This window comes from Pseudopipra pipra, chromosome 21 (assembly GCF_036250125.1).
Source record: "Pseudopipra pipra isolate bDixPip1 chromosome 21, bDixPip1.hap1, whole genome shotgun sequence".
In the NCBI taxonomy this organism is placed as follows: Eukaryota; Metazoa; Chordata; class Aves; order Passeriformes; family Pipridae; genus Pseudopipra; species Pseudopipra pipra.
In genome coordinates, this window is record NC_087569.1 from 6947729 (window position 1) to 7061402 (window position 113674).

The window sequence follows — 113674 nt, forward strand, 5'->3', positions numbered from 1 at the left end:
GCGGAGGAGCTGGACCCCGTTAAGGTGTGGCAGCCCCCAGGGGCTCTGCACCCCTCAACAGGACACAGACTCCATTACCTGCCCCTCCAGCCCCCCCAAAACTGAGTATTTTTGTCTAAAAACCCATAAGACTGGAGTAAACCTGTCCCATAATATAATACCCATAAGACAGAAGTAACCCCACAAAATAATACCCATAAGATAGGAGTAACCCCACAAAGAAATTCATGGGGGCAGGAAAGCTGGGCCAGGGGAAGGCAGGGCAATAGGCATCCCCCCCTCCCCAGATGGCTCATGGAGGTTCACAGAGCCCCACACCAGCCCCCCTGCACAACAGGGGGTTATTTATTTACACAGCAGCTTGTTCTGAACACAGTACAGGGCTGGGGGTGCACACAGGGAGCCCCCTCCCTCTTCTCTCTGCCTTTCTGGGGAAGGGCACCCTGATTGAGACCATCTCCCACTGCCCAAAACAGCCTCTTTTCCCACTCCTGCACTCTGGCCACAGCAGACCCAAGCCAAGCTGCCAGGCCTGGCCTTTACACTGTTCTGAGGCACTTTCCTGGGCCACGAGTCTGTGACAACACACCCCACGAGGTGAGGACAGCCCCAAGGCAGGGCACCAGTGCCATGGGCTCAGTCCATCTTGGTGGGCTCCTTCTTACGCTGCCTGGTCTCCCGGACAATCTTGGCCAGTGACAGGAGAATGGGGACAGCCATGGGCAGGAAGAGTGGGATGTAGATGGCAAATTTCTGATCGTCAGGGAAGTAGAGGAGATGGAGGAGAGATGGGTCAAAGAAAGCCCGCTCCGAGGAGGTGACAGCCTCCTTGCTGGCCTGGAAAGCCGAGTGCAGGTGGCCCACAGCCAGCTTGGCCACAGCAGTCTGCACTGAGGCCACTGCTCGGTACACCTGTGAGGGAATAATGCTAAGGGTCAGTCCCTGGCCATGGAGGACCACAGGGACACCCAGCCCACTCCACTGCCCACCTCAGGGTGCCCCAGCCCTACCTCAGAAGCAACATCATCCTTGATGACGATGTTCCCAATCTTGTCCAAGAGCTGGGCCAGCGAGGTCAGTGTGGTGGACACAGTGGCAATGTTCTCCACAGTGTGGGCCCAGAGCAGGTGGTCCAGTTCCCAGTCGGCCAGCCCCTCATTCCCTGGGCTTTCCAGCAGGAACTCTGGGGGCAGCTCTTCCCGAGACAGCCCAAAGAGTAACCTGGGAGTAGAGGGGAAGGTCCCAGACCATACCACAAACCTGCATTTCTACAAGCTCCCTGCTCTTATTCCCTGCTATGTTCAGTACCCATCCTGCTTAATTGCCTCCTGGATTTGGGGCAGGACAAGCAAACCCTCCTACCTTAAGAGATGGGAGATGTGCCGGCACTCCTGGCCATGGAGCAGTGATGGCCAGTAGCCAGCGCCTCAAAGGCCACAAAAAGCCACCTTCAGCCTTCCAGAGCCCACAGTGTGAGAAGCAAATGAGCTGCTTGGGTCCAGCCTGCTCTGACCCCACTGATTTCCACATGGGCCAGGAGAGCACAGAGAGGTACAGGGAGAGAAGAGAGCATCCTCACCGGAGCTGGGCCAGGAAAACCTCCATCACTCGTGCCATGTCCACGTCCACGTGCAGCGGGAGAGAGGCTTGGGGGGAAGCAGGGGCTTCAACGTTGTAAACCTGCAGGAGAGCATGGCAGTGAGGCACAGCTGAAGCCTTGGGGCTGGCAGGGTCACCAGCTGGGAACGGGGAGCCACCACCTTGTCCGAGCACTGCCAGCACCCCCATGGTCCCGTACCATGATGCCGCCCCAGCGGGGGCTGTGGAAGGCGTTGGTGCTCACTGGGGCTCCGTCCTTGTCGTGGATGTACAGGGGGGAGTGGGAGCGCTCTGGTACATACAGCAGGAAGTTCAGCACGGGGTAGAGTGAGGCAGCACTGGAGCCTGCAGCGGGACAGAGTCAAAGAACTCTCCTGGCCAACAGAGAGAGCAAGAGCAGCCCAGAGCCCAGCTCCTTCTTCACAGCCAGCCCCAAGCAGAACTGCCACACTGGCAGGTCTCAGTCACCCTTGTTCCCATCCAGAGCTGGCGGGGGAAAAAGGGCACAGGCCACAGGCACAGCTGTCCCCTCTTCCTCAGCAGAGCCAGGTCCCATGAGGCAGATCTCAGTGATCCACACAAGCATGGTGCTCACCCAGGCGAGCCTCCACAGGGTTGATGACGTGTGGGAGGCTGTGAGCACTCAGGAGAAAGCTGGAAGATTCCTTGTCATAGCGTGGTGTCACTCCTAGGACAGCGTAGTACAGAATCTGCGGGCACACAAGGGACACGTTGCTGGCAGAGAAGCGCGTCCCAGGGCACCCGGGGAGCCCAGGGCTGGGCTCTCCCCACTGCCTCTCCCAGGCCTCACCTGTGAGTCCACAGAGAAGTTGGCCACCAAGCTCAGTTTGTCCAGGACAGGCTTCACATAGCGGTTCACAGCCCCCTCGATGTCCCAGTCCACGGCGTGGGACTTGGGATCGGGGTTCAGCAGGCTGAAGGTGATCTCATACCCTGCCAAGGACCCACGGCCTGTGAGGCGCCAGCACCATCACAGAGCTCCCCAGAGCAGCAGGATCTGACCCCTCCTCCCTGGCCTGCCCCAATGCAGAGTCACACACCAGTGCCCCATTCACAGCAATCACAGCACAAACCCTGCCCCAGAGACACTGCAAAGGGAAGACCCCGGGGTCTGTTAGCCCAGAAGACACACAGAGATGCTACAAGTGGAGCAGAGAGGGGAACTCCCCCAGGAAAAGCGGGCTTTCCCCAGGTCAGGTCCGTACCCAGGCTGGATTTCAGGGAGCGCCGCGCGTCGGGGCTGAGCCGGCTGTCGGGCACGCGGTCCGAGAGGGCAGCGGCGATGGAGGTGGCCGTGAAGGACATCACCTGTGTCACCTGCCGGAGGCGGGCGTGGAGGGCAGCCAGGCCCCCCTCAGCCCTCACCAGGGCGCTGCGGTGCCTCCCCACATAGACGCTGGTGCCCTGGGGAATGGGCAGGAGAACACCTCAGTGCCACCTGTGACAGCCACCTGTGACACATCCCTCCCCCCGGGGCACCTCTGAGGGGTGAAGCACCTCCTACCTGAGGCAGGAGAGAGGAGGTTTCGGGGACCACGTACATGGTCAGGGAGCCCATCGAGACGTCCTGCAGCGGGCGCAGAGCAGCGTCAGCCTCTGGGGAACACAGAGTCATCAGCAGGGTGGGAATTTCACTCCAATCCCCACTCTGAGACACAGCAGTGTGCCCTTTACTCAGCAATGACGAGGTGCTCAGCACCTCTCCTCCCCAGTCCCTTGCTCCAGTACCTCGTGCAGTGGCCGCAGCCAGAGCTGCCTCCTCCTGGGCCGTGGTGGCCCGATAGGCCATCTCGTAGCGGGATGTGACACTGGTTCTCACTACAGGGGGACAAAGCTGAATGAATCTGCTAATCCTGGTCCCCAGGCCCCTCAGAGGTGGCTCAGAGGGACAAGGTGCAACCCCAGGAGGACACATGCCGCAAGGTCCTTTGGGCACCAGCTGGTGACCCATCATGGCACGTGCACGTGGCATCAGCTGGTCAGTGCACGCAGCAGAGCAGCCCCTCATCACCCAGGCACATCCCACCCTCCCAGGGCTCCCTCGTCTACATCCCCAGTGAGAGAAGCTGGTCCCTTCCCTGCAGCACAATGGAGACCTTGCTATCCCCTCTGCTCCCTGCACTGCCGGCTCAGGGCAGAATCGTGCTGGTGAACGTGGGTTTGGGATCTGGGGAGCTCCGGGCTGCCCAGAAGAGAAGCTACGGGTAGGCTCGGACCCCTCGGGGAAGAACGAGGGTACCCAGGAGGGACAGATGGGACAAGGACAGCCAAGGGGGGCGGGGGTGTCTCTCACGGTTCACGGAAATCTTCATCTCCTGCACGTCCCTGAACGGCAGCGGGCTCGGCAGGTCCCCGGGCACGGACCCCGGGCTGAAGACCACGGCGACGGGCACGACCAGCTGAACCTGCACAGTGGCAGCGTCAGTGCGGGCCCACGAGCCCCCCGAGCTCACACCGGCCCCGGCCCCTCCCGGCGCTCACCGGCTGCTGGCCCAGCCCGTCGATGTCCGCGTAGGGCAGCGCGGCGCGGTAGGTCTCGGTCGTTCTCCACCACAGCGGCAGCCCCAGCACCACGGCGATGGCCGCGAAGGACAGGGCGGCGCGCCGGCCCCGCGCCCGCTCTGCAGGGACAGCACTTCAGCACCGGCCCGGCTCCCTGCGGACCGGAGTCGGGGGACTGGGGCCGGGAGACAGCGAGCGAACGAGCGCCAGACCACCAACCCCACCAGTACCTGCTTCATCCGCCGCCATCGCCGCCGCCGCCATTTTCACTTCCTGGTCCGGCCGGGGGGCGTGGCTTGCGCCCAGCCAAGCCACTCAACGCTCGCTATGCCCAGGGCAGCCAATAGGCGCGGAGTGCGCCGCACTGCACAGACCGGCGGGCAGAAAAACCAATCAGACCATGTCCCGGCCTTGAGGGGGCGGGCCTTACGCTCTACGAGTGCCGCGGAGGGACACGCGGCATTGCCGCGTGCGCGGAGTCGGGGGGAGCCTCCGGTGCAACGTCAAGAAGCGGGACTGGGAGATGGGAGGACACAGGGACTGGGGAGGAGAGGGGCTGCTCGAGGGCTCCTCATCCGCCCCGTGGCCCATAGGGACAGCCTAACTCACAGAGCCGAGCTCACAGAGCCTCCCGATGGCTGTGGGTGGGCTGAGACCAGGCACAGCTCATTGCACCAGTGAGCACAACAGGCTGCGGGAGGTGCCTGGAGCGGGCGGGGGTACTGGACAGCCCGGAATGGGGCAGCTCGCGGTTCCCGGGTGCCCTGCGGCGAGCAAGGAGGCGGCGCAGCGCTGTCTCTACCATTTATTCGTTGTTAGGCTATTTGGTACACGGGGTGCACACACGGCGAACACAACACAGGCGCCCCCGAGGGCGGCGGCGACCAGGACTGCAAAGCTACGGCAGGGCAGGGGCACCCCCAGGCCTCCCCTCCTGCCCCCCCACGCGGCCTTGCCCTAATCCCCCCTCACTGCCCGGCCGGAGCCCCCTGCCAAAGGGGCACCCGGGTGGCTCCCTGCAGGGCCCGGGGGAACCCGGACCCCCCACTCCAAGCGCGGGTGCGGCGGCGTGGGGCCGGCCCGCGGGGCGCGCTCCCCTTCCCCTCCCCGCGTGGTGGCTCCCCTGGGTGGCTGGGGTGGAAGCGGGGTGTGAGCGGTGGCGGGGACGGGGCCGGGGCGGGGGCCGGCGGGGTGCCCGGCCAGGGCTCAGTATGCGTGGTTGGCCACGTAGAGGGACTGCCCGGCGGCCCCCGAGTCGTCCCCGCTGCCCTCGTACTTGCCCAGCGCCGCCAGCCCGTTCACCTGCGGGGAAAGGAAATGTCAGTGGTTTCCCCCCACCCCTTGGGGTGTGGCCCTTGGGGTCTCCCAGTCCCTGGGGTCACAGCCTTTGGCATCCCCCTCCCACAGGGACAGGGCTCTTGGTGTCCCCCATCTCACTGGGCACAACTCTTGGTGTCCCCCATCATCCCACAGCTGATCTGGTCCTTGGCACCCCCCACTCCCCTACTGGGGACACGGCCCTCACTGTGCCCCGTGGAGACAGTACTGTGTCACCTCCTCAGGGAGTACGGTCCTTGGCATCCCTTGTCCCATGAGGCACAGTCCTATCACCCTGTGGGACACGGTCCTCAGCATCCTCCCCTCCATGGGTTCACAGCCCTCAGTGTTCCTGCCATTCTGGGGGATACAGCCTCCTCTACCTCTCCACCACCCCATGGTGGCACAGCCCTTGGTGTCCCTACCACCCCAGGGGACACAGCCCTCAGCACCCCCTCCCAGGAGGGCCACCCCCATCACCTCTGCACGCTTGACAAACTCCTCGGTGGCGGCGTCAGCGTTGTCCCTCTGCCCACGCCAGGCGCTGAGCGCCGACGCCTGCAGCGCCCGCCCGTAGGAGAAGGTGAGGGCCCATGGCCGCACCAGTGGGCACGTGTTGATGGCATTGAGGTTGATGGAAGCCTCCTCCTCACTCTGACCCCCAGACAGGAAAGTGACACCTGCAGAGAGCAGGGTTATGGCACTGGGCGGGGGGACGCAGGCCATCCCCCTCCTGGTCCCTGCCACATCCCAGGGCTGGTACCTGGCACGGCTGGGGGCACAGTGCGGCGCAGAGCGGTGACAGTGGCCATGGCAATCTCCTCGGGGCTGTACTTGGTGGGGCAGGAGTGACCGGGGGTCACCATGTTGGGCTTCAGCAGGGTCCCCTCCAGGTAGACATGGTGATCGCTCAGTGCCTTGTAGACAGCTGCCAGCACCTGGGGAGGAGGGGCAGTGTGGAGTCCCCCCAGCAGGACACAGCACAGCATGGTGCCCACCCTGCTGCCACCCCACCACTCACCTTCTCCGTCACATACTGGCACCGCTTGAGATCGTGGTCACCATCAGGCAGGATCTCTGGCTCCACGATGGGCACGATGCCGTTCTGCAAACAGCAGGCAGATGCCATCACGGTGATGTCCCTGGGCATCCCCCAGCCCCATGGCTGTGTGGGACAATGCCCATATCCAGGGAGCGATGCTCACCCCCAAGGCTCAACACCAAAACCCTTGCCAGCGATGCCCAGCCCCACGGGGGGATGCCCAGCCTGGGAGGGTCAATTCTTGACCCCATGGAGCAATGTCTCTTTCTGTGAGGTGATACCCAGCCCCACAGAGCAATGCCTGGCCCCATGGACTGATGCCTGATCCCATGAGTGATGACCACCCCACGGGGCAATGCCCAATAACCCACGTGAGGTGTTACCTAGCGCACGGGTCACGTCCCGCCCCACCCATGGGATGATCCCCAGGGGTCATCAATGCACAGGGTCAATGCTGAGCTTCACGGATCTGTGCCCGCCTCCATGGGGCAATACCCGCCCACACAGGTTAATACCCATCCTACAGGTCACTGCCCACCCCATGGGGCGATGCCTGGCCGTACACACAGACCTGCTGGCAGATGCTGGCGTAGCGGGCCAGGACGTTGGCGTTCTCCATGATGGCGAGCGCGGAGGGGGTGTGCTCGCTGATCTTCAGCACGCAGCGCCACTTGGCAAAGTCAGCCCCATCCTTCTTGTACTGGGCACAGCGCTCCCACAGCCCATCCAGACCTGCCGGGCAGTGCATCAGCCCCACAGCCCCAAACCCATGGCCCCAGACCTCCCAGCCCCATCCCCTGCCCGCTCTACCTACCCTGCGTGGTGGTCTCGCCATCTGTCCCAGCCAGTGGCACAACACCCTTGTCCACCTGTGGAGTGAGGGGAAGGCGGTGCTGAGCCCCCGCCAGCACCCTCCAAGCACCCTCAGCACCCCACAAACCCACCGGACATCCCCCCACACCTTGATGCCCACAACGATGCCCTTGTCCTTGATCATCTGGACGAAGGGGGTGCCATCATCAGCCTTCTGGTACATGGTCTCATGGAAGAAGATGACCCCCCCGATGCATTTCTTCACCCGGCTGTCGGCGCTGAAGAGGATCTGGCGGTACAGCCGGCGATTCTCCTCCGTGTTCTCCACTCCAATCTGGTTGAGGCGCTTTGCCATGCTCCCTGAGGGCACCCAACAACCTCGTCAGCCTCCAGGGTGGGGGAAAGGGGTGACGGGGCAGATCCCCCCTTTCCCCAAACTGACCTACGGACTCATCGGCTGCCAGGATGCCCTTCCCGGGGGCCACGATCCGCAGCGCGATGTCCGACAGCTCCTTCTTCTGCTCGGCCGTGAGCGCGGGGTGTTGGTGCGTCATGGTGGCGGTGGCTGCGAGCGCACGGGGACTGAGTCACGCACCACCGGGGCGGCTCCCGAAACCACACGTACCCCCCTCCTGCGGGGACCCGGGACCCTCCACGGGGCTGGGACCCCCGCCCCACCGGTCAGAGGTGTTGTGTAAGCCTCGTGGCGGGCATTCGTGGAGGATGCCGGGCAGTTCCCAGCCATTTTGCTGCCTTGCCAGCCCGCCCCCAGCCCAGCCATCTTGAGGGAGCGCAGCTCCGCGGGGACCGGGGCAGGGCCCCGAGGGCACGGGGATGGGGATGAGGGTACCTTGGGGCCGGGAATATCCCGCGGACGATAGAAACAGCCCGGGGATGGGGATACCGGGGGGCCGGAAAAACCCCGGGAAAGAGGGAAGAAGAGACCCCAGGGAGGCACTACCTGCGTCTGGCGGTACCCGGGGCTTGGGGGACGCCGGAGATGGTGATACCCCAGGGCCGGGGATACCCCGTGGAGAAGTACGCGGGGCATGACGATAACCCGGAAGAACGGAAATACCCCGGGAATAGGGAACGGGGAGACGCCGGGGGGCACAAGCCGGGAATGGAGGTACTCGGAGTTTGGGGTACCCCAGGGATGGCGATACACCGAGGCTGGCGCCGTCGCGGGGCCAGTGATGCCCCTGGGGGCAGCGCATTCCCCGGCCGGCACCATCGAGGCTCGAGCTCCGCCAGCGCACGGGGAGTCTCCGGGGTCTCCCTGACCCCCCCAACACCCCCATGTCCGGGGGTCCCTCTGCCCTGGAGCCCCCCAGCCCTGCACGACCCCCGGGGATGCCGCACGGAAACATCCCAGAGGCTTGGCGGGGCTGCGGGCTGCCGCCTCCCGCCGCCGGCGTCCCCCGGCTGCCCCCCGGCAGCTCCCCCCAGCCCCCCGGCTCCCCCCGACCCCCAGCTCCCCCGGACCCCCGGCTCCCCCGTACCGTGTAGGGCGGCGGCGGCGGGCGCGAACTGCGGGCTGAGAGCTCCGGCCCCCCGGTAAATGTGGCTGCGATGCCGCAGAGCTACGTGACCGGCGGGGCGGCACCGGGCAGGACCGGCCCCCGGGCCCGCCTCCCGCCGCCCCCGCCCCCGCCGGCCACAATCCCCCCGCCAGGGTCGTGCCTCCTCTCCCCCCCCGCCGGCGGCAACCCCCGCGCTGGTTGGGACCCCAGGGTGACAACCCCGAGCTGGGGACCCTGTTGTACCTCCCCTTTGCAGCCCCTCGCTGATGATGGGGACCCCTCTGTGCTCCCCCCACACACAGAGTCCGGGGACACAGCTGAGTCACCCCCTGCCATGGGCAGGGCCCCCTGTGCCACACAGGCACCCCGCTGTGCCACCACCACTTGCTGCTGGAGACCCTTCTATCCCACAGACCCCTGCCTGGTTATGGGCAAGGACCTCGTCTGCCACCCCCTTGCTACTGCTGGGCACCCACTGTGCCCCCCTCGTGCCACTGCCAACTAGGGGCAGCGACCTCCTGTGCTTTCCCCCAGGCTGGGGAAACTGCTGTGCCCCCCTATTTCCACTACCAGCTTGGAACAGAGACCTTCCTCTCATCACCTCTGGGCTAGGGACCCCCCGTGCCATCCCCAGGCTGGGGTCACTGTCCCAGCTCCAGACACCCCAGCTGGGTCACCTCTGCAAAACCGGGGGCCAAGCCCCAGCAGTGCTGAGCCTCAGAGCCCCCAGGACAGGGTGGGGACACTCACTAGAGACCAGCCCCCCTAAACAACCAGCTGGAACCAGCACAGGGACAATACCAGTGTCCCCACTCACCCCATGGGGACAGCTGCCAGGGCCCCGCTGTGCTGAATCCCGCCGTAAAAGGAGGGCTCAGTCACCCTGCGTGGCCCTAATCCAGGGAAAGGAGCACATTTCTCCCTGCATCACAGAGCCGGGAGCCCCCACTGCCAGCCTCTCATCTTGGGGGTCCATACCCGCCATCCCCACAGCCAGCGGGGTCACAGCCAGAGCAGGGAGGGAGGTGATGCCAGGGAGAAGCGAGTGCTGCTTCCCCAAGGGCCACCCATACACCCGGGAAGCAGAGGCATGGTCCCAAACACCTCCATTTCCCAGGGAAAACACCTCCATTCCCTGGGGAAATCAGGGTACCAGTACTGAGGGTATCACAGTCCCTGCCTCGCACAGAGCACCAGGGCTGTGGCAGAGGGCAGGGGAAGGTGATTCCCCCCCCTTGGGCAGGAGAAACAGGCCATTAAAAACCAGAGCACTTGTTTGAGTGCTGCTATTTTGGGCCATCGCAGGGGAGGGAGGTGCCATGTGGTCCCCACGGTGGTGGGGAGCATCCTTGGGGTCGGGAACGCCGGGATGGGGATCCCGTAGGAGCTGCCCTAGCAAGGAAGGAGGGAGGTGAGGTTGGAGCTGTGCTGGGAGCAGGGGAGCCCCTAAAGGGAGCCCCCCTCCATGCAGCAGCAGGGGCCAAGGGGGGGGTTGGGAGCAGGAGCTGGCAGAGCTCCCAGCACTGGCTGAGCCATGGGATGCTGCCTGCTGGAATCATGCTGGGCAGGGGAAACGTCCCTGTGCAACAGGCATGTGCCCACAGCCTCGGTATGAGGAGCAGGATCCAGCCTCTAGAACCATCCTGACACAACAGGCATGTGCCCACAACCCCACGATGGGGGTGTGCAGGATCCAGATGATCCCAGTGGAGGGGGAAGGAGGAGGGGGGTCGCAGAGGGAATCTAGGGCAGGAGGAGGAGGGGGGAGCCGGGGAGGGAAGCTGGCTCAGCCCGGACAGTCCGGCTGCTGCCGAGGCCGCAGGGTGGGAGCCTGGGGAATGCAGCGCCTCATTGAGAGCAAGCACTGGCAGTGGGGGATGTGGCCCCTGCCAAGAAGGAGAGGCCCTGGGGTGGCAAGGAGCTGTGCCCACGGCCCCGTGACGGAACAGGAGCAGCCGGCACAGGCTGGACAATTTGTCCCCACCCAGAGCACCAGGAGCTTCCTGAATCCACCCACCAGGCAGGGTAAACGCCAACAAAACTTTATTCAATAAACAATTATAACATTAGGAACAGAAAGGTTTCAGGCTAGGGGTTTTGGGGCAGCGGCTCAGCAGCTTCCTTGCTGTCTGGCTTCAGGCCCAGGTACCGCAGCAGGCTGTGGAACTCCTGGCAGACCACCGCCACCTCAGGGACGGCTGACAGGACCTGGGGACAGCAGAAGCATTAGTGAGTGTTTGGGATGGGAGATGGTTTTATTGCAGTCACAATAAGGGTGAGCAATGAACCATAAACCTCACCTCTTTCATCTTCTCCTTCATCTCCTCCTGGGTCCTCAGCTCTTTCATGTGCTCTTTCTGGACATCACGGAGCATCGCTTCCTGCAGTGGGAGATACCTGTCAGGAGCCTGCTCCAAACCTGGGCAGGGATGAGCCCAAAAGGGAGAGGGGAGCCCTGCCCATGTAAGGGGGGTCGGAACTAAATGATCTTTAAAAGGTCCCTTCCAACACAAACCATTCTGATTCTATGACTGGTGCCAAGGCAGCCCCTTGGGGCTCTCCATACCTGTGCCAGGCACTTGTCATAGAGCAGCCGTTTCTCATCCCGTTTTTCCAGGAGCAGCAGCCGTAATTTATCCACCTGCAAAAGGAGTGAGCACTGCTGAGATCACTGTGGGGAAAGAGCCCTGGGATAGGGGGGTGTTGCAGGGAGCAAGGTTTGGAGAGCTCTTCTTGTCCAGGGCGGGGTTGGTGACACGAGGAGTCCTCAGCAGCCCCCTGGCCTCACCTCCTGCCGTAGCCAGACCCGGTCCTGGACATGGGCAGTGTCCACCTTGGGCTCCTTCTCCCGCATCTCCTCCCACAGCACCTTGGCCTCTGTCTCTGCACGCTGGAGCGAGCGCTTCAGCTGGGAGACCTCTTCCTTCAGCATCTGTGGGGGGAGAGGAGTTGCTGAGAGGGGTCCTGGGACCAGCAGCCCCCCCAGCGTGCAGCCCAACTGTGTCCCCATCACACACCGTGACTTCCCCACTCTTGTCGATGAGTTTCAACATCTTCTCTTCCTGCTGTTTCACCACGTCCTGCAGCTCCTTCTCACTCTGCAAGGGAGGAAGAAGCAGTGTCAGGCAGTGCCCGGCCCTGGACACCCCCAGCAGCCTGTGGGGAAGAGGGTTTTCTCATGTTCAAGAAGGTCAGACGAGCCAGGAGCACCCATGGGGCATCACCAGATTTCTCCGTGTCCCAGATCAGCGCCCGTCCCAGTTCGGCTCTGCCCTGGGGTGAGCGCTGGCCCACTTCTGGCACAGCTCACCTCGATCTTGGTCCTCAGTGCCTTGTTCAGCTTGGCAATGGTGGCAGCCTGGACATCCATCTTCTCCTGGTTCTCCTCTGTCACCGTCTCCAGACGGAGCTGCAAGTTGGAACTGGGAGAGGACAGTGGTGGTGAGCGGCTGGGGATCACAGCGGAGCACAGCACCAGGTACCAAACACCTTTCTGGGCATCCCATCAGCCCCATGGTGTAAGAAGACAACTGTCCAAACCCAGCCACCTGGAAAAAGCCCATCTAGCCATGGCACGAGAGGTCTAATCCAGAGCTGGGGCAAGAGGCAGACACAGGCAGGCTGCCTGCAGGAGAAGCCATGCCCAGGAGAATGATGCCCCTGTCTGGCCTTTGATGTGAGCCCCTGCTGAACTCACATCTCCATCTGCAGTGCCTTGAACTCGCTCTGCTCCAGCTCTTGGATGCGGAAGCTCAGCATGGCAAGGTTGGAGACCACAGCTTTCAGCTCTTTCACGCTCTCCAGCAGACTGTCCTCAGGATCTGGAGGCAGGGAAGAGCCTCGTGAGTGGCACAGAGGGACATCAGCCACAGGGGACACAGAGGAAGGCATCCCTGCTCATCACTCTGCGCAGCAGCACTGCAGTTTTGCAGCAGGGTCCAGGGCACGGTGACAACCCCAATACCTTCTGGCTTTGGTGTGGATGTGAGTTTGTCCTTGGTAACAGCACTCCCACCTCTGGTGGCTTCATTGGCATCTGCAAGAGGAGAGAACAGAGGCTGTGCCCAGCCCTGCACATCCCCCAGCACGGAAGGGAGCCATCCCCATCCTCACGCCCCAAAACCCAGGCAGGGGGTGCCAGCTCACCTTTCCCTGACACGGCTTTCAGGACGCTGCCCACGAAGGAGCTGCCGGTGCAGTGTGGGGTGCGGTGTGCTGGCGTGCGGAAGGCAGGGGTCCAGGCACGCCGGGGTGTCTGCCAGCCTGTGGCCCGCCCTGCCGGGGTCCAGGCTTTGCTTCTCGATGGGGCATCATCGTTATCCTTCAGAGGGGAAGGAGAGCACAGCACCAGAGTACAGCTTGTGACTGCCCCAGTAAGCACAGGGGTCTGGAAGCTACGCCATGGAGAGGCACAGGTATGTGACTGCCCTTTGTCCCCAGCACAAGGTTCCTACCTGCTCTTCTAGAGCGGCCTTGAGGCAGTCAGCAAGCTCCTGCAGCCGCGTGTGGCACTCTGCAATGTCCTGGGAGCACCAGGAAACTTTGCTCCTCTTCATCTGCACATTGAGGAGCTCGGCCTTGGTGCTCTCTACCTCCTTGCTCAGGGCAGCTTGCTCTTCCCTATGGGATGGCATCAGCCTCAGCAGGAGCAGCATATTCCCCCTCCTTGATGTGGGATGGGGACATTTCCCATGCCAGCCTCTCACCATGAACCAGCAATGGTGCAAATCCTACAGATTTGGGAAGCTTACCCCAAGATGGGGTCTCTGCTGGGCTTCTCCAAGTGTCTCCCACCCACCTGGACAACCACACTCGGCTGGGGCAGAAATGACCATAGCCATGGTCCCCTCTGTCTCCCCCAGCCCCCAGGAAGGGCTTGATTTCCTAAAAATAGAGGGGTTCAAGTGGAGGTGGTGAGTGGGGCAGTACCGCAGGCGTTGGTGGGAATCCATCAGCTTCTCGTGCTGCAGGGTACGCTCCTGCAGAGTGGCCTGTGTGGAGTTCAGCCTGGCCTCCACCTCCAGCAGCTGCATGCGGGACATGTTGTTCTCCTGATCAAGGAACTGCAAGAGAGTGGAGGGACATGGCCATGAGCAGCCAAAGGGAGACCCAGAGAGGCCCATTGGGACCCCCAGCACAGACCCTCCCCTGCCTCAGGGTGCTGTTTCCAATCAAGGGCAGCTTTATCCCAGCAGATAACTCCTGGAAACCAGCAGTTTACTAGGGACATAGGACAGGCTGGGAGATGGCTCCATGCCTGCAGGGGAAAATTATCTCCAAGAGCTGCCCAGCCCCCTCCTGGGGAATCACCCGATGGGCAGGATGAAAAGCTGTGCTACGTGCGGGATGTCAACCGCCCTCGAGGGCTCATCCCCCCTCTGCAGGAGGGCTAATCCCGCTCCTGGCTGGTTGCCAGCATTCTGGAGAGGCCATCATGGGGGCCAGCAGCACTTGACAGTGCGGGCAGGGTCAGGCAGCTCCTACCTCCCGACACTCAGTGGCCTCCAGCAGCTCCTGGCACAGCTCATCACACCTCCCCTTCAGGGTCTTGTTCTCCTGTGCCAGCCTATGGGGAGGGGATGGAGTCAGGGGGTGCTGCATTTTGGGGGCAAGGGGTGAGAAGGGGCTCAGGACCCAGGGCTCAAACCCACTCGTCCATCTTCTCTTGCTGCTTCTTGTTATCCTGCTGCAGTGCATCCCGCTCTTGTTCCACGCTGGCATGATTTGTCATCGCGGAGCTCAGGTCTGCAAGGGACAGAGCTGTCAGTGCAGAAGGACAGGGGCAGTGGGGATGGGGCAGCTACCAACCCCCATGTTACCCACCCCTACCTGTTGCAAGGCGTGAGTTGGCCACCGTCAGCTGCTCCAGCTGAGCCTCTGCGTTCTGCAGAGCCATCGAGGTCTCCTGCAGCTGGTGGGACACCTGTGGGGGCACAGTGCTTGTTTTAGGCTGCTCTTCCCCATGGGGTACCCCAAATCACCCTGTGCCTTAGACATCACTCAGCACCAGGCACCTCCCTACCTCCTCCTTGGCTTGAAGAGCTTCGTCTGCTTGCTGCCTCTTGGCATCCCGCTCCTCCAGGCAGCTCCGCAGCTTGCTGGGCACATGCTCCAGCACAGCCTTGCACCGGGACATCAGGGCCCTCACCTGCTCCCGCTGGAAGGGAGACAGCACCAGGCAGCTCAGCATGGCACTGCCTTGCTGTGTGACCAGGGACAGGTCTGCAGTTGGGCTGCTCATGGCACAGAGCACTGTCAGGGCAGCAAGGGGCTGAGCCCCCCTGGGACACCCCTCACCTCCACATTCATGGCTTTCCTTTCCTTCTGCAGATTTTCAAAGGTGACATCTCTGATTTTCCGGAAAGCCTGAGCCTCGACAGACAGGGATTTCTGTGGGGTAGGAGAGATGAGTCAGCGGTGCCATGGTGAAGAAGCAACATTTAATGGCCACTTGGGGAGGCAAGTGACAGCCCTGAGGCCAAATTTGCAGTAGCTTCCCAGCAGCAGCACCAGGAAACCTCTGGTGCACCCAAGCCCATCACAGAGCATCATCCAAGCTCAGGACATGGGGATGCCCTTCCGGCCCCCGATGATCCAAGTAGGGGGCAGCTGGGGGTACTACCCCACTCAGTACCTGCAGGTCGATGGCCTCTGCCAGCAGGGTGCACAGCTCTCTCTGGGAGGCCAAGCTCTGGTCACGGGCACTGATCTGGGCGCTGGCGTGGGCACGGAAGGCCTCCAGGAAGCGATAGCCCTGCAAAGGAGAGGATGCTGCCCCAGGCATGCTGCTGCATGAGGGGCAACTCCCGGGAGCCATCTCTGCATGTTGTGCCAGCCTAGGATTCCTGCTCCCGGCGAGACACAGACCGCACCAAAAACCCATCCAGAGAGCTACATCTCCCCACGCAGCCACAGCACCCTTGGCCTTCCATAATGGGTTTTTCCCTTGGGATGCCAGGAGACCCTCACCCCCCAGAGAGGGGCAGAGACACAGGATGCCTTAGCAAAGGCATGAACACAGGAGAGACTGCTCCCAACAGCTCCCCCTTTACCTCCTCCTTGGCTTGTAGGGCTTCATCTGCTTGCTGCCTCATGACATCCCGCTCTTCCAAGCAGCTCTTCAGTTTGCTGGGCACTCTTTCCAGCACGGCCTTGCACCGGGACACCAGGGCCCTCACCTGCTCCCGCTACAGGAGGAGACAGCACTGTGAGACACTGGGGACAGCTGCCATGGGCGCTGGCAGCACCAGCATCTCCCAAAACCCAAGGAAAAGGGGAACCAGACTGATGCGTCAGGGCTCACCTCCTGTGTGAGGGCTCCCTTCTCATCCTGCAATCTCTGAAAGGCGGCATCCACGAGGCCCCGGAACAGGAGGCACTGGCTCCTCCAGGCGGTCTAGGGAAGGGACAAGGACACTGGAGTTCCAGCAGCACTCCTGCAGCTGGCGCAGACAGCGCCAGGCACATACGTGTGCCCTGCCCAGCTGAGACCCAGCACACTCATTGCATGCAGCCAGTGAGACACACCACGTTCTTGGCAGCCAGCTCCAGCTCCTGCTGCAGATCCTGCTCTGCTCCCCGCTGCCGCTGCAGGGCCGCTGTTTTCTTCCACTGCTCGAGGTAGAGGTGGTGGTAAATCTCCTCCTCCTAAGGGCATCCAGCAGAGCAGAGAGGGCTTAGCACCAGCCCCACTCTACCCTGGGTCCAGCAAGAGCTGGTCAGCCATGACATCTTCCATCCTCCCTCTGCATGTGCCAGGGATGTTTCCCCCCACAAGGGTTCAAATCCAGCAAACTCAGCGGGTTGATCCAGGCGTGATAATGCAGCAACCGGGCATGTGATGCTGTGCTGCAGCAGCCCTGCTTTACTTCCACTCCACTGGGCTGAAGCCCAGCCGGGGTCACCGTCTCGCCAGCGGCACATGGGCACTGTCACGGCACCGAGGCTGCGGGGAACGGGGTGGCATCACCTCGGAGAGGACTCTTACCCCTTCAGGGCGGGTGATGTCCGTCTGTGTGATCACGTCCCTCTGCTCAGCCGGCCCCACACCAGGCAGCAGCCGCTGGCTCCCCTGCAAGCCACGCAGCTGGAGCGCCAGGGCTTCGATGATGATCAGGGTGCTCTCCAGCCGCCCCTCCAGCTCTGCTCGTGGCAGGGTCTTCAGCTCCTCCGGGGGACAGCTGGGGACAGAGAGAGGGCTTAGGGCAGGGACAGCCCACAGGTGCCACAGCCCCAGCCAAGGGGGTATGTCCTCATACTTACCGCCAGAGCAAGGAGTCTGTTTCTGTAGCACTGTCCTTGGCACAGAGCAGGCCTCCCCCAGATCTGTTTATGCTCCTTTCCCACAGGTCCTGGATGGTCACGAAGGTGCCAGCCACCCCGCTGGCCACAGGGGTCGTGCTGGTGCCAGCCACGACGCTGGCCACAGGGGTCGTGCTGGTGCCAGCCACGACGCTGGCCACAGGGGTCGTGCTGGTGCCAGCCACGACGCTGGCCACAGGGGTCGTGCTGGTGCCAGCCACGACGCTGGCCACAGGGGTCGTGCTGGTGCCAGCCACGACGCTGGCCACAGGGGTCATGATGGTGCCAGTCACCACGCTGGCCACAGGGGTCATGCTGGTGCCAGCGACCGCGGTGGACACAGGGGTCATGCTGGTGCCAGCATCCACGCTAGCCACTGGGGTCTTGCTGGTGCCCGTGACCATGGTAGACACAGGGGTGACACTGCAGTTGGCATCTTGCTGTGGCATATGGAGGGGCAGGCTGTGCTGCAGGGATTCCATCAGGAATGGGACATTGAGGGTCTTCTCCAGCCACTCCAGTGGTAACATCCAGGACACAGCACCTGGGGCCAACTCAGGAGAGGTGACAGGGGCGATGGTTGCCTCTGACCCAGCAGGCTCCAACACACTTGTCCCGATGGAAGCAAGTCCAGGTGGGCTCTGCTCTGGAGGGGCAGGGGCGGGGGACTCGGCTCCCTCAGGGGTGCCTTGGCAAGGCAGAGGACCAGCACTCTTATCTCCAGATGGGGACTCAGAGGCCACAGGGCTGCAGGAAAAGTCTGGGGGTGCCACTTGCCACCCATGGAAAGAAACATTCTGTGGGGTGGAGCTGGTGCCAGGAGGCCCTGGGGTGCAGGGTCCTATGATGGAGCTGCACAGGGGAGCTTTTATGGCACTGCCAGGGGACTTAGGAGTGCTGGGCACAGGGATGGAGTTGTACAGGGGAGCTGGCACAGCCTTTCCAGGGGACTCCGGTGTGCTGGCCACAGGACTGGAGTTGCACAGGGGAGCTGGCACAGCCTTTCCGGAGGACTCCAGGGTGCTGGGCACAGGGATGGAGTTGCACGGGGGAGCTGGCACAGTGTTTCCAGAGGGCTCTAGGGTGCTGGGGACTGGGATGGAGCTGCACATGGAGGCTGGTACAGTGATGCTGGAGGGCTCCGTGTTGCTGAGCCTCTGGACCAGGCTGCACAGAGGTGCTGGCACAGTGTTGTCAGGGTGCTTTGGGGTGCTGACCTTTGGAATAGGACTGCCAGGGGTCTCTGGGCTGGTGCTGCTGGTGGGCTCCAAGGCACCAGGCATAAGGGCGGGATTGCTGGGGGCCTCAGAGGCACCAGGCTTAAGGGTGGGAGTCCTGGGGAGCTCCGAGCTGTGGGGGCCCAGGGTAGAAGTCCTGGAGGGCTCCAAAGTGGTGCTGTTCTGGGGCCCTGGGGTGCAAGGCATTGAGGTGGTGCTGCTGGGGGGGAGCAGGGTAGCACTTTGCAGGGGTCCAGGAGTGCAAGGCACCTTGGTGACTCTGCTGCAGGGGCCCCAGGCACGGGACACTGGGGTGGCACAGTCATGGTCCTACAGGACATTTGGGGGGAAGGGGATGTCAGGGCAGCCGTTCCCCCCTGCACCCAGCAGCCGTTTCCCCAGCCTCCCCATTTCCCCCCACCCCACTGCCCTGTAAGGGTAGAAGACCCTTCCGAAAGATTTTACAAGACTAGAGTTTTCACTTAAGAAACCTTTCCTGCCTAGAAGAGGGACCTTTCCCCACAGGCAGTTTTAATGCTTTCTCCTCCTCCATTCCAGAGAAAAGGTCCCTAGTATGAGAAAAGATAAGTTCTACAGACATGCCTAAGGCCCCCACAGAACAGGGGGCAGGCAGGGATGATAAAAGCCCTGAGAAGAACAGGGGGGAGTGCCTTTTCCCGGGGCCCGGTGTTTGAAACGCCGATAAGGTTAATGTTCTTTTAAGCCTAGCGTTCTCGACTTCGGCAATAATTTTTCCTACAATCCACTGCCCGGCATTTCGAGGGTACCTGCGCGTTATCTCACTTCACACGCCCGCCCAGTGCCCCCCGTACCCCCTATGCCCCGCAGTGTCCCCAGTTCCAGTGCACCCCAGCAGCCCTCCCCGTTACCCGTTCGTTACCCGCCGCACACCGACCTTGAGCCGCAGCCGGTGGAACAGCGGGGTCAGCCCGGTCCGGTCGGCGCTCGGCTGCAGCTGCAGCTCCTGCAGCGCCATGCGCGGGGGCCGCTTCTGCGCCTGGGCGGACACCGGGGGTCACCGGCAGCAGCACGGGCAGTGCCGCCGCCTCCACACGCACACACACACACACAGATACCGGGAGCGCTCCGGGCCGCCCTGAAACCGCCACCGTCCCCTCGCCCCTACCCGCCCCACTGGATCATCCAAACCGCCCGCCAGCCCCGGCCCGCACTCACGGCGGGAGTCTTGGCGGCCTGCATGGCCCGGGAACAGTGCCGGCCCTGCTCACGCTCTCGGCCTCGCCCTCACTCTCGCTCTCGGGCCTGCTCTCGGTGTCGGTGCGTGCCCCGCCCGGGGGGTCTCGTGTGCCGGTTCCCGGCCCGGCCCCGCCGCCCGCGCGCCGCCGGTTTGAAAACCAGACGTGCCTCTGATTGACTGCGCCGCGCGCGCGTCACCGCGGGGGCGGGGCCTGCGCGGAGGCCGCGCCCACTCCCGGGAAGCCCCGCCCCCCCAACGCCCTGCGCGGCCCCAGGCGCGGACAGACGGACAGACGGACGGGGCACGGACCCAACTCCTTCCCGACCCTGGGGCTCCCCCAGCGCCCGCCCCTAGGGAACCAGCCTTACACGCCCCCCTCCAGATCTGCCCCATCCCGACCCGAGGGATCGGGGCTCCAGTCCCGCGACCCGCCGCGGTGGTCGCGCTTTCCCCCCGGACGTCCCGCAGGAGTCAGGGCAGCGCCTTCAGCAGTGCCCGCGGCTCTCGGGTTTATTGCTCCCGCGGGGAGAGGTACAGAGTTGAGGTACCCGGGGGTGAGGTTGGGGGTACCCGGGTAGCCCGTGGGGGACCCGGCCCAGCAGGGTCCGACCCGCTGCCGGGGTGGGGGGATGTCCCTGAGCGATGCCGAGGGTCCCAGCCATGGTGGCTCAGCCAGGCCAGGGCCGGTCCGGGGAGGCGGCGAGGTCGTAGTCGAAGTCGGCGAAGGTGGCAGGGTCGGGTGGGGACTGCTCGCGGGGTTGCGGGGCCACTGCCACCACCACCGGGTCCTTCTGCAGCAGGTCAGCGTCGAAGGCCACTCCACGGAAGAACGGGTGGCCCTGGAAGTGGTGGAGGTAGCGCAGGCGGTACAGGGGGTTGTGGCACAGCAACTGGGGAACAGAGGGAGGACAGTGAGTGGTGGGGATCCCAGCATCCGGAGGGAGCCCCAAAATCAAGGCAGGAAGGTTACCTCGGCAAGCAGCCGGGCCAGCTCAGGGCTGAATGCAGGTGGGCTCTCATAGCTGCTCTGTTTGACACGTTCCAGCATGGCCACATGGTCCCCCGCCGGTGCCACAGGGAACTGAGGGGGCATGGAATGAATTCTGGCTCTCCCTGGGGTGTCCCTGATTCCCCCACCACACTGTGGTCCTCACCTCCCCGCTGGCCAGGGCGAAGAGCAGGACTCCCAGGGACCACCAGTCGGCTGCGTGGCTGTAGGGCCCCCCGCTCAGCACCTCTGGGGCTGTGGGGATGAGTGGGTGAGCACCTGGGGGGGCCATGCCCCCCACCATAGCCCCCCTCTGCCCCCTTACCCATGTACTGCAGGGTGCCACAGATTGTGTGGGCTCGCTCGCCCCACTGCAGGTACCGGGAGAGGCCAAAGTCTGTGAGCTTGAGGTGCCCTGCAGGGGCAGGAGAAGTTGTCCCCATGGAGAGGGTGTCCCCTTGGATGGGATGTCCCCAAGGCGGTGCCACCAATCTCTTACCTCTCTCATCCAGGAGGATGTTCTCCATCTGAAATGAGAGAGGCACTGAGGTGGCTTCTCCATACCAGGGGTTCAGAAACCCCCCCACCCCATCCTCCAGCCCCCCAGCACTGCTGCCACCCACCTTCACATCTCTGTGCATGATGCCCAGGTCGTGGAGGTACACTGGGGAGAAGACAGAGCCATCAGTGCCACGTGACCCCTCCCAGCACAGTACCCACTGCCACCCCCAGTGCACCCGGCAGGCAGCTGCCCACGCTAGGGGATGGCTGACCCTACCTGTGGGACCCCGTTGGTGGGGACAGTGGTGGCTGCCCCCGGCATGGCAGGTCACTCACCCAGCACCAGCACCAGTTCGGCGGCGAACAGGCGGACGGTGGCCTCAGCGAAGCAGCCAGCGGCGCGCCAGAGTGCGTGCAGGTCCCCAGTGCTGCAGTAGGTGCACACTGCCGGGACAGGGGACATGTCTTACCAACGGGCTGTACCATGGGGCCAGGCAGGCATGAGGGACACCGCAGTGGCATGGGCACAGGACTCCACAGAGGTAACTGTGGCCATGCACCCAGGTGACGCGGGCACCGTGGCCGTGCACCGAGGTGATGGAAGCGCTGGGGTTATAAGGGCAGCGCTCTAGGGCAATATGGACACTAAGGTGACAAAGGCATGACTAAGGTAACATGGGAACATGTGAGTACTGGGGCCGTGTCCCATGGTGACATGGGCTCCAGAGCCATGTGGGCAGCACTGTGGCCACACAGGTACCAAAGTGACATGTTCCTTGGGGTCACACAGGCACTGGCAACATGCAAACTGCAGGGACTGAGGTGGCACAGCCACCAGGGCTGCCGGGGCCATGGAGGCACTAGGGCTGGCATGCTTTGTTCACGCCCACACCAGTCCCTGCGCTGCTGTGGCTTGTTTCCATCCCTATCCCCCCATCCCTGTGCGTGTGGTGGGTGCGGGGTGAGAGATGGGAGCCGGCAGCCAAGCGCCTGGATCCCCACGGGGCAGCGGCTGCGCGGGGGGAGCGCGTGCGTGTGCGGGGACACGTGTGCGGGCGGCAGGGACACGTGCGCGGGCAGGGGGGGCCGGGGCGAGCCCGCAGGCAGATGGTCACTCACTGATGAAGAGGTGGCGCTGGCCCTGCCAGCTGTCCCCCAGCCCGTGGACAAACGGGTGCCTGACCTGTCTCTGGGGATACAAAGCAGAGAGGGTGAGCGGCCCCCGGGGTGGGGGGCCAAGGGGAGACCGGGGACTCCGCTTCTGCCACCTTCCATCCGCACCCCCCACAGCCTCCTCATGTCCCCATGGCCACCCTGAACCCCTCCACGGACTGAGGTCCCTCCTGGATCCCCCCTTAACCTGTATGCTGACTTCTTCCTTGCACTGCTTGAGGGTGTCACGGCGCAGCACCTCCACTTTGGGCACGACCTGGGGGGACGTGAGGGGCTGTCAGAGGGGGACAGGGGCAGCTGAGGGCACCCCATGGGCCCCGGGGGCAGCACCCACCTTCACAGCGCAGACCTTCTCCCTCCCACAGTCCAGCACTTTGAGGATGGTCCCGAAGGAGCCTTTGGCCACAAAGCCCAGGATCTGGGGGGGAAAGGGGGAAAGGAACGGGGTCTGAGCACTCCATGGAGATGGGCTTGGGGTGCTTAGGAAGGGGGTGGTGCGAGGGGGGAGGGTGTGGGCACAGAGCACGGTGGGGACACATGGGGACCTGGAGGACCCAATAGGGACCCCAGCAGGATACATGGGGACCCAACGTGGGGCACAGGGACACGGAGGACCGGGACAGTGGTGGATGTTGACAGAATGCACAGGACCCCGGTACTACACGCGGGATCCGGGTGGGGTGCAGAGGAACCCCGGTGGAACACAGAGAGACTCGACACGGGGCACGAGGACGTGGTGAGGGTAGAAGGGGACCCGGCGGGACGGCCGGAGACGCCGCTAAGGATGCACAGGGACCCGTACAGCGTGCGGGGAGAGCTCGGTAAGGCGGTCGGCGGTGCCGGGATGGTGGCACGGAATACACGGACGGCGCAGGAGGATGCTCAGGGCGCTGGGGAACCCCGGTAGGACGTGCAGGAACCCCGATAGGACGAGCAGGAATCCCAGTACAGGGTGCGAGGGGACCCGTTAGGGCGCCCGGGGCTGCCGGGGAAGGATGCGGGATGCGCGGGCGCCCCAGGAGGACGTTCAGGGACCCCGTTCGGATGCACCGGGACCCCGTTCGGAGGGTGGGGGCTCCGGGACGGCACCTTGAGCTGCTGCTGGCGGGCGGAGGGGCGGACGGGGAACTCCGGCAGGAACAACGAGACGAGCTGCGGCAGCGGCCACCCGGGCAGAGGCGGCTCCTCGGCGGGGCCCCGCGGGGCCAGGGCGAGCCCCGGTACTGGTACCGATACCGGCATCGACCCAGCGCGGCTCAGCAGCGCCCGCACCCACGCCCCCACGGCGCGGCCCTGCGGAACCGAGGACAGCGTCACCCAGGGGATCCCGGGGCGGGGGATGCCCGGGGGGACCCCGCGGGATGATGCCACCGCACGCACCTGGGGGGGCCGCACCGGGGCCGGGGCCGGGCCGGGGCCGCTGCTCGTTGCTCCCATCGCGGCGCCGCCCGGCCGCGCCCCGGGCCCGGTCCCCGGTAATCGCCGCCTTACATAACCCCGCCGCCCCGCCCCGCCCCGCCCGCCGCGACCACCCCCCGCCCCGGGGCACGGCGGCGGTGCTGCCCCTTGCACCGCGACACCCACCCGTGACTGATCCCCCACCCTCCGGGACCCCCACCACCACCACTTTGGGGTTGCTCACTCACCCGTGACTGATCTCGCCCCTGATCCGGGATCCCCCCTACACACATCAGGGTTGCCAGTGCTCCCCATGACTGATCCCGCCTCACTCCAGGACCCCTCCTTGCACACTTTGGGGCTCCCTCTTCAACCTTTCTTTTGCACCCCACTTGCTGCAGCCAGCAGGGTGTGCACACAGCCCACACTGAGCCCTGGCATGGCCCCAGGCACCAATGGGCTCATGGAGAAGACCTGAGAGGGCTAAGTGTACAGACTGAGCCCCCAAAGTGGGTTCCCCAAGCAACTCCTGGGGAAGGGCAAGGGATGAAGCCCCCACAGACAGGGTGCTGTCAGGCTGAGGGAGGGGACAGCACTGAGCCTGACACTGCAGGGAGGTGAGAAGCCACTGGCTCAAGATTCTTCCAAATTAAAAACTCTTTTATTTAAACTCTCTCCTGTTCCCCTTTCTCCCAGCCTGGAGCGATCCTGCTGCTTCACCAGGCCCAGGGGCTGGGCCCAGCACCCGCACAGCAGGGAGGGGGTGAAGCTCGTGGGAGCCCTTGGCACAAGGGCCTGCACCCCACAAGGCAGCTCCGGAGCACCTTGTGCCCCCACATCCCCGTGCTGCTGCACCCCTGCCCCGCAGCAATGGGGCTGCCGAGGGCCTGCACATGGCTAATCCCTGCCTCGGGCATCACTGTGCTGAGCAGCACAGCCCCCCCTCCGCCTTAGGGGTGCCCCCCCAAGGGGGGAGCACGGGGCACCCCAGTCCCTTCCCGGCCTGCCGGGTGCTGCTGTCATTTGCGCCTGCCAAAGATCGACTTCTTGCTGGGGTTCTTCTCGCCCACGCTCAGCCCGATGAGCAGACGCGCCTTCTCGTCCTCCTCCTGCTGCTGGATGGTCCCGTCTGATTTGCTCTCCAGCTTCCCCCGGGCCTCTGCGCCCGCAGCTGGCTTCAGGCGTAGCTTCTCTTTGATCACCTGCCCCAGGATTTAGGGGGCTCAGCACTCCATGGCCACACCCAGGCCCCTCGGCATGGGGGAGAGCCTGAGTTGCTGAGTCAGTGTGGCTGCTTCCCACTCTGCAGGACATGCCACCTGCCTGGGGTTACCATCTCCAATCTGGGCAGAGCAGCTCTGGCAGCCTCCAGGGTGGGAAGTGGGATGGGGTCCCACATACCTGTGCTACCAAGGCTTTGCGGCTGTCTCTCTTCACCGCCATGGCAAAGTCCAGCCACGTCCACGTGTTGTTGTGGTACTCCAGGCACGGCAGCACCAGGTTCAAGTCACCCCAGTCCACGCTGTTCTTCTCACCCTGAGTGATGGGGGTGTCAGGTAGTGTGGGACGATGCCCCAGATCACCCCCAGCATGGCCCGCCCCTCCAGCCCCGCACCTTGTAGCTGACACAGAGTGGCACCTGCGGGATCTTGATGTAGATGAAGGAGTTGTTCATGGCTGCACGCTCCTTCATCTTGTCGATGTCATCCACGGGATGCTGGAGACAGAGCAGGAACCATGAGCAGAAGGGAAGTGATGCGTATGGATTTTTGGATTTTTAGCTTTTTCTAGATTTCAGAAGTAGCTGTATTATATGCCTTAGTAGTATTTTCCAGTAAAAGTAACGGCAGTAGCTTAAGGGTTCACATACCAAACCCTGTCCCATATCGCTCCCTCAAAATTCTGTTAGCTTGTTTAGACTTCCCTCAAGGTAGGCCTTCATTCTGTTTAAGAACATCTGCACTCTGGCCTGGACAACAAGATAACATGCAGGCACAGGATCTACCCTCTTTATCTTATCTTATCCACTAAGTTGTCTCAGAGTCCTGTTTTTCTGCGGTCTCTTAAGGCAACAGAAGGAGAGGGGACACAGCCAGGAACCAGCAGGGAAGGGACAGCTGGGCACTAGGCCAAGGCATTGCTTCACCAGGGAGAGGTGAGAGCTGCTCTGGCATGGTGGTAGAAAAATGAGATGCTGCAGGGATCATATCAAGCGTGCAGGTGCCTGGTTGTAAGGAATGCAAATCCTCGTGGTGGGAGGGAGCAGGAGAGAACAGACAGGCAAGTGGGGGAGGACATGGCTGGCCAGCCCTGAAGCCAAGGAAAAACAGACTGATACCACAGCAGGGCTCTCCCAGGTTTCCCCCTCAAGGCAGCAGCAGGTACCTCGGGTGCTTTTCGGAATGATCTTCTGACCCCTGATGTCCGATTCAGTCCCTGAGCAACTCCCTTGCCTGGGCCCAGTGAGTCATCGGCCACGATCAGCTGCCGCGGCTTCACCACGGGGATCCCTGGGGCAAACAGGGTGGGAGGTGGTGGCTGGTGTCCAGCTGGGGGTTAGCCATGACCCAGACCCTCCCACTGGCTCCCTGTCCACAGGGGAGACCAAAAATCCCTGTTCCTCAACACATGGCTTGCCAGCAGCTGCCCACAAACATAACCTGGACATGCAGACAGAGCAGCCCAAGGACATCCAGGGAGGAGGGTGATCATGAGCCTCTCACCTGTCGTCACCAGCTTGGACTTATCTTCCTCATCCCCCACCTCCTCCTCCTCCACATTACGACCAGGGAAGAAGAAACCCATCATCCTGTGAAAGAACTGGTGGGTGAGCTGGATGGTGAGGGGTACCACGTTCACCTGTGGGGAGAGAGACATGTCAGAGCCAGGCACATGCTGCCTGTGCCCCACAGAGACCCAGTCCAGTCCTGGCACCTCAAAATGCTCCTTGATGGAGATGCCTCCCACGGGTGGCCGGACCTTGCTGAAAATCCTCAGTGCCAGCTGCCGGCCAGACTGGCAGGAGCTCTGGGGACGCAGCACCACCTGCAGGGAAGAGGACAGGCGGCTGGGGTGAGGACAGGCCACTCTGGCCAGGCCACCTACATGTCTCCAGGACACAGGGCTGCTCCCCCAGGCTGCCACTTGCCTTGTACACAGCGTTGGGCAGGAGGTTGTTCATTGTCACCCAGCCCAGTTCCAGCAGATGCTCGGCCGTGTCATCAGACTTGTTGACCTGCACAGACAAACCTGTCAGCCCTCCATGTCCCTGTCCCCAGCTCGGGGGCTGTGGGTATCACTGGCTAGCTCCACACCTTGCTGTAGAGGAAGCGCTGGAGCTCCAGCTCGGCTATGCCCAGCTGCCCATCCTCCTCGGTCAGGCGCCAGCGGGCCTGGGCAAAGTAGAACTCCGTGCGCCGTGCCACACTCACATCCTCCGGCTGCTTTCGCAGCTCCATCTTGTTGGCTCGCTGCAGCTGGAAGTCCTTGAAGCACCTGCAGCAGAGAGGAGAGCACTGGGATGTAGGAGCCCTCAGTAAGAGGGACACAATGCTAAGGAAGCCAGAGATCATAGAATCATAGAACGGTTTGGACTGGAAGGGACCTTAAATCTCATCTATTTCCAACCCCCTGTTACAGGCAGGGACACCTTCCACTAGACCAGGTTGCTCCAAGCCCTGTCCAACCAGGCCTTGGACACTTCCAGGGCTGGGGCAGCCACAGCTTCTCTGGGCACTCTGTGCCAGGGCCTCACCACCCTCGCAGGGAATAATTTCTTCCTAATACCCAATCCAAACCTACTTTCAGTTTCAAGCCATTCCCCCCATCCTACCTGATGAGTATGTTCAGCTCCTCGCTCTCCAGTTGCAGGTCAGCTTTCTCCTGGCTTAGCTGCTGCTGCAGCCTGTGGTTCAGGTCGAGCAGGATCTCATTTTTGCTGTCATCCTTCAAAGACTGAAGGACAGACAACCCTCAGCACCCTCTGCCCTGGAGTGGGGATCCTGGGGAGCCGGGCACTGCCTGTATGTGGGCTCACCTTCATGTTGGAGTACATCTGCTTCTCCAGCTGCCGGATCTGGGCCACGTGCTGCCGCACGGCCTCTTGCAGGTGTAGGATACTGCTGCGCTGCTCCTCGGGGTTGCTGGAGATTTCCAGCTGGAAGCGCACCCGCTGTTTCTTCTCGCTGTGCTCCTGGACATGGGGACAGGGGAAGGTTAGGAGTGTCTGGGAGCAGTGAGTGACACAGTGACCTGAAGTCCTGTGGTGTGGGGGGTTGAGGGGGTGTAGCAACCAGCTTTGACCTTGAGCTACAGCTGTTGCCTGGCAAAGGAACAAGTAAAACATCATTAAGGAAGAAAACGTGAGAAAGAGAAGAAAAACAGCTGCAGATAGAGGAATGTGTTTGGACATGAGAAGAAATACCAGTGACCTGTCAAGAGACGAGATGGGGCATGTGAACAGAAGCTAGAGACCAATTAGAGATGAGATACAAGCGCATGGACAGAGAAAAAGTAGGTAAAAAGAACAAGTTTGTTTATAATAAAATCCTTGTATGCAAAATGCAGTCTGAGTGCATTACTGTCCGTTGTCAAGGGGACCCCGGGCAAGAAATAGGTGAGGAGAATTTCTCTTTTTGAGAATTTCTCCTTGCTCAAGACACATTTTGTGGCTGAAAAAAACTAAGTTTGGAAGAACGTATGAGATCAGCTGATATTCTGTCTTTCCCTCGGGCTGGACGACTTTTTGCCAGGACAGACAGAACAGGCAAACCCTTATCAAAAAAGGTGTTTGCAAGGTACATAAAAGCATTCTTTCCCACAGATGGTGGAAGGAAAAAGGAGAAGAAAAAGGGAAAAAACTGTGAAAAGCAGCCCACAGGGCAGTATGGGCATGCCTGGGCCTTTGGTATGCATGGACAAGGAGCCCTGCTTGGTGTGTGTTGTTTCTTTCCACCCAGCTGTGAGTTTCACAGTTGTAAAGTGTTTCCAAAATAAACTTCCTTCAGTACCTGAAAGCCCATGGTTAGCTCTCTGGTTACTTGTGTGCATATTTGGAGTATACAGGTGGGTACCTTGCGTTTGGGCTCCACGTGCAGCAGTAGGTTGTTGACTATGTCAAGGATCATGGCATACTGTGCTGGGTTGGTGGAGATCTCCAGGTCGTGGTGGATCAGTGTGAAGGTATCCACAGCTCCTGCAGCAACACAAAAGGCAAGTGGGGCCTCAGCATGGCCAGAAACAGGATGCAAATGGCGACCAGCCAGAGACAGACGGGGGTTACACTGGTTCCAGCAGGCACAGCATGCTCAGCATCATCTGGTGCACTGCAGGGGCTGTGTGCACCCCTCTGATCTCAGCAGGGCCAACACAGATCACCCCTGGAGTTAGCAAGCACCTGTGGGTCAGCCCAGAGCTTTGCTCCAAGGCACACTGCCTGGACATACTGACCCTCCTGCTTCTTCAGCAGATCCTCCTTCTCCTGGTTGGCAGGAGTCTCGGGTGGCTTTATCTGCGTGGCCAGCTCGGGGTCAATGTCATGGCTGTAGCTGATGTAGTACATGCGGCAGCTGCAGCGAGAGATGATCCTCTGTACCTGCTGGGTCTGCTGGGCTTCCGAGGGCTGATTCCAGTCTGAGGACAGGCAGAGGCACCACGGTCAGAGCACCATGTCCTGGCACATCGGGAACTTCATGGTGCAGGGCTCAGAGCATCAGTCAGCTCCTGGAGCCATGCATGGACAGGTCAGATGCTCTCAGCTCCAGCAGCCTTGGGGTCACACACAAACAGGACTGGAGTAGGCACAGCAGCCAGCCCTGTAGACAGTACCTGTCGTGGTGCTGACCATGCCCCCCACTGCCTGCCCGCTCTCCATCAGCTCCTGCACCGAGTCCAGGCTCCTTTGCCGATGTTCCTCAATATTTTTCACCTGGGGAGGCAAGAAGGCACCATTGGCTGTCCCCATTCTCCCTGCCTTGGCCAGGTCAGACAGCACTGTCCGTCCCCCACACAGCTCACCTATCACAGCCCCCCAGACACTCACCTCCAGCCAGAGCTGCCCGTGCTCCCCCTCAGAGGGGCTGCTCTCTGTCGTGGCAAAGTACTGCATGCCATCCAGCAGGCAGGTCCAGGACGTCTTCTGCTTCAGTGTGTCCCCGTACCAGGCAGGGTGGTGCTGGCACTGCAGCAGCTGGGCCTTGGCAGCGGACACGATCACACAGCCCTCCGTCTCCGCGCCGCGCAGAACCATCTGTGGGGGGAGAGACGCCAGGGGTCAGACCAGCCTTTCTGGGGCCCTCTCACAGCCAGGTCGTGGGGACAGGCAGGCACCTGGCAGTTCACCAGCTCGATGAGGCAGTTGCGGTTGTAGATGTCGTCGGTCTGACAGGCGGCGATGCCGCAGAGCTGCTCACTGGCCCCCGACTCCTCCTCCGTGAATACCACGAACTTGTCTGTCTCCTCAATGAGCTTCTGCAGCATGTAAGCCCCTGGGGAGGGAAAAAGAGTCAGTGCAAGGCTGCAGGGGGCTGGCTGGGGGGTACAGGGTGAAGGGAAGCATGGCTTTCAGCTGTGGGCTGCCCCTTGCTCCCCTCCCCACCATGCTCACCCCCCGAGGAGGCTCTCTCGGGTCGGCCGCTGGTGATGGGAGCAGTCACTCTGGCAGGGATGGAGTGAGCAGAGAGCGGGCCCCGCTTCAGCTTCTTGGCCTGCAGCTGCGTGTCGATCTTCAGCCCCTTCAGGGCCTCGGTGGACAGGTTGCGCTTGAGCACAGCCGCTTTCTTGTAGCCGTCGTAGAGGCCGAAGGCGATGTCCCGGTTCGTGGTGGTCCAGGACGCCCGCAGGTCCACCAAGTGCAGCTGGTGCGTGTGGAAACCATCGTCCCCATCGCGCAGGGGCAGCTCCTGGGCACGGAGGGTGAGAGCCTCAGCATGGCAAAGCTACCTCCAGCCTGTGACCACGGGCCTCACACACAGGGGCTGGGAGCCCTGCCAGGCCCTACAGGCAGAACGTGGGGGCCAGAGCCTGGGGGACCACCCCAGAGTCCCCAGCATGGGCCCATGCCAGGGATGCTGTGGGTGGAACAAGGCTAGGTGCTTGGGAGATCAGAGGCCCTGAAGACCTGTCTCCTCTGAAGCCGAATCCCTCCCCCATTGCACTCAACAACCAAGGTCCCCCTGTCCTGGGGATGCCACCAGGCCAGCACAGGATGCCGTGCCCTGTGTTTGCAGCGCTACCTCCTCAGCCGTGCGGTTGCTGTGCCGCTGGTAGGTGAGGGAGGACAGGCTCAGCAGGTGGGTTTTCTTCACCAGGGTGTCGAGCTGGTGGTCGGCATTCTCGTCGCAAGTGGAGGCCATGAGGTGCACGGTGACCTGGCTCAGGTCGCTCACCATCTGCGTGATGCTCCACTCGGAAATGAGGCGTCGCATCACTGTGCCAGCTGGGGGACAGAGGCAGGGGGTCAGCCAGGGCCCTGCCATACAAGGAAGTGCTGCTGGCAGGATTCCCACTCACCTTGTGGTATGAGCCGTTGAGTGCCACGAGTGAAGATGTGTCCCTGGCAGCATTCCACCTGGATCCCCCGCTGCTGGGCAAAGGAGGCCCAGTAATGCACCTGTGAGAGAGCAGAGAGTCCAGCTGAGAGCCCAGCGCAGGTACAGCAGGGAGGTAATACCAGCCCCCCACCCCTGGGACTTGCCTGCAGCCGAGGGAAGAGTGCTGTATAGGACAACTGCTTGTAATGCTGCCCCAGCTTCTTCTTGCTGGGTTTCATGTTGTTGAAGAGCTTCCCGCGGCATATGGGCCGTGTCACGCTGGTCCACGTGGCCCAAAAATTCTGCATCCAGCGGAGGGTGCTGCTGTAGAGCAGGATCCGGGGCTGGGAGTGCTCTGAGAATATACCCACTGTCAGCACCCTGGGGCAGGGACATGGCAGCACCCAACCCAGGACACATAAGGATTGCTCAAACCAGCATGCTCTGCCCCATCCCCCTTGTCCCAAAGGGATCCCCAGGACACTATCACCCACCTTTACTGGGCCGAGTCAGGTCCATTCGGATGGAGAGGTTGAGGTTCTCGGAGCGGAAGGCACGGTAGGAGTCATACTGCTGCCCTACTGGCACCTCGGGCAGGAATTCGGGGGAGCGCAGCACCACACCGTGGTGGTCATGGGGGTTCCCGTGACACAGCCACTGCAGGTCCAGCGTCATGCACAGGTCAGGCAGGTGCAGGAAGCAGCAGTCGTCATACCTGAATGCAGAAAGAGACCCCAGTCATTCCCTGGCACTGGTGGAGGCCTCTGTGCTCCAGGGCCCACACTCACTTGGAGGCTGTCCGGACGTTGATATCCAGGTTGCCCTTGAAGACAAACTGCCCGGGCTTCCAGTGGAAGGACAGTTGGCTCCACTCCCAGTGCATGTTCTCTGTGGTGTTGTAGGGGTCCTGGAAGGACAAGCATGAGGAGAGGGAGGTGTGAGCTGACCCCGCGCCATGCTCTGTTCCCCAGCCCAGCAGCACCCACCTCAGTGGCCAGCTGGTGCAGGTTGGCCTGTTCAATGTCCATGTGCCAGTCTCCGTGGAAGAGAAGGCGGCTCTTGTCCCACCAGGGCAATGGGGCGCTGGGATCCTCTGAGGGCTTCGTGAGAAGATCCACACACTGGCCAATCAGGGTCCAGGCTGGGTCCCAGCAGGGCCCCCACACGATGGTGTACTGGGAGATCACAGCTGGGAACACAGAGATTGGCTCAGCCATTTGCACATCCCACGCTGCCCCATCCCTACCCCAGCACAGAGCCCCCCCATTCCTCTTACAGTGAAAGTCGTGGTAGAACTTCAAGGGTGGCATGTTCCTCTCCACCGTGGCATCCCCCCAGGGCAGCCCCAGCTTCAGGACCTGGCGGCGCCGGGAGCAGGCCTGGCCGCACTGCTCGGCTCCGATCAGCCGGCCGGAGAGCTGCCAGTTCCGGATCTCAAAGAGGTAACGAGGGTAGTCACGGATCCGCACTGCAGGGCGGAGGAAGCACTGAGACATGCGGCAGCAAAGGGACACTGCCCCAGTCCCCCACTCTCAGCCACACAAGGAACCACTCTCCTGTCACATCTCTGCTCCCTTCCCACTCCCTTGAACCTCCAAAAATCATTTTCTCTGCTTGCATGGTGTCAGTAGGTCCCTGTCCCGGAAGCCCAGCCATCACAGCCATTGTGCTGTCCTCCAAGGGCACCCTCACGTGAAGCAACTCACCAAAGAAGCTGCCAACTCTGCCCTTCATCATGCGGCACCACTGGGTGACCATCTCCAGACCCTCGGAAGGGAACGGGCTAACATCATCCAGGTCCCTCATCTGCTCCAATACACGTTCTGTGCCATGGAAGGACTCATCAGCCATGGCCACCAGCTCCAGGTGGGCCAGGGTCCAGGTGAGAAGGGCCCTCCGCATGGGTGTGTTGGCGTAGAGGCGCCGCGAGCGCTGGATGTAGATCTCGATGTTCTTCTTCTCCAGTGAGGCGTACAGCTCCTCGATCTTGCGGGCAGGCAGCAGCTCCCCGTGCTGCTTGCGCAGCGCAGCCACCTTGGCGTCCAGCAGCTGCAGGCGCTTGGCGCTCTCCTTGCTCTCGTCCTTCATCAGCTCATAGTTGTCTCGTAACTTGACCTCAAAGACATCGTCCAGGAAGACCCAGGAGAAGTGGGTCACTTTAAGCAGGAGGTCTGGGGGCAGCACCGTGCTGGTGGGGCGCCCAGGCCGGTGAAGGCCCTTCAGCCACTTCTGCACGCCCACGGCAGCGTCCAGCGTGCGGGAGAAGTCGTACTGGTAGGGGAACTCGATGGTCACACTGGCAAAGGAGAAGGCCCAGCCACGGTTGCGGAGGGTGCGCAGGGTGGGGAAGGCGTCACGGTGCCGGATGACCTCCTCCAGCTCTGGCAGCAGTTTCACCTCCACCTCCTTGAAGCTGAAGATGCTGTGCCCATCAAAGCCAGCGGCCAGCTCGGGGCAGTAGCCGTGCAGGGCACCACCATGCCAGCTCACCGAGGTCCGCTCGGCAGCCAGGCTGATGTAGTTGGCCTCAGAGACAAAGGCTGTGACTTTGGCGGAGCTCAGCTCTAGGGACAGGGACAAAAGTCTTTTGGAGGATGGCCCTTTTGGCTGGAGGGGCCCCGGTGATTCAGTAGGGGTGGTTGGGTGGGACGTGGGGCTCTCTGGGGGTAGGGAGGGAAGCGTCCTGTGGCCAAGGGCGTTCCACAAGGCTTCGTGGCACTGCAGGGTGGCCAGGGTGTGATGGTAGAGGTGCATATGGTCAGGAGGGCTCCACAGCACTGCCAGCCCCTCACCGCACTGCACCTGTGCCAGAGAGAGCAAGCAGGCACCACGTCACTGCCAGGGCCAGCACAGCACAGCCCCGTTCTCCTCCCCAGTACCTTTCGGTGCCAGCCAATCCTCCCCCTGCCCCATCCATCCCAGTCCCACTACTACAGGATAAAGCAGCATCCTGACACCCAAACCAACCTCCAGGGAGCGGATGCTGCTGTGGTAGGTGACAGAGAGCATGGAGAGGTTGGCCACCGGGTTGGGGATGGCAGGAGCTTTGCAGCACGGCTGCATCTTCTCAGTGATGCTCTTCACCAAGGCCAGCACCATGCCCTGCACGCTGACTGTGCAGCTCTCAGCACTTCCTAGGACAGTCAGCGTGTCCAGCCGCAGCTCCAAGGCACCTAGAGAGACAGCACATCAGTGCTGGAGGCATGGAGGAGGCACACCACAGCATGCCAGACTCCCAACTGTGGGGTTATTGCAGGACACCCATCTGGGATCAGCCTGGATGCTACTTACCCACCAGGGTCGAGAGTGTGAAAAGGTTCACATCCTCCACCTTCAGATCCACCTTCCAGAGCAGCCGCCAGGGCTCACTGGAGGCAGAGGGGGGCTGTTTGGCAAGCTCAGCTCCGCTGGGCTGTGGGCAGAACAGGGGCAGGACCCTGGCCAGGCACTCAGTGCAGGTGTCTGACGACTCCACTTGCAACCCCCGGATGGTGCAGTCCAGGAAAAGCGTATCCGACTGGGCGCTGGACATGCCCAGGGGCTGGTTGTAGCTGCCCTGTAGGACAAACAGGATGATCACTCTCAGGCTGCAGGATGTCCCCGTACCACCCACATGGCATCTCTCTCCCGAAAGCCACCCTTGCCCCCTTGGCTTGCCCCTCACCTGGAGGTTGAAGGAGTCGAGGATGAGGGCTTCTCCCCACACGTGCATGTTGGGGGGATGTGGGGCACGCTGGATGTGCGAGTCGTTGCCCACACGCCAGCACAGGTGGTCCACGGCCAGCACCGCTCGCTGGTGCACACTCTGCGGCCGCAGGTGCTGGTAGTCTGTGAGCAGAGAGGAGAGGGTGAGTATGGGCAGGGCTTGCCCAAACACAGGCACAACCAGTCAGGGATCCACAGCCCCTGGCCACATGCAGACATGGGTAAGCACAGTGGCAGCACGGCCGTCCCTGTTCCCCTCCTAGTGCCTCTCTGGCACAGCCATCAACCCCCCAGAAGAGCCCAGCAGCCACCCTGATGCCAGCCCGTACCTGCAGAGATGGAGTTGAAGCCCAAGGCGAAGGGTGGTGTGTCCCCCAGCTGCACGGACACACTGACGTTGGACAGTGAGGCACTCAGGATGATGGGCGCTATGATTTGGGGATAGCTCCTGCATGGGACAAGCAGGGATGGTCTTTTACTGGGAGCTGTAGGCCATAGACCATGGCAGGGAACAGGCCCAGAGGGACACCCTCTCTTCAGGAGCTACCTGATCACCTCCCACTCTCTGTACCAGCCACCCCATCCCACAGGCTGTGCGCAGGGCAGAGAAGGTGCTGAGTGCCCAGGCACCCTGCCAGAGTGTGGCAAGAGCAAACAAGCTGTGATACCAGCAGCTGTGCTGAGGCCAAGTTTACCTTCCTTTGTGCCCTTGGCTGGGGACAGGCACTGCCCGGCACCTGTACTCTTGTGCCAACAGGCCCAGCCAGTGTGAAAACTCTTGGTGACGGTAGTGGATGATGCAGGTGTTGAGCAGAACAGCAGCCGAGAGGTCAATGGCTGTGACCTAGAGCAGGGAGAGGGCCAGGTGGCAAAAAACTCATGCCAGGAGCCAAACCAGTCACCCTCAGGAGAAAGGACTGTGCCCAGCAATCGCTTACCTGTAGGCTGGTCTTCAGGGAGTTGAGGCACACGATGCGTTGGCGGCTCTGGGACAGGAGAAGGCCATCTGTGGAGAGAGAGGAGCAGAAGTCAGGGGTGGCAGAGAGGAGTGGTGGCAGCCCTCTCCTGCCCTCCCTTCTGGCTACTTGCCCTCCAGCTGGAGGTCTACACTCATTTGGTCCAGGTCTGAGCTGGGCGTGAAGTTGCGCAGTGGGATCTGCTCGTCTTCACGCTGATATAGAAACTGCAGCAGCTTCAGGCTCCAGGTGAGGTGCCTGTAAGAAGCGGGGAAACACTGTCAGAAGGGAACCACACCATCATGTCCTTCATCTCCCCGTTTTTCATCACCAGCTGACCAGCATGCCGGCATGGTCAGACACCAGACAGTGCCCAGCTGAAGCCCAGCCCAGTGCTCGCATCCCATCAGCAGAGCATCCCATCAGGCTGTCCTGCTAGAGAACTCCCTCCCCAAGAGCCCAGCCCCTAGCCAAGCTCAGTCCTTCCCACTGGGGTGGGCTCTAGGACTCACTCTCTGCAGTCTGGATGAGCAAGGAATGGCACAGCTGTTTCCAGGTCCATGTCCCAAGCACTAATTTGGTTTAGGACAGCCTCTTGCCTCCACTTGCCTCCTTACCTCTTCTGGCTGTTCATGGACAGCACCATGCTAGTGTTCTCCAGCTTCATCTCCACCCTCCTGGGGATAAGCTGCAGAGTGTCCCTGCTCAGCACAGACAGGGACTTTGGGGGCTCCTCAGGGCCTGGAGAAGAACACAGCCATGGGAAGGCTCTTGCCCAAAGCCCCACACTCTGCAGCAGGAGGGAGTGACGGCACAGCCAAATCCCTCTGGCTCCAGTGCAAGAATGGGGGCTGCCAGCCCCTGCCGGGCCTGGAGCTTGTCCCTGTCCCTGTCCTGACCTGTGCTGGGCTGTTCCCCTGTGCTGCTGTGCTGGGCCCCGGCAGTGACGTGGTGCAGGAGGGGGCTGCAGAAAAGCCCCTCGTGCAGCTCTGCCTGCAGTGTCCGGATGCACAGCCGGACGCCCACCAGCCGTCGCTTGCTGCTGATCTCCAGCGAGAGGGAGAGTGCCAAGGCCAGCTCTGCCAGGCACGTGTCATCCTGCGTGGGGATACAGCAAGGAGTGACACCCAATGTCCTGCCAGCAGATGCTGCAGGTGCCCAGCATTGGGCTCAGAGCCTCACAGCATTGCCCAGCCTCAGGGACACGCTGGAGTGGGTCCTCAGGGTATCCCACAGAGCCGGTGCCCAGGCTCCAAGTGTGGAATTCTCCAGCACTCACCAGCTGGCTGCTCCGGAGGACTTTGCTGTTCACCTTTGTCAGGCTCACCTCGCAGGTCAGGCTGGGGAAAGCAGAAAAGAGAGGGAGGATGTGGGCCTTGCTGCTGCCAAACCAAGTCCCTGTCCTCTCTTTTCTGTGGGACACGGGGATCCCAAGTCCCTGCTTCAAGTGCTCCTCAAAGCAGATCATGCCCTAAGTCCATGCACACCAGCAACACATTATTTGGAGAACACACAACTCAAGATTCCCGTGATGCAAAAAGGAACCAGGCCAGCCTGGAGAGGTTAATGTGTCACATCACAGGTGACATGAGATGCTGCTGAGTGGAACAGAGAGAGAAGACACCAGGCTGGGGTCAGAGGAGCCTCCCTGCCCCTGAAGCAGAGTGCATGCAAGCACAGTATTACCTCTTCCCGTTGCCATTCAGGAGGAGACGCGTCTGGCTGGCCTGGATGTGCCAGAGAGACTCTGAGGTGGCCACGTGCAGAACCATGATGTTGATGGAATCCATGTGGATGGAAAAGAGCTGGGAGGAAGGTGCTACGGTGAGGGATATCCGACAGCAGCGCAGCCCACAACAGCATCTCATCAAGCCAGTGCCTCACCTGGCTAAGTAGCCTTAGCAGGGAAGGTTTAAGAGTCAGGTCTGCTCTGCTTTCATTTCCGTCAGCTTCTCTGGGAGCCTCCGGGACGGACGGCTGGAACCCAGGGCCCTTCTGGAGATCCGTGCGGATTCGCACCTCACCAAAACACAGCTCGAAGTAGCGCCTGTGGGAGAACAGCACAGGCAGCTCTTACAAGAGCTCACACTTGGCACACCCAGCCCCACCACCAGTGATGTCCCCCATCCCAGGGATGTGCAGGACCGGCACAAGGGCACCCACAAGACACTGCCACCTCAAAAAGTGGTTCACTCTCTCATAGAGCAGACCATGGGGAAATAGGGATGTCAGGAAGGTGTAAAGGCAGCAGGACCACAGTCAGTGGGGCTAGGGGTGAGCCAGACCCCCCAGGCGAGCAGGCAGGGAGTTGGCGTGGGGGTACATACGGCAGCTCCCGGCTCAGTTTACTGGAGATCCAGATGTTATCAATCTCCTGCAAGGACACACGGGCAGGTCAGAGAAGAAACAACCTGAGCCTTATGATGCTCATCCTGACATTCCTGCTCTACTCCCAATGCCTGGGATCATTCAAGGAGCAGCTAAAACCCCAAGTGTGGCCCTTGGAGGAAGGGCCTGGCACCAGTCATGGGGATGCCCAACAGGAGCACGGCTACACAGATTTGCTGCCAGCCTGTAAGTGACCATAACCACCCTCTCTGCCCGTCTGCCCGTGACCACCCCTTGCTCGGGTACCCACCACAGTCTGCTGCTCCTGCTGAAACTTGAGGCTGATGTTCTGGGCCCAGAAGAAGCCAAAGGAGCCAATCTTCAGCTCTGCATGAAGCTTCTGCCGGCACCAGGTAACAGCCAGGCGACATGCCAGCCACCTGTGGGGACAGGGGGAAGGCCAGGGTCAGCCTCCCCACTGGGGCTGGGGACCAGCCCTCTTTGCCCTTTGAGCACCAGCTCCAGCACCCACAGCTGAACAGGAGCTCCCAGGGCCCCAGGCTGGGGCAGAGACCCTGCAGGGTCACCCCCAACAATCTCTGACACATCCTCCAAGCCCTGAGGGGTGCCTTTGACCCCCACGCCCCCCTGACAACTCCGTGCCCACTCCTGCAGGCTCCCATAAACTTCTGTATGCCCCCAAGGCACTGACATCCCCAACCTCCTAGCCCTAGGAGCCCCCAATTCCCTGCAGACTCCCTCCAAGTCCTGTGAGCCCCCCAAATTCCCCAAACTCCCCAGAGCCCTCTTTGTCCCCCTTAATCCCTGCTTCTCCCCTCCTAGACCCCCAACACCTCACCCTCAGCCTCGTGGGGCCCCCTCCATCCCTGACACTACCCCAACCACCCTTATCACCCCCCCAAAACTCCCGTGGGCCCCCAAAACCCCCCCGACACCCCACTGCCAGCCCTACGGGCCACCCCTTGACCCTTGCGAGCTCCTCCCATCCCAGGACAGCCCCACCCGCCGCGTTGTCACCCTCCAGCCCCCCTATCACCCCTCTGCCAGCTCCGCGCCCACTCCCCACCCCTGTCACACCCCCCCTCGAGCCCCCGCGGGCTCCCCCACGACCCCAAACCAGCCCCCGAGGCCCTGACCGCGCCAGCAGCCCGGCGAGCAGCGCGATGAGGACGACGCCGAGGAGCGCGGCGGGCAGCGGCGGCGGCATGGCGGGCCCGGCCCCGGTGCGGGCCCACGGCCCCGGTGCGGACCCCTCCCTCCCTCCCGCCCGCCCCGGCCCCGCCGCCGCCGCCCGAGGGGCCGCCCGCGCACCCCGAGTGGCCGCTGGGAGGGGCGGGACGGGGCGGGGCCGAGCGGCGCCTTCCCGGAGAGCGCGGGCGCCGCAGCGCCCCGCCGGGGCCGAGCGGTGACACCGGGACCGGCACCGGGATGGGGGAGAGGGGGGTGACTGGGACCGGCACCGGGATGGGGGGAGAAGGGAAGCGACACCAGGTCCTGCGCCGGGATGGAGCGTGCGGGTGACACCGCGGCCGCACGGCGGTGGGGAGAGGGGGTGTGACACACCAGGTCCGGCACCGCGATGGAGCCAGGGGGTGACACTGGGGCTGCACCGGGATGCAGTGAGGCAATGACACCGGGTCCAGCCAGCACCACGATGGGGCAGGGGGTGACACTAGGGCTGGTGCTGGGATGAGGTGAAGGGGGTGACACCGGGATGGGGAGAGGGGGTGAGTGACACTGGGTCCAGCACTGGATGGGGCGAGAGAGGTGACACTGGGTCTAGGTACCAAAATGGGGCGAGGGGGTGACACCAGGTTTGGCCCCCAGCCCCGGGCTATTCTCTGCATCCCCTACACAAACAGTCACACCACAAGGCAGGGTTCAGCACTTTTATGGTCCCAAGTCCCCGCAGGATACGGAGAGTGGTTTGGGGTACAGCAGGGGCGTACAGTTCCTGGGGACAGCAGTCCTCGGACGGATAAGGGGGCTGCAAGGGACAGGGTGAGAGTTTGTCAATCTGCTCTGGGATTGGGTCTGGATGTCGGGCTTGGCTTTGTGCTGGATTTGGGATGTTGGGACCTGCTTTGTGTCAGGGCTTTGTGTTGGGCTCTGCTTTGGGTCAGGTCTGGATCCTGGGACCTGCTTCATCTCAGATTAGGGACACTGGAATCTGCTCCACATCGAATTCAGGACACTGGGATGTGCTTTGTGTTGGAGCTCTGTCCTGGTGTGTCAGTCCCAGGTGGGTACAGAAGCCATCCCCTGGGTTCAGTGGTCCCCAAACATGGCAGGGCAGCACCCAGTCTCAGCATCAGTCTGTCTGTCCCTCACAACTCAGCGTGGTACCGCTCTGCTTTGAAGGCCTCGCCGGGCTGCATGAAGATGCCCTCCATCACCTTCCAGTAGTTATTCTGGCTGGACGTGGCCATGCCATGCACCTCCTTCTGCCCATGGATGGGCCGCCCATACTGCTCCCCAGTCACCGAGAGGAAGACATCAGTGGAGGTGTGCTGGAAGCGAACCTCGTCGTCCCGCACCCAGTAGGTCCCGCTGCACACCACTGTCCAGTCGTCCAGGTAGTCACCCTCGCCGGCCTCCCCAAATGCACTCACCTCCTGGGGGTGAAGAACAGCTCATTTTGGGGGCCAAGATGAAGGGGGGGGGGGACTCGCACCTTGGGGTGGGCAGAAGAAGGGGCTGGGCCTAGGGGTGGGAAGGACATGGTTATTGGGACTTGGAGGGTCTGATTGGGATTCAGGCACTGGCAGGGCAAGGGGGAACCAGTACAGACTGGTGAACAAGGTGGGACTGGTAGGGACCCAGCTGGGACCAGGGGAAAAAGCAGTGCTGGTAGGGACATGTGGGACAAGAGGGACCCAATCTGAACTGAAGCACAAGGTGGGACTGGTGAGGGCATATGGGACATGACTGGGGCCAGGGCACAAGGAAGGAAAACGAGAGACCTGGTTGGGACGGGGAGAATCCAGGAGAGACTGGGGAATAAGATGGGGCTGGCAATGACATGGGGGACAAGGGGGACCCAGTCTGGACTGGAGAACAAGACAAAACTGGTAGGGAGATGGGGGACAAGGGGAACTCAGTTGGGACTGGTAGGCACAAGGAGAACTGGGAAAAAAGGAGAGACTGGTAGGGACACGGAGAAAGAACCTGGTAGGGCCTGGGGAACAAGGCAGGGCTGATTAGAGACATGGAGGACAAGAGGAACCCAGTCTGAACTAGAAAACAAGGTGGGAGTGCCAGGAACAAGGGGGACCCAATTGGGACTGGTAGGGCCTGGGTGAACCCAGCAGGGACTCAGGGGACCGGGCAAGGGCAGTGACAAGGGAAAAGGCGCTGAGCCCGGGGCTCGGGGGTGATCCGCGTGGGTACCTGGTTGCCGGAGAGCGGGGAGGCGAAGCGGTGGCTGTGGAGGTTGCGGCCGGTGCCCAGGTGCGTGAGGCGGATGGCCTGCCCGCACCGCACCGGGGTGCCCCGATGGCACACGGCGGCCGTGCGGCCCCGCACCCGCCAGTAGCTGTTCTCGTCATCCGCCGCCGACACTCCGGTCACCGACTGCTGCCCGCTGCCTGCGGAGGAGGGAGACCCGCCATCACACCCAGGAGCGGGGAAAAAGCGGGGTGGGGGGGATAGGGGGTGCGCGTCCCATTACCGGAGCCGTAGCGCACATCGTGCGAGTGCAGCCGCACGTTGTGCCGCACATTGAGCAGCTTCACCACGGAGCCGCAGGTGACCGGCCCGGGGCCGCCGCGCCCCGCCGCGCCCAGCGCCGCCGCCGCCAGCACCGGGAGCAGCAGCGGGAGCAGCCCCATCCCCGCAGGAAGCGGAAGCGCCGCCGCTCCGCCCGCCGGGAGGTCGCGGCTCGCCCCGCTCCGCCCCCCGCGCTCGCCGCCGCCGCCGCCTCCATTTTCCCTCGGCCCCTCGGGTAAGGCCGCGCCGGGCCCGGCGGGGAACGGGGGAGGTCATTTACCGGGGGGAGCGACGCGGCCGCGTCAGCCTCGGCCCGCGGGTCATTCACCGGGGGAGCGGCGCGGCCGCGTCAGTCGCGGCCCGCGGGTCAGTCCCGGCCCGGCTCCGCGGCGGCGCCGGGCCCCGGTGAGGGCGGCAGGGACATCCTGGAGGTTGGTGTCGGGCCCCGGTGAGGGCGGCAGGGACATTCCGGAGGCTGGTGTCAGGCCCCGGTGCGGGTGGAGCGGCGGCGGCCGCCCCGGTCGGGCCCCGGTGCCGGCCGTGGGTGGGGCTGGCGGCGGCAGGAGCCTCCCGGGGCGGGCGGGGCGGGGGCCGCAGTGCGGGGCGGCTCCGCCGGGGTCGGGAGGTGCCGCAGCAGCGGCCCGAGGCCCCCGCGGCACAGAGCGCAGCGGGCCTGGAGCTGTGGGACATCGCTGACACGGTGGGGGGAGCTGGTGGATGTGAGGAGATGTGGCGTTGGGGAACATCGGGATGCTGTTCTTGGAGGCGAGGGAAGGAAAGGGTCTGACCTTGGTTTCTCAGGTCCACCGGTGGTCCCGAATCCCCCTGCTCCGCAGGTGGGATTCCTGGATCACCCTGGTCTGCAGGTGTGATTCCCAGACCGCTGCATTAGGCTTTCCAAACTTCTGCTAAGGCCCTCCCTGAAAAGCAGAGGGCTGGCAGCCTGGGAAGGCCCTTTTTGGGTTTAATAAATGACTAAAAGGTGGCAAAAAATGGTAGGTGATTGGTGCTCACAGTGGAGTGAGGTTATTGTGGAGTGTCACTGTCATCTTCACTGCTCTTTTTTTTTTTTTGTTTTCCTGAGTATGGTGATGTGGAGAAGAAAAATGTAATCCTAAATTATTTAGGATAGCTAAACCAGGCTGTGGAGTTGCAGAGACCAGATAATACTGGGTGGGAGTGGTGGTGTGGTAAACGAGATATGATGGCAACAGGTGTAACGAAGGCAACAAACACTCCAATAATTGACTCTACAGCAGCTCTTACTGTTCAGGGAAGAGCTGTTGGTGTCTTAGCAATTGTTTTTTTTAAAACGACTTCAACAGCCTGCTGTGTCCTAAAAAGGATATTTTGGAATTACTTTAAAGGAGCAGAGAATGAGATAGAAAACATCATTACGCTGCTGCCTAAATGGTTGGCAGTTTGTGCCCTGGTAGTTATGGTTAGACCATCCCAAAAGGGGAGCGCTGGAAAAGGCAGGAGCAGCACAGATGAGCAAGTTTTTGGGCAAGCAAAGCCTTGTTTCCTCACCTTAGGGAGGAGACTTGCTGACAGGAGATATGATGCAGGTGCATGAAGTCATGGGCAGGTCAGAGAAAGCGAGGAGGGAGCATCAATTTTCTGTTTCTTACAGGAAAGTGTGATGCAGCAGGGCCAAAATAAACAGGCGGAAGTGCTGTTTCACACAACATGCTATTAAATGTGTCATTCTGCCACAGGACGTGCTGCCACCCGATAGCATCAGGGGCGGTGGGACCAGCAGGAGCATTAAAACCAACAAAGCAGGTATGGGAAGTTCCTGAGCTGTGGTGTCTGCTTGGTTGGACTTTCCCTGTCGTGGCGTTGTTGGTCTCCAGTCATCACTTCCCCCTCGGCACAGCCACCACTGAGCAGGGTGGGAGTGTGTGGTTCAGGTGCCGACTTCAGAAATCTGTAAAACAGCTATAAAAGCTAAATATATAAATGTATATATTGGTGGTGTCAGGGCTAGCAGGTGACATCAGCCCTGCAGAAGTTCATGTGGGTACTAGGGAATGGCCCTGAGGAAGAGCTCAGCACTGACGAGGTGCCCGTGAGGGTTGTTTGTTGTGGTGGGAGTGCCTTATGGTGCTTCACAGGGATGGTTTTTGTTAGGCTCTTAAGCTTCAAATTAAAAGATGCCAAGATGATTTTTGTCTGGATTCTGTGATGGGACACGGCTTGAAGATTGTGGTGTAGTTATTAATGTTAAATCCACACATTCCAGCTCAACCATGGCTTGCTTTTTCCTTTTTTTTTTGGTTTTTTTTTTTGGGTTTTTTTTAAGAAAAATGACATTGGTTTCATTGGGAGCTTCAGGCAGTGGAACAGTGGCACTCTCTTTGCAGTTCATTTGTGTTTTTCCTAGTCAGCCATTTGTTGTCACAGTTTTTTAATCCTTTCGATGTACTTGGACCGCGCCAAAATTAATTTAATGACCATTTAATTGACAAAAATTAATAGATTTGGCTTCCTTAGGCTCTGTATTTTGAGTGGAGTTTCCCCGAGATTTCTGAATCCTCTCTAGTTTGATTTTTTGAAGTGTAGACATGAGAACTGAGAGAGGCTGTTCAAGTGGTGGCTTTGGCAATGTGGTTCCATGGGCCTGTGATCTTAAGTGAACTCTTAGTTGAACTATAAAATGGCAGAGATTAGAACCATCCCTGTCCAAACCCTTTCCCCCTTAAAGAAAACCCCACAAAACCAGTGTTAGCATGGATCAGGGCCCTGGTGTTGTTTCTCCCACAGAAGATGGGGGGAGTCAGGGACTGTGCCTGACTGTCGTGAGGCCTAAATGAGCACTCGGGTTTGCTGTTTTGTGCACTGTCACTGCTGTCCTGAGGTTGACTGCTGAATAATAAATACATCTCGCTGGGAGGACACTCCTTGGTTATTCTGTGAGCACCACTGTGGTCTCCTGCTTTAGTGGGCATTGCAGTGCCTGGAGAGCATCTGATGCTTCTGCTTTCCCTCACCCCACACCTGCTGAGGCTGTGAAGCTCCTGTGGGACACTGCCATTCCTGATGCCATCCTGCATCACGTGGCTGTGTCCCTCTGCCTTGCCAGAGTACCAGGTGCAGGAATTTTCCCTGTAAGTTCTGATATTTGAAATGTGTCTCCATTTCTAAACCCTAATGAGTTTTCTCTTGCTGGTGTTTGATGTACAAAGCCGCGTCTGCCTCACGTACTGTGATGTTTTGCAGTCCTGAGCAGCCAGCAGGTATCTGGATGTGTGGCCAAGGCTTTACAGGTATTTGAATGTCTGATTTCCGAAATTCTCAGGTTCCTCAGAAAGCAGCACTTGTTCTAAAGACCCAGCCTGACCTAAGCAGGAGGGCAGCTCACAGAGCCCGTGGCTGATGTCCAGCCTGGTCCTGACCTGATCAGAACTCTACTGTCCCAGTGCTGACAGTGAAGAGCTGTCTGCTCCAGGCATCCCAGCTAAAAGGAGAATGTGGACTCTGGATAATTGCCATTGTGCCCTTGAGCCAAGCAAAGTGCAGACACTCCTGATTGAAACAGCTCTGCTGCCCCAACAGTCTTTGATTTTTAAATCCTCCTCATGCCCACACAAATGGGGCTCTCCCTGTGTGACCCACCACACCAAGCTCTGCTCTGCACCTCCATCTGTGCTGGCTGCAGCCTTCACTTGCCTCCCTGGCCTGTTTTGTTTCAAATTAGGGCCTTTCTGGCACAGAGGGTGGGAGAGACACCCTAAGTCCATATCTGATTCAACATCTTGTTTCTGTTTTCCATGCTAAGTGACATCCCTGCTGTCCTGAGGTGGATTTCACTGGAGCTGAAAGCACCCAGTTTTGTGGGTGGTTGGCTTGTGTGGAACCTGCTTGGCTGGATTATTAAATAAGATGGTTTTCTTAAGTCCTAGTTGTTCTCTGTGTCCAGACAAATTTGATTTGATGTGGACTGAAATTGCCAGGAAATGGTAGAACAAGTGATGAGGAAGCAAGTTGGAATTGTGAGTGAAACACTTCACTGGCAGAGGACAGCGAAACTCTGTGTGGTGCTGTGATGAGGTTTTTTTTTTTCTGGCTGGGTTTTTGTGTTGATCATGAGCAGGAGATAAATGAGGTTATTAGACTTGGAAATGCTCTAGGAAAAGCCACTCAGCCTGCAGTTTTATATATGTTAATACACCCTGGTGAATACCTGTAGCAGAAGCATTGGTGACAAAGCACGAAGTTGACATAATATTCATACACAGGCTGCTAAATATAACCCCTGTTCCTTTACTGTGTGTAGTTACACAGTTCATCATTGGCATTTGCTTCAGGAACATGCATTTAACTGTCATCTCTGCTACCCTCTGAGGTATTATTTCTGACGGGGTGCTTAAATACATGTGTGTGACTTCTAGTGTCCTCTCAAGGGCAGGTATCACCCTGTGCCTATGCACTGAACCAGAGCAGCCATGTCCTCTCTGGGTGCAGAGCAGAAGCCTTGGCCTGCTGTATTTTCTTCCTGTCTGGACCATCCTAGATAGATACTGGCCATGGCCACATATTCTGCAGCCAAGGAGTGTAAGCTGCTGTGTGCTCGTGTCTGAAATCTGGCAGAGGTCTTTCCCTAGTCTTTGTTGTGGCTTTTCTTTAATGAGATCGGGACAACACATTCATTTGGAGCTGTTCGTATTTCGAGACTTAAAAGATCATCCAAGATCAGCCTTGGACCATTTAACTTTAGCTGAGCAGTAAGTCCCTGGTTTTCTCGAAGTTGTTGTGTTTGTGCACCAGATGTGTGGATCTCGGGGCAGAACATGAAATCCTGCACACAAGAAGTGTCGTGGCAAAGCCTTGATCAGGTTGTGCCATGTGGGACTGATTTCCTTCAGCTGGTTGTTTGCAATGGGGAAATGATTATGGGAATATTTTGAAGTGTGTTTGTTTAGGTATCATTCCCTGGCATATGGAATTATTTTCTCATCTTTTTTTCTCTGTTGGTTTTTTTGTGTGTGTGTGTGTGTTAAATTACATCTGATGTAATTTAACATGGAAGTTTTGGCTTTAGATCTGACACCTCTGAGCTTCTTTTTGTACCCTCCCAAAGGCTGGTATTTTTTCCTGGGCTGGTGTTTTCATATTCACAGCCATTTGAGGAATTGTTTTGTTTTTCCTTATAGCTGATTCTTGTAAGCTTCTGTTGTTTTGATGTATTTAAAAAAAACCCCAAGTTTCCTTTGAAAACTTTAAAATATCAGCAAGTTTGTAACCACAAGAAGTGGAAGGCTCAGAGAGACAGAACTTGAGCCCTGTCTTCATGAACACAGACTTTCTGTTGTGCTAAGCATCATTTATATTGTTTCCAGAAACCCTGTTTGGCAAAAAACATCAAACAAAAGGTTCTGGATATAGAAAATGCCCTGTTTTTGTAGTTTCTTGTTGCTTCCTCATCTCTGGACAGAGGTCTCTGGCTTGGAACACCCTGGCAACAGCTCCAGCTGTGTGGGGTTGTGGAGTTGGGGAGCCGCAAGCCCCCAGTCCCAGACCCCAGACCTCTCTCCTGGTTTCTCCATGGGCTCTGCAATGCCTTGCCAACAGCTGGCAGCCACAGCTCAGTCAAGACCATTTTCAGGGTCATCCTGGCTTCATTAACTGAGCGAGGATTAATCATATTAAGATCCTAAATGACACCGTGCAGCATCAGTGAGAGCTTTCCCAGCCGTGTGGGAGGGTAGGGATGGGATGGAGGGCTCTGGCTGTGTGCACATTTCAGCTGCAGCCAGAGCTGGGCTGTGTTACAAGCGCTGCTGTGACAGCTCCTGTCCTGCTCACCCAGACACAGGGTAGCAGGAGCTGGCAGCTCTTGGCTGCTGGCTTCGCTTCCCTAATCTCTGGTGACAGGGATGGCCAGGCAAGGTGGACACTGGGTAATTCAGGGCCTCGACAGCTAATTTGAAACGCTCTTGCCTTAGCTGTCTTCTCTCCAAAACCTGAAAGGGGAAGTGCCTGTGTTTTGCTTGCTCAGCTGATGCCAGGGATGTTTCCTCTTTCCCCAGTTGCTGCAGCCATGTCTGACTTTGTGGAAAGCGAAGCGGAGGAGTCAGAGGAGGAGTACAACCAGGATGGGGAGGTTGTGCCCAGAGTAACCAAGAAGTTTGTAGAGGAAGATGAGGATGGTGAGTTTGCTGGATTGTCTGTGTTCCTCGCTGCTCTATTCTGCATCCTGTGACTCTGCAGATGGAGCAATAACTGTGCTCTAATAGCAGGGCCATCTGTAGTCGATAATCTCTGCTGTTTAAGTGCTGCCCTTCCTCCCAAGCGCTCAGGTCGTTTTTATATTTGGCAATAAAAAATACTCTGCTTCACCCCTGTGGGACTTGCAGTCACACAATTTGATAGTAAACAATAAAAGCAGAGGAATTCTCCCAGTGTGACCACTCCACCTGTTCCCTCTGCAGAGAGAGCATGAGACCACGAGACAAGAAATGGGGTTCTGGCATGAGCAGCTGGCTGGGTTCTGTGTCAGTAAAAGTGTTCAGTTAAAATTGTGTGGATGGTGTGAAGGAAGATGCTCCTTGCCCAGAGCCAAGTCTCCGTGGATAACCAATGAGTAAATGTCTAACACATGCTGCTCTCCATCCCAGATGAGGAAGAGGAGGAGCTGAATCTCGATGATCAAGATGAGCAGGGGAACCTGAAAGGATTCATTAATGATGATGACGATGAGGAAGAGGAGGAAGAAGCTAGTGACTCTGGAGACTCTGAGGATGATGTTGGCCACAAAAAGAGAAAGCGCAGTAAGTTTTATGGTGATTGTTCATATCAGTAGAATGCTCTGACACTGACCTGCCAGCGAGCAGAGCTCTCCCTCTGCCCTGGGTGTCTGCATGGGTTGGGTAAGCTGTACCCTTCTTGGCTTAGTGCTTTCCCAGATTAGTAAAGAGAGAGAGTAACTCATCTCTGGTCACTTCTCTAGCTTTTGATGACCGCCTGGAGGATGATGATTTTGACCTCATTGAAGAGAACTTGGGCGTTAAAGTCAAAAGAGTGAGTTGTGTTGCCATGCTGCTGTTAATGGTGTCGTGTGTCTTAGTGTGAAGGAGGGTGGGCTCTGGCCTGGAGTGAGCAAGCAGTGCCTCTCCTCTGCTCCTGCCCTCTTGGAAAGAGAGAGCTGAGTGCTTGAAGGAATCAGGATCTCTCCTTGCCCAGGCAACTGGGAACTGGCTTCCTGGAGTTTGCAAAACACTGGTTCCTAAAGTCTGCTACACTCCTCCCTTCCCACCTCTGCGAGACCATCTCATGTTCCAGTAACTTTCTCCTGTGTGTTGCTAACCTCAAAGTCAGCACAGGCTATTATGGGCTCTAAAGCTCTTTCTGTAACACTAGAGGCACATCAAGCCAGGCCAACACTGGTGGTGACAGCACACAAGTGACACAGGCACAGGCTCCTGAGGGGGTGGCTCTTGTCCCCTGCAGGGCTCCATCCTGCTCCCTCTCAGGTGCCTGCAGAGGAAGTGCAGTGCTGGCCTGGCAGAGCCCACACTGAGCTCGAGTGCTGTGCCAGGGACTGTGGGCACTAACAAGGCGTTTTCCTTGCAGCAAAAATTCAGACGTGTGCGAAAAATGTCTGATGATGAGGATGATGAAGCAGAAGACTATGGAAAGGAGGAACATGAGAAGGAAGCCATTGCTGAAGAAATCTTTCAGGATGGTGAAGGCGAGGAAGGAGGGGAAGCTGTTGAAGCTCCTGTTGCTGCACAAGAAGAGGAAGAAGAGGAGGAGGAAGATGAATCTGGTGCGTATGGATGGTCTGAAGTTTGTTGTAGGATTAAAGCACAGGAACAAAGTTCAGACTTTCTCTGAGCTATAAGTAACCAAAGGCTGTGACCCTTTGTGCTAAAGCTCTTATTGGTCTGATTAGTACAATCCCTAGAATTAAACATTTCTGGGTAACAGGTTTAGTTTGTCTGTCTAAACCACTTTGTGCAGGAGCACATTATGTGTGCTGAGATCTTGAACATCTTCCCTAAGCTGCCTCAAAAATGAAAATGCTTCAAAGAAAGGGAGTCAAGGCACTGTTTAGTACCTAGTGCATGCCTGCCCTCCTTCTCTTCAGCATCAGACTGTCACCACTGCTACTACCATACCCAAAAAGTTTCAAGAATTCTTTCTACCTACTGTCCAAAGCAGCCATGCCTCTTCTGACTGTATTTCCAGTGCACTGCTTTGCAGCTAATTGCCAAATGGCTTTGCCTATGTCTGGAAGTTTGTTCTAGCTTGTTACTGTGGTTTAGGCTCCTGGAATGTCTGAGGTTGGTGTAGAAAATGCTGTGGGGAGCTGGGCAGACTGACAGCCAGCAGCAACCTCAGTCTGTGGTGGAGGCTCATAGTTATTGGGCAGCAATAGTTGTTGCATAGTCTGTCTGAGCTGAGCTTTGCCAGAGGTACCAGTTGATTATCCAAGTGTCCTGACCACTGAATTGTTTCTCCATGTCCAGACATTGATGACTTCATTGTGGATGATGATGGACAACCTCTGAAGAAGCCAAAGTGGAGAAAGAAGCTTCCAGGATACACAGATGCGTAAGTATTGATTGGAAATTGACCTGGAGCCTCAAAAACAGTGCTCAGCTTACTTGGTTCTTGCAACTGCAGAGTGATTCAGCTTGTGGTTGGATACCACTGGTCTCTTTCCCGAAGGGAACGTGGTAGATTTAAACATAGAGCTTTTAGTGTTTAATTTATGAAACACGTGACTCCTGGTTTTTTTTAAAGGATACCAAAACCATGCCCTTAGGAGAAGTATTTGCATGTAAAGCTCAGAATTGTGTACCTACCCGTGATTTTTTAGGCAGAGTGGAAAACTAAAGCTTAGACTTAGGTACCCCTGGCCTCTTCTGTGTGGCTGGAAGGATGGTCTGTGAACTGCACCCTGGGGCTGAATGAGTTTTTTTTTCTTTCCAGTGCTTTGCAGGAAGCCCAGGAAATCTTTGGTGTGGACTTTGACTATGATGAGTTCGAGAAGTACAATGAGTACGATGAGGAGATGGAGGAGGAATACGAGTATGAGGATGAAGAAACCGAAGGGGAGACCCGTGTACGACCCAAAAAGACCACCAAGAAGCGCGTCAGTCGGCGTAGCATCTTTGAGATGTACGAGCCCAGTGAGCTGGAGAGCAGTCACCTAACAGACCAGGACAACGAGATTCGCATGACAGACATGCCTGAGAGATTCCAGGTGAGGGAAGGGGTTGAAGGTGTGCAGGTAGGAAGCATTTCAGCTCCCACTGAGTGCAGCAGGGCTGGGACCTGCAGGCCAAGAGCCACCTGGCTGCGAATGGATTTTTGGCATCTCTTCTTCCCTCTTTGAAGATCCTCCCTGTCAAATTATAGGCTAAAACTCTGCATTCAGGCCTGTCAGTGGCATGGGAACTGTGGTACCTGTGTGAGCTCTGTTTTAGCCCCGTGACAGTTTCCCTGTGGCCACTGGGTGCCAGTGTTGTACTGCTGGGAGTGGCACAGGGCTTGGGCTGTGCTGAGATGGCTTTGTGCTGGATGCTGTTAGAAATCCCTTGAGCTGGACCTCTGGATAGCAAGAGATGCAGTGCCAGAGAAGGTTTGGGAAGGTTTCTAGCCTACCTTTGTCCCAGCCAACACATAACTGCTGTAACCCACTTTATTCAAAATGACCGGGACTTACACTGCTCTCAATACCAAGTGCTGTTTGTGCTGCAAGGAATCACTCTGGTGTTTCATATTTTGGTCTTAATTTTAGGCTGTATTCACATTTTCACTGAACAGTCAATCTCCCTTTAGTGTATGTTAATGTAATTCTGTGCAGAGATTTGTTACCCTACTCTGTTAAATGGGATGTGTGAAGCTGCCAGTTTTCTGAAGGACCTTTTTTTCCCATGCCAGTCTATGCAGCACAAGGGAATGCTGTCTGTGATGTCTTCTGGCTGTATGTGGCCTGTTCACACGTTTTGTCATCTTCACGGATGTCAGTGGTGATTAGAGCAGGCCCCCTGAAAGAGAAGTGGCTGAGACTAAGTGCCCAGAGAGGGTTTGGAGCTGCTTTGTGTTCTGCTACTCCGTGGCTGCAGCAAGAAAAGTGGTAACAAGGCACAGATAGATTGGAACAGGATGTAACTGCAGAGGGTTTGGGAGACTGGTAGGAAGTGGAGATACCCTGACTTGATCTTCACAGATTTTGCACCATTGCAGGCCTTTCCACAAGCCTTTGACAAAATTGTTGTTGCCTTTATCTAGTGTAAAGCTGGTGCAGGTTTCCTGTGTGCTCAGAAGGTGCAGACATTGAAGGGCTATTCTTGGCACCCCATGGCTGAGGGACCCACAGGCAACCTGCCACTCAAAACAATAATTTCCAGGCCTCTTGAAAGCAGTGCAAGCCCTGGTGTTGCATGTGCCTCTGCTCATGCTGTTGTCTCTTCACAGCTGCGATCCATCCCGGTGAAGAGTGCTGAAGATGATGAGCTGGAGGAAGAAGCTGACTGGATTTACAGGAATGCATTTGCAACTCCCACCATCTCCTTGCAGGTAAAGAGCTATGCCTGGGACTTTTGTCCTAAGAGGGCTTGAAGGCACTGCAGATTTCCAGCCTGGAGACATTGGTCCAGGAGTCTGCTGAGAGGAATGGAATGCCCTTCCTTTCTGATTTTGAGCAGGTCATTTAACATGCACGTCTTCATTTTCATGTCCATGAAACAGGACAAAAAGGAACACAATGAAGTTGAAAGAATAATTGTCAAGAATGCTTGAGAAATCCTTGAGCCACTGTGCACTTAGGGCTAAATTAGTATAAGCCATGATCTGCTTTTGGCCATCAGTTACCTTGGCCAGGTGCTGCTTTTCCCTTTTTCTTTAAGCCTCTCAGGGCTAGGATCTAAATCAAAGTCTGCATTCCTGACTAACAAAAGAACCACATCTGTAGCCTGAGGCTGCTCTTTTAAGGGGTCAGCTCAGGAATAGAACACAATGTGTGTTTCTCCTCCTTAGGAGAGTTCTGACTACCTTGACCGTGGACAAGCCAGCAGCTTTAGCCGCAAAGGGCCCAGCACTATCCAGAAGATTAAAGAAGCCCTGAATTTCATGAGAAATCAGCATTTTGAGGTAATTTGCAACTCTGCTTTGTTACCAAGGTCTGGGTTGCTGTCTCCTTGTCCTGACAGGATCAGCAGGGCTGCTGGAAGCATTTAGGGCAGCACATTAGAAGAGGCTGTGGCAATGCAGGATTTTAAGCCCCCCTGTTTGATGGGGCTGCTGTCATTGTCTTTCCCTGATTCTGGACAAATTGATGCTAAATAAGGTGGGGAACTTCAGAGTCTCTTGAGCCTTGCTCAGTCCCTCCAACCTGTTCTCTGAGGTGTTGCCTGATGTTGCAAAGTTTTGTGTCTCATGTGATATATTCTTCAGTGAGTAAGATCTCAGACGTGATGTGGTACGTGTCCTACACTGCTGCCCCGTTAGTTTGTTCTCCCACATGGAACAGGAGCTTTTTCTGGGGTCCTGGCTGCCAGGAACAAGCCAGTCTCCTGCACAGTGGTGATGAGTCTCATTTCTGACCCAGGTCCCATTCATCGCCTTCTACAGAAAGGAGTACGTGGAGCCAGAGCTGCACATCAACGACCTGTGGAGGGTCTGGCAGTGGGATGAGAAGGTGAGGAGTGTTTTCCCTACGTGTTGTCCCATCAGCATTTAACATGTCTTTCTACCTAGCCTGATACTTTCTACAGATATTGGTTCGGCCATGGAGACCTTGTGTGTTTGATATTTTTACCCATGTCTTTTTGCATGTTTGCTGTCATGTAGTAGTAGGGGATATCTAACAAAATAGGATTTAAACCAGTCCTTCCCCTTCACTGAATTCTTTTTGTATAGTGACCTTACCTGTCAGCAGTGCAAGTTCTTTCTCTACTATGAGGTAGATCCAAACCTAGATTCTTTTTTTCTGTTAATATAATTAATCTCTGAGATGAGACCTACCACATGTGACATTTGGGCTTGGCCAGTCTTGAAGATTTTGATAATTATTTTTATATGACAAATATCCCAAGATCCTTGGAGCCCTTGCTTGGGAAGGGAGGAGAAAGTTGACCCACTGCAATGGTGTGTTTCACTGGAATTCTTTTATTCTCATGTCAGTGGACACAGCTGAAGATCCGCAAGCAGAACCTGACACGACTGTTTGAGAAGATGCAGGCCTATCAGTATGAACAAATCTCTGCTGATCCAGACAAGCCCTTGGCTGATGGAATAAGGGCCCTGGATACTACTGACATGGAGAGGTATGGTGCCATGGCTTCCTTATATTCATTCCAAAATGACTTAAAATGTGTGTTGACTTGCCCAAACAGCACAGGCTCTTTGGCCACTGTAAAGCACTGATTTTAGCCTCCCCACAAAGCCAATAATGAGAAATACTTAAAATTCTTTTGGAGGATGAGCCCAAGGGCTCCTTCTGCCTGACCTGTGCCAGAGCAGGTTCCTTGAGTGCTCTGCCCATGGCTCAGCTGCAGGCAGGGTGTAATGTGCTGGCTGTGTGTGCCATAGGCTGAAGGATGTGCAGTCCATGGACGAGCTGAAGGACGTGTACAATCACTTCCTGCTGTACTATGGGCGAGACATCCCCAGGATGCAGAATGCTGCCAAGGCTGCTCGCAAGAAGCAAAAGCGTATCCGAGAGGATGGCGAAGAGGAGGAAGGTTTGTCTTCCCAGATTTCATGGTTTCCTAATTATGGGCTGCTTCAAAATCCTAGTTCAGAAGAAACCTATGAGAAAGTCTGTTGAAAAGCCCATATGTTTGCACAGAGCATCTCTGCTGTTTGCTTTTGTCTCAATTTAATCCTTGGTCTTCCAGGCACCTCTGAAAATGTTTAGTTTGCCACACAAGGTGCTCTTTCCAATGGAATATGAATAGCACCCCTCATGGCAGGGGCCAAAGCAAGGATTACCCACCTTGATGTGTGTCTTAATGTGCAACCCAGTCACAGTGCCATTAAAACTGCCAGAGAGTGAAGCTGAAGATAGCATTTTCACTGTCTTTTCTAACCCTAAATAATTTTAAGGCTACTGTGACCTTTGAGATGTGTTTGTGGGATTAGGGACTTTGTTGCACAATGTAGGCTGTGTTTAATCCCTTTGCTGTACTTCTGACATGCTCCAGCTGTCTGGATGCCTCTGTAACGTATCCTTCCTACAGGTGAAGGGGAGGATGCTGAAGATGATGAGCAGAAAGGGCCTGAGCTGAAGCAAGCTTCCCGTCGGGATATGTACACCATCTGCCAGGCAGCTGGGCTGGGTAAGGCTGTGCTCTGTTATGCTGACTGTGCAGTGGCCTGGCCCACGTGCTCTGCTGGGTGCTGTGACTTACCTGTAGAAGGAGAACTGATGGTTTTGCTCACTATAAGCTACAGTACCCTTGTCCTCATTGGGTTTTTTGTTGTTTTTCTTTTCCCAGATGGCCTGGCTAAGAAATTTGGTCTGACACCTGAGCAGTTTGGAGAGAATCTCAGAGACAGTTACCAGCGTCACGAGACAGAGCAGTTCCCTGCAGAGCCCCTGGAGCTGGCCAAGGATTATGTGTGTAGGTCAGTGTGGGGGGATCTTTGTGGAGGTCCTGTGGATGTGACAAAAGCGAGGGGATCTGGGGACATTCTCAAGCCCTAAGCCTTCATGCTGCCTTTTTCTGCTTGTAGTCAATTCCCAAGCCCTGAAGCTGTGCTGGAAGGAGCGAGGTACATGGTGGCTTTGCAGATAGCCAGGGAGCCTTTGGTCAGACAGGTCCTGAGACAGACTTTCCAAGAGCGAGCTAAAATCAACATCTCACCAACCAAAAAGGGGAAGAAGGTAAGAAAGCAAGCCCTGACTCTGTGGGTCAATTCAGGGAAGGATCTAAATAACATACAAATGCTTGTTCTCCCGTGTCAGTGTCAGCTCTGAATAAATCTCAGAGCAGCATGTGAGCTGGGCTGTTGCAGAGGCTCAGCAGCGTGCTGCATTTTTAGTCTCAGCGTTTCACCAGGCCTGATTCTTGCTGTTGAGATGTTGCCTTCAATTATTGGAACAGTCTCTGTTTCTCTGAGACTGGGCAGAAATTCCACTGTGTCCTGCTGGGGAAGGAAATGCAGACTGGCAGGCATAGGGCTGAGGGGGTATTGAATAAAATCCATTGTCTGCTGTGGTATACAGAAGGGCCTTTCTTCATGGATGCCCTATATGCATGCTGACTGTCTCTCCTCTTTCCCAGGATATTGATGAAGCCCACTATGCCTATTCCTTTAAATACATGAAGAACAAACCTGTGAAGGAGCTGCGAGATGACCAGTTCCTGAAAATGAGCCTGGCAGAGGATGAGGGACTGCTCACTATAGATATCAGCATTGACATGAAAGGAGTGGAGGGGTGAGTTCCCACTGGCCATGCCATCCATGCCTTGGCAGACCTCATTCATCCAGTGCTGCTGTGCTCTTAAAGCTCCTCTGTAACCCAAACTGCTCCTGAAAGTCATGCCCTGGTAATTTTCTGCACCTTAATGTCAAACAGCCTCTTAGGGTCTTGCTTTTTCCATCATCTTAGTGAAAACTTAAGCAGACATCTGTCTTACTCATTTGAAGTCAAACTCTGAAGCCTTTAGGATTTTTGTGTGAGGTGATGTTTGTTTCCCTACGATCCTCACTGAGTGCTCCTCGGTTCCTTCCCTGCACATCTGGGTGGCCACTCTGTGCAATAAGGGTGGGTTGGAGTGGCTGTGATCTGTCTACAGCATTGCTTCTGCAGCTAAAGCAGTGCTTGATGGGAGGGTTGGCTCCTCCCTGATTTTTCCAAGCAGCTTCCTGAATCTGAGGTGTTGCTGTTACATCCCTGTGCAGGAATCTGTCAGTGAGGGTGTCAGTGCAGGCATCTGGAGCCTTTCCTCTCCTTTCTTGCAGTTATGGGAGTGACCAGACGTACTTTGAGGAAATCAAACAGTTCTATTACCGGGATGAGTTCAGCCACCAGGTGCAGGAGTGGAATCGGCAGCGCACGATGGCCATTGAGCGGTCCCTCAACCAGTTCCTCTACGTGCAGATGGCCAAAGAATTGAAGAACAAGCTGTTGGTGGAGGCCAAGGAGTATGTCCTAAAGGTGAGATGGGACAGAGGTGGATTTGAGTCAGAGCTGGGGTTACAAACACCTACAGTCCTACAGCATGCTGGGGATAGCTGCTGACAGGCCATACACAGGTCCTTGGGGAGGAGGAGAAGGAGGAGGCAGGCAGGGATTGAGTCTCGTTCTTCTGCTGCCTTGAGCAGTCCATAACCTTGCCTCCAGAGAAGGGCTATACCAAAGCATGTGCAGTGGATTTCCTCACTCCTCTCTCACCTTTCTCTGCTCTGCCAGGCGTGCAGCCGCAAACTGTACAACTGGCTCAAAGTCGCTCCTTACCGGCCTGATCAGCAAGTGGAGGAGGACGATGATTTCATGGATGAAAACCAAGGGAAGGGGATTCGTGTGCTGGGCATTGCGTTTTCATCAGCCAGGTAGGAGTGAGGGAATGGCCTCTGGATGCATGTCCAGCTTTAGCAGTTCTCCATGTCTGAGTTGCCTCTGTTTTACAGGGACCACCCGGTGTTTTGTGCCCTTGTTAATGGAGAGGGTGAGGTTACAGACTTCCTACGATTGCCACATTTCACAAAGAGAAGGAATGCCTGGCGTGAGGAAGAGAGGGAAAAGAAGGTGAGCCTCAGTGCAGCTATCATTGAGGTGAATGTAGGCAGCTCAGGACAGAAATCCTCTAGCTGTTCTACTTTGGTCTGTCTTGCTTTCTTTTCCAGGCCCAGGATATTGAAACCTTGAAAAAATTCCTCCTGAACAAGAAGCCTCATGTGGTGACGATTGCAGGCGAGAACAGGTCAGTCTTTGTGTTCCTTCCATTTCCCAGTCTCTTTGCAGTCCGTTCCTCATGCCTGTCCACATTTCACTGTTTGTGTCTATGGTGTGAGGTAACCCATTGGGGTTGTATCCCTGAGTGATTCCAGGACCCAGCTTTTGTGCTCTCCTCTCAATCCCCTTGCTGTCTCTCCCTAGGGATGCTCAGATGCTGATGGAGGATGTAAAGAGAATTGTTCATGAGCTGGACCAAGGGCAGCAGCTGTCCTCTGTCGGAGTGGAGCTGGTGGACAATGAATTGGCCATCCTCTACATGAACAGCAAGAAGTCTGAGGTGAGCCTTCTGTTACTCCAGCTGTCCCTTAGTCTGTTGCTAGTTCATGCTGTGTCATCCTCCATTTGTTGTGCTGGTCCTGCCTTACATCATCATGTGCCTCATATGATCCATCCAGTCAGTCACGTACTGATCTTTGGATCAAGGCAAAACATCTTACTTAGGCTTCTCTGAAGAGATCAGCACCAGCAGATGTACAAAGTGGATATTGATGTGGTCTGAAATGAATCTTGCTCAGCTGAGTGAGTGAGATTGTTTCATTCCTAATTGCAGCAAAGCTCCTGGGAGCCTTTGACCTCAGCCTTCTTTGCTCTGAGCACCAGATGCTTCCCTTGCTCTAATCCCTGTCTGACGTGTTTTTGCTGCTTGTGCTACAAAGTGTGAAAACAGCTTCAGGGTTTTCCCTGATTCTCTGTCCTGTTGCAGAATGAATTCCGGGATTACCCACCTCTGCTGCGTCAAGCCGTCTCCCTCGCTCGCCGCATTCAGGACCCCCTCATAGAGTTTGCCCAGGTCTGCAGCTCTGATGAGGATATTCTCTGCCTGAAACTTCACCCTCTGCAGGTAAACTTCCCTTGTGAGATCCTTGGGTAAGGAAGATCCTTCTCTGCAAAGAGAAGGTGGCCTGTGAGGGTTTGCTGTCAAAGGAAAGGTTTCCAAGTTGCACTGGTGCAAGTTGAACTGTTCTGTGCCATATTCAGGCTACACAGCACCTTTTTGCTGTTGCTTCTTTTAGCTTGTGAGCCTTTACACTGTTCTCGGGGGTAACTCTGAGGTGCAACACAGCTCCTGAGAGCCAGTGTGTTGTGTTTGCCTCAGCTTTCTATGGCAAAGTGTTGCACATATCCATCTCCTCCAAGGCTAACGCCTCTTCTCTCTGCCAGGAGCACGTGGTGAAGGAGGAGCTGCTGAATGCCCTCTACTGCGAGTTCATAAACCGTGTGAACGAGGTGGGGGTGGATGTCAACCGGGCCATCGCTCACCCCCACAGCCAGGCTTTGCTGCAGTACGTGTGTGGCCTGGGACCACGCAAAGGCACTCACCTGCTAAAGGTAAGGAGGCTTCTATCCCTGCCTGCAAAAACAGTACATCACCAACAGTGGTAGGAGATGAGTCAGGGTCCCTTGTGCCAGATGCAGCTGACAGCTCTGTTGACATGTGTTTTCCCATGTGTTGCCTCACTGCGCCTCTCCCTGAAGCTATACGTGGACTTATGTCCTTGATAGACCCAAACAGCTCAGCAGATCCGTCAATCCTAGACAGCTCCCGAACCCACAGGAGTGGATGTGCTGTTACAGCGTCAAGACACCTCCATAGTGTGGAAAACACCAGGCAAAAAGCCAACACTTTTCCTGAGTTGGAGCTGTTTCCGTGCAGAATCGTCTTCTTTCATACAATGTTGAGACACAGGCAGGGAGCAACAACTTATGAGTTGTGATGGGTGTGTGTCAGATGCTTTGAACACAGCAGTGTCCAGTGTGAGTCCTCTACTTTTTCCAGAGAATCACAGAATAGTTCGGATTGGAAAGGACCTTAAAGATCATTTTGTTCCAACCCCCCTGCCGTTGGCACAGACACCTTCCACTAGACCGGGTTACTCAGAGCCCCATCCAGCCTGATGTTGAACACTTCCAGGGATGGGTAGTCCACAACCTTGGGCAATCTTGTGTTTGAATAGCAGGGTTTGTACTCTTGCCTCTCTCTCCCAGATCTTAAAACAGAACAACACACGTCTGGAGAACAGGACCCAGCTGGTTACGATGTGTCACATGGGACCCAAGGTGTTTATCAACTGTGCTGGCTTCATCAAAATTGACACAGCATCACTGGGTGATAGGTGGGTATTGGGATGTATTTGATGCAATTCAGGGTATGGAGTTTTGCATGAGGGGCAGACTGACTCGTTCCCTGGAGTCCAAGTTCCCAGGACTTTCTATGTGGTCCCTCTGATTTCTGGCCAAGTTCAGATATTGCTGGTTATTAATCTGATTCTTAGGGGCACCTAAACTTGCACAACAGCAGTGTGAGCTGCAGAATATGAATTATATAGTTTGCTGTTGTGTGAAAGACCCTTTGTGATCAAGAGGAGCTAAACTAAAAACAGTTGTTCTCTCACAGTTGTCAGTACCCATGTGCTCTTCAGCTTAGTTTCTTCCTGGTCCTACTAACAATATTTTATTTTTCTAAAATTTCAGACTTGAGTAATAACTCAGCAATTTGGCTTCCTCCTAAACCAGTAGTAATACTGGGAAGTCTGTAGAGCATTAAGTAACTGGTAACTACACGAGAGGTGTTTTGAGGACAGCTGTAACCTAGTTTCTGAACCTCTGACTCACTGCTTTGCACAGAAGGGTCACTTGCTGGAAACGTGCTTTCTCCAGGGTTTTTTGCTTTTGAACAGCAGTCTGAGGAATACCTACACTGGCGATCCAACAGTGCTAGAACCCTTGGTTCTTGCAGGATACAAATCCCAGAGATTCAGGGGGCAAAGTGTTGCCAAAGAGCTCAATGCAGATGGCTGTGCTGCCACTTGGCGACGTTGAATTTATATGAGGAGGGAAACTGCAGAGAGCAGCTGTAGTACACAGGGATCAAATCCACCCAGGATCCAAAATGCCTGGCTGGTATCTTTGCAGTGCGGGAGCTGCAGAGTGGAGTTTGCCAGGTCTTGCCTTGGCTCCTGTTGATTTAGCAATGAATAATTCATCGTGTCCTTTTTAGAGTAGTTTGTTCTGTGGAGAGCAAGTGATGGTGCTCAAGAGTGTGCTTGATTATTGAGCTGCAGGAACAGCTGGAACCCTCGGAGCCCTTATCTGAACATTGCTTTGGTTTTATTTCAGCACTGATTCCTACATCGAGGTCCTAGATGGGTCCAGGGTCCATCCTGAAACCTATGAATGGGCAAGGAAAATGGCAGTGGATGCCTTGGAATACGATGAGTCAGCTGAGGATGCTAATCCTGCAGGAGCTCTGGAGGAGATCTTGGAAAACCCTGAGCGCCTGAAAGACCTGGATCTCGATGCCTTTGCTGAAGAACTGGAAAGACAGGTGTGCTGGGGGTTCCTGATGCTGAGAACAGAGAAGAAGCTCTGCTGCCCAGCTCAGATTCTCTTGTTTTATAGCTGATGACACTTATCCTTTTTAGGAGCTGAGCATTATCTGTGCTGTTGTAAAATGTATAAACAGCCATGATGAGAATTCAGTGTCTGACAGTGGCATGTAGTAAATGCTTGCAGAAAGTACACTTGGAGCAGAGAGAAGAGGGAGGCAGTAGACAATAATTAAACCATTTAAGCCATTCTCCCCAAAATTATCTAACTTTTTAAATTAATATATTGGTATTTTTGACCTCATTAACATCCTGTGGCTGAGTTCCACAGGTCGATGGTACCTGGCACATTCCTCTATGTAAATTTGCTGTTTGATAAGTTCCTTGAGTTCTTCCATAACTTACACTGGAGTCACTACTAACCTTCTTCCTGCTGCTCATGCCTTTATAATCTTTTAATCCCACACAGGGCTACGGTGACAAGCACATCACTTTATATGACATTCGAGCTGAACTAAGCTGCAGATACAAGGACCTGAGAACACCATACCGTTCTCCAAACACAGAAGAGGTTTTCAATATGCTGACTAAAGAAACTCCAGAGACATTTTATATAGGTACATCCCTGTTTACAGCCCTGCTTTTGTCGTAAGTTGACACGGACATGTAAAGGTGGGACAGAGGGATGTTGGTGAGCATGATATTGGGACAGTGTTGTGGTTGCGTGTATGCGAAGCAGCTTTTCAAAGGTACCTGGGCAGTCTCCTATCACCTTCATGCCTGAATGACTACCTTAGATGGAAGGAACTGCCCAGCTCTGCAGTTTTTCAGTCTTTCCTTCTCTCCCATCACACCACAGGTAAAATGATCATCTGCAACGTGACTGGGATAGCCCACAGGCGCCCCCAAGGAGAAAGCTACGACCAGGCCATACGGAACGATGAAACTGGCCTTTGGCAGTGCCCTTTCTGTCAGCAGGATAACTTCCCAGAGCTCAGCGAGGTGGGGCTGCTTCTCCTACCAGGCCTGCCTTTGTCAGGAGTCTGCTGTCAGCAGGCTTGAGCCTTGTTTTGGGTTCTTGGGAGACGAGGTATCGGAGCCAAGATTGTGTCTGCAGTGCCCCAGGATCCCAACCTGATGTGGCCTTTGGCTGCAAATATAATCTGTTCCACTTTTGACTAATTGCTTCAGTATAGATTTGACAGGTCCTTTATGGCTACATTATGGATTTTAGTGAACTGGGCTGAGTGAAATGTACCTGGGGCTAAGCTGACCAGTGCTCTGCAGATACATAAAACATGTTTGTTTGTGCTCTGGGGTTGTTTTACGCAGAGAAATTGCCCGTGACACTGAGAACAGAAGGTTCTGCCACCTTAATTTTAAGAACTTATCTGGAACCCCTGCTGCTTAATGCAGCTGTACTTTAGGTCTCTTCTAAACACTGTGAATTCCAGCCTGGGTAATCTGTGACTCTAAACCCCTATAGCATTCATTAAGCAGCAGCCCTGGCTGCAGGCTGGTGTTCAGGGTCTAAAAATGTTCTGACCTTCCCGGTTGCAATGTCCCATAAGCTAAGCAGAACTGGAGTAGGAAGATTGCATTACTGGGTAGCATTTGTTGAAGTCCTCTGTCCCCTGCCCTTCTACAAGTCTTTACTGGCTGTACCACTTTGCTGACACAGCTTCTGGACTTGTTTGAGTGTGAACTGCCGGGGCTATTTTGTTTCCATGCTGAATGACTTTTTCCTGTTGCCTTGCTCAAGGTGTGGAACCATTTTGACAGCGGTTCCTGCCCAGGTCAGGCCATTGGAGTGAAGACACGTCTGGATAATGGTGTTGCTGGCTTCATACCAACAAAATTTCTTAGTGATAAGGTGGTCAAGCGGCCAGAAGAAAGGGTGAAGGTATGAAAGCAGTGAATTTTCCCATATCCAGCAAGAGCTGGAAGAGTGTGGACCCAATACCAAAGAATCAGAGTTGGCTTAATAACACTGTTCCTTAAATGACTTTTCCAACCTTATTTTCGTTTAAGGTCTTTAAATCAGCAGGAAGTTCAGGTTCTGGTTAGTGTCCTTCTCCCACAGTGCAAATCTCCCTTGGCAGCTGGTGGAACCCTGTTAATCAGTTAACACGTTGCGCTTTGGGAGGATTTATTGTCGTCTGGCTGAAGTCTGGGTTTAGGAGACCAGAAGGCATTCTAATGCAGAGCTGCCCTTTGTTTCTGGCTTTCTAAAGAGCTCAGAGAACTGCTTTTGCATAGGCAAGGGTCATTTTCCCTCTCATAGCTTTTCTCCTCTCTCAGTTAATTAATGGAGCTCATCAGTTACTGGTCTTGCTTAGGACGTGGGTTGGGGTTCTGAAAGGAACAGAATAACACATTTTTACCACGTGATAAAATAGAGGTTTAACATTTTTGCTGTCTGTTGGGGTCCCCAACAGTCCATGCAGGTGATGGATAATCCTGTAAGCTCAGAGGTCTCAGCATTTCTTTAAAGAGTTATTAATTAACTTCATTATGGTTAAGTGAACTAAGACATTACAGTTTTTGTGGGGGTATTTTATGTCTCCAGTTTACCAGGGAAGTCCTTTGGGTATCTGCTTCTGAACAGACTTAACTGCTTTCTTGCACATCTTGAAGTCCAGTTTTGTTGCTCCTATTGATAAAGATATTTAAAATAGAAAAGGTAATTGTCCTCATCCTCCAGACATGCAGTTTTCTGTGTGGTATGGGGCATAGGTAGTAGATATGCTGGAGAACTGCACATTTTTCCTTTAATCTCTTTTGATTCTGGTTGTGTTGGGGATCAGCTGATTTTATAGAAAGATCACTTTTAAAGGTTGTGTGAGTCTGAAGGAGGTGAGGTAATCTGTACCTCCAGGTTGTCAGTGTGATCCCACACAGATCGCTCAGTGGTGAAGGGGGGCTAGTGCAGCTGCCAAACCTGCTGCTCACCTTTCCCTGCACCTCCTCTGCAGGTGGGAATGACAGTTCACTGCAGGATCATGAAGATTGACATTGAGAAGTTCAGTGCAGACCTGACCTGCAGGACCTCAGACCTCATGGATAAAAACAATGAGTGGAAGCTGCCTAAAGACACCTACTATGACTTTGACTCTGAAGCAGCGGATCACAAACAGGAAGAAGACATGAAAAGAAAGCAGCAGCGGACAAGTGAGTCTCCAGTTCTTAACTCCACTGTATCTCCAGTCTTCCCAGAATGCCTCCAGGAGAATCAGCACATTAGATATATAGCTGCATTAAAGCAGTTCCTCTTGGAAGCCTGAACATTCTGCTTTGTTCCCTAGCGTACATCAAGAGAGTAATTGCTCACCCATCATTCCACAACATTAGCTTCAAGCAAGCAGAGAAGATGATGGAAACCATGGACCAAGGGGACGTGATTATCCGGCCAAGTAGCAAAGGGGAGAACCACCTGACTGTCACCTGGAAGGTCAATGATGGGATTTACCAGCATGTGGATGTCCGGGAAGAGGGCAAGGAGAATGCCTTCAGCCTGGGCTCCATGCTTTGGATTAACACAGAGGTAAGAGCCCTCCAGAGCATGCCTGGGAAGGAGTTGGTTGGGAAGAAGTACCTATTTGACAGGAACAGGTTGGTGCAGCTTTTCTGTCCTTGCAGCTGCTGTCAGACTAACCCTAACCCAGTGCAGTTTTCCAGATCCTTAGACAATACTCAGCTCTTTTTTTTTTTCCCTCAAAGCATCCAGCCTTGCTGTGCAGAATGTATGACTAAGAGCTATTTAGTAGAATAAGAGTTCATCATCATGCACCCTAAATACCTCTTTAAATGTGTTTGTTCAAAGGAATTTGAAGACCTGGATGAAATTGTTGCTCGCTATGTCCAGCCAATGGCTTCTTTTGCCAGAGACCTGTTGAATCACAAATACTATCAGGACTGCAATGGTGGAGACAAGAAGGTAGGCCTGTCCTGGGATGTGGTAGCTTCTGTAGGAAGATATCCATAGACTCTGTGTGTTGCTGAAAATGTTGGCTCCCCTGGAGCATTTATCTTCTTTCTCTCTACAATTAGAAGCTGGAAGAGCTGCTGATAAAGACCAAGAAAGAGAAGCCAACGTTTATTCCATACTTTATCAGTGCCTGTAAAGATCTACCTGGTAAATTCCTCTTGGGATATCAGCCTCGAGGCAAACCAAGGTAAGTCAGAATCAAGCCCAGCATCTGTACTGAGTACTGCCAGTACCACACCTCAGCTGATTGCTGCCAGTTTTTCTTCCAGCTCTGTCAGTATCCTTGTGAGTCATGCCTCCCCTTTCCCAGAATTTGGCCTCCTGGCAGTAGAGGACCCAAGTCTAGCAGTAAATCTCACCCAGGAGACTCCCCTGTTTCTTAACCAGCTGGGTGACACAGGCAGCCCTGCCCTGTGCAGTGGATGTCACGGGAGTGTAGGCAGGGATTAATGGTTTTTGCATGGAAAGGAAGGGTATTTTGGAGCAATTGTTTGAAAATGAAGTGTCTTGGGTAGGTCTGTCAGTTCATTATCAGTACAACCATCACCTGAGTTTGTAGGCCATGACAGTTCTGACTGCCCTGTTAGTGACAGGTATGGCTCTAAAGCAGCCTGTGGTCTCTTGTGCTCTCACTGCTCCTCACAGGATAGAGTATGTGACAGTGACACCAGAAGGATTCCGCTACCGGGGCCAAGTCTTCCCTACTGTAAATGGACTTTTCCGATGGTTTAAGGATCATTATCAGGACCCTGTTCCAGGTGAGCACCCCACAACTCAAGTGCTGTTTGTTTCCTGGGTGTCATGCAATAGGGACAGTTATTAAAGGACAGTTTCCTGTTCTTTGTCCCTAAAATGACCCAGGATTTTCTATATGTGGGAGGTTCCAAAGCAACACCCCAAGGGTTTGCCTTCTGTGGACCCACTGAGAGCTCTCCTGAGAATTAATCCTTCAGCCAAGTGGGCCGTACAGCAAAGGCTGGATCAGTCCCTTTCCTCTCCCTTGTCTCCCCCACCATGCACTGCAGCACACACCACTCCCTGGTAACAAACCATTGTGCCAGAACAAATATTGCCTCAATTTTTGTCAAATTCTGAGTTTGAGGCCAATGGCCACTCTTCTGGGAGAACTAATCTGCCTCTCTTGGTTTGTGTTTTATACAGGTATTACCCCCAGCAGTAGCAGTAGGACCAGGACTCCAGCCTCCATTAATGCTACTCCAGCTAACATTAACCTGGCAGGTCAGTGCAGGCCATTCCTGGTTGGAACTGGGACGTGAGCTCCTTCTCCGGGCTCTTTGTCTCACACAACGTGTCTTTCTTGCAGACCTGACACGTGCGGTGAACGCTCTGCCACAGAACATGACCTCCCAGATGTTCAGTGCCATTGCTGCTGTGACAGGCCAGGGACAGAACCCAAATGCCACCCCTGCCCAGTGGGGATCCAGCCAGTATGGCTACGGAGGCAGTGGAGGCGGCAGCAGCGCGTACCACGTAGGTGTCACTTAAATTTTGAGAGGAGGTGCTGCTGCCTTCTCCTTGCTGCTAGAAACAATCCCATGGGGGCTCTGCTGAGAGCCTAAGGAGCCCCTCATTGCCTGGGATCACCCAGTCCTAGTTTTGTACCCATGGTGCTGCACGGGGGAGCCTGGCTGGATTCTTGGACCAGGTTTCCTCTTGCCTCCCGTGACTGAAGAAATGAGGCGTGTAAGACAACCCTGCTCCGGGGGGGAGTTGAAGCAAGTAGCAAGCTGGTCTGGCCCTCAAGGAATGTGGCAGGGTGGAGAGGTAGGATCCAGCGGTGAGGGCACACAGCCTTCTGATTGTGCCCCTGAATTGGCAACGTGAGCTGCCAGTGGAGGAGATTAGCTGTGAAACTATGCGCTGAGTTTGCAGGGCTTTTCAGCTCAGCACGCTAATCTCCGACCTGCACCGGCGGGCGAACACCTCAGCCTGACCCACCACCCAGAGGCTTTGCAGGGAGTAAGATGGAATTGGACAGTTTTGGCTCGTGCTGAAGCCTTTCCTCACGTGTGCTGGTGCCTGCCTCCTCCCAGCCCGTGCTCCCAGCCGACACCAAGGCTGATTCCAGCTGCAGAAGGACTGAGGAGCCTGGGTACAAGGAACACACCCAGCTGTTAGACCAAAAGAAGAGATGCTGCAAGACAAGGCTTGCAGAGAGGAGTGATCCTCCTTTGGAGCACCTTGGGAGGCTTTCAGGGAATTTGGCACAGTGAACGCTGAGCTGGGGATAGGCAGAGACTGTGGATAACTCGATGTATTAATCATCAAGACATCTGAAGAAAAAGGGAGGTGAACACTGGGAGGCAAAGAAACTAAGTGCTCTATGGGACAAGCAGCCAGCTGGCTTGGGATGTGGGAAGGAGCCATCTCGGGAGCTGCTGCATTTTCTCTGCAGCAGCCTGCAGGGGAAGAATTCATCTGTTCTTTGTGCCCACTGCAGGATGTCACTGCTGTTGGCTTGCTCCAACTGTCTCCTGTGCCCCTTGCCTTTGCTTGGCTCTAGCATCTCCCCTTGCAGCCTGTATGGGGTGAACAAGGAGGGTAGGCTGTGCTGGCCCTGCTGGCCCAGGTTGGGTGGGAGATCAAAGACTCTCAGGGGAACAAATGTCCTATGCTCAGCAAGGTGTTGTTTCTCCTGCTCTGCAGCTGCCCATTCCCTGGACAGTGCCCACTGCCACCCTCTCCTTGCCCAGGTGAGGGGCCTGGCAGGGCTGGGAGTGTGCAGAAAGGGCGAGCAGGACAGTGCAGAGCCCCCCACAGCCTAGCAGGGTTCACCCTCTGTCCCCTAACAGCCTCTGCTCTCTGCAGGTCTTCACGACTCCAGCACAGCAGCCAGTGGCCACCCCTCTGATGACCCCCAGTTACTCCTACACTACTCCCAGTCAGCCGATCACCACACCCCAGTACCAGCTCCAGGCCAACACCACACCCCAGTCCACCCAGTCCCAGGCACAGGCATCATCCAGCTCCAGGCAGAGGCAGCAGCCAAAGTGAGTAGCTCCGGGTGCATGTATCCATCTGTGTCCTGTCTCCTTGTCTTTTGTTGATTTTTTGTGAAAAACAGCATGGTGGGGTTACCTTGTACCTTCCTGTGTGGAACCCTTGGGGAGGGAAGGAGGGCAGGGAGGCTTTCCTGGTAGCACATCTCACCTTCTGCCCGTGTCCTTGCAGGACCAACAGCCACGCTGCCATCGACTGGGGCAAGATGGCCGAGCAGTGGCTGCAGGAGAAGGAGGCTGAGCGGAGGAAACAGAAGCAGAGGTTGACCCCTCGCCCGTCCCCCAGCCCCATGATCGAGAGCACACCCATGTCCATCGCGGGGGACGCCACGCCGCTCCTGGATGAGATGGATCGATAGGACCTGACCCGGAACCTCCGCTCTCTTCTCCAGGAAGGGGAAAGGAGAGGGAACAATTGGAAGCAACTTCCCTTCCCTTAGACATGTAACTCCTGTTTTATACGTCGTGGGATGGTGGGAAATGACTCTTGGTGACGTGCACCTGAGCAGATGAATAGACTTGGCAGGGCTGGTTTAAAAATATATACTATATATAAGAAAAATATATCATAGAAAGAAACACTGCATCGGCCTCTGCGTTCCAGGCTCTGGTTCCAAGCACCTTGGAAGCTTAGCAGACATGAGGTCAAAGGAATCTGTCCTTATACATGCTCAGCAGTCTGCTTTCATCCCAAAGACTGGGAAGCAAACGTAGCTGAAAGTACAGACCATCGGCCTGCAGTGAGCCTGTCTCCTTTGGATTCTCCTAAACCCTGACTGTCACCTCTCCTTGTCCCAAGACCACAAAGCAAAGCCACGAGGGGTTGTGACAAGCGAACCGGAGTTCTCAAAAAGTTCCTGTTGTTGTTTGCTCCATGTTTCCGTGTGTGACAGGCTCAGCGGAGCCTGTGCCAACCCCCAGCTGTGTCCGGAGGGGTCCAGCACAGCAGCTCGGGGTCTTGCCGGAGATGCAGCTGTTGTACCAAAGGCTTGCTCTCTCCTCTGGCTTCTTTTGGAACAATATTTATTTAGTTTTGATTATTATTATTTTTTTTTTAATCAGACTGCGAAGTAACGGCAGCTTCTCCGAGCGCGGGGCAGACACGGGGGCTAAACTGCTGCGGCGGAGCAGCCCGGAGTGCATGGCATCCTCCTCCATACCCGCTTACCCTGCCCGACTGTAACCAAGAGGGGTGAATAAATAGTGTTTTTACTGAATGCTAGTTGAGAGGTTTACTGCCTGCACCCTGCCCTTTCCCTTAGGATTTGCTCAGAGCAGAGTTCCGTGGTGGAAGTCGATGTTCCTTCTTCCTTTTGGTGCTTGGCGTTGCCTTCTATGTGCTGAAACTGTCACAGAGAAGCTGATTTCTGTTGTTAAAAAATGTTTTGTTTCGGATGCGTCGTATAGAGGCGTCTCACTGACACCAGGAGCTCCCAGAGGCCCATGGCTGTTGGGTTGGGAGAGGTACTGGCAGGGGGGTGGATAAGGTGGATAACTTCGGTTGTTTCAGAAACAGCCCAGTGCAGTGTCCCAGAGGGACTGCCAGTGATGGGGAGAGACATTTCTGAGAGGGAAAGTTCCTGCTGCACACATTCTCCCCTCTCCTGCTTTGTTAGTAGGGATTTTCTATGGAAGCAGAGTCTTTGTTCCTTCCAAGTGCTCCTGGTCAGCCTCCTTTGCTAGGAAATGAGCAGGAACAGCAGATCTTAGGAAACAAAGGTCTTTTTTGCATGTAAATGCTCCTGAAGAATGGCAGCAACCTGGGAGACAAAGCAAAGCTCTTTCCACAGAGAAATGCAGGTCCTGGCTTCATTTCCACCCCCTCTGCAGTGCTGGGGGGCTGACAGGGTCCTGTTCCTCACAGAACCACCCGGGCTGGACCAGAGAACCATGGGCTGGGACCTGCAGCTCTGAGATTGCAGGTGGACTAACCTGGCACTGTTTTCTTTATTTATGAAACTGTATGCTGGGAATTTGACTGGGAGCAGCTTCTTACCAGTTGGACCTGTAAGTGGGAGGGGGGCTGGTTGTGTATTGTTGGTTTCTTTTTGGCTGTCTTTGTTTTTAGTTTTCCCTTGCCATTAATAAAAACTCTACTTTTGGGAAGCTGCCCACGTGGCACAAATCTGTGCTTCCTGCTGTGATGCTGTGGCTGCCACAGGGGCTTTGCTCCCATTAGCAGCACTGGACAGAGAGTGATGCCTCCCTACAACCTTGGTATTCCCCCCTGGGCTCCTGTGATCCGCTTAGGTCAGGGATTTGGGATTGCTCCGTGCACTCCTCCAGGAGCAGCAGGGTTTGCATGAGGCAGCTCTGCTCTCTGACCCCTGTGCTGTCTGATCTCCTGAGGCAAAACAGGAGACAGGGCTCAGCTCCTGTAATTCCAGCTTTTTCTGGTCCTGATATTTGATGCTGGTGCAGGAGGATCTTTCTGCCACCTCACCAGGACTCAGGGCTGAGCCACACTCCTCCTTGAGAAGCACTTTGGAGGAGTGGAGGCAATGTCCTTGGGTCCTTGGGCCCTCAAATTCCTCACTAGAGGAGCCCAGGCACAATCCCCATCCCCGAGGCAGAGACACAGTCAGCATTCCCTGCCCCAGCTCTTCCCAGGCAGTATCTGCCTTTGTCCTAGGGCTGGAAAAGCTTCTATTGTCCCAGGCTAAGAAGCTTTTGTAGGCATTTGAGGAGCCTTCAGGGAGGGCCAAGGCCCTGTTCCTCCCAGAGCAGCCATTGCTGGGGGCTGCAGAAAAGAAGTCAGTGCTGGTAAGGGAGCACTGGAAGGGCAGCAAGTTAAGAGGATGAGAGAGGTGGGGTGGTGCAATTCAGAGAAATTCCAGAGAAAAACATGCCTGGGGAGCTGGAATTTAACCCTTTATAGCAGGGTAGCTAAAATTGGGGCTCAGCCCTGTGCCAGTGTGGGTCTGGGAGCTGTGTCCCAGCCAGAGCATGACTCGTGTCCCCAGTGCTCAGGACAACGGTGGGAGCTGTGAGGAACAGCTCAAACCCCTCAATACCCACCCAGCTCTGGGTGTTTCCCTCCTGTGGGATCAGCCCCGGGATTTCCCCTGGATGCCACCCCCAGTGCCATCCTTTCCCCCACAGACAGGGCTGAGGCAGCACCATCTGCTCGAGCAGATGTAACTTTATTTCACAGCCAAGACCCGCACGGGACAAGGGGGCTCAGGACTCTCGTGTGGGCTTGGACTCAGCTTTGCTTTTCAGCCTCTTCTTTCTGTTCCTCTCTTTCCTCCTCCCCTTCCCGCTGGCAGTAGGGACCGGGGATGGAGTGGCCGGAGTTGGCTCCCTGCCTAAGCCCTTCTGCACTGGGGCATCACTCAGGATGGTGTTGGATGCTTCCTCCCAGGGTGGCAGCAGAGCCCAGGGGTCGTGGCCCACAGAGGGATCAGCGGGGGCAGCAGGTGCAGGACGGCTCTGCGCCCCCTTTTCAGAAGAGCCTTTCTTTTTCAGACCTTTTCCTTTCTTTTTCTTGTCTTTCTTCTTCCCCTTCCTCTCTTTCTTGGCTGACTTGAGGGCTGTCTCAGTGTGATGGTCTTCAGGGAGGGTTCCTCCACCCACGCTGTTCCAAGGGGGGCTCAGAGGGACCCCCCTGGGCCTCGCTGCCCGGTCGATGAGCTCCCCACCAAACTCGTACAGCCCCAGTGGCTCCCTGGGCACCGCGACGGCCACCGTGTTGTACGCCTTGCACCTGCAGAGCGAGGAGGCACCAGGTGAGGTGACCTCCAGTGGGGCCAGGCGGGGGGACAGTGGTGGGAGCCACTCACCAGACGTAGAGGTAGGGTTCCACACACTCCTCCTTGTAGGTGAACTCGAAGCAGGGCACCTGGATGACGTTGAAGAAGGCCTGGCCCACCGCCCGGGAGGCCGTGTCGTTCACCCGCCGCAGGCACTCCTTCAGCCTGCGGTCGCAGTCGCAGTGGCTGATGGTGTGCCAGCGCAGGTTGCGGTACCCATAGCGCGCGGTGAAGGGGTGGATGACGTGCTGGCAGTGGTCATGGTCCCGGCAGCACCGGTCTGTGTCCCGGTGCTCCCCTGCAGGGAGGTGCAGGCAGAGCTGAGGGGCCTGTGTGCGTGGGCTGGGGCTAGATGGGGTTGGGATCAGGGCTGGAGTGGGGCTGAGCTGCGCTAGGACTGGGATTGGGGTGAGATTTGACTGAGCTGGGCTTGGAATCGTAGTGGGATGGGTAGGGACTGCAACTGGACTGGTGCTTGGGTGTGGACAAGGCTAGCACTGGGATGGGGACTGGAGCTGCACCAGCACCGCAGTGGGGATGAGACTAGGACTAGGCTGGGGTCAGGAAGGGGATCAGGACTGGACCAGGACCAGGAGACGGTCTAGGCTGGGATCAGGATAGCAACTGAGAGTGCACCAGCACTGGGATGGGGACCAGAATGGGAGTGGGATAGACCACAGATGAGGCTGGAGACAAAGAGTGGATCAAGACTAGACCAGCACAAAGATGGATTAGTCTTGTGATAGGGACTAGGCAGAGAGAAACTGGGACTAGACTGGTGCTTGGCTGGGGACTGAACTGGGGCAGACAGGGATTGAACTAGCACGGGGGTGGGGACTGGAGTATATCAGCACTGGGATGCAACTGGATCAGGATTGGTGGGGACTTACCCAACGCTGCACTGGGGACTGGGAATGGGATGGGAATGGAATGGGAAGAGATGGGATGGGATGGAACTAGAGGGATGGCATGGGAAAAAGATGGGACGGGAAGGAAAGAAAGGGAGTGGATGGAAGGAATAGGAAGAGCTGGGAGGGATGGGATAGGATGGGGTGGTAGGGATGGGCTGGGAAGATACAGGTAGCAGCTACCCCGCTGCCCTTACCCAACTCTTCGTAGGTATCCGCGTTGCTGCCCGCGCCGCACCACAGTGTCCCGGGGTAGGTGAGCCCGCGGCGGGCGCGGGGCCGTCCCGGCGGGGCCGCTCCGGGGGCGACTGCCAGCGGGAGGAGGAGAAGGAGGAGGAGGAGGCGGAGGCGGCAGAGCAGCCCCGGGGCGCACATGGCACCGCGCCGCTCGCTGCCGTGGGGCCGCCTTATAGAGTCGCGCAGCCCGCCCACGCGGGGCGGCCCGGCACGGCTTGGCACGGCCCGGCACTGTGCGGAGGGTCCCGCAGAGCCGCGGTGCTGGAGCCGCTCCCGGAGCCGCGGCACGTCCCGCGCCGGCAGCCCGCGGGGAAGGGGTCACCCCTCCCGGTGGGACCGGCCCCGTTGCTGTGGCAGCCGGTGGGGTGATGTGCCGGGGCCGGTAACGAGCCGTCCCCAAACCCCCGCCCCGTGACGCACCCGCCCCTGCACAGCCCCCGGCCCCGGAGTGGCCCCGACAGGAGAATGATGCTCTCCCTGCATCCCTAAGTCCCATTCCACGGATGCTTCCTGCAACCCTGTATCCCAGCCCATAGGTGCTCTCTGCATCCCCATGCCTGATCCTGCAGATGCTCTCCACATCCCATCCCATGAATGCTTATGGCATCCCCACATCCCATCCCATGGATGTTCCCTGTGACCCTGCATCCCATCCCACTGTTCCTTTCACGGGACAGCCCAGTGCCTCATGCCCAGCCGGGCTGGCAGCCCACAAGGCACCGGCATTCCCAGCACGCTGCCAGGTCTGTCCCTCTTGGCCAGCTCCGGGCCTTGGAGCCCATTGACAATCCAGACACAGCTCTGGCAAGCTGGGATGCTGTGGGAGCCAGCGTTCAGCCAGGGAGGACAGTGCCTGGACACCCCAAAATGGTGGTCTCAGAAAGTCCCTGCACTGACTGAGATCCCTCAGGAGTGCAGGGGAGTGCAGAGGCAGCACCCTGAGCATCACCCTGGCTCACTGACCCTTGCACCCACAGGGTACCTCGAGCACTGTGCCACCCACACCATGCCCTGTCACCGCTGGCACAGGCAGCCAGTGCTGGGGACACTCCTGCGGGGTGCAAACACCCAACCCTGGTGCTCCCCACCACAACACTGCCTGGCTGGGACACATCTCCAGCCCATGGGAAGGGCTCCTGCCTGGCAGCAGCCCAGGGCTCAGCTGACCGAGGGCACTGGCAGGGGCCCAGTGCTGCAGGGGCTGCCCCTGCTCAGCTGTCGCTGTCTGTGACGGTCCCATTCGGCTCAGCCTCGCCACCAGCACCCAGGTACGGAGCTGAAAAAGGCACACTGGGCCCTCAGGGTGCCCACGTGTGGGCGTGGGTGGGGAGGGTGGGGGACACCATGCCACGGGGAGCCCTGTGGGGGCTGCAGGTGGGGAGTCTCACCCCCATTACGTGCTCAGTGCTCGCAGTGCCCACAGTCCCCACACATGGACCTGTGTCACGTCCCTGCTGCCCGGGAGAAGGGCTGGTACCTGGCACTCATGGCCCCCAACGTCAAGGGTCCCAACTACGCCTGGCTGGACCCCTCCCGGCTCTACTGCCACCCGCAAGTACCCAGTGCCCGGGGCGGGTGGCCCCCGCGGGGGTGCTGGGGTGGGCTGCACCTCTGCAGGGCTGCCGGGGCACCCAGCCCTGCCCACGAGCACCAGCGCCAGGGCTGCAGGTGCCCGTGGTGGGCTGTGGGCACCCAGCAGCTCTGATCTCCCCCCAGGGCTTGCAGGACTGTGTGGCCGACCTGCTGCAGCCCTTCCAGGGAGATCCCATCGACATGGTGGCTGGCATCGATGCCATGGGCTTCATCCTGGGTGAGTGGGGACATGAGTGAGCGCAGGGTTCCCCCCCATGCCCTGTCCATGTGGGGCCTGATGGTGCCGTGCCCACCCCAGGTGCTTCTGCCGCGGCCGTGCTGCAGAAAGGCTTCCTGGCCATCCGCAAAGCCGGGCACCTCTGTGTGCAGACAGCGGCACAGCCCTACACCGACTACTCGGGCCGGGAGAAGGTGATGGAAGTCCGCACTGACGCCATCTCGCCAGGTGAGTGCTCCCATTCTGGAGGGGGCTGCCAGCGTGGGCACTGGGCACTTATCCACAGCCTCTGCCCCCTCCAGGTCTGCGCATCCTTCTCGTGGACCAGTGGATTGAAACTGGGGGCACCATGCGAGCGGCCATTGGGCTGGTGGAGCGGCTGGGGGGGGTCGTGGCAGGTAGGACTGCAGGCACCAGGGCACCATTGGGTGCACCTTTTGGTGCAGTGGGACCACCATCCTCACACCCTGGTGCTGAGCCCCTCCATGTCCCCGCAGGTGTCGCTGCCATCTGCATTGAGGACAGTGAGGGCGGGCGGTGGATCCGGGAGCGCTACAAGTGCTCCCACTGTGTCCCCCCCCACCTGCAGCCCCGCTTCGACCACCACCAGTTTGGCTGGGACTGACTGACGGGGGGCTGGCACCTCATGTGTCCCCTGAAGCCCCTCGAGGAGTGCAGGGCTGCTGGCTCTGCAGGGCAGGATGCCCCAGACATCCACTACAGATGGAACTCCTCCTCGGTGGCAGCCATCCATCCTCCCTGCCTCCGTCCTCCCACCTGCCCATGAGTCTGGGGGCTGCAGCCCCAGCCCTCTGCCCCACATTTTTCTTAAAAAGCATAAAAAACGTTTTATTAAGACAAAAGGGCATCTCCTTCTGCGAGCAGTACCTGGGTTTGCATAGCTACAGGAGCCACATGGGTGCTCCTGCCCACCCTGGCCAGGGATGCCTGGGCAGGCAAGGGGCCAGGGGGGCTGGGGAGTGGCAGGGACGGCTCCTCGGGGCCGGCCAGGGTCGCCCCTCTTTGGTCCATAGGTGTGAGCATGGCGGGCGCAGGGGGTGTCCCCTCACTGGCAGCACTTGGGTTTTTTGCGGGGTGTCGACAGGTACAGGTCGCTCTCATTGCTGCTGATCCCTGCAGGAGAGAAAGGAGGGTGGGTGGGTGTGTAGGGGATAAGGGGAAGCATCCACTTGGGGCCAGCCGGGGGTACTCACGCACGGTGTCGCCGATCCTGCGGGTGTGGCTGCGCTCCAGCTCGGCCAGCACGCTGCTCTCGAAGGTCAGGGCCGCCACACGGAAGAAGAAATCCCGCACGTTCTCCCCTGCCCCGCAGGATGAGACCCCCTGAGTGCCCCCTCACCTGGCTGGACGCCGGGATCTGCATTCCCCCCACTCATCCTGGAACCCACCAGTGAGTGAGGAGACAGCCCAGTACTCCGCCTGCATCTCCTGGGCCACCTTGAGAGCGTCCTTCTCCATCAGGCTGTACTGCGCCGGTGTCTGCCAACAGAGCCGGGGGGAGCGGGTGACGGGGACAGCCCTGCTGAGCCAGGGTGCAGTTTGCCCACGGGGAGGGGGACACACTCACACTCAGATCCTTCTTGGAGCCCACCAAGAAGAGGATCACGTTGGAGGGGTCGTTTTCCTTCAGAGCATCAGCCAACCACTGCCTGTGGGGGCCACTGTCACCAGCCGGTGGCCAAGCTTGCTGGCACACCACAGCACAGTGTTGCCAGCAGTCCTGTGGCCCCTGCCCAGGTCTTCCCTCTCTATCCAGCCTCAGAGCCCCCTCATGCTTGTTCCCAGTCCCATCTGGGCCCTTTGGCCATGTGTCACCTACCGTGTGTGCTCCAGGGACGCCACATCGTTGACATCGAAGACGATCACAATGGCTGGGGTGGGAAGGAGGGATGAGATGGGGACAGGGACAGTGTGACAGAGAGGTCAGACAGGGTGGGCACCTCACCTTGTGCTCCCCGGTAGTAAGTGGAGGCGATGCACTTGAAGCGCTCCTGGCCGGCCGTGTCCCACCTGGGGGGGGTTGTGAGAGGTGAGGGGGGCCCAAAGGGTTGTGTGGGGAGGGGGGTGGGCCAGTGCCTACTCACAGCTGAAGGCTGAAGGGCACCCCCAGCACCTCAAACCGCTCCATCTCGAAATCCACCCCGATGGTCGCCTTGTAGTTCTTGTCGAATGTGTCCTTGCAAAAGCTGGGGTGGGAGTGAGGGCGGGTCAGCAGCCCCCAGCCCCCCCACTCCAACCCCTGGGGCCTCAGTGCCCCCCCCATCCTGGGGATGCTCAGCACCAAGGCGCTGCCGCCCTTTGGGAGAGGGGGATCACTTCCCCTTTCCCCCCTCTCCCTCCCCTCTCCGGGGGTCCTGTTACCGGTTGATCAGGCAGGTCTTCCCCACCGACAGGTCACCCACCACGATGATCTTGGAGATCTTGAACCTGCAGCGAGGGGGGGACGCACGGCTCAGCAGGGCGGGAGGGGGGGCTCCCCCCCTGCGTCCCCCTGACTGGTCACTGGGGGCAGAGGGGCTCATGGGGTGGGGAGGCATCACCCCACAGCCCCCCCCCCCCCGTGTCTGCAGCTCCCTGCGTCCCGGCTCTCCCCCCACAGCCGAGTCCGGACTCCCGCGTTCCCCCACCCCGTGTTCCCCCGTGTTCCCCCCCGCGCCGCATTCCAGGATCGTGACGCAGGGCTCGGCACACGGGCAGCGCCGGCAGCCACGCGGCGCCCACGCCGGGGACCCCCACCCGTGGCGGGCAGGACTGTGGGGTCCCTCGTCCCCACTCCCTCCCAGCCCCGCGGTGGGAGGACCCCAAACCACCCCGGACTCACCCCACAGTGCCCGTCCGCTGCTCCTGGCAGGCGCTGGCCACTGTGGGGTGGAAGGCGGGGCGGGTTTGCAGGGCGGCCTCCTTCCGAAAACACTGCGGGGGGACAAAGCGGGGCACCGGTGTGACCACGGGGCTCGGCGAGGCCGCCCCCGGGCCGTTGTGTCCCCTCCGCTCACCGGGGGCAGGTCGGCGATGACCCGGTCCCTGCGGACCGGAGCCAGCACGTTCATCGTCCCGTGGGGTCTCCGAGGTGGGGTGGGTGGCTGGGGGGAGCAGAGATGGGACAAGGATCACTGTGAGGCCTGGGGACAGAGAGAGAAGGGAGTGGTGACGTCCCTGTGTCACGGCTGTCCCTGTGCACAGCATTCCAGAATAGCGTTGTCCGTGTCCCCAAGCAGGGCTGTCCTCTTATCCCAATAGTCTCCCACTTTCTCAAGATGTGGTAATCCTCATGTCCTGACTCTCCCCGCACCCCCAAGGATGGCTGTCCCCCAGACCCAGTCACCTCGAGCTGGGTGGAACTGTGGTTGTCCCCACACCCTGGGCACAGCTGTCCCGCGTGTCTCCGCTGTCCCCGTGTCCCAACCAACCCCCCATCCCAAGTGTGCCATCCCAGGGTATCACTGTGCTCCCGCCCTGAGCTGTGGCTATCCCACATCCCGGCATACAGCTGTCCCCACGTCCCACCATCCCTACACCTCTACATACCCGGGTACCACTGACCCCACACCGCACCTATCGCCGTGTCCCAGCCACTCTCACATCCCCACAGTGCCATCCCAGGCTCACCGTTGTCCCCGTGTCCCACCTCCCGCAGACTGGCTGTCTCCGCGCCCCCCCCATTCCCATCTCCGCGTCCCCTGTCCCCTCCCATCCCGTGTCGCCCCTGCACAGCCACCACCGTCCCACCGCCGCATCCCAGCGCAAGACCAAGCCCTCCCCGCCTCGTCTGTGTCCCCACGGCGGAGGGGATGGAGCGGGGCGTCCCCGTTACCGCGAACCTCCCAAATCCGATAGCGGTGCCCGGCGCTGCACGCCCAGCCCCGGAGGAACCGGCGTCCTGGCCCCTCCCACGCCCCCCTTCGTGGGAGGGACCAGGACGCCGGTTCCTCCGGGGCTGGGCCATTGCGTTGCCACCCGCGCGGTGGGACACCGGTAACCCCCCGCCACCCCGGGGTTCATCCCGGTACACCCCGCCACGACGGCGGGTGGTGTATCGGACTACAACTCCCGTAGTGCCCCACAGCGCAGCGCATGCGCAGATGTATCACTCGTAAGTACTACTACTCCCAACATGCTTTGAAGTTTACCGCGAGAGTTGGTGCAATGGTGTGTGGGTGGAGTCAGTCTTGCTCTCGCGAGATTTTGCGCTATAAGCCCGTGCGGCGCGGCGCGGGAGGCCCCTTTCGGCTTCCTGCCGGCCAAGATGGCGCCCAAGGCGAAGAAGGAGGGTGAGGGCGCGGGGCGAATGGTCCGTGTGTGAGGGGGTGCGGGACGGCGTGAGGGACCCCACGGGGTGCGGGTGTACACGGAGGGAGGCGAGCTGAGCGGGGCGGGGAGAGTGAGGCAGGGTTGCGGCGCAGTGCTGGGTGCGGGCACGTGGAGGTGGCGGGATAGGCCTGCCCGGTTCTTTGAGGGGGGTGTCCCCATCTTGGTGAGGGAAGGACTAAATGCCTCTTTCCTCTCGGGAATTGGTTTGTTCTGGGGGGAAGGGTGGAAATACTAACGCCACTGGGCGTTTTGTGGTTCATTTTGGTTGGGTGAGGTCCTGCTTATTGACGAGGGGAAGCCGTGCCCGGCTCACTGAGGTGTCTCCATAGCTGTGCCTCCGAAGACAGAGGCGAAGGCAAAGGCGCTGAAGGCCAAGAAGGCCGTTCTCAAGGGGGTCCACAGCCACAAGAAGAAGAAGATCCGCACGTCGCCCACCTTCCGCAGGCCCAAGACCCTGCGGCTGCGGAGGCAGCCCAAGTACCCCCGGAAGAGCGCCCCACGGAGGAACAAGTACGTGTGGGTTGTTGGGCTCTGCCCTGCTGCGGGGTTTGGGAGCAGCCCCGGGGGTGGGCTGGTGTGGGGACCTCCCTCTCACCTGGTCACACTTTGTCAGTGTGCTCAGCCACATGTTGGTGGCAGAACACTGGAGGGATGTTTGGGGTGCAGGTGATGATTTCAAGCGACCAAAGCCTGAGAGTTTGTGATTATAACTTTTTTGGCGACTGATGCACCCCAGACAAAGCCCCTAAAGTGCAGGGAAGCACCTGCCATCCCTCTGCTAAGCACAGGGTCTCTCCTGCAGGTTGGACCATTACGCCATTATCAAGTTCCCTCTGACCACAGAATCGGCCATGAAGAAGATCGAGGATAACAACACTCTGGTTTTCATTGTCGATGTCAAGGCAAACAAGCACCAGATCAAACAGGCTGTGAAGAAGTTGTATGATATCGATGTGGCCAAGGTCAACACGTTGATTAGGTGAGAAGGGGGATAAAAACATGTCACTGGTGGGTGTGAGGTGCTTCAAAAGAAGCATTTTTCAGCTGAAAGTGGGAGTGTGTGAGTTTCAGCAGCTGAGGGAACTCTCAGGAGGAGAGGGACAAAGCTGTGTAGCAATGGCCTCTCCAGGACAAGAGGAAATGGCTTCCATCTCTGCCAGATGATGTTCAGGTTGGACATCAGGAGGAATTTCTTCACGAAAAGGGTTTTTAAACATTGGAATGGGCTGCCCAGGGAGGTGGTGGAATTGCCATCCCTGGAGGTGTTTAAGAAATGACTTAGTGCCATGGTGTAGTTGACAAGTTGGTGATTGCTCTAAGGTTAGACTTGATGATCCCAGAGGTCTTTTCCAACCTAAATAATTCTGTGATTTCAGTGTTAAAAGTTTTGAAACGTGCAGGTTGTGAGGGAGCACAGCTTGATTGAAGTGGGAGTGTTGGAGGTGTTGGCAGACCAGAGGGTCAGCTTTGTCAGGGGTCTCTTCCAACACCCAGGGAGTCCTGTGCAAATGATGTAAATTTCAGTTCCACTGAGTAACAGTGATGTTTCCAAAGGAACCACTGATGCACATGGGAACAGTGGGAAAGCAGAGCAGGTGAGAGGAGTTGGCTCTGTTCTGATGCCTCGTGTTCCCTCTAGGCCTGACGGAGAGAAGAAGGCTTATGTCCGACTGGCTCCGGATTATGATGCACTGGATGTGGCCAACAAGGTGAGACATCTTTGAAGCTTTACTGCTCCCTGTTGGTTGTCTTATGTCTCCCTCGCTGATTGTTCTTCCTGCTGTGCATGTGAGGTACTTGTGCTTCAAGCGTGGTGGCACTTCTGTGTCCCTGTAGCCAGGATCTGAGTGTTCAGGAGCACAGCCACATTCCATATCAGTTCAGTCCTCAAGGTAGCAGGAGGCAGTGGTGGTAGAAATTGGAGTAGGAGAATGTATGAGGATCACTCTGGAATAAATGTACAAAGTGGATGTGTAAGGCTTTTGGGCAGGTCTGGGAGGAAGAAGTTGTCCTTGGAGGACAGGCATCCTGGGGAGATGCAGCTGTGGCAAAAATGTCTGAGGTGGAGGCTCTGCCTTTTTGCCACCATAACATCTGTTTTAACATCCTTTGCTTCTTTCCAGATTGGAATCATCTAAACTGCATCTGCCGAGGACTGTACAGACATGATAATAAACCTTCTTACACCACTGAGGGGTCTTGTGTTTTGTGACAGCATAACCAGTGTGAAAGAGAGCACTCAGCAAACTTTGGGGCTTCGTTTTGGTGAAGGGGGTTCCTCCCTCTGTTCCTGGCAGTGGGTGGGCAGAGCCAACTGCTCCATGAGAGGATCTTGCAGGGGGCAGCGCTGTCCTGCTCAGGGGGTCTCCAAGATCACTCACCTCTGCTGTGGGTGAACATGAGTTGAAACCTTCCCTAAATCTCAGCTATCTCTATATTTACCCCAAGACCTCTGGTGTTCTCCAGGATTTCCTTGCACAGTGTAATTAGGATGTGTTTGCAATCAGTGCTTTTGGTGTCCTGTGTCGCTTCCTTGTGGAGCAGACCATGAGAGGTAGGTGGTGACCACAGCAAAAACCTGTCAGTGGCTCAGATCTGGCACAAGTGACCTCTGACACCATTTTACGAGTGTATCAGCTCTCTGCTTATGCTGCAGGTTCACTTGAAACCCTCACAGCTAATCCAGCAGCAGAGGCTTTGTGTTTTTTTCTGGTACAATCCCTGCTCCATGTGCTGCAACGTGTGAGTTTCCCTGCTGCTGTTCCTCACAGGGTTCACCATCCTCTGGGCTGTTTCCAAATGCTGTTGTTGCTGCCTCTGCAGTGTTTGGCTTTAAGTTTGTAGGTGGAACCAGCTTTTAGAGTGCTTGGAGTCAGGAGGACGTGGAGCACTGGGTGAGCAGGGAACAGGGGAGTTACGGAAAAGCCTTTAGGGGTACTTGAGCTTAAGTACATAGTTAGACTTGACTGAGAAAGATGATGAAAGCTGTGACCAAATATTGATTGGGGCTAATTGAGCTCTTGAGCAGTGGGACACAGAGTTCCTTCGGGCCTCTTGTGGAGAGTGTCGGATTCCCGGGGCGGTGGTTTGCAGTGTGAGGGATGGTGGTGGATGGAAAAGGGGAGTGGATGCTGTGGATGGGCAGCAGCAGGGTCCCCTGAGCCCCAGGCCACCTCTTTATGTGTAGTCACCCCAAGAAAGATGCAAGGGGAGAGGTGCCCCTCTTGTAGCAATGCTTGGTGTCACTGCTGGGTGGAGAGTGGGTATGGAGAGCCAGGATGTGCAGCAGCAGGAGGCTGGGAGGGTTCCACATCAGCATGACTTGCATTCAGCCCTGACCTTGCCTCAACTCAGCCCAGTGGCTGCTGCCCTGGCACTTCACTTGCCTTTTGCTCCTGGCTGGCAGCTGGCCTGATCCACAGCTGCCCCAGCCTGGACAGCACTGCAGTGCTGGGAGATGGTCCTGCTGGAAGCCAGGAAACAGTGGGAATCCCTACTCCCTGCTTTGGGAAACTCTCATGCCTGGCCCTTCCACACTGCTTTAAGGACAGTGGAAGCATGGGCTGGTCATCTGAGCCTGTAAACTGCTGGGGCAGAGCTGTGTCTGCTCCATGTGGAGAGTCAAGGGGAAAGGGGCAGCAATCAGGGTGAGGGGAAACTAAGATCTGGGCTTGATTGTGGAGGGTATTTGCAGATGGAATTGGTGCAGAGAGGCCACAGGGCTTAAGCTGCAGCTGGAAGACACATAGCTGTCAGGATCTGCTGCTGAGCGTAAGGTTGTGCCCTGCCAGGGCTGCTGAGCTCCTGCTTTGGGGAAGGAGGGAACGAGGCAGTGGATTTAGAGCTGGCAGAGGTCCCTGCCCACACAGTGTCCTGGGTATCATGTCCCTGTCCCAGCTGCCAGGCTGTTCCTGGCACACACCCCCTGCCACAGTGCCAGTACACACCAGGGAGTCCCAGCAGGATCCTGATCCTGTGAGGTGTCTCCCAGCTCTCTGGAGGGAAGGGTGATTCCCCCACTGCTTCCCCTTCACCAGCTTATTTCAGCCACAGTGCCTGTCTCTGCCTCAGCTGGGCTGGTGAGGGGGTGGGTGGGACAGATCCTGCCTGGAGCAGGGGCTGGACAGGAGTCCCTCTAAGCCCTGCTGCTAATTCCGATCCAGTGCGATCCTGGAGCTGTCTCGTCACCAAGATTTGCCTCCCTGATGCTCCGGTGCTCCACAGGACCGGCTGGGCCAGTTCTGGCCCCACTCCCCTGGGGAGCTGAACCCTCTCCTCTCCTCCCACTGTTCTGGGGGAGCTGCTGGAGCCATCCTGGTCCTGTGGCTGCAGGAGAGGGCTCAGCACACTCACGGGGCTGCAGCTGCGCTGTGCTGGTGAAGATTGCTCTGGGGGGATGCGAGCATGCAGCAGTCTTCCAGGAAAAGCCCATGGCCTCAGACAGCTTTTCCATGCCAGCTCCACTTCACGTGGCTGCCGGGTGAGTCACGCAGCCCAGACAGGCTCCTTGCTGCCACAAGGCTTGGTACCTCTCCTGGCTCCCTTCAGCTTTTCCCTGCACAGCCCTGGGTCTCTGGAAGAGCACAGGAGTAAGGAAGAGGAGGGGAACCCATCCATGAGAGGGATGGGGTCTTTCTGTTTAAGGCTCAGCTGGGCTGGTAGGACCCACGGGGGCTGGAGTTCATCCCTGGAGGGTCCCTAGAACAAAGAGGACTGCAGAAATGTGCTGTCTTTGCCCCTGAGGACTGCCAGCCCTCTGCTGGGAATGGGGCACATCCTTTCCCACAGCCCTGTCCCCCCAGCCTCTCCCTGACCCAGGGGAGTCCCTGGCCCGCTCTGCCCCACAGAAGAGCCAGCCCAGGTGTGCTGCAGCAGCAGTTAACAGACTGATTTTAATGCACATAACACCCAACATCACCATGGGAGGGACTCATCCCTTCCCTCGCAACCCTCCCAGGCCATCAGCTGTCAAGTGCGGCCACCCCTGGCCCTCCAGCTGCCCATGTGGAAACTGGCTTGGGCTGCTTCTCCATTGGCCGTGCCCCTGGCTTTGGCAGCATCCCCGTGGCTCGGCGAAGCTGTCGGGCTGGTCCAGCAGGGAAGTGCTTTTAGGCAGCAGAGCAGGTGAAGGCAGGGCCTGGGGCCTGGGAGCGAGCCCTAAGGCACATCAGAGCAGGTTTGGAGAGGCCAAAAACCTCCAGGAGCTGGAGCCCAGGTTCCCCCTCGGTGCACATGTCTCAGTCTATCAGAAACTTCTCACCGTCCACATCTCTCCCCGCAGAGCCCTTGCGCAGGGAGGGGAAAAAATCGGAGCGGAGGAGGCGGGAGAAGTACATGAGGATCATGGCATCGAGCAGCAGGAGGTTGGCAGTGAGGAAGGCACCCTGGCCCTGCACCTCCACGTAGCGGAGGAAGTACCAGGTGAGGTAAGCCTGGGGCGCCAGGCGGAAGGCGAAGTACATCACCAGGTTGATGTACTTGTTGGCCTCGTAGAGCGCCGGGGAAGGCACGTTGCTCATCTTCAGCAGCATGCGGACGGTGAGGAAGATGTTGCTCACCTCCACCAGCAGCAGCAGCACCGCTGCCACCAGGAAGCGGCCTGTGATGATGAGTGAGACGAAGGCAGAGATGGCCTGGGACACACACACACAGAGCAGGGTCAGCCCTGGCAGAGGCGAGTTCTTCCCCACCAGGGTCTGGGCATATGCAGTGCTCTTTCCCCCCAACCAGAGATCCCAGCAGCCCCCCAGGGAAAACCAGCCTGGAGAGCCAGATCCCCCAAGAGCAGTTACACCTCCCTGTGCTGGGGAGCTGGGATGAGACTCCAGCCTCTTCCCTCTCCCGGCACAGCAGCCTGTCTGGCTCCCAGCGCTTGGAGCTGATGCTGGCAGGTATCCTGCCCCGCCAGGCGCCCTCACCTTGTTGATGCAGAGCCTACCTCGCAGCCAGGGCGAGGCAGAGGGAAGGGTTCTGGCTTGCCCAGCCATAGCATAGGAAACCTGGGTGGGCTGAGCCCCGGGGTGCATAGCCCCCCGTGCTGGCTGTACTCACCATGGCATGGTGCACCAGGTACTCCCAGGACGAGCGGGACTGATGGTTGAAGATGATGTCAAGGGTGTCGTGGATGAAGTAGCCTGTGGGATGAAGGAGAGCATTGAGGGGGTCTGGCTTGTGCACCATGACCCGCTGCGGTAAGCAGGAGCAGCGAGGAGGAGAGTGGTGTGATTGTGCTCCAGATGTCGGAAGCACCTCCACCCCGTCTGGGCACGGAGACGCGGCTGTTCCCCAGGGGGTTGGCAGCCTGCGGGCCCCACGCTTGTGATTCAGGCAGGAGGCACGGAGAGCTGCCCAGCCCTTGAGCCGGGGGCTCGTCCCGAGCCTGCATGCCGGGCGAGGCTGAGCAGGGAGTGGGCAGAGCCCGGTGAGGTGGCTGCGGCCATTGCCCTGCCCGGGTCCTTACCTGAGGAGAAGCAGACCAGCAGGTGCCCTGAGACGCTGTAACCGTCCTGGATGTCGGAGAGCAGCTCCGGGGAGTGCCAGAGGCTGGTGGTGAGAAGGAAGAGGGTCAGCCTGGGCGCCGGGATGAGGGACACGGCGGGGCAGGGGACCCACTATCCCCTCCCCTGGGGGCACCGCCGGGGGTCGCGCTCCCACGGGGCGCGCCGTGCCCACCCTCCCCGCGCGCGGCGCCCGGTACCTGAAGAGGGCCCACAGCCCGGCCAGCACGGAGTGCGCGAAAGACACCAGGAGGTTCCTCCAGCGCCAGACGCGGCCGGGGCGGCTCCTCACGGCGGCGGGCCGGGGCAGGGCCAGGGCCAGGCGGCGCAGCGCCCCGAAGATCGCCACGCTGCCGCCCACCAGCGCCGCCGAGGCAGCCCGCCCGCCCGGGCCCATCGCGCCCAGTGCCGGCGGCGCGCGGCCGCGGCGGGAGGGGCGGGGCCGCGGGGGGGCACGCCCCCTACACACAGTCCGCCCCCTGTGGCCACGCCCCCGGCAGCTGCGGGCCGCCCCTCCCATTGGACGCGCCCTCTCTCTCCACGCGCGCGCTGAGGGGCGGGAGCGCGCTGGCCACGCCTCCCCCAGTGGCCACGCCCTCCACTGACCACGCCCCCTCGTTTGGGTGCTCGCGCTCGTGGCTGCCAGGTGTGTCACCTGTGCGGGGATCGCAGGTGTGTCACCTGTGCCCCAGGTGTGTCACCTGTGCGGGGATCGCAGGTGTTTGCGCGGGGCGCTGGACTCGTTCCTGCTGTGCGCTGCGTGTTCCTGCACGCGTGTGCGAGGCAGCGAACGCGTGGGTGTGCTAGGGCACTGTCTCGGGCAGCGCAGGAGGGTTGGGGGTGTGCACCGTGTGCGTGGCAGATGTTGCCGCACATCTGTGCTGCGCCCTGCGCATCTGTCCCAAGTGCTGCACAGCTGGTGTGGGCCTCGCCACATCTGTCTGCTCTGGGCACCGTGTGTGTGCGTGTCCCGGTCACGGTGTGGCTGTCCCCGGTGGCTGCAGCGCGTGGTGCGAGAGGGGGGATATCGGGGAAACCATCGTGCCCTGGAAAAGTAGTGGGAGCACCCACAATCGCTCACCTGAAGACATAGACCCCAGACAGCGGGACCCTAGGCAGGGGGACACACAGGTGCCCCCTAGTACCAGCATGGCAGCAGGGTGAGGCCAGCTCTGTGGGCCCCGAGGCATGGCTGGTTGCTGAGTGAGGGTCCTGCCCCATCGCTGCCCCCCGGTGCAGGGCACTGGGCGCTGGCTGGCCCCGGTGAGCCGGGCTGGCTGTCGCTAGATGGCAGCATGGCCACGTGGCAGTGCCACCTCTGTCCCTGTCCCCATTCCAGTGCACGGGCAGCCACCCTTGGGAGCAGGGCAGGACCCCCTTCCGCGCTCTATACCCGCCATCACGGCCGCCCCAGGGATGCTCGTGGTCCTGGGGGTCTAATGCCTGGCTGGGGGGGGACAGAGGGGTCCCGTGCTGGCTCTGCAGCAGCACAGCCCCCGCCGTGGATGCCCCCCCCAGACTGGGGGCTGGAGTCTGCCGAGGGCACCGCCACTCTCTAGGGGTGCGGGGGGGTCCTCCTGGCACCCCCCAGACCGGGGGCGGGCAGCCCAGCGCTCCCCAAGCCCCTCTCCCTGGGTGTTGCCCAAGGCTCCCCGCGGCACTGGGGTGCCCACCCAACCAGGGGGTCCCCAAGGCCGCGGTGCGGTGGCGTTACCCGCCATGTCCCCCTGGGATCTCCCTCACACACGCGACGGGGTTTGTCCGGCCGCGGCCGCCGTAGCGGCGCGGAAGTGTTTCCACGGAGACGGGAGGAGTCGGGCCCAGGGATGGAGAAATACGAGCGGATCCGGGTGGTGGGGAGAGGGGCTTTCGGGTGAGGGGGCCGCCGGGGGTGAGCGATATGGGGGTCTCTAGGCCTTTGTACCGCGGGGTGGGAGGGCACAGCCCTCGCTTCCAGGATGGGGAGGTACTTGTCCATGCGAGGGTCAGCCGGGGTGTGGCACCCGGGGGGACACCTCACGGGGTGTGTAACACGCGGGGGGACACGGCAGAGGGTGTGGGACACCCTGGAGACACGGCAGGGGGTGTGTGACACCCCCGGGCGGGAGGATTGCAGAGGCCCTGTGTCACCCCAGGGTGGTGGCCAGGCCCCTGTGTTTTGTCCCTTGTCCTTGCACTGAGGCCTCATCTCTGCCCCTGCAGCATCGTGCACCTGTGCCTGCGCAAGGCCGACCAGAAGCTGGTGATCCTGAAGCAGATCCCGGTGGAGCAGATGAGCAAGGACGAGCGGCTGGCGGCACAGAACGAGTGCCAGGTGCTCAAGCTGCTCAGCCACCCCAACGTCATCGAGTACTATGAGAACTTCCTGGAGGACAAGGCACTCATGATCGCCATGGAATATGCCCCAGGTGCGCCCTGACCTCTCCCAGTGCCTGTGGCAGGTCCAGGAGATGCCAAGCACTCAGCTCTCCTTGGGTCGAGCTGCCGCATGTTGTGCACCTCGTAAAGACCCTGTGCTTTGGACTCCCAGAGAGTGCAAGCATGTCCCTGTTGAGCAGACAGTTTTGTAGAAAAGCTTCTGGGGGGTCCTGGTGGACACCAGGTTGACAGTGAGCCAAGTGACCCAACACTGCTAGAGGTTGCCCAGAGGTTGTGGAGTCCCCATTCTTGGAAATACTCAAAAGAGAGGTCCTGGTCCTGGACAACCAGCTGTCAGTGGCCCTGCTTGAGCAGGGGACTGGACCAGCAACCTCCTGAGGTCCCTTCCAACCTCAGCCATTTTGTTAGCCTTACACCTGCTAATCATATCCAAAACAAGGACATTTCAAACACCTTTGTCCCTGATCAGCATGCTACCATCTGCCTCTGGCTCAGGTTTCAGGTACATTTCCCTGTGTCAGCTCTGTTTGGTCCCGCAGCTCTGTGATTCCCAAGGAGATTTGCTGTGGAATTCCAGATGAAATCAACATTTGCATGTGGGTTTGTTAAAAGCTGTGTGTAAGCCCTGAATCTGGACCTCCCCTTCCCAACAGGGGCCTCTCTGTGCCACGTGGCCTCTTGGACTGCAAGAATTCTCCTCTGCAGAACAGGCTGATCTTGTTCTGCCATCGAGGTTTATGTCCTCCTCCAAGAGCTGTAATTTTAGTGTTTCTTTTCCTGCTGCTTTTGATAATGTGTCAACAGTAACTTCTCTCAGGCTGTTTCTTTGTCCCACCAGCTGTGCTGCCATTGTCCGGGAGCGTTGGAGGACACGCTGTGTGTCCCACCAGGATGTGTTTTTCCCACATGCTTGGCTTGTTAGGATGCCATGGCTAAACCCCCCCTGGTTTTAGGCCGGATTTTTGCTGCCCTGTGCAACCCCCTTTGCCCACAGCCCTTTGTTGTTCCTTGCAGGGGGCACACTGGCAGAGTTCATCCACAAACGCTGCAATTCCTTGCTGGACGAGGACACCATCCTGCACTTTTTCGTGCAGATCCTCCTGGCTCTGCACCATGTGCACACCAAGCAAATCCTGCACCGGGACCTGAAGACCCAGAACATCCTCCTGGACAAACACCGCATGATTGTCAAGATTGGAGACTTTGGCATCTCCAAAATCCTGAGCAGCAAGAGCAAAGCCTACACAGTGAGTGGCAGGGGAGCTACTTTATCCCGTGGCACCAGGCTGGAGACTCTGGGGGACTTGGCTCACAATAGTCTTTTGGCAGCATCTCTAAGCAATGCTGCTTTGTTCCTTGGAGTTTATACAGGCTGATGTCTTCACACCCAAGTTTGCTGTGGCTCTGGGGGCTGCAGAGAGGTGAGAAAGACCTGCCTGCCCAAAGCTGGGTGAGGATGGGGTGTCTGGGCCCACTGGTGAGGGCAGACACTGCTGTAACAGTGGTGGAGGTGGTGTCTGCAGGCTTGTCTGACGCATCCTTGGCAACTAAACTCCTGCCTGTGTGGTGACGTCCTGCCTTGCCTTAATCTCCTCTCTCTGCTTGACATTTGAGTGTCTTTCCCCACCTGGGTTAATCTGACCAGACATTCGTATCATGCTCAGTGCTCTGGGCTCTGATTCTCTCAAGTGAATAGGAGCAAAATTAGAGGCAATCACTGTATGTGTCACTGGAAAGGCAAATCCTCATGTTTTTCACTGAGATTGTCAGGCAGCTGTTGATGCCAGGGAACAAAAGCCCAGCTCCACAGAGCTTTGTGTGGTGGTGTTCCTGCCAGCCCAAGCACTGGGCTCTACACTGAGCGCTTCCTCTTTCCACTTCACTGCCCCAGTTTCACACCATCGCAGTAAACCTTTTTGTCTCTCCTAGGTGGTGGGAACTCCATGCTACATCTCCCCAGAGCTCTGTGAAGGGAAGCCTTACAACCAGAAGAGTGACATCTGGGCTCTGGGCTGTGTGCTGTACGAGCTCGCCAGCCTCAAGAGGGCTTTCGAAGCTGCGGTAAGAGGCATGTGGTGTATATACAGTAGCACAGGGAGCCGTGGGCTCTCACAGAGGTGAAAATGTACGCTGGGATCACTTCTCACTGAGCTGGGAAGTGTGAAGGCAGAGGGCAGTGCTGAGACCTCCTTCCTCGGCCTCGCCCCTGACTGCCCAGCCACTATATGTCTCTTATTTTCTCTCCAGAACCTTCCTGCCTTAGTGCTGAAGATCATGAGTGGGACATTTGCCCCAATATCAGACAGATACAGCCCTGACCTGCGCCAGCTCATCCTCAGCATGCTGAACCTGGATCCTTCCAAGCGGCCCCAGCTGAATGAGATCATGGCCCAGGCCATCTGCATCCGGCCCCTCCTGAACCTCTACACTGACGTGGGCAGTGTCAAAATGAGAAGGCAAGTGGCACTGCCACCTTAGTGTCCCTTGGGAGGGGCTGCCACAGCCTACTGCATGTCTGATCAGCTCACTGCCTCTGATACAAGCTCCAAAGAGAGCATTTTCTCTGTCCCACAGCTCTCCTGTGCTGCCCAGTGTGCAGCTGCTGCTAGCTGAGCCTGGCCCAGGGACTCAGGGCCAGGCAGGTGCCATGGCAGGTGTGGGCTTGTCATCACAGTGACACTGAGTAGAGAGTTGTGAGCACAGGGGGAAGCGAACTGGTGCCAACTCCCTTTTCTCAGGTGGTTTAACGCACCAACAAGGCAGTGCTGTGAGCTATTCAGCCATGGCTAATGCTGTAGCTCTGCCCAGACCTGTGATCCAGGGCTCTGCAGGACCTCTGGGGCTGAGCTGACATTAAAGGCTGGATTTTGGTTTGGCAGGCCTGAAAAGCCCTTGGCTCCAGTGCCAGCAGTGACCCACAGCCGGACAGGGGGACGGGCAAGCAGTGCCAGGCCGAGAGGTGAGTCCTGGCATGGTGTGTTCCATTCAGCTCCATTCAGAAGCTTTCCTTTGGATGGCGCAGGTCAGAGAGGCACTCGAACTTCTGGAGAGAGGAATTTAAGAGATGTCACCTTCCCTGAGCCCTGGAGGAGCCCATGGGCACCTCAGCTCTGGGGACCACGCAGAGTTCTTTCTTCAGCTGCCTCTTCTAGGTTTGAACCCTTGAAATAAGTTCCTGCTGTTCCCAGCAAAAGCCTGGGAACCAGCCAGGGATGCTGAGGGGGGATGTCCCAGTGCAGGGTGATGCAGCTGGCACTGGTAACAATTAGGCTAGAGCTGTGGTGCCACTTCCCTGAATTCTGGGATAAAATACATGGAGCTGTTCCCATGTTCCCTGGCTGGGATCTCCCCTGCAGCCCCTTGGAGCAGCACTGGTGTGGCTCTGGCAGCTGGCAGGCAGCTTTGCTGGCACCCAGACTGGCTCTTGTCATTGCTTTTCTTGTGGGAGCAGAGTCAGGGATCCACATTAGTGATTTCTGTGTGACCCACAGGTGTCCGAGGTGGTTCAGCCAGGACAGGAATCCCACCTCCACTGTCATCCATCTACACGTGGGGCAGCGGGATCACCACCCCGCTCCGCCTGCCCATGCTGAACACCGAGGTGGTGCAGGTCTCTGCTGGCAGGACACAGAAGGCCGGGGTCACCAAATCAGGGCGGCTCATCCTGTGGGAGGTGAGTGACAGGGAACCTGGGGCAGGCAGTGGCTGTGGAGGCCTTGGATGTGTGATTTCTGAGGAGGAGACATTTCTGCCCTGGCACTGCCTTCTCCAGGACCACTGTCCCATCCAGGGTGTGGATAGCACTGCTAAGTCAGTGGGAAGAGGCTCATCTGAGTTCCCCATCCCAGCTCTTGCTGCTCAGAGGTACAGCAGCTGACATGGCTTCTCTCCATCAGGCTCCTCCAATGGGGGCTGCTGGAGGCCCTTCTCTCCCAGGATCCACCGAGCAGCTCCAGCCTCAGTTTGTGTCCCGCTTTCTGGAAGGCCAGTCTGGAGTGACCATCAAACACGTGTCCTGCGGTGATCTCTTCACAGCCTGCCTCACAGGTGAGCTGCTGCCTCCTGCCTTCCCCTTCCTGAGTCCCAGATCCCTCTGCAAAGCCAGCAGGGACTGCCTGGAGAGCCTGCTTAGAGAGGAACCCAAGAGATACACTGGGCTGGGGTGACATGGGGGCCTCTGTGGCCTCTCATGTGACAGCTGGTGGGGGTCAGAAAGGCAAGCATAATGCCACACTGGTCAATTCAGCCCCAAAGGTCTGTCTGGGGTGGGGAAGGCCACAAACAGTTAAACGTGATGATCCTAAGGGTCATTTTCAACCTAAATGATTCTATGAAATTTCCTCTGTTTTTTGTTCTGGCTGCATTGGTGTCACCTGAAGCCAGAAGTGACCTGTACAGTGGGGACTGCAGTGTGAGGAGTGTGTGGGAAGCTCAGCCTTTCTGTCACATACTCTGTGAGCATAACACAGGCATAGGCAGTGACCAGCAAGGACTGGTGTTGCAGTGAAGAGTCAGTGTGAGCTGCTGCAGGGCTGGTCCTCCTCAAGCAGCAAGAAGGCAGGATCTGAAGCCCCCTCAGAGCGGGCCAGGAGGTGTTCTGGGTAGGAGGAGAGCACACACACCAGCCCAAGGCCGTGTTTGTGGAGCAAAGCCCTCCCAGTGGTCCTTTGGAAGCTCTGTTTGTTCTTCTGCTGGGGTCAGGGCAGCAAACTACAGATATGCAACTGGCAAACACTGCGGGCATGTGTTTGTCCTACCTCTCCATGGCATTTCCTGCCACCCCTCTGCAGGGCAGCTGCTCAGGGAGTGCCTCTGTGACTTTAACACCTTGACAGACTGTGGGGTTCACGGCTCCTGCGTACACAGCTGCACCAGTGTTATCTCAGCTCTCTCTTATCACTGCTGTTTGTTTGTTGAGCTGTTGCAGCACAGAGAGGCTGCAGCTATCTGGAAGCTCCTGCTGCTCCCTAAAAGCTCACTGAAGGCTTATGGCCCCTGCAGCAAGTCATGAGTCAGAGTGGGTCCGAGCAGAGCTGCTGTCCTGGGAGCCACGTCCCCTTGGCTGCGTGCGCCTCTCAGGGCCTCACGTGTGCCCTGCAGGGCCTCACGTGTGCCACTGACACGACTTCTTTCTGCTGCTCCAGACAGGGGGATAATCATGACTTTCGGCAGCGGCAGCAATGGCTGTTTGGGGCACGGGAACTTCACAGATGTGAGCCAGGTTAGTGGTGAGCGTGCTGGGCCTGCTGCTCCCCCAGGGGAGAGGAGGGATTGTGACTTCTGTGCCACGTGAGCGGGGCTCATCCCAGCTCCAGGGATGTACATCCCAGGCATGCTCTGGCATCCGACCCCCTCCCCCTCCTCTCCCTGTCACTGCGGGTTTTAAAAGACCCAACCTGCTTCTCTCTTTCTCTCCCCCCCTACACAATGATCCCTTTGAGCGTGGGGGAAGTCAAGAGCTGCCTTGTGGTTGCTGTTGGCAGGCTCCCAGCTTGGAGCCTGCCTCCAATCACACACCTGCCTGCTTCACTCTTGGCCTGCAGCTGCCAAGGTTCACTGAGAAAAGTTATTTTTCAAAAGAGCCAGTATTTAAAGAAGAGCTGTGTGTTTCCGATTGGCTCAGAGCACTGGAGCTGAGGGCTCATTGCTCCCTTCAAGCTTCTTCCTCGCCTGCCCTCGGATGTGGCAGCAGCCGATGGCTTCCAGCCGAGCCCGGGGACTGGTGCCATTTGTCACTGTGGTCAGCTGGCTCGTTTGTTCCTGCTCCGTCCGGAGCTGAGCTGCTCAGTGCTTATGGCTGGGGAGGGGAGACTGGTTGGAAGCAGCAGCCAGATCCCAACAAATGGTGCTTTTCACTTGAGGATGATAATGAGAATGAGGCTCACAGCGGTGAGGTGTCAGATCTAACAGCAGGTCACAGCAGGGGCTGGGTGAAATGTGGAGATCTTGGTCCCTCCACACCCTAATGAATCTGAGCCGTTAACTCACACCTCCTCTGCACAAGAGCCTTTGAGCCAACGCATCCTGCACCAAGCCCCTGCCTGCTCGGAGCGGGCGTTCACAGCCCCTGGCACTCCCCACATGGGCAGGGGGGCGAATCCCAACCCTTGCCGAACTTCTTCCCTCTCCAAACTCTCGTGCTGGCTGCTTTCTTCCGCCCCAGAGATGTTTGCGTTATCTTCTGTGCTGTGCGCACGTAGTCTCTAAACCCTTTGAAGACTGCAACAAAAAAAAAATTTTTCTCTGTTGTTTGTGTTGGATGAAAACTGGGATGCTGCCAGCTCTGTGTTGAGTCTGGGGGGGCCGGGTGGGAGGGATGGGAGCAGCCGGGCAGGCTGGGAGGTCTCGGCTGACGGCTGCTGCTCTTCCCCTGCCAGCCCAAGATTGTGGAGGCCCTGCTGGGCTACGAGATGGTGCAGGTGGCCTGTGGTGCGTCTCACGTCCTGGCAGTTTCCAACGAACGGGAAGTGTTTGCCTGGGGCAGAGGGGATAATGGTAAGAGATGCCTGTTTGGCAAAACAGGGCTTGTGCTTTCCATTGCCTGTTCCTGCTCCCCTTGCTGGCCTTGCTTGTCCACAATCCCCTCCAGATGTGCCAGGGTAGGTGGGTGTGGAAGAGCTGCAGCTGTTTCACCACATACCAGGGCCCCCATGCTTTGGGTTTTGCTGCTTTCTGGGTGCCAGGCTGGGCTCTTACAGCAGCTGAGCTGTGTCAATGCTGTTCTTTGTGGGGCCGTGCTGAGTTTGTAGTTCCATCAGCTGTTCCCTGCTCTGTTCCTCCTGCCAGGTCGGCTTGGGCTGGGTACGCTGGAGTGCCACAACTCCCCCCAGCAGGTCACAGTCCCACCAGAGCATGAGGCTCAGAGGGTCATCTGTGGCATCGATTCCTCCATGGTCCTCACCGTGAAGAACCAGATTCTTGCTTGTGGGAGCAACAGGTAAGAGGGGTGAGGGTCTGTGCTCCACATTTCACCTTCCTGGGCCTGTCCATCTGTCCTGCCTGGGAAGAGGGAGCAAGGGGCTCCAGAAGATGCTCCTGTGTGATCTTGCCCCCAGCATTGTGCTGCTGGTGGTATGGTTATGCCAGGGCAGGGTTTGTATCCAGGGTGTCTGTGCCAGGCTGCATTCAGCCAGCTCTGAACTGAGCTTTTCCTTGTGCAGGTGTAACAAGCTGGGCCTAGACCGGATCAGCTCGGCAGAGGAGCCTTCCCCAGAGGACCAGGTGGAGGAGGCCACAGTGTTCGTGTGTGCCCAGTCAGCCCCCTTGAACCAAGAGCCCATTGTGTGTGCTGACATCGGTACAGCACATTCGGCTGCAGTCACAGGTGAGGATGTGTACCCAGATCCCTGAGAGGGGGGAGGACACCTGCATTTTCCCTGTCTTCCTCCTGCCTCTGCTTCCCATGGGCAGAGGCCTCATGGAGGTTCAAGAGACACCCAGTGCTGGAGCTCTGTGGAGCAGGATGCTCAGCATAGGAGACAGCAAAGAGAGAGCTTCAGTGCATCCCTGAGTGACACCCAGTTGTGTCTCCTCTCTGTTGTAGCCTCTGGCCACTGTTACACCTTTGGAAGCAACCAGCACGGGCAACTGGGCACCAAATCCTGCCGCAACAGCCGCGTGCCCCACCTGGTTGTGGGGCTCCAGGCGATGAAGGTCACCGTGGTGGCTTGTGGGGATGCCTTCACTGTGGCCATCGGAGCAGGTGAGGCTGAAGCCTCTGTGTCCTGGGCTGCAGCAGGCCCTGGCTGTCCTCTGCCTGCAGTCCATGCTGTGACCAAGGCAGGTGTGCAGCAAGGTGTATCTGTCTCTCTGCAGATGGCGAGGTGTGCACGTGGGGGAAAGGAGCCAGAGGACGCCTGGGCAGGAAGGACGAGGAAACGGGAGTGCCGAGGCCGGTGCAGCTGGAGGAGACACATCCATACCTGGTGACCTCCGTAGCCTGCTGCCACGGGAACACACTGCTGGCAGTAAAGCGTGAGTAAAGGCTTTGTTCCTGTGATTCCTGCCATGAGGGCCCAGCCAGACACAATGCTTTGTGATCGGAGATGTACCGAGTAACCCTGGCACATAAGCTCTGTGTTATTCTAGTCCCTCTCGAACTGCAGATGAATAGAAATAACTTCAAGCCCTTAAAAATACCCTTTCTGCTCTGCATCTCTGTGATGCTGCCACTCCCACTGGGCCAAGGGAGTAAAGGGATGGCAGAGGCTGTCTGGTGCACTCCCAGACAGGTGGGCTGGCCAAGCTGCAGCCGGTGGGGAGCTGGCGTGCCAGCGGTCCACCGAGTATCCAAAAAGAGCAGCTCTCTAATTGATGCTGCTGAAATAGAAGCTGAGATTTGAGGCGTCATTTTGGCTGCTGCCTTTCCATTGTGGTTTGGAAAAGATAGCAATGGTTTTGTGGTTCCTCTCTGCTTGGGCCAAAGGCAGCATCTTTGCGTGGTTAAAACGTGCCCGTGGCATGACCTGCCCTTCCGTTGCCTGGATGTACAATGGGAGCCTGGCCCAGACTGCTGGAGGGGCCTTTCTTCCTCCTCTGCTGGGTTGATTATGGCCTCAGCCTGGGCTGAGGGATTCCAGTCCCAGCCCACTTCAAGGAGGCTAATTACAGCCCTGAGGGGAGGAGGCCCAGCTGACTGCCCCTGCACAGCGGAATCGGCCCTGGCTCCCATTCCTCCCCTGCAAGTGCCGAGCTCTCATGTGATGTGCTCTGCCACGTGAAGGGGAGAGGGAATGGCTGAGTCCCCAGGCTCAGGAACAAGTAGGGCATTTGTCATGGGAGTAAAAGGGTTTTGTCTCCGCAGGAAGGCTGCAGGCTGCTCTCCCCTTCCGCTGCCGGAGTCACCCCACGCTCTGTGGCAGCTGGTTTGTGGGCTCCCACCTGCAGCACTGTAAGAGCAGGGACTTAGTGTGTAGCCCCAGTGCTGTCCATCTGTCCAAAACCTCGTCCCTCCTGTCCCAGTACTGGAAGTGCAAACTCAGCGGTGTGAGGGCAGCAGCCTCGCCTGCCCCAGCATCCCTCAGCAACCAGCGTGCAAAAAGCAGCAAGAGCTCTGTAAAGAGCTGAGATCTGACTTTGGGCTTTCACACAGCTCAGTCTGCCTGGAAATTTCTCCAGAGAGAACACGAGATCCGTTGACACATGTGATGTCATTGCTGCTGTCAGCTCTGGCTGTGATGTGGCCCGGAGAGGGTGCTGGCACAGGCGAGCCGCACTCCACCTTTGGGGCGGCTGTTCTGCACCACTCAGAGGTTCCTCCCATGGGGCCGACATCGTGTTTGACTGGCTTGGGCTGCTGCCCACTTTATCATGAACCACTGCTGCGCCCTTCTCTCAATCCCACTGCAAACACAGAATAACTGGGAGAAGCCAGGCGTGCTGGAGAGGAGGGCACAAACCTCAAAAGACTGCGTTTCCTCCTGCTTGGGCTCTGTGTACTGGGTGTTGCCTCACTTGTGCCACTACTGAGGCCTTGCAGTGGCTTCCTGGGATAGTGGGACAGGGATTGCAGTGTCCATCTGTTGGGTATCAGGCCTGTGTGGGGTAGGACACTGCTCCCTGTAGCTTCATTGAGGTGGGGATCACAGCTAAATCTTGGTCTTTGCCCTTTGTGTTTCAGCTGCCGTGGAGGAGTCGCCTCCCCAGTGAGTGTGAGTTGAGAGGGGCCACATCCAGCCTCATCGTACACATGCTGGGGCTCCCACAGCCACTGGCATGGCCTGGCCTCTTCCTGCTGCCTGCCTCGGACACGCTCCAGGCTCCAGAGCTCCCCAGCTGCACTCCAAAGGCAGCAATCTGGAAACAGGGAGCTCCTAACGATGGTTCCCACGGAACCAGAGCTGATCTCACTTATCGAATCAACGAGGGTCACTGTGAACCTCCAGTGCCTGAGAGCTGCTGCCCTGCATGTGCCATGGGGTGGATGTCCCCAGAGCTCCAGTGCTGCCTTCAGGGGGTCACAGCACAACTCTTCCCCTCCCTGCTGGAAGTGCCTGTGTAGAAGGGTGAGGAGCACAGAGGTTGTTTTCCTCCGTGGAAGCAGTCTCTGGTTACAAAGCCCAGGCTGACAGCTCCGTGTCTGGGAGAGCTGTCAGCCTTTGCACAGCAGTGTCTGGAGTCAGGGCCCCAGGCGCTGTGCTGGGTGACTAAATGCAAACCTCTTTGCTAATTAGAGAAGTCTGTCCTTTCCCATCCCCCCTTAAAACGTTTCACCCATTTGTTGAGCTGCTCAGCACACTCTCGGGGGTCCTGCCTGCTCGGCTGGCCGAGCCCGGTGGGAGCAGCCTCTCTGTGTGGCACAGCCCTGCTCACTCTCCCGAAATGCCACTTGGAGCTTTCCACTTACAGCCTCTCCTGCCCCAGGAGCTCGCTGGAGGATTCTTCAGCTGACATTTGTCCTCAGGCCCCTCAGTCCTGGTGCTGACCAGCTCACTGACTCCCAGATGAGGAGCAAAACACAGCGAGTGATTGTCAGTACTTGAAGTTTTTTAACCTAGATCTTTCCAGGGAGATGATGAGTTTTCACCAGGGGTCCTTTCTGCGGGCAGGAGGGGCACATCCGTGTGTCATGGACAGGAGTCACGTTTTTTATCTCCAGAAGGGTCGTTTCCTTTCCATTTTTTTTCCCTCCTCCTTTCTTTTTTCAACTTAACGTCTGCCCTGGGCCATTTTTTGATGAGCTTCTGTCTCTGATCTGTCTGACATTGCAAATGCTCTTGCCTTTCACATCCATCTTTGTGCTGTTGCCAATCTGTTGTGTATAAAGTCGGTGCTTTCATAAGCTGGCTGAGATGAAATCTCTCTAATTATTTTTTGTGATTCTTTCCTGTTTTCAATGAGGGAAACCTCACTGGGCTCTGGTAAAAGCCAACCGATCCCTCTGTCATGTGAAAGGTAATGAATTTCTGCAGGTCTCCTGCTCTTTCTTCCCTCGCCTTCCAGGCTCCAGCTGGGGAAGGGAGCAGGTCCTGTCCGGCCGGGAGAGGCGTGTGCAGCCCTGGCTGCAGACACAGCCTCCCTGTTTGGCTCCTGGCAGGGTGGGTGCATGGGTTTTTCCCTGCCGTTTTTGTTTCTTGTGGAGCTGCCTTTTCAGGCGGTTACACCCTGCTATCCCGGGAAGCTGACTGGAATTCAAAGGCTCTGCCAGTCCTTTGGCACTTTCTTTGTGCTGCAGGTTACAGGGACGGCTCCTGCAGCCCGGTGTCGACAGAGGGAAAGGTGTTCTCCCCTCCCAGACCAACCTGGGCACTGAGGTAATTACAGGGCTGGGTTAAATTGCCTTAAAGCCCCTCTGGGCCACTGCCTCTCCTCCCTGCATTGAGCTGGCAGCAGCACCAGCTCCTACAGCAACAGATTTCTTTTGGCTGTGTTTAGCTGGGCTCTCACAGCTCCCCTCGCCCCACACCGCATCCAAACACATCCCATAGGAAGGGACTGGTGCTCCTGCTACAGCCTCGACAGGGCTGAGGGCTTGCTGGGGCAGCAGCAGGCAGGACAGAGGTCTGATATCCTTTGTCTTGTCAGCGATGCCACCAAAATGTCACTGTTTCAGGAGCCAGGCTCTTCCTGCTCCAGCTGGGCTGCCAAATCCAGGGGTGCAGCCCCCCTGTTCCCATCGATGTGCTGGTGTTAGGTGGGTTGTTTTATGGCTTAATGACACCTTTGCACTGCAGTGCTGGGGCTGGAGGTGTCACCAGCTCAAATATCGGGACCCTTTACTCCGGGCAGGGTAAACCAGTGTGGACCAGTGTGCTTTGTGCCGGGCCGGGGGCTCACAGCAAGGGCCGGAGCTCTCGGGATTTCACAGCCTGCGCTCCTTGCAGGAGTTCAGCTGTGAAGCCCAGCGAGATGATTTGAATAATTTAATACCGGGCTGTGACCAAGCCTGGCGAAAGGGTAAAGGAAACAAAGAGGCCCCCAGCCCCGAGCAACAAAAGCTCCTGAAACGACAAGCCGAGGCATGTCCGCACTGCCGGAGGCAGAGAGCAGCCTGGGCAAATAGGCCAGTTGCATTCCTCACGTCTGCTGCTTTGTTTCCCTGCAGAAGCTCCTGGTGAAATCTGCAGGTCTCAGGGCTTCTCCCTTTATCCTTGTTTTGTTCCCGTGTTCTGTGGAGCTGGTGGTGGATCAGCCGTGTCCCTGTGGCTCTTCCTGCTAAGGAAGGCAGAGCCAGAGGGGAGCGAGAAGGGGAGGTGTGGGATGAGGCTGCCTGTCCCCTTTTGTGCATCCTGGTGTGGGTCCCCTCTGGCCATTGTCACCCAGGGAAAAGCTGTCCCCGTTCCCAGTAAGATCCTGCTGACCTGGGGCTGTTGCTGTCAGCAGGAAACAGCCCAAACCGCCTGCTGATCCCAGAGCTGATTTGTTTTGATTCCAGCACCTCTGTCGAGGTCGTATCCTCATTCCCACGAGGCTTGGCAGAATTGGCAGAAGGTGCGGCTGCCGTCCGTCTGTCCAGCCGCCTCACTCCCTTACCCCCCGCCCTCCCTGGGCACGAGGCCCCAGAAGCAGAGAGAGGACTCTCCCCACTCCTTTCCCTGGGGCAAAACGCTCCACCTTAACTTCTTTAGAAGCCAGAGCGTCAGTTTTCTGTCCCTCCAGTTTAAGTTAAATACAAGGAGGAGGGATGGAGCAGAAGTGCAGGCCAGGGAGAGGCTGGGGAAGGGGAAGAGGACAAGAGGCCTCTCCAAGCCCAGATGGGTTCAAGGAGTGACCCATCATAGGGGACAGGGAACATATCGCCTCCACAAAGGGAATTGCCCCGAGTGTCGCCTTTGTGTGAGACAAATGCCTGGTTGTGATGCTGAGTGTGGGGAGGGCTTTCCTTAGGGAGAGGGGAAAAGGAGGGATCTTTGTTTGCAGGGTCTGACACCTCCCAGCCGCCCTGCCGGCACAGCCAGCACCTTCTGATGGCTTTGTCAGCTCCTGGCTAATTAGCAGAGATGCTCTTCAGTGAGGTTAGGGAAGAATAATTTTAAAAACATCAAAGAGAAGCAGTAAATAATGATAAAAGTCGGCTGTTTCATGCCTGTCATCAGAGGCACAGGCTGTCTAAGCTTACAGGACTGATGTGTCCTGTCTTTGGTGGTGGAAACACCAGGAGTCCCATCACCCCCTGGGATGCCAAGGGCCTTGTCCTTTTGGCCTGAACCTTGTCTCATAACTGTGTCCAGGGACAGTTTTTAGTCAGGGCCAGGTCATAGTATGTCAGGGACAGTGTCTGGGATAGTGCCTATCTCTTGTTGGAGGCAACCTGGCTCCAGGGCATGCTGGCACGTAGTGGCAGAACCAGCTGGACCATGTGGTTGCTGGTAGATCCTGCCCTTGGGGGGTCACAGCCCTGAGCAAACCTGGCTGGGGAGCACCTCAACCCCAGCTCGAGGTACCTGCTGCACCCCACTGCTCCCTGTACAGTTGCCCACCGTCACTTGTTTTTACATGTTGGGTTTCCAGGCTCGCTGGGAGCTGGTTAAAGTTTAGCTCAGTGCTCTCCACCATCCAAGCAGGCTGCCAGCTACTCACCTCCTTCAGAAAATCCCCTACCACGACTGTTCATGTTCAGTGTACACCAGCACAAGCTTCCCTGATATTTGGGAGCTAAAACCCCGTTGCAGCTCAGGCTGTGGCAGGACAACCTGCCACCCCTCAGGGTAACCACAGAAATCAGCCCCCCATCCCCTCCTTGGCAGCTCTGGCAGCAAGCAGGCGGGCTGCCTGCTTCCCCTCGGGCTGCTGGAGGGTTTTATTTTAAGCAGAGCCTCTCAGGGAGAAGGGTAACGTGAGCTCCTTGAGTGACAAGTGATAGAGCTCGAGTTGCTCAGCGTGTCCCCTAGGAATCCCTCTCCTCTGCCATTTGCTAATTGAAAACTGCTAACATTTGGGTCTGGAGCAACTGCTGCCCTTAATGGGAAGCTGGCTGGAGTGAGCGTTGGTGGGACTAACACATGCTCACAGCCTGTCATCTGCTCAGCTCCATCTCTGGGGAAAGGGGCAAATACTCCCATATGCTGCTCTGATTTCTGAAAGAGTGATGAGGGGGCTAGAGCTAGACAGATTTGCTTTTATTCTCCCTCCTCCAGGCTCTTGCTCAGTTACAAACCGTGGCTGGAGGGTTGCTGATGGCTGCAGCCTGGGGCATGAGCTCCCAGCAAGACAAAGCCACAGGAGCTTGTGTGTCCCCCCATGCCTGTAGAGTGGGGGGCTCAGGGCAGCCCCTCCATGTCCTGCTGTGGGTGATGGCTGGACACAAGTAGCTCTCTGTGGCAGGAGTGTGTCTGGGAGCTGTATCTCACCTCCAGCCTTGCTCAGGGGCACAACTGTGGCCCCGGGCTGCCTGCAGGAGTGTGAAATCCCTGGGGCACCCCCGAGTAAAGAAAGAGACACAGGGTTAGTGAGGACAGCACAGTGTGTGCTCCAGGAGCCCAACTCTGGGCCAGGGGAGGCTACAGTGTTGGGGGGGCTCTGCAGGTTGTGCACAAGCCCCTAGGGTGGCCATGTGCGATGTGATGTTGATGCTCCCCAACCTCCTGGGGTGGCTGTCCCCAGTGGAGTGGGTCGCAGGCCCTTGAGATGACTGTTCCCAGCGTGGTGGGTACCAACCCCCCCGGGGGGGCTGTGCCCGGTGGGGTGCTCCCCAAGCCCCCAGGGTGGCTGTCCCCAGCGTGATGGTCCCCAAGCCCCTTGGAGGGGCTGCCCCCGATGTGACGCTCCCCCAGTCCTTGTCTGTCCCCGGTGCGATGCTCCCCGAGCCCCCGGGGTGCCAGGACCGCTCCATCCCCCCCTGTTGCGGCGGGGAGGCGGGGCGCGGGCGGGAGGCGGTGGCGGTGCCGTCCCCCGGCCCGGGGCGCAGGGGCGGGCTCAGGCCGATCCCACCGCCCCGTCCGGCCCCCGGGCGGAGCCGGGCGCGGAGCGCGGAGCCGAGCGGGCGCGGGGCGGCGGCGGGCGCGGGGCGGCGGGATGCCGGGCTACGACTACAAGCTGCTGGAGCGGCCGCGGCGGCGGGTGCTGTGCCCGCTCTGCGGGAAGCCCATGCGGGAGCCCGTCCGCGTCTCCACCTGCGGCCACCGCTTCTGCGACACCTGCCTGCAGGAGTTCCTCAGGTGAGACCCCGCAGCACGTCACGGACGACCCGACCTGACGTCGCGCCGCGCACCCCTTCCCACCGTGGGGCACCCCGGCCGCCCATCCCCGCACCGCCGGATGCGGGGTCCCGCACCACGGGGGGGACGGGTGCTTCCCCCCCCCTCATTCGCCTCCGGCCCCAGGGGTGCGGTGCCCGCGGGTGCGGGGTGCTCCAAAGAGGGGTGCGGGGGGCCCCGGGCGGGGCCGGAGTGAGGGGAGCACGGGGGTGCGGATGTCCCGGGCCTGGGAGGGGATGCGAGTGCCCCGGGGAGGGGTGTCCCGGGCCGGGGAGCGGCTGCGGCGTGCCCTGGAAAAAGGTACGGGGTGCTCGGGGGTGCGCGGTGCCCCGAGAAAGGTGCGGGGCGCCCCAAGATGCCCCGGGCCGGGGAAAGGCGCGGGTTGCGTGGTGGTGCCCCGGGCCAGGGAGGGGGTGCGGGGCGCGCCCAGGCTGTGACAGCCGCCTGCGGGGTGCAGCGGCCCGTGGCCCCTTTCGGTGAGGAGGAGGAGGAAGAAGAGGGCCCGGTAAAGCCCGGAGCGGCGAGTTTCGAGATTCGAGCTTAACCCCTTCCTGCCCCGGCCCCGCCGGAGGAAGCGACCGGTGTGTGTGTGTGTTGAGGGGTCCGGCCACCCCGGTGCCCCCGCGCCCAGGAGGGAGCCCAACCCGGCCGTGTGCGCTCGCTGGGAGCGAGGAGCCGGGGCCTCTTCCCACCCGCGCGGTTTGGGATCCCCGGTACCGGTACCGGCAGCCCGGGGGCACGTGCGAGGCCGGTGCTGCCCCGGTTCGGGGCCGCCGCACTCGCTGCGGTCCCGGGGGTCCCCCCAGGGCTCGGTGAGGGGATGCTCGTGCTCCCCCAGGGCGATAACCGGCGTCACTCTGGGCCCCGGTTTCCGCTGCCGCCTCCGGCTGCGCCTTTCCCCGCCGGGGCGACCTTCGCCCGGGACGGTCCCCGGGAGCCACAGACACCGTGGCCAGTTTCTACGAAACCGGGCGTTCCCCGGGGCACGTGTCAGAACGCATCTGCTCCCTGCCCCCCCTCCGCACCCCTTCCGCCGGCACCTCCGTTCTACCAGGGACAGCCAGACACAGGGGCCCCTCACCGAGCACACCCCGTTTTCACCGGATCAGGTTTGGGCATCTCTTGGACTGAGCCGTCCAGCCCCACCGCGGTGCCGGGAGGGGGGTGCTGGGGGGTGCCGGGGGGTGCCGGGGTTCCCCACCCTGTCACCTCGCTGTGCCCCAACACGCCGTGAAGGTCAGAGGCAAGGACGGTCCTCCTGGGTGCTGCCTCAGCACATTCCCTGCCCGGCCAAGCATGAGGAATGGGGAGGCTTTGTCGGGGATTAGGCGCTGGCTTCGGGTCATTGTCCCGCTTCCCCCCCCCAGCCCCAGCACCCCAAGACCATGCACAGGGTGCAGACACGGCTGACTGCCCTGGAAAGGTGTGATGCCAGCTCCAAGGCAATGCCAGCTGCTGGGCAATGCCACCCACAGGCTCCCTGGAAAGGGATGGGTGCCCGACCCTGTCCTAGGGCACCTTATCTTGGTAGATGCCTGATGACTCCCACGGAACCACCTGCAGTAAACAGAGCAAATACGTGGCTTGGCTGAATGCAGCCGTGCCCTGCATGAATCACACCCCGCGGCATTGAGCTGGGGCTCCTGGGGGTCACTTGCACCCCCAGCACAGGGCTGGTGGCCGCAGGGGACATGACAGTGCCATGCCCAGGACATCCCAGGCCAGCTCATGCCAGGCAGCACAGCTGGCTCCGTCCCGAGGTCTCGCATCCACTTGGCAGCCCCGAGGCCACGCCGACGCCTGCCAAGGGCACTCGGTCATTAGACGGGCAGGAGCTGTGCAGGCAATGCAACCTCATCCAGGGACACAAGAGCCACGGGTCCCTGTGTGTCCCTGCTGCCTGTCCCTGTAGGCAGCATCTGTGGTCTCCCACCCCAGTGTCCATCAGGGATGGCACGTGGACACCCTCACCTGTTCCCAGGCATGGTGGTGTGGGGACCAGAGGTGATGGTGGCTCCTGGTGAGCGGTGTCACAGGCCGGGCTGCCTGTTCAGCTCCATCCCCATCTCCACCTCACACTGCCACTCCGCAGCTCAGGGCTGAGCAGGGCCCTTCCCAGCTGAGGGACAGCCTTCTGGAGGAGCACCCCATCCTGGGGGCCCAGCATGATGGGGACCCCTCCAGGGTGGCTGCCTGTCCCTGTCCTGGCTCACCACGATGGCTGATGGGGCCGTTTCCTGTGGAGCAGGAGCCCCAGGGCCACACATCCGGGCTGCACATCTGGTGCCCAGCTGTTGCCCTCCCCCACCTCCCCTGGGCCCCAGCACCTGGGGCTGCGGGAGCCCCGTCCCCTGCCGGCCCCATCCTGGCCAGCCGCCGGCACCCTCCTTAATCCCAGGGGCTGGGGCAGGCGAGGGGCTGCCGGGGCTCCAGATGGTGCCACGCTGCTCGCGGCGGCTGGCCCAGGCCCCTGGGGACGGGGGCCGCCGTGCCCAGCCGGGGGGGCGGGGGTTGCCTTGGGGGGTGTCTGGCCGTAGCATTTCCCAGCTCAGACAGATGGAGCGGGATTAGAGCTGCAGCTCCCCCAGGGTCGCGGCTGGATTTGGTACGGGGTGAGCGCTCAGCGGTGGAGGGACAGCGCCAATGTCCTGGGATGGGATGGCAGGGACCCGATGGGATATTGTGTCTGTGTCACTGGTGCTGTTCCCCATCCCTGAGTGATCCTGACCCCTCTGTGTCTTGCAGCGAAGGTGTCTTCAAGTGCCCGGAGGACCAGCTGCCCCTGGACTACGCCAAGGTGAGCCTGGCACATGGATGGGTACCTCCCTCCAAGGTGACATCCCCGCCAAGGCGCCGTCCCAAGGCTCTACACAGCGCCTGGCACAGCCACGCCGGGCTGGCACAGGCACTCAGGCGGAAGCAAGAGCCCTTTGTGCTGCGGGGCCGGGGAGCGGAAACCCGCTCCCGACAAAGGGTGCTTGTTGCTGTGCCAGTGGGGGATCCGGCCCCGGGCTGAGTGCCCACGGCTCCCAGCCAGGCTGTGCTGGGGGTCTGTGTGCCCATAGCCTGGTGCAGGAGGCTCAAGTCCCTGTGTTGCCCCCCCAGATCTACCCCGACCCGGAGCTGGAGGCGCAGGTGCTGAGCCTGGCCATCCGCTGCATCCACAGCGAGGAGGGCTGTCGCTGGAGCGGGCTCATCAAGCACCTCCAGGTAGGGGCCGGCAGGATGGGGTGAGGGTCGAGGTTCTGTCCCATGGCCCTCCTTCACCATCCCTATGCCCCGCAGGCCCATCTCAGCACCTGTGGCTTCAATGTGATCCCCTGCCCCAACCGGTGCAGCGCCAAACTGAGCCGCCGCGACCTGCCCGAGCACGTCCAGCACGGCTGCCCCAAGCGCCGGGTCAAGTGCGAGTTCTGCGCCAGTGACTTCACTGGGGAGGCCTTTGAGGTGGGCAACAGGGGGGCACCATGCAGGGGGTGACACTATGGGAGACACAGCCATGGGGTTGGCCTGGCAGGAACACTGTGGGAAGCACAGCCTGGCCATGGGGGACACAGCCTTGTGAGGGAAACCATGGAGGATACAAACTGGGCATGGGGACAGAGCCTGGATGGGGGGCACATCATGAGTGTAACAGCCTTGTGGGGACATGGACTTGTGGGCTCCTGGTCCCTGTGCCCCTGGCCATGGGGGCACCACATGGCCCCATCCCTGGCAGGGCTGGCTGGTGAGGGCAGACAGAGGGTGACGATGCTGTCATGGTCCCCAGGGCCACCAGGGCACGTGTCCCCAGGAGAGTGTGTACTGCGAGAACAAGTGTGGGGCCCGCATGATGCGGCGCCTGCTGTCCCAGCACGCCCTGGCTGAGTGCCCCAAGCGCACCCAGCCCTGTACCTACTGCTCCAAGGAGTTCGTCTTCGACACCATCCAGGTGAGATGGGGCCGATGGGGACCCTCACCCCACTGGCTCCCAGCCCTGGCTGACAGCCACTCTGCCTCCCCAGAACCACCAGTACCAGTGTCCCCGGTACCCTGTGCCGTGCCCCAACCAGTGTGGGACACCCAGCATCCCCCGGGAGGATGTGCCCACCCACCTCAAGGAGAGCTGCAACACTGCCATGCTGCTGTGCCCCTTCAAGGAGGCTGGCTGCAAGCACCGGGTGAGTGTGTCCCTGTGACCAACCTGCCCTGGGGGTTCATGAGGTGTCGTTCCCTACCATATTGTGCCTGTACTTCACAACATCCCCACACCACTCCTGCCCTATCTGTCCCATCCCCTGAGCTGGTTCTCTTCTGTCCCATCCATGTGGCTCCATGACGTCCCCATCCTTGTCCTGCCTCACCTCGTGTCACTTTGCCACCCAAGTGTCCCCATGCCATCCCAATCGGGTGTCCCTGAGCCACCCCTGTGTCCCTACAAATTCCTGCTCCAGCACCCCCATCTCCATGGCACCCTTCCCTCCTGTCTCGTGCCATCTCCCAGTGTCCCTGCTGACAATCCCACTGTCCCCACAGTGCCCCAAGCTGGCCATGGGTCGGCACCTGGAGGAGAGCACCAAGGCACACCTGGGCATGGTGTGTGCCCTGGTGAGCCGGCAGCGGCAGGAGATCCTGGAGCTGCGGCGCGACATGGAGGAGCTGTCAGTGAGCAGCGACGGGACCCTCATCTGGAAGATCGCCGACTACGCCCGCAAGCTGCAGGAGGCCAAAGCCCGCAGCAACTACGAGTTCTTCAGCCCCCCCTTCTACACCCACAAGTACGGCTACAAGCTCCAGGTCTCGGCTTTCCTCAACGGCAACGGGAGCGGGGAGAGCAGCCACCTCTCCGTCTACATCCGTGTGCTGCCGGGAGAGTACGACAACCTGCTGGAGTGGCCCTTCTCCTACCGCGTCACCTTCTCCCTGCTGGACCAGAGCGACCCCTCGCTCTCCAAGCCCCAGCACATCACCGAGACCTTCCATCCCGATCCCAACTGGAAAAACTTCCAGAAGCCGGGAGCCTCGCGCAGCTCCCTGGATGAGAGCACCCTGGGCTTCGGCTACCCCAAGTTCATCTCCCACGAGGACATCAGGAAACGGAACTACGTGCGGGATAATGCCATCTTCATCAAAGCCTCGGTGGAGATCCCCCAGAAGATCCTGGCCTGAGCCCTTGAGGGGGGACAGGATGTGAGTGGGGCGCCCACCCAGGGGTGCCCCAAGTGGTGCTGAGCCCCTGCCCGCAGTCAGTGCTCCTGGCTTGGGGACGCTGCTGTGGCGCAGTGGTGGCTCTCAGGATAGGCAGGGATGGGGCTGCTCCCACATCCCTGCTGGGGCTGGGATGCACTGGCAGCCCCAGCTGCCCCCGGGGCAGCCCCTTCTCAGGTGCCTGGGGGTGCCGGGGGGCTGGGCCCCCCAAGCCTCTCACTGGGGCACCCAACAGCCCCTGCCAGCCTCACTGGGGACCCCGCAGGACCCCACTGCCCAGAGCCATATTTTGTAAGCTGGTGCTCCCCAGGTTGTTATTTATTTCCCCGAGCCGGGGCCGTTGCCCCCTTCACGCCTCTTTTTTTTTTTCAATAAAGTTTTCTTGTATTTATTACGGCCGCCTGAACCTCCTTCCTCTGCCTGCCAGGATCGGGATGGCAGGACCCCCATCCCCAGCACTGGGGTGCTCCCAGTGCAGCCGTGGGTGCAGGGGACAGGGAGGGCAGGGACTGGGCTGGGGGGCACAGAGGGGGGTAATCCCTGACCCACATCCCGGCAGCAGACGGGCTCAGATGGAGCCGGTTAATTCGGTAATCACCATCAGCGGGGATGTGCCGGGGGTGGGGGGGTCGCCAGCCCCGGGGTGCTGTTTACCTGCAGAGCCCACGCCCCCTCCCAGCACCACCAGCCCCTCGTTAGCCCTGGGGCAATTAAAGCCCCTGGAAAGGCCAGGATCCCCAGCAGGGTGGGTGGGCAATGGGTGGGGGCACTAGGGTAGGCCTGGGGGGTCTGGCTGGATCATGGCCCAGGTGCATGTCTCTGAAACCCCCCAAATCACCCTGGCAACAATGGGGGGTCGCTGTCTCTGCAGGATAATCCCACAATTGCATTAGTGCAGCCCTGGCTTAACACAATTAGCCCCTAATTAGCTGCACCCCGCGGCCCTGTCTGGGCTGGGGGGGCAGCATTGACGGGTGTCCCCACACACTGTTATCCCCTCGGGAATGTCCCCTGGGCAGGTCCCAGCGCAGTGTGACCCTGGGGAACTGGGCGATACTCCTGCCCATGCTGGTACCCAGTACCAGCCTGTACTGGTGCCCAGTTCTTGCCCATAGTGGTGCCCAGTATGAGCCCACACCACTGCCCAGTGCCAGCCCATAATGATGGGTGGTTCTTACCCATACTGGTGCCCAAACTGGTGCCTATAATCAGCCTGTATTGGTGCTCAGTGCCAGCCCAAACTGGTGCCCAGTGCCAACCCCTAATGATGGACAGTTCTCTCATAATGGTGCCCAAACTGGTGCCCAGTATCAGCCTGTACTGGTGTTCAGTGCCAGCCCATACTGGTGCCCAGTGCCCATACTGGTGCCAGCTCAAATTGACGGCCCATGCCAGCCCGTACTGGTGAACCATGCTAGCCTGTATTGGTGCCCAGTGCCAGACCAAACTGGTGACTATTGCCAGTCCTCTGCCAGCCCATTCTGGTGACCAGTATCAGCCCGTAGTGGTGCCCAGTGCCATCCCTGTATCAGTGTTCACTGCTGGGTGCCAGCTCAAACTGGTGCTCAATGCACCCTTTCTGGTGCCCAGTATCAGCCCATATTGGTGTCCACTGCCAGCCCAAACTGGTGCCCAGTATCAGGCAGTACTGGTGCCCAGTGCCATCCCTATATTACTGCCCAGTGCCAACCCAAACTGGTGCCCAGTGCCAGCTCATCCCGGTGCCCAGTTCCAGCCCGTCACAGTGCCCAGTTCCAGCCCATCCCTGTGCCCAGCTCCAGCCCGTCTTGGTGCCCAGTATTAGCCTATACTGGTGCCCAGTATTAGCCTATACTGGTGCCCAGTTCCAGTTCATCCCAGCGCTCAGTTCCAGCCCGTCCCGGTGCCCCGTGCTCGGCTCGGTGGCTCCGCCGCGCGGTGAGTGCAGGAGCCGCTCCGGTACCGGAGGTTGCACCGCGGGGACCGAGCGATGAGCGAGGGGAAGGGAAGGGGAGGGGAGCATCGGTATGACACAGTGTTTATAGCGATTTATGGTCTTATAATGTATATTAATCATATACATTTTATTCTTATGTATATTATGCTTATATTTTATTTCATAGTTAACATATACATTTGATATATAATACGTTTAAAATATTTAAAAATGTTAATACTTTATGTATTATATAATACCATGTTAATATATTATATTAATATTATATAATAAATTACATACAACTATATAAATACAATGGCATTATAGAATATTTCAGTATTTATTATATAACTTTTATATTATATAAATATTATATAAATTTTATATTATATAAATTTTATACTATATAACTTTTATATTATATAAATTTTATTTATCTAGTTCATATATTTTATGTTTATTATACATTTTATTAATCTTTGATACCTATTCATAAATTTTATTATTTTATTTTATATTTCTATTTTTATATTTTGTCTTTATTACATTAATTTTATTTATATATTTTTATTTGTTCATATATAAATATATATATCCACATGTGCACACACAGACTACAGGGTCTGCCCTGTCCCTCCTGCCAGGCCACATGCAGGGTACTGGCAGCCCCTTGTGTCACACCATTTACCTTAAAATAAATAAAATCAAAATCCATGTATTATTTAGGAACTAAAAGTTCCAGCTGCCATAGGAAGCAACGCTGGAGGAAGCCTGGGCAGCAGCTCCTGGATTAGGGAAAGCCCAGTGCCAGGAAGCCAAGGAGGACAAAACCAAACCCAGGAGCTTGGGGCTGGCCTCATTCCCACTTCATGGACCTACTTCCAACCCTCTGCTTTTTTTGGGGGGGGTTGATTTTTCCCTTTTCCTTCCATCTCCAGCCATAACTGTGGGATTTGCCTTTGGGTGCCGCTCTGGCAGCGCTGGCACAGACACGGGTGGGCACTGCACTCCAGCTCCACGTACCTGGGCACGTCTGGAAATGTCAGCCGGATCTTCGAGCACCTCTTAACCTTCACGTGTTCCCAGGGAACGGGGGAGCGAATCCCCGTCAAAGCCTGGGCTGCAGAGCGGGAGGAGGAGATGCTCTTAATGCTCAAGGAGGAGAGGAAGAAAAATTGATTTGCTACTAAATTTAGCCTCATGTATCAAGTTTAAAATAAACTTCCTGGAAACTTGTTGGTTTGAAGGTTTATTCAGAAGGTATTTCAAAAGGTGCTCAAGCCAGAGAGGAAAACCATATTAAATACCCCAAATATCAAGGGAGACCCCACCTGGAGGGCAGGGGCTGGACTTTTGCTTGTCTAAGACCCCAACCACAGTGGAGATGCCCTTATCTAACTAACCATCAAATCCTTTTGACACCTTTGGGATGCAGACAGGGAGGATTTTTGGCAAAACCGCTTCATCTGCTCACGCCACAGAGCCTCGATTTGTGCTGATCCTTGAGGCCTCTTCACCAAGGCAGCAAAACCAGACATTGATACTGTATAGGGAGAAAAATGTGAGTCAAATTTGCTTTGAACATCCTTTATTAAAGACCGGCCCAGGCCCCCTCCCTCTCCAGCCCTTTGCCCCCCCAGGACTGAGGGGTTTGAGGGCAGCGAAGGTTTACAAGGATTTACAGCAGTTTTTTGGTGCTATTTCACTTCAATGTCAGTGCATTTCTCAGGCTTGCAGCCACCCCAGCAGAAGTCAATGGGCTGTACCCAATTGCTTTGAAATTAACTGAAACTAAGCAGATAAAATACTCCAGTAATTTCATTGCAATTGGGCTCTGCTGAGCACTGAGGAGCACCTGAAAGGCGGCTCTTGCTGGAATATGTCCAACACTTGCTCCTCCAGCTCAGACCTGAGGAGCTGACAGCAACATGACCTTTTCCTTTGGCTCCTCCACTCCTGGGACCCCCCAGGACCGTACACTGAGCAGGACATTTTCCAGCTCTGATTTTTTTTTGCAGCATCCACAGCATTGTTCCTTTCTAAACAGCCTCATCACGAGATGACGGAGCTGCTGGTGCTCACAAAGAACATCGGGGTGTTTCCCAACTTGGGTCAAAATTTTTGGAATATTTGGCCCTAAAGAAGAAGTTTTAAAAGGCTGGATCTTACTTGAAGCCTCCAGCTCAGCTGTGGCTGTAGGTGAATCCTCAGCGGAAGCAGCAGCTGCTCACACCAAGTCCCTGTTGGCTCATTGTCCACAGATTTTTGCTCCAGTCAACAGGTCCAACTGGCTGCAGAGATGATGAGAAAGTCTCCTAAAAACTCCTTGCAGAAAAGATTCTTCCTGTTAAGGGGGCAGTTGCTTCTAGCCCAGCTTTTGGAGCAGCCACACAAGACCTTTCCCACCACCAAAAAAAAAGCAGAACTTCGGGGTATGAGATAGCCTCAACTCTCACAGCCATCAAAAATATCCAAACTCACCTTTTAAGGACTTAATCCCCCTCCTCCACTCCTTCTCTTCTATTTTAATCATTATTTCAGCACCGTTCTGGCTCTGAGATTCTTTCATCTCTTCTGTTGTCCCAGACCTTCCTGATGCTCTTATTAGATAGGGCAGCCAAGCTCTGCCTGATGCATTCCTATCCAAGAAACCCATGGAGATCCCTCCCCAGATTCCCTTTGGGACCCTGTGGCTCCAAGGCCATGCAAGCCCCACACACTCCCACTGCATAAAACCAGCAGAAGGGGCAGAGGGATCAGGTCTTTCTTTTTTTTTTTTTTAATTTTTTCTGTGGACAAAATAATAATAAAAAAATTCCTAGTTGATACCCGTAGCACATAAGCAGCAGCATTTATCATCAGTCTGTGGTTTAATGAAATACAGCAGCAATTCCCAGTTCTCTCCAGGAAACATCTCTGTTTGGTTTCCACGGGAGCGGCCGAGGCCCCTGGAGATATCCCACATTGAAAGCCTTTAAGAAAATTCACAAGTGTCTTTATAAAATGTTAACTTTGGGCTGTAACAAACTGGGCTTGAGAGTGAACAGCTTCAAAGCTTCTGCTCGAAACACAGGACATGGTGGAGGCAGAAGATTCCCCGTGGAAGGGTTCACACCATGTTCATGTTTATCCCTCCTAGGATCTATCTGATGTGCACCTCAGTATTCCGAATCAGTGTGGGACTGGGAAGGAGAGGTGTCAGTGCTGAGAGAGGGTGAATATCTCAGGAAACACCTGAGCCTTCTCATTCCTCAGGGAGCAGAGGCACTGTCTGCAAGCACCCAGGATCCAGCAGGGCGCAGGGCACAGAGCCTTGTGCTGGAGCCAGAGGTCAGGAAGGCACCCATGGATGGACAGATGGACAAGTGGAGCAGCGGTGTGAGCCCCAAAGGTTGGTAACCAC

At 57.9% G+C, this 113674-nt stretch overlaps 14 protein-coding genes, 1 long non-coding RNA gene and 2 other non-coding genes across 28 annotated transcripts; 8 read left to right on the top strand and 9 right to left on the bottom strand.

The window, feature by feature from the left end:
- Nucleotides 1-311: 311 nt before the first annotated feature.
- Nucleotides 312-4465, bottom strand: PIGS (phosphatidylinositol glycan anchor biosynthesis class S). The gene is made up of 12 exons (XM_064677906.1): nt 4353-4465; nt 4102-4241; nt 3914-4025; nt 3349-3438; nt 3125-3216; nt 2826-3024; nt 2411-2553; nt 2195-2309; nt 1799-1944; nt 1580-1680; nt 1011-1221; nt 312-912 (listed from the first exon to the last, which is right to left on the bottom strand). Exons 1-12 carry the CDS (start codon nt 4384-4386, stop codon nt 637-639), a joined length of 1659 nt encoding a protein of 552 aa, XP_064533976.1. The 5' UTR covers nt 4387-4465; the 3' UTR covers nt 312-636.
- A 449-nt stretch (nt 4466-4914) lies between these two features.
- On the bottom strand, nt 4915-8935 carry ALDOC (aldolase, fructose-bisphosphate C). Its single transcript, XM_064677909.1, has 9 exons — nt 8797-8935; nt 7737-7859; nt 7443-7654; nt 7296-7350; nt 7053-7213; nt 6461-6544; nt 6203-6377; nt 5920-6119; nt 4915-5424 (listed from the first exon to the last, which is right to left on the bottom strand). Exons 2-9 carry the CDS (start codon nt 7846-7848, stop codon nt 5329-5331), a joined length of 1095 nt encoding a protein of 364 aa, XP_064533979.1. The 5' UTR covers nt 7849-7859; nt 8797-8935; the 3' UTR covers nt 4915-5328.
- Nucleotides 8936-10843: 1908 nt separating this feature from the next.
- On the bottom strand, nt 10844-19672 carry SPAG5 (sperm associated antigen 5). Of its 2 annotated transcripts, XM_064677438.1 has the most exons (24): nt 19533-19672; nt 19252-19353; nt 17080-18665; nt 16805-16997; nt 16345-16464; nt 16121-16213; nt 15870-16004; nt 15452-15571; nt 15115-15207; nt 14840-14974; nt 14647-14740; nt 14469-14562; nt 14302-14383; nt 13747-13880; nt 13272-13437; nt 12964-13138; nt 12782-12853; nt 12515-12638; nt 12128-12239; nt 11835-11915; nt 11606-11749; nt 11384-11458; nt 11118-11198; nt 10844-11025 (listed from the first exon to the last, which is right to left on the bottom strand). In XM_064677438.1, the coding sequence occupies exons 1-24, from the start codon at nt 19554-19556 to the stop codon at nt 10906-10908; spliced, it is 4155 nt and encodes a 1384-aa protein (XP_064533508.1). In that variant the 5' UTR covers nt 19557-19672; the 3' UTR covers nt 10844-10905. The 2 variants fall into 2 exon arrangements, with proteins under 2 accessions (XP_064533508.1, XP_064533509.1); XM_064677439.1 differs by lacking the exons at nt 19252-19353; nt 19533-19672 and adding an exon at nt 19124-19192.
- Nucleotides 19673-20038: 366 nt separating this feature from the next.
- Nucleotides 20039-23702, bottom strand: RSKR (ribosomal protein S6 kinase related). Its single transcript, XM_064677440.1, is given in 11 exon segments — nt 20039-20444; nt 20525-20635; nt 20709-20797; nt 20868-20979; nt 20982-21086; nt 21166-21206; nt 21380-21487; nt 22163-22232; nt 22404-22472; nt 22551-22634; nt 23306-23702. Coding segments are annotated over 11 exon segments (1359 nt in total). The 5' UTR covers nt 23654-23702; the 3' UTR covers nt 20039-20222.
- On the top strand, nt 22167-24284 carry LOC135425301 (uncharacterized). The gene is made up of 2 exons (XR_010435553.1): nt 22167-22254; nt 22856-24284. It is a non-coding gene; the product is annotated as an uncharacterized LOC135425301 (long non-coding RNA).
- BLTP2 (bridge-like lipid transfer protein family member 2) lies at nt 24254-39439 on the bottom strand. The gene is made up of 39 exons (XM_064677433.1): nt 39290-39439; nt 38443-38572; nt 38132-38178; nt 37689-37851; nt 37491-37609; nt 37084-37144; nt 36704-36902; nt 36422-36545; nt 35938-36062; nt 35787-35854; nt 35544-35692; nt 35178-35296; nt 34808-34971; nt 34435-34699; nt 34111-34316; nt 32850-33945; nt 32420-32611; nt 32130-32332; nt 31932-32050; nt 31638-31858; nt 31308-31498; nt 31124-31223; nt 30847-31049; nt 30219-30513; nt 29942-30099; nt 29655-29861; nt 29441-29540; nt 29063-29245; nt 28687-28808; nt 27651-27806; nt 27447-27568; nt 26929-27109; nt 26763-26849; nt 26549-26659; nt 26338-26473; nt 26000-26124; nt 25230-25331; nt 25016-25150; nt 24254-24816 (listed from the first exon to the last, which is right to left on the bottom strand). Exons 1-39 carry the CDS (start codon nt 39358-39360, stop codon nt 24634-24636), a joined length of 6738 nt encoding a protein of 2245 aa, XP_064533503.1. The 5' UTR covers nt 39361-39439; the 3' UTR covers nt 24254-24633.
- A 589-nt stretch (nt 39440-40028) lies between these two features.
- SDF2 (stromal cell derived factor 2) lies at nt 40029-42002 on the bottom strand. Its single transcript, XM_064677441.1, has 3 exons — nt 41824-42002; nt 41544-41740; nt 40029-40768 (listed from the first exon to the last, which is right to left on the bottom strand). Exons 1-3 carry the CDS (start codon nt 41981-41983, stop codon nt 40481-40483), a joined length of 645 nt encoding a protein of 214 aa, XP_064533511.1. The 5' UTR covers nt 41984-42002; the 3' UTR covers nt 40029-40480.
- SUPT6H (SPT6 homolog, histone chaperone and transcription elongation factor) lies at nt 41992-69334 on the top strand. 3 transcript variants are annotated; one of them, XM_064677434.1, is made up of 38 exons: nt 42079-42096; nt 43580-43646; nt 47894-48013; nt 48482-48634; nt 48814-48884; nt 49437-49632; nt 50336-50420; nt 50802-51075; nt 52293-52394; nt 52854-52967; nt 53425-53514; nt 54000-54142; nt 54408-54559; nt 55058-55156; nt 55316-55445; nt 55554-55704; nt 56105-56259; nt 56787-56982; nt 57238-57377; nt 57456-57573; nt 57672-57748; nt 57925-58060; nt 58487-58624; nt 58945-59112; nt 59770-59897; nt 60901-61108; nt 61579-61726; nt 61969-62111; nt 62872-63012; nt 64085-64280; nt 64415-64653; nt 64933-65046; nt 65160-65284; nt 65743-65855; nt 66259-66336; nt 66422-66588; nt 67927-68108; nt 68290-69334. In XM_064677434.1, exons 3-38 carry the CDS (start codon nt 47905-47907, stop codon nt 68474-68476), a joined length of 5166 nt encoding a protein of 1721 aa, XP_064533504.1. In that variant the 5' UTR covers nt 42079-42096; nt 43580-43646; nt 47894-47904; the 3' UTR covers nt 68477-69334. The 3 variants fall into 3 exon arrangements, with proteins under 3 accessions (XP_064533505.1, XP_064533504.1, XP_064533506.1); XM_064677435.1 differs by lacking the exon at nt 43580-43646 and having other exon boundaries at nt 41992-42096; XM_064677436.1 differs by lacking the exons at nt 42079-42096; nt 43580-43646 and adding an exon at nt 42197-42292.
- A 1907-nt stretch (nt 69335-71241) lies between these two features.
- Nucleotides 71242-73326, bottom strand: PROCA1 (protein interacting with cyclin A1). The gene is made up of 3 exons (XM_064677560.1): nt 72975-73326; nt 71900-72167; nt 71242-71823 (listed from the first exon to the last, which is right to left on the bottom strand). The coding sequence occupies exons 1-3, from the start codon at nt 73150-73152 to the stop codon at nt 71298-71300; spliced, it is 972 nt and encodes a 323-aa protein (XP_064533630.1). The 5' UTR covers nt 73153-73326; the 3' UTR covers nt 71242-71297.
- An 850-nt stretch (nt 73327-74176) lies between these two features.
- Nucleotides 74177-75690, top strand: LOC135425342 (adenine phosphoribosyltransferase-like). Of its 3 annotated transcripts, none has more exons than XM_064677555.1 (6): nt 74177-74282; nt 74420-74569; nt 74731-74824; nt 74906-75052; nt 75127-75222; nt 75322-75690. In XM_064677555.1, exons 2-6 carry the CDS (start codon nt 74447-74449, stop codon nt 75447-75449), a joined length of 588 nt encoding a protein of 195 aa, XP_064533625.1. In that variant the 5' UTR covers nt 74177-74282; nt 74420-74446; the 3' UTR covers nt 75450-75690. The 3 variants fall into 3 exon arrangements, with proteins under 3 accessions (XP_064533625.1, XP_064533627.1, XP_064533628.1); XM_064677557.1 differs by having other exon boundaries at nt 74188-74282; nt 74429-74569; XM_064677558.1 differs by having other exon boundaries at nt 74188-74282; nt 74438-74569.
- Nucleotides 75647-78734, bottom strand: RAB34 (RAB34, member RAS oncogene family). 4 transcript variants are annotated; one of them, XM_064677538.1, is made up of 11 exons: nt 78667-78734; nt 77842-77967; nt 77667-77758; nt 77207-77272; nt 76930-77031; nt 76791-76855; nt 76665-76716; nt 76413-76494; nt 76234-76324; nt 76043-76146; nt 75647-75958 (listed from the first exon to the last, which is right to left on the bottom strand). In XM_064677538.1, exons 2-11 carry the CDS (start codon nt 77893-77895, stop codon nt 75677-75679), a joined length of 990 nt encoding a protein of 329 aa, XP_064533608.1. In that variant the 5' UTR covers nt 77896-77967; nt 78667-78734; the 3' UTR covers nt 75647-75676. The 4 variants fall into 4 exon arrangements, with proteins under 4 accessions (XP_064533608.1, XP_064533611.1, XP_064533609.1 ...); XM_064677541.1 differs by having other exon boundaries at nt 76039-76146; XM_064677539.1 differs by having other exon boundaries at nt 77842-77928; nt 78667-78720.
- A 246-nt stretch (nt 78735-78980) lies between these two features.
- On the top strand, nt 78981-81345 carry RPL23A (ribosomal protein L23a). The gene is made up of 5 exons (XM_064677561.1): nt 78981-79116; nt 79486-79666; nt 79959-80135; nt 80796-80865; nt 81280-81345. Exons 1-5 carry the CDS (start codon nt 79092-79094, stop codon nt 81292-81294), a joined length of 468 nt encoding a protein of 155 aa, XP_064533631.1. The 5' UTR covers nt 78981-79091; the 3' UTR covers nt 81295-81345.
- Nucleotides 79816-79888, top strand: LOC135425702 (small nucleolar RNA Z17). Its single transcript, XR_010435711.1, has one exon. It is a non-coding gene; the product is annotated as a small nucleolar RNA Z17 (small nucleolar RNA).
- Nucleotides 80659-80725, top strand: LOC135425701 (small nucleolar RNA SNORD42). The gene has a single exon (XR_010435710.1). It is a non-coding gene; the product is annotated as a small nucleolar RNA SNORD42 (small nucleolar RNA).
- Nucleotides 81346-84029: 2684 nt separating the features above from the next.
- On the bottom strand, nt 84030-87010 carry TLCD1 (TLC domain containing 1). Of its 2 annotated transcripts, none has more exons than XM_064677544.1 (4): nt 86735-87010; nt 85617-85699; nt 85208-85290; nt 84030-84789 (listed from the first exon to the last, which is right to left on the bottom strand). In XM_064677544.1, exons 1-4 carry the CDS (start codon nt 86872-86874, stop codon nt 84394-84396), a joined length of 702 nt encoding a protein of 233 aa, XP_064533614.1. In that variant the 5' UTR covers nt 86875-87010; the 3' UTR covers nt 84030-84393. The 2 variants fall into 2 exon arrangements, with proteins under 2 accessions (XP_064533614.1, XP_064533613.1); XM_064677543.1 differs by lacking the exon at nt 86735-87010 and adding an exon at nt 85854-86094.
- A 242-nt stretch (nt 87011-87252) lies between these two features.
- Nucleotides 87253-98812, top strand: NEK8 (NIMA related kinase 8). Of its 2 annotated transcripts, none has more exons than XM_064677503.1 (15): nt 87253-87506; nt 87856-88061; nt 89047-89279; nt 89962-90093; nt 90280-90488; nt 90912-90991; nt 91524-91705; nt 91929-92079; nt 93177-93253; nt 94410-94527; nt 94819-94969; nt 95193-95356; nt 95576-95734; nt 95848-96006; nt 97652-98812. In XM_064677503.1, the coding sequence occupies exons 1-15, from the start codon at nt 87373-87375 to the stop codon at nt 97678-97680; spliced, it is 2184 nt and encodes a 727-aa protein (XP_064533573.1). In that variant the 5' UTR covers nt 87253-87372; the 3' UTR covers nt 97681-98812. The 2 variants fall into 2 exon arrangements, with proteins under 2 accessions (XP_064533573.1, XP_064533574.1); XM_064677504.1 differs by having other exon boundaries at nt 87397-87526.
- A 91-nt stretch (nt 98813-98903) lies between these two features.
- Nucleotides 98904-108747, top strand: TRAF4 (TNF receptor associated factor 4). 2 transcript variants are annotated; one of them, XM_064677510.1, is made up of 7 exons: nt 98904-99284; nt 105912-105963; nt 106272-106376; nt 106452-106613; nt 106936-107097; nt 107171-107326; nt 107682-108747. In XM_064677510.1, the coding sequence occupies exons 1-7, from the start codon at nt 98929-98931 to the stop codon at nt 108312-108314; spliced, it is 1626 nt and encodes a 541-aa protein (XP_064533580.1). In that variant the 5' UTR covers nt 98904-98928; the 3' UTR covers nt 108315-108747. The 2 variants fall into 2 exon arrangements, with proteins under 2 accessions (XP_064533580.1, XP_064533582.1); XM_064677512.1 differs by lacking the exon at nt 98904-99284 and adding an exon at nt 102946-103127.
- The last annotated feature ends 4927 nt before the right edge of the window (nt 108748-113674 follow it).

Coding starts and splice junctions, on each gene's coding strand:
- PIGS (XM_064677906.1), bottom strand. CDS start 4,386: ATGGCGGCGGCGGCGATGGCGGCGGATGAAGCAG. Junction 4,026..4,101: donor ACGGGCTGGGCCAGCAGCCG/GTGAGCGCCGGG, acceptor GCCACTGTGCAG/GTTCAGCTGGTCGTGCCCGT. Junction 1,945..2,194: donor CCCTGTGGAGGCTCGCCTGG/GTGAGCACCATG, acceptor GTCCCGCTGCAG/GCTCCAGTGCTGCCTCACTC.
- ALDOC (XM_064677909.1), bottom strand. CDS start 7,848: ATGACGCACCAACACCCCGCGCTCACGGCCGAGCAGAAGAAGGAGCTG. Junction 7,655..7,736: donor GGCAGCCGATGAGTCCGTAG/GTCAGTTTGGGG, acceptor GGGTGCCCTCAG/GGAGCATGGCAAAGCGCCTC. Junction 5,425..5,919: donor AGTTTGTCAAGCGTGCAGAG/GTGATGGGGGTG, acceptor CTTTCCCCGCAG/GTGAACGGGCTGGCGGCGCT.
- SPAG5 (XM_064677438.1), bottom strand. CDS start 19,556: ATGCAGGCCGCCAAGACTCCCGCC. Junction 16,465..16,804: donor ACATCACCCGCCCTGAAGGG/GTAAGAGTCCTC, acceptor GGATGCCCTTAG/GAGGAGGAGATTTACCACCA. Junction 16,214..16,344: donor AGCTGGCTGCCAAGAACGTG/GTGTGTCTCACT, acceptor TCCCTTCCCTAG/ACCGCCTGGAGGAGCCAGTG.
- BLTP2 (XM_064677433.1), bottom strand. CDS start 39,360: ATGCCGCCGCCGCTGCCCGCCGCGCTCCTCGGCGTCGTCCTCATCGCG. Junction 26,660..26,762: donor TGCCCAACGCTGTGTACAAG/GCAAGTGGCAGC, acceptor TCTTCCCTGCAG/GTGGTGCTGCGTCCCCAGAG. Junction 24,817..25,015: donor GCAAAGCCTTGGTAGCACAG/GTATGTGGGACC, acceptor ATCCTGGGGCAG/GTGATCAAAGAGAAGCTACG.
- SDF2 (XM_064677441.1), bottom strand. CDS start 41,983: ATGGGGCTGCTCCCGCTGCTGCTCCCGGTGCTGGCGGCGGCGGCGCTG. Junction 41,741..41,823: donor CGATGTGCGCTACGGCTCCG/GTAATGGGACGC, acceptor CCTCCTCCGCAG/GCAGCGGGCAGCAGTCGGTG. Junction 40,769..41,543: donor CCCCGCTCTCCGGCAACCAG/GTACCCACGCGG, acceptor CTTCACCCCCAG/GAGGTGAGTGCATTTGGGGA.
- SUPT6H (XM_064677435.1), top strand. CDS start 47,905: ATGTCTGACTTTGTGGAAAGCGAAGCGGAGGAGTCAGAGGAGGAGTAC. Junction 58,061..58,486: donor TGAACAGCAAGAAGTCTGAG/GTGAGCCTTCTG, acceptor GTCCTGTTGCAG/AATGAATTCCGGGATTACCC. Junction 58,625..58,944: donor TGAAACTTCACCCTCTGCAG/GTAAACTTCCCT, acceptor TCTCTCTGCCAG/GAGCACGTGGTGAAGGAGGA.
- PROCA1 (XM_064677560.1), bottom strand. CDS start 73,152: ATGTGCGCCCCGGGGCTGCTCTGCCGCCTCCGCCTCCTCCTCCTCCTT. Junction 72,168..72,974: donor GGATACCTACGAAGAGTTGG/GTAAGGGCAGCG, acceptor ACCTCCCTGCAG/GGGAGCACCGGGACACAGAC. Junction 71,824..71,899: donor GAACCCTACCTCTACGTCTG/GTGAGTGGCTCC, acceptor CTCGCTCTGCAG/GTGCAAGGCGTACAACACGG.
- LOC135425342 (XM_064677555.1), top strand. CDS start 74,447: ATGGACCTGTGTCACGTCCCTGCTGCCCGGGAGAAGGGCTGGTACCTG. Junction 74,570..74,730: donor GGCTCTACTGCCACCCGCAA/GTACCCAGTGCC, acceptor ATCTCCCCCCAG/GGCTTGCAGGACTGTGTGGC. Junction 75,223..75,321: donor GCTGGGGGGGGTCGTGGCAG/GTAGGACTGCAG, acceptor ATGTCCCCGCAG/GTGTCGCTGCCATCTGCATT.
- RAB34 (XM_064677538.1), bottom strand. CDS start 77,895: ATGAACGTGCTGGCTCCGGTCCGCAGGGACCGGGTCATCGCCGACCTG. Junction 77,032..77,206: donor AAGACCTGCCTGATCAACCG/GTAACAGGACCC, acceptor CTCCCACCCCAG/CTTTTGCAAGGACACATTCG. Junction 76,856..76,929: donor GTGCCCTTCAGCCTTCAGCT/GTGAGTAGGCAC, acceptor AACCCCCCCCAG/GTGGGACACGGCCGGCCAGG.
- RPL23A (XM_064677561.1), top strand. CDS start 79,092: ATGGCGCCCAAGGCGAAGAAGGAGG. Junction 79,117..79,485: donor GCCCAAGGCGAAGAAGGAGG/GTGAGGGCGCGG, acceptor GTGTCTCCATAG/CTGTGCCTCCGAAGACAGAG. Junction 79,667..79,958: donor AGCGCCCCACGGAGGAACAA/GTACGTGTGGGT, acceptor TCTCTCCTGCAG/GTTGGACCATTACGCCATTA.
- TLCD1 (XM_064677543.1), bottom strand. CDS start 86,050: ATGGGCCCGGGCGGGCGGGCTGCCTCGGCGGCGCTGGTGGGCGGCAGC. Junction 85,700..85,853: donor GGGCTGTGGGCCCTCTTCAG/GTACCGGGCGCC, acceptor TCTCACCACCAG/CCTCTGGCACTCCCCGGAGC. Junction 84,790..85,207: donor ACCTGGTGCACCATGCCATG/GTGAGTACAGCC, acceptor TGTGTGTCCCAG/GCCATCTCTGCCTTCGTCTC.
- NEK8 (XM_064677503.1), top strand. CDS start 87,373: ATGTCCCCCTGGGATCTCCCTCACACACGCGACGGGGTTTGTCCGGCC. Junction 90,094..90,279: donor AGAGGGCTTTCGAAGCTGCG/GTAAGAGGCATG, acceptor TTTTCTCTCCAG/AACCTTCCTGCCTTAGTGCT. Junction 96,007..97,651: donor CACACTGCTGGCAGTAAAGC/GTGAGTAAAGGC, acceptor TTTGTGTTTCAG/CTGCCGTGGAGGAGTCGCCT.
- TRAF4 (XM_064677510.1), top strand. CDS start 98,929: ATGAATTTCTGCAGGTCTCCTGCTCTTTCTTCCCTCGCCTTCCAGGCT. Junction 106,377..106,451: donor GGCTCATCAAGCACCTCCAG/GTAGGGGCCGGC, acceptor TATGCCCCGCAG/GCCCATCTCAGCACCTGTGG. Junction 106,614..106,935: donor TCACTGGGGAGGCCTTTGAG/GTGGGCAACAGG, acceptor CATGGTCCCCAG/GGCCACCAGGGCACGTGTCC.